Source organism: Ricinus communis, chromosome 1, assembly GCF_019578655.1.
Source record: "Ricinus communis isolate WT05 ecotype wild-type chromosome 1, ASM1957865v1, whole genome shotgun sequence".
NCBI classification, from domain to species: Eukaryota; Viridiplantae; Streptophyta; class Magnoliopsida; order Malpighiales; family Euphorbiaceae; genus Ricinus; species Ricinus communis.
Window position 1 is genome coordinate 11,876,548 of NC_063256.1, and position 144,179 is coordinate 12,020,726.

Genomic DNA, 144,179 nt, shown 5'->3' on the forward strand with positions numbered 1-144,179 from the left:
TATAACGATAAATTATATTTAATAATAAATTATATCTTCAATAGTCATTTAATATAGTAACAATAACTGCTAGTAAAATTCCACCAATTTAATTTATCAGCTATCAGTTATATTGATGAGCTGAACTAAACATGTCTTATTTAATAAAAAATATGAATTATTAGCATGTACAGAGAAAATAGATAAGATAAAAGAATAAAGGTTTTGATTTATATATTAGTAATAATATAATATTTTTTAAATCACAAATTTTATTTGTACATATTTATTTAAACAAACAGGTGCCTATCAAAACAAAAAATGAGATTTGAAAACTTTTAGGTACTTTTACTAAACAGTTTGAAATCATCGTTATTAAAACTCATTTTTAATTATAACTAAAAAGTTTTCAAAACTGTTATTTTACGTCAGCGTTTTACTCTACAGAAGCAATGACAAAGGACCTCCTAGTGATATCATGTTTCTTTTGACTTCGTGTCAAACTTGAACACGTAAATGCATATATGATTGAGTTAGGCTGTTAGGGCTAATATCTTAGGATTATATTATACGTAACCTTTTCCAAAGCTCAATAGTTTGTATGTTAAATAATTTAACATTATACATTTATCAATATAAGAATAGTTATAGATGTAAAGGGGCAAATTGGTAAAAAAAAAAAAAAAACTATAGCCGGCTCTCTTCTTTCTTTCTTGTCTTTTATTAAAATTTCTTTCTTGGTCCATTGCCGATTATTTTTAGATCGGCGGTGTTTTTTTATATTAATTAATTTTAATAAATAAATATTAATATTTTTAAAGAGTTTTATATTTTTCAATTATATGAGTATTGAATTCTTCTTCTATAGGAATATTATGATTATTCGTTGTAGGAGTGTTGAGTTCTTCCTCTTTGAAAATAGTAAAAAGAAAAAATCAAATAATATTATTTTTTTCATACACATGCTTCGTAGGTGATTAATTATATTTTTAAATTTATGAATAAAATATAATAAATCAGAATCTTTTCTCAAAATTTTCTAATATATTAAGATTTTTTTTTGCTTTACTAACATAAAACTCAGCATATACTTTGGTCATTACTATTTATTATTTATATATCAAATATATTCTGTTATAAATATTTTCATTTTATACTTAACCTAATAATGTTATATATATCAAATATTCTTAATTAAAACGGAAAATATAATCTACTAAATTATGATAACTATTGATTTATTAATGACTGATTTTACTGTCAAATAATTATTTCTTTTTGTAGAAAATCATAATATATAAGACAAAATTAAAATTTAGTACCATCAAGTATTTAGTAACTTATTTTTGATTAAAAAATAATTCATTGTCCTTAATATATTATAATTTATTTTCTAAAATAACAACTCTTTATTTTAAGAGATAATATCTCTTAAAAATAAATATGAGATTTTGTTAATATTATCCTAATTAAATAATGATTCGTTATCCTTAACATATTATAATTTATTTTCTAATTGATTCTTTATTTTAAGAGATAATACTTCTTAAAAAAAAATGAGATTTAGCTAATGTTATCCTAATTAAATAATGGTTCCTTATTTTAAAAGATAACATATCACAAGTTAATTATCTCTTAAATAAATAATAATTTTTATTCTAAAAGATAATATTTTTTATCTTATTCATATTAGTAAATAATAAATTATCAAAATAATACCATCTTATAAGAAAATATAGTAAGAATTTAATATTGACATTTTAGTAAATTGATATTCTTACTCTATTTTCGATTCAACCTCCTCATCATCTCCAAAAACTCGAAAGTAAACATTCTACTATGGCAATGACAATATGAGGATTCCTCAAATCCAATATCATCAATATCTCTTTCTTCATATTGGCTCTTTTACTTTCTGATTTTAGAAACATAATTATCGTGATTTTTAATTGCTTTGTATGATTCACTTGATTAGATTTAGGCTTCTTCTCAAATCAACGTGCTTTTGTTATACTGGCATTGAATATGATAACATTATATATGCTGAATTTTGAATTTGATAATATGATATACGTTGAATTTTGAATATGATAATTTGAATGATTAGGATAATATGTTAGATTTTTCATTTTCCGTACTTTAATATATATAATTATATTTTATTAGTAGTCCAATTATATGTCAGGTGAGATTATTACTATATTTATTTTATAAATATATTTTTCATTTTAAAATTTTAGAAATGAATTAATGTTTAAAATCTAAGTAATAACATACTGAATGCATATCATAACAATCTAATAATAACATAATAGAAACCAAGAAGATTAAAATATTTGATATATTAATATATCAAATTTATAAGAATGAAAATTATAAAATATTATGAAATTAACGTATTAAAAAAATAAATTTATATATTAGTTTCTTTTATGAATATATATTTAAAATAAATTTAATTAATTTAGAACATGTAAGCTTAAATTCTTTAAGGATAGAAAAATACTAATTAGAGGAGCACATGAATCCGACTTTTGTGACTGCAAATGTGAGAATTAATGGCTTGAATGGTGATCAAAATTTTGCTTTATTTTCATATTGTATACTAAACTTTAATTTGTATTAATTTCGATATTCAAATTTTGATTATAATATTATTGAAAGTTGAATTCAAATAATTTATTGCTTATGCGGTAATATGAAATCTAATTCATTTAAATTATGGATCTCATTAATTCTAGTCATTTCTCATTTAAAATTTTACCTCTAATCTTAACTTTAGAAATTATTTTTATCCCTATACAAAATACTATCATAATCATAATATATATTAAAGTACGAAAGAAGGACAAACACATTTACTAAAGTAGCATTATTGATTATTTAGTTAATTTTATTAATTAATTTTATTTATTAGATCATTTATTAAAGGGCGAAAAAAGAGAACATAAGCAGATTTACTAAATTACTATTGTTGATTGTTTAGTTAATTTTATTAGTTAGATCATTTATTAATTAATTTTATCAATATTAAAAATATTAATAATTTATTAAATATAAGTCTAACTCAATAATTCATTAAACATAGATCTAACTCTAGCAATCTAATTCTATTAGGGTTTTGGTGTTGGTTATGAAATAGAATTTTTAAATAATATTAAACAAAATAAATTCAATAACAATTATGATATGTATAACATAAAGAAATATATTAATTATAATTACTAAAAGTTATTATTACTTTAATTTTTAATAAGCCGACTAATGATTATAGTCTTTTGAATTAACTATTGTATTATTAATCATTATTGTAAAGTAATGATTTGGTAATTTACTAATTATATACCCGTGCATTGCACAAACGTTATTATTATTTCGATTATAAAATTAAATTGATAAATACAATTTAATAAAATTTCTAATATTTGATATTAGTTTATAATATTTTAAAAAATTATAGCAAACTAAGTATATTTGAATATTCTTTTTTAAATTTTAAAATTTTATTAGTACAACAATATAAAAATTATTTTAAACATATTTATTGATTAATTTTAATATTATATATATGAGTACTATCAATATAATTCATATTACTATTTCTTACGATTAAAAATTTATTATATAATTAAAAGATTAATTTATTACTAAATATAATATTAAAAATATAATTAAAAAATAGTTTAGAATTAGAATTATAATCTAATTAGAAAATTAATGTATTAATTAATTTAATATTAAAATATAATTGATATGCTGTTTTTTAGGATAGGAATTAATTTTATTATCTGATTAGAAAATTATTTATTAGTTAATATCATATTAAAAATTAATATTTCAATTTTTAGGATTAAAGTCAGTGTTTAATGAGGAATGTAACTTATTAATCAATAAAATAATATAAAAAATTACGCAAAAACTTAAATTTCATGTGTCAAAAATAGTACGAAGGTTAAAATAAAAATTTTATGTGACAAATTTAAGCACATATATCAAAAACTTTTAGGTTACATAAATTAACATATATAATGACATCACATCAGTCAATAACAATAAAAAGAATTAGTATTATTATTATATAAATTACTTTATAGCAATTTATATTAATTTTAAATTGATTACTTTGAACGAGATACTGGTTTTAATTTTTGCTTTGTGTTTTATTAGAAAACTATCCTATTTGACTTAGGATTAGGATTTTAATTAATTTTTAAGTTATCTAATTGTATTTAAATTGTATTATAAATTAACTAGGTTATTTATTAATTAATTTTATAATAATAAAATATTAATAATTTATTAAGTATAAGTCTAACTCTAGAAGTTCAACTTTATAAGAATTTCAATATTGGTCGTAAAATAACTTTTTTAGATTATATTAAACAAAATAAATTTGATAACAATTAAGAGATATCATAATTATAACATATATAAAAATGTAAAGGAGAGAACATAAAAATATATTGATTATAATTACTAAAAGTTATTATTATTTTAATTTAATTTATCTTATTTTAAATTGGACCTTAATTTTTGCTAAATGTTTGCTTTGTACGAAAGATTGGCTTTTAAAGATTATGACAAACTTATTTGTTATTAGCTTTAAAACTTTTTTTATTAATAATAAATAGCTTCTTCTATATAAAAAAATAATTTAAAATTTAAACAAATGGTTTATAATTTAGAAAAATTTTCACTTTTGAATATTAAAAGTAGTTATGATTCTGAGATAAGTGTCTATCTTAATAAAATATAATAATTTAGTTAACGAATTTATAAATATAATACATGGGTAGATTTATTTAAAAAACGTGTAATTTAAATCTAACATTGTAGTCTAAGGACTATACTAAACTCTTTATGATTTTAAATTTTAACAATAATTATATTTTATTTTATACGCAATAATGAATTTCACTTACTTTATTATGTATGGACAAATAAATTTAATAAGAGAATCCTTGCATATTATTTTAATTATGATTAATTAAATAATAATTTATTAATTGTGTCCATTGAAAATTAATATTTATTAATATTTATTATTTACTAATTTATATTAGTTAAACTATTTTTAAGATAAAGAACCTTTAAACTAAAATTTTAATTCATTAATAATTTTATTAAATTAACTAACAAAAAATAATTAAAATTTAATATAAACAATTAACATTTAATCCTATTAAATGTTGTTTTTTATGAGATTAATAGTTTATATTTTAAATGGAAATTATAATTAACATATAATTAGGGATATTATAAGTATTTAGCACACTTAATTCTTATTTTCTTAGTTATTTTATCTTTTATTATATGAATAATGAGTTAAAATATTAAATTTACGTGCAACACATATAAAAAAATATATTAAAAATATTATGTTATAGAAGATCACCAATATGGTAGATCAAATAATGTAGAAATAGTGTCTTGGTGTTATAATTAAATTTATTGCTTTACACTAACATAGTATCTATTGCTAATATCTAATAAGATAAAATTTTAATTGAATGAGATAAAAATGCACATTTCTAATTAATTGATCCTTAAATAGTTATAATTTTATCATGCAATTGATTTTTATTTTATTTAAGTGACTAAATATTAATTTGGTCTATAAAATATCAAAGGAGGCAATTCGGTATATAATTGGGACATAAGGTGTAATTAATCAAAAAAATTTCAGCTAAATACTTGAGATATAAATTTTTATTTGAATTATATGTCTTATTTTCAATTAATTATTTAAAAATTTTAAACTAGATAAAATAAAAAGAGAATATTAAAATAATAAAACAACTAAAACTAACTTGACTATGTAATTTAAAAATAGACGTATAATTAAAGATAATATATAGTGAAATTTTTTTGTATTTTTGTATTTTATTCTTAGAACTATTAACCTGATTGATACACATATCAACTGAAACAATATTTCAAATAGATATCTTTATTAATTATTTTATATTTATTATTAATTAAATCTGTACTAAATATTTTATAATAATGAGTTTAAGTAGGATTTTTTTATTTTTAAATTAATGTATATAAGATTTACATAAAAAATATACACGGGTCAAACAAGTAATATTCAAACTACAAATATTTACGTGGACAAAAAACTAGTGATTTTTAAGGGTAGAATAGAAGTAAAATATCGAATGAAAAATTATTAGAATTAATAGAACTTATGATTTAAAGAGGTTTTAGGTTGCACTAAAAATAATATATAGGAAAGTTTAGTCCTGAAAATGAAACAAAATAAAAGTTTGATCATGCTCGAGACAGTTGAACCCCCAAATGTGAAGTGTACCTTCTTCTTCTTACAAATAGCTTATCCAGATATACCCAAACACAACAGAAACAACAACTACTAGGAACAGAACCCCAGAAACTACTTGTCCATCAAAACAAACCGATCAATTAAATAAAATTCAAGTTTGGATCATCATGGAGCAGTCATCATATAAAGCTCATGTCCTGTTACTTCCATATCCAGGCCAAGGTCATATAAACCCAATGCTCCACTTCTCCAGGCGCTTACTCTCCAAGGCCATCAAAACCACCTTGATAACTTCCGTTTTTATCTCCAAGTCTATGAACTTTGGCTCCTCCATCGGCTCCGTCGACCTCGACGTAATCTCCGACGGTTACGACGAAGGTGGGTTCGGAGATGCAGGCAGCATCGACGATTATCTGGCTCGACTGAAGACCGCGGGTTCGAGAACCCTAGCGGAGCTCATCAAGAAGCACGAAAGCTCTTCCAACCCTGTTGACTGTGTAATATACGAGCCTTTCTTGCCTTGGGCTTTGGATGTGGCCAAAGAGCATGGTCTGTTTGCTGCTGCTTTCTTCACGCAACCTTGTGTTGTTGATTATATTTACTATAATATTCACCACAAGCTGCTGAAGTTGCCGGTTTCTGAAACGCCTGTGTCGATTTCCGGGTTGCCTTTGCTTGAGCTCAGGGATATGCCGTCTTTCGTTAATGTTCCTGGTTCATATCCGGCTTACTTTCAGATGGTACTGCATCAGTTTTGTAACACAGAGAGAGCTGATAATATCCTTATCAACACATTCTACAAGCTAGAACAAGAGGTAATAAATTATTTGAACGGTCCAACTTTTGATTATGTCATTTATTTTAGTTTTATTCAGATTTTGTGTACATCTGCTTGAAAGAATTCTTGTATTAATGTTTACTTTAATTCTACCATCAAAATTCAACTTAAAAGATCTAATAATTATAAAATTAATATAGTAAACATCATATATCAAATTCATATCTTTTAGTAATAATTTTTTTTTTTAATTTAAAAAATAAAATTTATGCACTTAGTCAAATGGTAGATATATATCTCAATTAAAATTTTAAATTTAAATTTCTGTCTTCGTTGAAAAGAACAAAATGGAAATGAAAATAAATAAAATGGAATTACTTTTCAGAAGCTAAATCTAAAAGATAGTGGAGTTATTCTTTTTCATATTTGAAAGTTAATTTGTAATATTCTTTCTTTTGGAAATAGACATACAATTATGGTTTGTCTAATAAATAAATGTCTTATATAACAAGGAATTTCTTTGATTGCTTATATTTAAGTTGTTCCACGAAAAGGTGAACAAATTCAATTGTTAGTTTAGAAATATTATATATTTTATTATTAAAAATTTTGATACCTACTCTCAAAATAAAATATCATATAATTAATTCATTTGTCATTTTATGTGAAGGAAAAAAAAAAAATCTCTATATGACTTATATGACAAGTACACATCATTTCCACTGTAAGACATTTTCTTGAATAGATAAAAATTGACTAAATTATCATTCAAACTGTCTTTCATTTCAGACTATGACTTAAATAATAAATTAATAAATATTTTCTATGCTTCAGATTAAATTCCTTAGTTTACTTCTTAGTTCAATGCATATAGATTGCTTATAGAAACAGAATAGATTTTCATTTTGATTGAAATTGAGACATTGTAAATAAAGTTTATGCATAGTACACAAGATTTTTTCTTGAAATTAACGTATCTATACTAACATCATAGGACTGGAATCTTTGACTATTGATATAGGCTGTGAATGAGATGTCAAAGGTTTGCCCTGTATTAACAATTGGGCCAACAATTCCATCCATATACTTGGACAAGAGGATTGAAAATGATGATGACTATGGTCTTGATCTTTATGCCTTAGATGCATCTATTTCCATCAACTGGATGAGCACTAAGCCGGCAGGATCAGTTGTGTATGTAGCCTTTGGTAGCATGGCTAATCTAAGTGACAAGCAAATGGAAGAACTAGCATGGGGTTTAAACAACAGCAACTTCAACTTCCTGTGGGTGGTTAGAGCTTGTGAGCAGTCAAAACTACCTAAAGGATTTGTGCAGGAATTGGGTAGTAAGGGCCTGATTGTGAATTGGAGTCCTCAGGTGAAAGTGCTGGCAAGTGAAGCTATTGGGTGTTTTTTCACACACAGTGGATGGAACTCAACAATTGAGGCATTGAGCTTAAGTGTGCCGATGGTGGCAATGCCTCAGTGGACTGACCAACCACCAAATGCTAAACTTGTTGAAGATGTTTGGAAGGTAGGTATCAGAGTCAAGGTTAATGAAGATGGAATTGTGACACGAGAAGAAGTTGAATCTTGCATCAGAGAAGTAATGACAGGAGAGAAAGGAAAAGAGATGAGAAATAATGGTGCAAAATGGAGGGAATTGGCTATTGAGGCAGTAAGTGAAGGTGGAACATCTGATAAAAATATTGATGAATTTGTATCCAAGTTGGTAAGCCTTAGAAGTTAGAGCTAAGATTATTTTCCTGATAACTCTATCGTTCTGCTTCCAGCACTGTCATATCACATTTACTGTTGAAAAGAGAGTAGTTTCTTTTCTGATGTGCAGCGATTATTCACAAGCTAGCTTTACAATTAATATAATTTTACATGCTTAAATTTCCAGTTCTTATATGCATTATTGTCGATATATATATGAGTACTATAGTCCTATTAGGTATTATAGACTCACCTATTCTTTATAGTATCAACGCCAAAAACCTTTTAGAAAAAATTCCTTTTTTTCATTGATCCTTTTTCTTCCTTTCTGCCACCTTCTTCTCTTCTTTCAAACTCTTTAACAATGTCTTCCTTTTCTTCTTCTTCTTGTGCTGTTATGAACACAAACATCTCTACCCCCACATCTCACTATGTTTTCAGTGTTGGCAATTTTGAAAACAATGTCTTTATCATTCTTGGTTTTACTAATTTTCTTTTATAGAAAATTCTAGTTCTGAATATATTACGTTGTCATCAGATTTATGATCATATATATAAGAATATGGAACCCCCTCCTTTAACTATACATGATACAGATCCTAACTAAACCTAATTCCGCATATGCTTTTTGGCAACAAGTTGACTATGTGATTATCTCATGACTTCATGCAACTATTTCCCCTGAAATTTTGAAACATGTTGTTCAACCAAGAAAAATATTAACGACTCGACAAACATGGCAAGAGATTGAGAAATTGTTTCATGATGATATGAAAGCATGCAACCAAAAGGCACCAAATCTATGGCTGAATATCTTAAATATATTAACTCAACAACAAACTCTCTTCATTCTATTAGTAGGGCATTGGATGATGATGATATTATTCTTTAAATTCTATACGGATTACCTATTGAATATTCTAACTTTGTAAAAGTCATGATAGCTAGAAAATCCCTCCCAACTTTCCTAGAATTTCGATCTTTTCTTCTAGCACATGAGTCGCGTATTCAATTGGATTCCAAACCAACTATTGAAACACAATCTTTTGTTACAGTTTATAACTGAGGAGGTTATAATCCTTGGGGAAGTCCACATGGTGGTTATAATAGAGGTGGTCGGTTTCAATACCATCGTGGTGGTTTTGGTTCTTATCCCAGATCTTTTAGTTATGGTTTTCGTGGTGGCTATGGTTATAATTCTATATCTCAGCCCTTTACTCGACCTTATAATCAGTAGGCTTCTCGTCAATCGTAGGTTAATTCCAATCCTCTGTCCTATATTCTTGGTGCTCCTCCTTTACATTGCCAAATATGTGATGGTACAAACTACACTGCTAAGTTCTGCCCTCAATGTAATGCATATAGCCAGGATTTATCTGCTCCTTTTACCGGCTTACATATTCATGATCCCACTTGGCAAACTGATACTAATGCTTCTCACCACATGACAAATGATATAAGTATACTAGACAGTTATGAGAAATACACTGGTACTGATTATGTTAAAGTTGGAGATGACACAAAATTACACATCACTCATGTTGGTCCGAAAACCATTCATACCTCATTCTTTTATTTTATTTTACGTGATGTTCTTATAGTTCCTAATTTGAAACATAATCTGATTTTTATTTAAAACTTACCATTGATAATTATTGTTCTATGGATGTTGATTCTTTGGATTTTTCTGCGAAGGATCTTCCAACACAGAAGGAAGTGCTTCGTTACATTAGTCAGGCTTCCCTCTATCTTTTTTCATGAGTTTAGTTAGTTCAAATGTCGCTCATTCAACCATGCTTTCTTCAAAAGTGTCCTCTTCTTTATGGCATCAAAGGCTTGCTCATCTCGGTGTCCCAATTTTCTCCATTTTTTTTGGACAAAATAACAACATTTTTTAGTTCTAGAAAGTTTGATTCTATTTGTCATGCTTATCAGCTTAGGAAACATACCAAGCTTCCTTTTCACAGTTCAATAAATCTAACTCATTAACCATTTCACTTAATTCATTTTGATGTTTGGTAATCTCTAATTCCATTTAGGTTTTTGTTTTTATGTGTTAATTTTAGATGATTTTACCGATTTTTCATAGGTGTTTCCCTTATGTGTTAAAGAGAGGCATTTAATGTTTTTATTATATTTAAGGCAATAGTTGAAACTCAGTTCACTATGAGAATCAAACAACTTTATTGTGATAGTAGTAGAAGAGTATATCTAAATAAGAAGTTCAATAAATCGTTTAATGAAGCTGGTATAGTGGCTCGCTTTTCATGTCCTCAAACACCTTAGCAAAATGGTCTAGTTGAGAGGATGAATCATACTTAATATAATTCATACACTTTTTTTCAATCTAATCTTCCAGCAGCACTTTGGGTAGAAGCTCTTCATGCAACGATTTCCACCATAAATAAACTGCCTCACAGTACCTTTAATTGTATCAATCCACATGAGTTACTCTCTGGGATCAAACCGAACTATTCCATGTTTCAAGTATTTAGGTGTCTTTATTATGCATATGTCACAAATCCTAATTCCTAACAAGTTAGCACCTCAAGCTAGAGTGTGTGTTTTTATTGGATTTGTTGCTAACCAAAAGGGATGTCGATGTTTTGATTTATCGACTTTGAAATTGTTTGTTTCACGCCATGTTACTTTTGCAGAGAACATCTTTCCTTACTCCAGCATCAGTACTAATGGCTCACAATAATCTTCTCTTGATATGGATAAATTTGGTTCCTTCTTCAATCCAGCTATGATACTTTCTTCACCCTTATCATTTATTCCATCTTTATCTCTTAGAAACACATCCTTATCTATATCAAGCTTTATTCCAACTATAAATATCTCACCTCATCACAATTATACAACACCTACCTATTCATAACTCTCTAATTCACATACAATTACAACTGACTACCTTATCTCTTATCCACAAATAGTTTCATCTTTACCTTCCATATCTCCAGTAAATACCAATTCATCTCAATCCGACTCAAACACTACCAGCATTCTATTACCCGAATCACCACAACCTACCTTACCGACTAATCAACATCCTATAACCGACAAGAAAGATGGAACCCAATAAATAAATAAATTTCTCTATACTTTCAGAGATATATAACTCTAATTATATGGAACCAATAATCTTTAAGGAAGCTTGCACTCAAAGGGTTTGATGTGATGCCATGGATTCACAATATGCTGCACTTATGGCTAATAACACGTGGACTCTAGTTCCACCACCATCATTTTCTGGCAATATAATTGGCTGTAAGTGGTAAACTGAAAAGGAAAGCAGATGGAAGCATCCAAAGATACAAGGCTCGCCTCATAGCAAAATGTACAATAAACAATTAGGTATCAATTTTGATGAAACATATAGTCTATTGTTAAACCATCGACCATTCAAATTGTGTTGACAACAACTTTGTCTAATATTGGTCTGCATATGAACTCGATGTCAAGAATGCTTTGTTATATGGCAAATTTGATCAAGAAGTGTATATGATGTAGCCAGAGGGGTTTGTAGATAGTGAAAACCTAATTATGTTTGTAAATTAAATAGAGCTTTATATGGTTTACATCAAGCTTTGAGAGCATGGTCTAAATAGTTCAGTTCTTACTTAAATCAGCTTGGTTTTACTAGTTACAAATATAATTGCTCAATATTTATTTACAGTACTTCAGAGGGTATATGGTGATTTTGCTTTTATAATATACTTATCATAGCCTCTATTTTATCACTCTTGTCCAGCATTATTGCCAATCTAAAGCGTGATATTTTGATGATTGATTTGAGACTATTGCATTATTTCCTAGGCATCTAAGTTAGTTATAATCAACATGGGTTTTTCTTATCTCAACATACGTATGCATATGATTTGCTTACCAAAGCATGCACATGCTAGGTGCCAGTAGTGTTCATACTCCTACTCATAGTCATTTGCATCATTCTGTGACTGTGAAAAAGTTTGATGATCCATCCTTATATTGGAATGTGGTCGGGGGTCTTTAATATTTTACTTTTACCAGACCCAAAATTACTTTTATTGTTAATTTTGTATATCAACATATGCATGATCCATTAGATGTTCATTGGCAGTCTGTTAAGAGGATTTTACGCTACATTAAGGGCACTATTTCATGTGGCTTTCAACTTTACAAAGGTTCTTTATCTCGGATGGTTGCATATAGCGATGCCGATTGGGATGGTTGTTCGGACACTAAATGATCAATAACAGGCTATTGTGTTTTTCTTAGTAATAATCTGATTTCTTAGGCGTTTAAAAAGTAGCACACACTATCTCACAGTAGTGCAGAGTCAGAATATCGTGCTCTTGCCGCTGTTATGACCGATATTTGTTAGCTACATAATATCCTACATTTATAAATATAATGATGATCTTTACTTCACTTGTCTGATGTTGTCAGAATGGACAATAATAAAAGCATCATCGACAATTTTCTCTCATCTTATGTATCACTCCTTACATTAATAAGGCCATGTTTGATTCCGGGTGAAGGCACTCTTTATGTTGATTTGATGTTAGTACTTTCAGTTTCATGTCACGAGTAATTAGGGCTCAAAGTCTCTTTCTAGTCGATTTTGAACAAATTTAAAAGGTACAATACATTATCTAACATATGTATTTTTATCAAATAGTTACTAGATACTTTATATTTTACGATTTATGTGTCGGATATCTCTTTATTAAATTGATAATGTCAGCGGACATCTCCACTTATCTTATCAAATTGATAACATATAGCACGATATCGATATCATGTTATGAATATTTTGAGTCTTTAGATTTGTTAATTTACTTACAACCTTTAGTTATACTTTTTCACCAATTATCCAAATTCTTAAAAAAATATATTAATTTTATTTTTTATTAAAAATAATATTTTTATGATATAAATCTCGTGTGACAACACATAATGATTCAGTATCATGTATTCATATTTAAAAAAGGTCAAAAGCACGTGTGTAATCTCCTTGCGCTTAGAAAGATGAAAAAAGTTGATACCTGCTCGTGTATCATTCGAAATATTCTTACAAATTCTTATAATTTATTAATATTTTTTTTTAAAAAAACTTCATAATTTGTCTAATATTGTTTTAGTCCCTATAAATATTTTTTGATATTTGATATTATATTTTTTGTCCATGTACCTCTTTTTGAAGAATATATAATTTAGATGTATAAATTTAAATAATAAGTGTTTATAATAAAAAAGAGACAACAATCGCATATAACAAATTTATTAATTGTACATCGTCAATGTTCTCGTTTTATTATTGTCATAAATTCTCATATATTACTTCTTCTCATATGATATTTGAATATTATAAAATAATGCCTTTATTGTATATATTATCTTATTTATGAAAAGTCGAAAACTCTTGATAAGATGTTTAAGAATTTTTAGTTATATGATCAGAGTTTCAGTGTGATTATAACATATATTGTTCAACTTTGTACATCTAAAGAAAATGTAACTTTCAAATATCCTACACGAGTTGCGTATTTCTATTCAGTTGCTAGTGAAAATTTACTTTGATAATATTTCAGCTACTTATCTTGCCGTTAATCCAATTGTTCATGCTCGAACCAAAAATTTAAAGATTGATCTACACTTTGTTTGGGAGTGTGTCTTACAGGGTGTCATTCTTGTCTTACATATTTCTAGCAGTAAGTTATCAATATATATAAGCACTACAGTCCTATCAGATATTGTAGACTCACCTAATATTTAATCCTTCATTTCACTGGCAGGGCAAACCTTACTCAAAATTAGAGAAAACATCTTAATAATCATATTGAATTAAGAGAATTAAAGATTTTGATGAACTTAAAAGTCAGAATGTATTTAATATAATGACTTTAAAAAATTTTGTAAAAATTATTGACCGTTATAAAAGCAAATTGATATTCAAAAAATCATTAATTTTTATAAAAATAAACTTTTATATATTTTGATTTGAATGGCTTCTTATGTAGTGGTAATAATAAAAAATTTTCAAAATTTTCTTTCACTTCTTCTCAAGATTTAAATAAACTCGTATTTTTTTTCTTCACAAATTTCTTTCCACTATTTTTATCATTATCCTTCACTATATTTTCTATCTTAGAAAGAAAAATAGTTAAAACTTAAAAGCTGAAAATTATTTAATAATAATATTTTATTGAACTCATATTTAAACTAAAATCAATTTAATTATCTTTTCTAAAAAGGACAGACGACAATATGGTCAATTCAATGTCTCTAGTCTAAATAAAAGTGACAAACAAGTCAATTCAATTGTCTTAAGGAGAGGAGTAAAAGTAAGAGGGTCCATCCAGTTTTCTTAAAGGGCTATTTAAATTTGAATTTTTCAAGGGGACAACCATAATTTGTTCAATAAAAATAAAAGTAATTTAGATTTTTCTTTTAAAGAAGTTGACTTCGCCACTAACAAACAAGATTACAATTGATTTAAAACTTCAACATGTATAATACGAAAGATATAAATCTTTTAATTTTTTATGAATTTTTTGTAAATTTAGTAAATTTTGTTAATATTATTTCAAGTTAGTTAAAATTTTAAATAATTAAAATAAATCATAAGTGGTACTTTCTATATGTTCTAATTTTTAAATAATTAAAATAAATCATAAGTGATATAAATAAGACTTTTTAATATATGAGATCTAATTATTAAAAATTTAGTAAATTTCTTAAATATAATTTTTGAATAAAATAATTTTAATATTAAATATAATTCCCAAAAAATAATTTAAAAAACTAAAAGAAATATCTCTTTCTCTCTCTATATATAATTTTGAAACATAATTTTTTTAAATATATAATTTTTATTTGATATATATACTTATTTTTAGCAAATAAAATTTAAATTTATGTATAATTTTATATTTTTTATTGCTTAATCAATTATATTTTTAAATAAATAATAAGTTTAATTCTAGAAATTAACATATTAATTATTTTTTTGATATTATATTAACTAATAAATTATTTTTCTAATATACGATAATTTTAAAGTTCAAAAAACAGTAATATCAATAGTTTATAATTTTAATTTATATAATACTAATTAGTAAATATATTTAAAATAAATTTCATATTATTATATTACTAAAATAATGATGATATAACATTTAATATAATTAAAAATTAAATGCTGAAAGATTAAACACTGAGTTCTAAACGCTGAAATTTTAAATACTGAATCTAATCAATTTGTTTGGTAGCTATCCTTAGGATGAGAGAGAAGGAGAGTAGAGGGCATGTACTGGTAATTCCATTTCCAGGGCAAGGTCACCTCAACCCTATGCTTCAATTCTCAAGGCGTCTGGTCTCTAAAGGGTTGCAAGTCACCTTCATCGTAACCACCTACATATCCAGGTCCAAGCATCTAGTCAGCTCATCTAACCGCCTTCTGCAATTCGACACCATATCCGACGGCTACGATGAGGGTGGCTTTGAGCAAGCTAGTTCCATGGGTGCCTATCTTTCAAGTATACATACCGTCGGTCCAAGAACCCTAAAAGAGCTCATAGCGAAATACCAGAGCTCTTCAAACCCGATCGACTGTCTAATTTATGAGCCTTTCTTGTCCTGGGCTCTTGATATTGCCAAGCAGTTTGGATTGATCGCGGCTGCGTTTTTCACGCATGCTTGTGCTGTCGATTATGTCTTCTACAGTTTCTACAGGAAAATGGTGCCGGTTCCCGACGTGAATTCCTCCTCAATGCCAGTGCTGATCGAGGGGTTACCTCCACTAGAGCTTCAAGACTTGCCGACATTCATTGTGTTGCCGGAAGCATATCCTGCGAATGCTGAGATGATAAAGAGACAGTTTTCTAATGTGGACAAGGCTGATTATATCCTCGTTAACACATTCTACAAGTTGGAGTACCAGGTATGTAGACGTGCCCCGTTTATTGTGAATTCATTTGGCTGTACCCATGGTGGCTTTAACATCTCTGAACACTTTAGACAAATCATAGGTCTTTTAACTTTAAAACAAAAAAATAAAAAAATAAAAAAATAATATTATCTATTTCTAATATTAAATAATAAATTTACTAAAAAGTTATGTCTTATGAAAATTGATTTTAGCGGATTTATTTCCATCGCAGTATTGATTAGGTATGAACATGGTTCACATTAATTTGTTTAAGTGGTTGAATATATCATTAGTGGCAGATTCAGATATTTTCTTCAGACAGCTATAAAATTATTGTAGAAAATTAGGAGGGACCATAGGCATCCTAGCCCTCTTGATTCTACCATTGGCTACTCTTCCTCTGTTTTTTATAGATCATGAATCTCTTTGATACTACGTTATTTAGTAAATACTAATAACAGAAGTTACATATAAATGAATATTTGGTTCATTGTCTTTATCTAACAGGTTGTGGATACAATGTCAACACTGTGTCCACTGTTGACAATTGGCCCAACAATACCATCCAGTTACTCAGACAAAAGGATTGAAAATGAGGACGATTATGGTATTGATCTCTATGAAGCTAATGCATCCATTCCCATTACTTGGCTTAGCACCAAACCAACTGGTTCAGTTGTATATGTATCCTTTGGCAGCATAGCCAATAACTTAAGTGAAAAGCAAATGGAAGAAGTTGCATGGGGCTTAAAGAGAAGCAATTTCTACTTCTTGTGGGTAGTTAAGAACTCTGAGGAACATAAACTACCAAAAGGATATGTGGAAGAAGTGGCACCGAAAGGATTAATAGTGAATTGGAGTCCTCAAGTGAAAATCCTAACAAATGAGTCTATTGGGTGCTTTTTTACTCATTGTGGTTGGAATTCTACTATTGAGGCATTGAGTTTGGGTGTGCCAATGGTAACATTGCCACAATGGAGTGATCAACCAACAAATTCTAAGTTTGTTGAGGATGTGTGGAGAGTTGGCATTAGAGTGAAGGTTGATGCTGATAATGGAATTGCCAAAAGAGATCAAATTGAATATTGTATAAAGGAAGTAATGGAGAGTGTTAGAGGAAAAGAAATGAAGGAGAACTCTAAGAAATGGAAAGAGTTGGCTGTTGAAGCTATTAGTGAAGGTGGGACTTCTGATAAAAACATAGATGAACTTGTATTTAAGGTTACAAAGTTTAAGTCTTTATATTAGTTTATGATTGTATGCTCATCGGAAACTAAATTTTAAAATTATCTGTTCATGAACTTATTGTAAAAACTGATACAACCAAATCACTTTATCTAAAATTATCTTGTTATAAAATCTTTTGAGAGAATTTTAATGACTATGAGAAATAACGGATCAAACTCAAAAAAGTAAATTATAATATGAGAAAACAAGGTGAAGCCAATCAAGGCATTCACCCTCAATAAAGACTAGCTATATCACAGGATAGATTGCACATTCCATCACCAAATTTTGCCCTTATATCAAAATGGTACCATAATTTTAATTTATATCTTTTTGATATCTACAGTACCATTTTTGTTTTAAGTGAAGGAGTGCCCTAAAATATTCTGGTCTAAAATTGTTGACATAGCATCCATATAGAGAGAACCACATCAGCTGCCATATCAAAAGAAGGGTAAGTCATTTATTGTCATCAAACTTTCCACTATGTATCAAATTGGAACTATAAGTTTTATTTATTTGGGTACTATAAATTCTATTTTCGTTCCAGATTAAGGATACTAGAGATATTCGATGTAATCTTGCTGATGTGGTGATTAAATATCAAATGCTACAGCTATGGAATATATATCAAATTGGTGACCACAAGAGATATTGGTCTCTCTTCTCCTCACATGGCAACTGATATGAACAATATTATTTAGTAGCTATAATAAGATACCTTTGTTTGAAACAAAAATAATATTATAAATATTAAAAATTGTGAATTTTTTATTAATTTTTTAAAGGTATAAAAGGATTGTATTGTATATTTTTTAGTCAAGATTCAATTGTGGGTTTGCCAAACCTCGTGGGAAAAACAATATTTCTTTCCTTTATTATTAACTTTATTGTTCAAAGTAATAAAATTCAATTTGGACCTCAAGCTTTGAAGTTATATTCGATTTGGCTCATTTTTCACCTTTATGGCTAATTTGACTCTTGAATTTCTCGAATAAGTATAATTTAGTATTTCTTGTGAGAGAGTGAGTTGCAATGTGATAAAGACTAATTTGAACTTTTAATATCGGCTCAATTTGGCCACTCAACTTGTTGCATGTGCGGACTCAATTTGACCTCTTAAAAGTAATTTAATTATAATTCTTATCAAGTTGAATTTATATATTAATTTTTCTTATATATTTTAGACTTTTAATTACTTGGTTGAGCAAATATAAAGAAGTTAGTGTAGTGTGGCTTTGGTGCTAATATTGGCAATAAATTTAGTCTCTTAGATTGCATTATTTTCTTTAGGTGATTAATTAATGTGTTTTTGTGAGTGCTGATGGTGATTTTGCATATATTATTTTTTAATTGATGGGTGAAAGTAATAGTATGAAGGTTGATAAGGAGCAATAACAGCAATACTGGATTGTAAAATTTCATCTATATTTTTACTATTAGTGGTAATTTCTTATTTAAAAAAATTAGTGATAGTGAAAAAAATACCCATGACAGTAACGATATTATTTTGATAGTTCTAATAAATTTATAGCAATTAAAAGAATTTAAATCTATAATTCTTAATTCTTACTTAAAATAGGATAAATTTAATTGACTCCTCAATTTGTCGATTGAGTTTAATTTCACTTCTCACTTTTAATTAATTCACTTAAAAAAAAGCTAAACTGAACTCTTTCAAAAAATTGACCATAAAAAGATAAAAGAAGGCCAAATTAATCTGACTGGAAAGCTGGAGGGGCAAATGGTAGTTGTTCAGAGTTTAAGTGTAGAAGTATTACTGTGGCAGCAATATGGGCCACCATGTGCAGAGTTTCATCACACCTTCTCCAAGCTTCCATTGTTGGCCACCAATAATCTAAACCACATACTTCTAATATATTTGAAAGTGATTTTTGAATTGAGATTCCTTTGTTGTTTAGCTGCTTCTTCTGTTTTTCTTTTTATTTTTTTTTTCTTTTGGAATTCGTCGTTTAATATCTGTGTACATATGCAATGATGTCATTGCCACACCACAACTTTCCAAGAACAAAACAAAAAGTTTGCACGTCAGGTCTTTGAGAATAATTATCTTAAATACATACATAATAAATAATAATCATATAATTTGCTATATATCTTTATGGCATAAAATAACCTTTTTCTTTTTCCCTTTTAATTTCCATTGAGTGAGACTTACAGTGGACATGGTCTTGTTTGGTGCGAATTGCGACTAACGTGTTACATTTCCTTGCTAGACATCTTCATCCATGTCCACATCTTTCCTATCAGCCAGGTGTCATGGAAACTGAAACCATTTAAAGTTGTAATTATAGAGGAGGTATCCAAGTTTGAACACAAAACCTCTGTGTAAACATTTTAATTATATAAATGTATTTGTGTGTTAAAACTTGGATGCTAGTTATTAGTACCATTTCCCTCTGGCATGCAAAACAACAAAAGCACAAGAACAGAAAAAAAAAAGAGAAAATAATTGAACTAATATAGATGACTTGAATGGAAAAGAAAAGAAAGAATTGCTCATAGGTGTAGATTAGACCAATATTAATGAAATAATAATTTTATTTTATTTATAGTAATTTTTGCAGTTCTATAACCTTTTTTTTTAATATAATTTTGTACTATTGATTGAGTCCCACGTGTAAAATTTTGCACTGGTATTTTTTTAAAGATGTAATTACTAGTTAATTTTAGATTTTATACTTTTTAATAGTTTAATTTATATTATTTTAAAATTTTAAAATAAACATCGATACTTTTAATTAGTTTTTAAAATATTTTTTGATGAAAAATTTTAAAATTTACAATTAAAAAAATAATATGATAAGTCAACTATATTTATTAAAGAATAATAATTATAAATCAATAAAAATAGTTTGTCATAGACTTAATAATAGAATATAAAAAATTTCATATATATTTATCATTTATTACTCTTTTATTTAAATATAATAAATTTTTTACTGACTCGCTTATTTTTTAATAAATAAAATTAATATTTTATGTCATTTTTTAATTATAAAATCTTATTGTTATTAGAAGACATTTTTAAAAATAAATTAAAAGTATGAGTATTTATTTATAATTTTAAATAATTAAATAAAAAGATTTAGATTGTTTAAAAAAAATTAGAGTATTTTTTGCAAGAGACAAAAGAACTGTTTTCGGTCATCCCAACATCAAACTTTATTTAAAAAAAAAAATTAAATATTATTGCTTTAATAATGAATTTTCTAATTAAAGCTATTTTGACCAAATTCGAATTAATAAAATTGAACCAGGTAGAGAATCATAGATAAATTTTAACATGTAAAAGGATTTCATTTCCATATCGATTCAAAACTAACTCATCTTATTTAACCTAACTAATCCTACCAACTTTACCCATTTTACTCTTATCTTCTAATTTTTTTTTTTGAATTTCCGGTCGTATTATTAGTAACAAATCTTTTTCTACAAATATATTTAAAAAAAAATAAAATGTGAAGATCACTCTTTCAAATACGTTACTTATTTCTCTTTTTTATTTGTGAGAATTCATTCTAAAAATGGACTTTAAAGTTTATTTTTCTATAAAAAGATTTAAAAAAAGCGAAGATTCACCCATAACAATCTAAATAAACGGATCAAGATCTCAGTCACTAAAACTTAGATTCCACGTTGAAGAACTTGAATAGAATTTTAAATTTGACGTGAACGGCAATAGAAAGATCTCATTTTTATAACTGAGATATATTATGTCTGTGTTGGTGCTGCAACTTGTATAACAGTCAAAGAAGAAAAAGAAAGATGAGAGGTGAGAGAGTTCTTCTTTGTTCTTTTAGTTAAGGTAAAATGGGTTTGAGTAAAATGGATAAAGTGGATAGAGTTGGTTAGTTAGTTTAACTAAGGTGGTTAATTTTAAAATGATGTGGCAATTTAGGTCTTTTTGGATGTGTTTAAAATTATTCATGACTTGCACGTCATTTTTTACCTAGTTTAATTTTGACCGGTACTCAAATTTGGTTAAAATAACTTTTAATTAGTAAATTTATGGTTAAATTGACAATATTTACAGTAGCTAAAATAATAAATTCAGGTAAAATTCTGAGTTTTTATGACTATTAAGCTGAAAAACTAAGGATAAGAAAAAGAATTAAATTTTACCTTTATTATTGAGATAAAGCGCACCACTATTATTACTACTATAAATTACCTAACTAGCTCCATAAAAGTGCCTGTCTATTTTCTCATATTTCTGTGCATGGATACAGAAGGAAAAAGAAAATTAAAAATGGAGAAGGAAGAGCAGACTAGAGAAACACCACAAAGCCATGTCCTTGTCTTCCCTTTCCCAATTCAAGGTCATATTAACCCAATGTTCCAATTATCAAAACATTTAGCTTCAAAAGGCTTAAAAGTGACCTTAATAGCCACATCTTCCATTGCCCGCACCATGCGAGCACCTCAAGCAAGTTCAGTCCACATTGAAACCATCTTTGATGGGTTCAAAGAAGGCGAGAAGGCATCAAATCCAAGCGAGTTTATCAAGACGTACGACAGAACTGTTCCGAAAAGTTTAGCTGAGCTCATAGAGAAACATGCTGGCTCTCCACACCCTGTCAAGTGCGTGATCTATGACTCGGTGACACCTTGGATCTTCGATGTTGCTCGCAGTTCAGGCGTTTATGGAGCTTCTTTCTTCACTCAGTCTTGCGCGGCTACTGGTTTATATTACCATAAAATCCAAGGAGCACTGAAAGTTCCTTTAGAAGAGCCTGCGGTTTCACTGCCTGCATATCCTGAATTGGAGGCGAATGACCTGCCGTCATTTGTTAATGGTCCAGGGTCATATCAAGCTGTTTATGATATGGCTTTCAGTCAGCTTTCAAATGTGGATGAGGTCGATTGGCTTTTATGGAATACCTTTACTGAGCTTGAGGATGAGGTATGCTTCTCATACCCTACAAATTATACTCATACAAAATGTTAGATAATTAGTATCATGCCTTCTCTAATCATTTTTTGTCGACATATATATATATATATATATAATCCGATATATATAATATAAAAAATATTAATTTGATTGTGATCTGTTTAGTTAATTATATAAAAAAAAAGTTCAAATATAAATATATTTATTTATTAGATTAAATGAATTGATCCGTATAATCTATTTAATAAATTTAATTTTAAAATATATTTTTTAGGTAAAGAAACTAACCATTATAATTTTAAAAATATAAAATAATTTTAATTTAAATTATTATTTTAAAATATATTATATTTTTATAAATGATAAAATTATTTATATAAAATATAAATATATTTAAAGTATATATATGTATCATATATACCTATTATTAATCTGTAAATCCATTTAAACAAACGTGTTTATTTGTGTCACTCACGGATTAGGTAGGATTACCTCGTTTAAACCTAGTTATTTTCGTGTCATAAATAGGTTGATCCATTTGTAATCCAAACCCATTTATTCTAAATCTAAATCCGTCTAACTACGTGTCTTATCGTATCGTATCGTTTAATTGAGTCATACCAAAAACTGACAGCGTTATATATATAAATATATATGATTACAGTTTACGCGGTAGATATACTACAAAATTAATATTATTATCTTTTTTAATAATTTTATTTAGGTGATATTTTATTTCATTCTTAAACGATGCTACGATGAATTAAATTTATATAATAAGTTTTTGATAAATAGGATTTACTTTTTTAATTTTTAAATTTTTTGAAAAGTTTATACCTATATCTAAGACAAAATTTAATTAAATTTTCACTTTGGAAGAGTCAAAATCTTGCTAAAAAGTTTACATCTGATGGACAAACAAACACAACGGGAACATGATGGCTTGCGTGGTACCATAATAATATTATATAGTTTTTAGCATCATACAGATCACCTCATGGTATTTATTTATTTTAAAGAAATATTCCTCACAAGATCCGGCACTGCCACTGTGTTACTCAGCACGATAACTATTAACTTCTGTTGGATTTTTGTGGATTTGGCATGTAGTTTTTGCTAGAAATTCTTAAATAGAGGCGATCTATTATTATTTATAAGCTAAATTAAATTATATATTAATATATGATTTTATATATTAATCATGAATTATTATTAATAATAATATATCAACTAAAAATATTACAATTAATAAATATAGTCACATATTAATATATAATTAAATTAATCTATAGATAACGTGATAGATCGAGTTTATCTAAGAATTTCTCTCATTTTAAATATTTAGCTAGTGGTTGGACAGTAGAGTTCAGGTTTTATCATTTCATAAGCTCACATAGATACCCAGTGCTCCAATAATCCAAACATCTTGCTTCTGAAGGACTTAAGAAAATCAGTCTAATCGTCTACCCTTATGGAGAATTGACGGAAATGTAAGCCAGTTCGGTTGGTGTAGATAAAATCCCTGATACTTCTCAGCCATTCCATGGTTTCTAGACATAGCCAAAGAGCTAGGAGAAACATAGCAATTGGTTGGTTAGTATATTTAAGTCCCCATTGTTAGTTAATGTCTTTTGTTCTTTTATGTATCTTGTGTCAGATTGTGAATTGGATGGCAAGCAAGTGGACGATCATGCCAATAGGACCCGCAATTCCTTCAATGTTTTTAGACAATCGATTAGAAGATGACAAGGACTATGGCGTTAACCTCTTCAAACCCAACTCGGACGCTTGCATGAAGTGGCTAGACTCAAAGGAACCAAGCTCAGTTATTTACGTATCATTTGGAAGCCTGGCTGCCCTAGGAGAAGACCAAATGGCCGAACTGGCCTGGGGACTAAAAAGAAGTAACAACAACTTCTTATGGGTAGTAAGAGAATTAGAACAGAAAAAGCTCCCACCCAACTTTGTAGAGGAGGTATCAGAAGAGAATGGTCTAGTCGTAACATGGAGTCCTCAGTTACAAGTTCTAGCCCACAAGTCAGTAGGATGTTTTATGACTCATTGTGGGTGGAACTCAACACTTGAGGCGTTGAGCTTAGGCGTGCCAATGGTGGCAATGCCACAATGGACGGATCAGCCAACGAATGCAAAGTTTGTTACAGATGTTTGGCGGGTAGGAGTTAGAGTAAAGGTTGATCAAAATGGGATTGTCACTCGAGAAGAGATTGAAAAATGTATTAGGGAAGTGATGGAAGGGGAAACGGGAAAGGAGATGAGGAGAAACTCTGAAAAGTGGAAGGAGTTAGCGAGAATTGCTGTAGATAAAGGTGGAAGCTCAGATAAGAACATTGAGGAATTTGTTTCAAAACTTGTATCCAAGTCCAGCAATGCATTTAAAGAGCGCTGAAACTATGAGGCCCGAATAAGCATAAAGAAAAAAAATTTCAATCCTGTGGAATTTTAAGTTGCTGTCCTCAGAAAAATTGAAAATGGATATCTTTTTGAATGTGTAATTTCTTTATTCATGAAAGTAACCATATTTATTACTTTGAGGTCATGCTTGTGGGGGTAATATGCATCATGTATCCACTTAGTACGGCAATTCATAAATCAATTATAATAGTACAATACCTTTCCATTAATAAATTAAATGACGGTTTCGATTTTTGTGCTAATATAGTTGTCAGATTTCTCACCAGATAACATATCACACTGCATAATGTATCTATTTATTATAGTCTGATATATTAAATTAAAAAATTAGACAAAATGACATCTTATCTTATGAGAAAATTTAGCTGGTATATCAGCACAAAATAGTCAAAAAGTATATAAAACAGTCAAAAAGTATACAGGTAATATTGCATGATTCATTAATGGGTAGGAGAGATACTTTTAATTTTGATTATGATACATTATACATGATTGTGGAACCATTTATATTTATATATTTTACTCGTACAAGTTGTATATGTATCCTTTGAAAAGCAAATGAAAGTTTTATGAGGCTTCAAGATTATGGGTAGTCAATTATTCTAAGGAACATAAGCTACTAAAAGAGTAAGGGGAAGAAAGTGGAAGATAACTTATTAGTTTAGAATTTACATTGATATGTTTTGTATTAAAAAATTTGCAATTTTTCTTTTAAAAAAGATTGATACAACCTAATTACTTTCTTATAATTGCCTTGTTATAAAGTTTTTTTCAAGAAATATTCAACGGGATAAAACTTTGATTAAAGAAAAAAGTGCAATTAAACCAAGTAAAATGTTCATTGAAGAAAATTGATCAAACTCAAATAAGTCAATTACAATAACAAGGTGGTGAAGCCAATCTAAGGCATTAAAGACTAGCCACGTCTAAGGGTAAATTGCCTACTTGATCACCAAGTTTTTCCCTTCTATCAAAATGATACCATAATTTTAATTTGTACCCTTTTAATGCCCATAATACTATTTTTATTTTGCTGCGATGTAGGTACCGTAACACATTACTGCCTAAAATTGATGATGTGGAAACCAATAAAAAAAATTACTTTTGAGCTTAAATATTGTTTCTTTTTTTCCTACATTGAATCATTATCTTTATTTATTTAAAACTATAACACTAAATTAAGCAATCAAAATATAAAACAGTATATGACAAACGATAACTTAGGTTAATGCTATGTTTGGTATAAATTCATATAAGGATTCATTTTATTTCAGAATAATATGAAAGAGAAAATAAAATAGAAATAATAAAATTAAAAAAGATATTTTTATGTTATGGAATGTATTAATTTATTAATGTAGAATTCATTTAAAAATCCTATTCATTTTATTAGAACTTAATTTAGCTATAACCAATTCTATACAAATTTGATTATGCAGAATATTAAATTAACTTATACTCTATTTAAAACATAAAAATTTTAGATTTACAAATAAATTTCATTAATTTTTTAAATTTCAACCAAACACTATGTAAATGTAGTTTGTAAGTCTTGATCAGCAAAGCTACTTCGTGGTATCTCCCGACTCAAGACTTATGGACTAATCCTAGACTAAGGATGTTGAAAGAAGAAAGGACAAGATTGTGGTCTCAGAAGCTGCACAAGCTAGATTGCTTGTGCAGACAGTTCATCATAGACCTACAAGTAAAAAGGGAGCAACCTTTCCTACTTTGCAGGAAATGTCACTTCAACCTTTCCACATTGAGAAGTATATGTTAGAATGCAACAGTTAGAGTAGGATTTCATCTTGTATATATATCAAGCAACAATTGTAAATAATCAGAATTCCATCATATAATAAAAACACAGCTTCTTAAAATCTACATGGCATCAGAGCAGGTTACCATCCTATAATCATCATTTACCCACCAATATGTCACAAACAGATAACAAATTAACTAGCATCATTCTCAAAGGAAATCAGAATTATTTCGAATGGTCCAAATCGGTCTATATTGGTCTTAGTGGTAGAAGGAAGCTTGGCTTCATCACAGGCACAAAGCCAAAGCCAAAGCCTGAAAGACCAGAAGCCCCGACAGAGCATGAGCTCGAGAAACTGGAAGAATGGCAAACGACAGACCACATGGTCATGTCGTTGCTCACCAGCACTATGGAGCTGCAAATTGCAAGGCTCTGTATGCTACTGGATTCATCAAAAAAAGTCTGGGATAAAGTAAAAAGCCTATATGGCCATCAACAGAATTTTGCCCATATCTTTAACCGAAAACAAGAATTAGCAAGAATCACTCAGGGCACAAAATCAAGTTCGCAGTATGCAACAGAAATACTAACTCGATGGGAAGAGCTTTAAAGCTACTTACCTCCATCAATAGATGTAGAAGAAATTCAAAGAAGAGCAGAAAATGATATGGTATACACCTACCTGGGAGGACTAGACTCAAGCTATGAAAGCTTGAGGTCTCAGATCCTCCTATCCACGGACTTACCAAAAATCGACACTGTCATGGCGAATGTGCAACGCGAGGAGACTCAAAGGACTCTAATGAACCCTTCGGCTTCACTGGATCTCACTGAAAGTCAAGCATTCGCATCGCATCGCCTCAATCTCACCGAAGGAAGCCAGACAGGGGGAGGGGTGAGCACGAGCGAGCGATGCGACCACTGCAAGAAGTAGGGTCACAATCGCGCTCGTTGCTGGCACCTACACCCGCAGCTCAAGCCAACCCGAGGTTGGGAAAGGGGGAGCGGCGAAGGGGCGAGAAGAGGAGGAAGAAGAAGGCCCGAGGAAAACCCTAGTGAAAAAAGGGATTATGGGGGCTGGGCGTCATATGCGGATAGTTATATGACGTCCCGACCCGACTCCCTAGGGTTACATCAACCCGACCCAAGGGAGCAACCCGACCCGAAAAATCTGGACTAGACTCGATCCGGTTATAATACCTCCAGGTGAGGCCCGATCCATCAGGCTCACCAGGCCCAGCAGAGCCTCCAAGCCCAGCAGGTCCATCAGGCCCAACAGGCCCATCAGGCCCTCCAGGCCCAGCCGGCCCAACAGGCCCTCTAGGCCCAGCAGAAGCAGCAAGCCCAAGTGGCCGAAATGTTGGCCCAATTACAGGCCTTGGTTCTCCAACCCAACGGGTTCGGGTCAACTCAACCCGACGGGTCAGGTTCGGTTCAAACTGCTTTAAATTCCTCATAAAATTCTTTAAAACCTTGTCAAAATACTTGGATTATTGACTCAGGGGCAACAGATCACATGACTTGGGATCCAAAAAACTTCAAAAAAATTATTTTTGTTTCCAATTCCCACCATGTGATTGTTGCAAATGAAGATAAAGTCAAAATTCAGGGATATGGCACTTCAATTTTACTTGACTCTCACATTGAAAATATTTTATATTTACCTGAATTTAAATCTAATATGTTATCTGTGGGTAAAATTACTTGTGATTTAAACTGCAATGTTATCTTCTCACCTACTTCAATCATATTTCAAGATCGAATTTCTGGGAAGATGATTGGTGAGGGAAAACTAGAAAATAGCCTCTACTACCTCCATGCTCCACCTAAGAAATGTTTTTTGTCAACAAACCCTAACCAAGGCATGTTAATGCATCAGCGGTTTGGGCATCCCTCCGACAATGTTTTGAATAAATTATTTCATTATAACTTAAATTCCACCAATTGTGATGTGTGTAAATTTTCTAAACACACTCGATTACCTTTTTCTTTATCCTCCAGTATATCTGAAAAAGCTTTTGATTTAATTCACTCTGATGTTTGGGGACCTGCCCCTGTTACATCCTATAATCATTTTAGATATTTTATCACATTTATTGAGGATTATTCTCGTACTACCTGGGTTTATTTACTAAAAGGAAAAAAATGAAGTTTTTTCTCATTTTCAAGAATTCTATAATTTCATCCAAAACCAATATAATGCTACTTTAACAAATTTTCACTCCGACAACGGCACGGAGTACATAAACCAAAATTTTTCTACATTCTTTAAACAAAAAGGTATTGTTTATCAAACCACTTATATCAATACTCTTGAACAAAATGGTATTTCTGAACGTAAAAATAGACATCTTCTCAATGTCGTTCGTACTCTCCTTTTTCAAAATAATATCCCGTCGATTTTTTGGTCGGATGCCCTTTTAACTGCTGCCTACCTGATTAATAGACTTCCCACTGCCACTTTAAAGCATTTAAGTCCCCTAGAGGTTCTCAAAGGTAGAAAAATTGAATTAAGTCACCTCAAGGTCTTTGGCTGTGTTTGTTATATTCACATCAACCGTCAACACAAACTAGATAAAAGTTCTGTCAAAATCCTGTTTTTAGGATATTCCTCCACTAAAAAAGGGTATAAATGTTATGACCCCTATACTCATAAAACTTACATCTCTCGAGATGTCTCATTTCTCGAGACTGTTCCTTATTACACCACTCGAAATCATAGTAATCCTCATGGGCCATGCACGTTATTATTTCCGCCTAACTCTGATTTTTATCTTAGCAGCCCTACTCAGAATTCTCTACAGGGGGAGCCATCTCCAGTCTCAAGGTCAATTCCTTCAGGGGGAGACAATACAATTGAAGATACAACTTCTGAAATTCAACCCCAAATCCAACCTCAACCTCAAGAGGAAGCAATCACCTTGAGAAGATCCACTCGTCAAACTCGACCTCCTCTAAAATTAAGAGATTATGTATCTCATTCGGTAACTTACCTTATCCAAAGTTTTATTTCCTATGATACCATATCAAGCCAATACCGTAGCTACTTAAGCCAGATCTCATCTCATCTCATCTTGAGCCAACCAACTTTTACGAAGCCAATACCAATCCCAAATGGTGTAGGGCTATGAAAGAAGAATTTCGAGCTTTAGAAAAGAATGACACTTGAAATGTTGTACCTCTTCCTGCAAATAAGAAACCCGTTGGATGCAAGTGGATATACAAAATAAAGTATAACAGTGATGGGACTATTGACAGATACAATGCCAGACTTGTCGCCAAAGGCTTCACTCAAACTTACGGAGTTGATTACCAAAAGACGTTTGCTCCGGTTGCCAAGATGAACACTGTCAGAATTCTTCTTTCAATTGCATCCAATCATGGGTGGAGCTTATTCTAAATTGATGTCAAGAACGCCTTTTTACAAGGAAACCTAGAAAAAGAAGTTTATATGACTCTCCCCCCTGGCCACGAATCAGCCACAGATGCTTCCCTGGTATGTAGGCTAAAAAAGGCTATCTATGGCCTTAAACAATCTCCGAGAGCATGGTATGCCAAACTAAGTCTCTTTCTATTAAAAATTGGTTTTACTAAATGTGATTATGACTCCTCTATGTTTATTAAACACAATCACACACACACACTATCATTATTCTAGTTTATGTTGACGATATCATAATAACAGGAAATGATGATCAAGGTATTAAGGATGTCAAACAAAGTCTAAAGAAAGAGTTTGATACTAAGGACCTTGGGCAGCTCTCTTATTTCCTAGGCATAGAAATGGCAAAGTCCGAAAGGTTTATTCCTATGTCAAAGGAAATACATTCTTGATCTATTAAAAGAAATTGGAAAATTGGGGGCTAAACCTGCCAACACTCCTATGGAAACCAAAGTCAAACTCAATCTGGAAGATGGAGAACCTCTAGCCAACATAGGACATTATCAACGCTTGGTAGGAAAATTAATATATCTAACTGTCACTAGACTTAACATATCATTTGCAGTAAGTATGGTAAGCCAGTTCATGCATGCCCCTTGCACCTGTCACCTAGAAGCTATAGATAGGATTCTCAAATACCTAAAGGGAACTCCAAGACAGGGAATATGGATGAAGAATAACAATTCTAATTCTATAGTTGGTTTTTCTGATGCAGATTGGGCTGGAAGCTGTGACAGAAAGTTAACCACTGGTTTCTGTGTCTTTGTAGGAGAAAACTTGGTAACATGGAAAAGCAAAGAGTAAAGTGTTGTTGCAAGATCTAGCGCAGAAGCTGAATACCTTGCAATGGCATCTTCAGCTAGCGAACTCATTTGGATCAAGCAAGTCCTCAAAGACATGAAAGTTGAAAACAACGGACCTATGACGATGCATTGTGATAACCAAGCTGCCTGTCACATTGCATCAAACCTTGTGTTTCATGAACGAACTAAACACATTGAAGTGGATTGCCACTTCATCAGGGAAAAAGTTCAAAAGGGAGAAATTGAAACTCCTTATATCAAGAGCCATGACCAACTAGCAGACATTCTTACAAAGGCACTTGACAAACAGACGCATCACTCAATTCTCAGCAAGATGGGCTCAATAAACTTATATGAACCCATCTTGAGGGGGAGTGCTGAAAGAAGAAAGGATAAGACTGTGGTCTCAGAGGCTGCACAAGCTAGATTGCTTGTGCAGACAGTTCATTATAGACCTATAAGTAAAAAGGGAGCAACCTTTCCTGCTTTGCAGGAAAGGTCACTTCAACCTTTCCACATTGAGAAGTATATGTTAGAATGCAACCGTTAGAGTAGGATTTCATCTTGTATATATATCAAGCAACAGTTGTAAATAATCAGAATTCTATCATATAATAAAAACACAGCTTCTTAAAATCTACAAAGGAATTATTTGAGATAGTAAAAATGCATTTTAATTGCCTAATTTAGCATTATACTCTTAAGAAGAAAAAGAAAAACGAAGAAATATAGTAATTTAGCCTCATTAATTGTGACATTTACTTCCTTTAAAAGAAAATTGACATTTACTGAGTTGAACAATTATCAGTTTGCAGTGAATGGATCATATTTGGCTACCAAATCGAACTAAATTACAGCAAACACAGCATCCTTCATTATAAAACAAAATAATGGTACCAAAAGAAAAAGAATTAAAATTACAGTGTGTACTAATTTGATATATAATGAAAAGCTCGGTGACCATAATTAAGGGATATATACCCCTAACCTGGTAGTCACGGTAGTAATTTCAAGGCAAAACTATCTCATCTATTTTGACTTCTAATTCTTTTTCATAAATATATCCTCACTTTCAAATTTTAGCATTTTGTTATATTATTTCTATGATTTTAACTAAATTTACCAATTTTATTTAGACGTGTGCCTTTGATGATGGACATAAATACATGTCTTATTTTTTACTAACATGAAATACAGTCCTGACTAAAACTATCTCCCCTACCCTGACTTTTGGTCATTTTCGCAAATGTACCCTTACAAAAAAGAGTAAAAACAATACCATTCTTCTTTTAATAAAGAGAGAGAAAGCAGAGAAAGAAAGGAAAAAGAAGAGAGTGGCCACTATTATTATAAAACAGAAGAAAGAAAGATATAAAACAGTCTTCTCTAAGAGTTTTTCTCGTTACTATTTGCTAAAGTATTAGAAGAAAAATAAGAAAAATAAGAATATTAAATGGTGTTAAAAGCTGTTGTTTCTCGTCAACAACTTAGAAGTATAATAAACATAAATGTGCTTTTAATATCTTGATATTTTAATTTTTTTTATCGATTTCTTTACATGTATTTATTTTTCTTTGATTGTTTTTTCTTGGATTATGATGATCTTATAATATTTTTTTAAAATTTTTGGATTTTCTTTAATTTTTTGATTGATCTGGTTTACAATAATGCCAAGTTTACTATGCATTTTTTATATAGATTAATTTTGGGTACTTATTTTTTACTGATTTTGTATGGATCATATAAATATTTTAATTGAATTTATATTTTACTCGATAATTTTCCTCTCTCTATAAATACAAACCTCGCTTTGTTTTCTCTCTTTAAAATTCATTTCTCCATAAACACACGAGTTGATCTAGAAGATTTTGATAAAGAGGAAACAATTCTTTTTTTTTAATTTTTATTTTTATATTTGATTAGAAAATGTGCCACCTCACTTCCATTTAACGAAAATTTTAACGATCTTTAGCTCCGTTCTAAAAAGAGGCTTAAAAACTCAGTTTTGACGAGATTGTGTGCAACTGGCTAAAAAAAACTTGAAAGACCAATCTGCACCAGTAATTATACGTTAGAGGCATATTTGAACCTTTTCCCTTAATTTTCTAGTGTAAATAAATACATAAGAATATTTTTGTTATATTAATCTAAACCCTTAATTAGACCAAAAATCCATTTTAAATAAATTTAGTAGAAAATATTTTAGCATATATTGCTTTTGCAAAAATAGATTAGAAAAAAGAAATTTATAAAAATATTAAAATATTTAAATTTATTTTTGCAACGCCCAACAATAATTGCTGACACATCTTAAAGAGTCACCGACTCTCTCGCATGTGTTGTAGCATAGCCAGAAAATGAAAAACAAATGGGCATGTGATCTTGCTTATCTTAAATGCCAAAAGAAAAGTAGGCGGATAGAGCATTCCAACAATATTTTCAATATGTCATTTTATTAAAGTATAAATAATTAATTTATTATAAAAAATATATTTTTAATAATATTTTTATTTTATTCTCTAATTAATCTTTTTAATAAAATAAAATGAGAAAGAACTGAATGAAAAAAGAGAAAATATAATACTTAAAGAAAAAAATGAAATTTTATGGTGAAGTATTATGTTTTTCTATTTTGAATAAATTGAATGATTTATAAAAAAAGGAAAAAAAAAGATTAAGTGTATGCAGTCTTATTAAATTTGATAAAGACAATGTAGATGTGTAAATTTATCCACATTGAATAAATAAAAAAAATAAAAAAACTTATCATAGAAAAGAGAAACTTATTTATTTCACTTAAACCATATCAATAATTAAAATTAAATTAAAATAAATTTATGTACTCTTATTAAATTAATGGTTTAATAGTCTAAATAATACAAAACTTGTATGAAATTTTTTTATTTTGACCAATTCTTTAAAAATATCAATTTAGTAAATTGAGTGTAATTTTGAGCTACTTGAGTTGTTTGTCGGAATTAATCAATGCGAATAGTGATACAAACGCTAATTAGGAAATGTGAAATCCAAATTGATGAATCTTAATGCCATATTTTTTATATATGTTATTTAATTTTAAATTTTTATTTTCTAAATTGCATCAATATTGTCTTTTAAGGTGATTAATTTTGACCAGTAACTCAATTTTGACTAAGATTACATTCAATTGATTAAATCATATCTAAATTGACAATTTTAAAAAATATTGTTAAAATAGTAAATTAGCGCAAACCTTTGGACATTTTAGACTGGCAGGCCTAAATTAATTAGACAAGTAGGTCTCCACATGCATCTATTTATGTTTTTGGCACAATCTCCTGCATTCCTTGCAACATTACTATAAATAACCTAACTAGCTCCATACAAGTGCCTACCTATTTCCTCATAGAAGGAAAAAATGGAGAAGGAAGAGCAGATTAGGGAAACATCACAAAGCCATGTCCTTGTCTTCCCTTTTCCGGTACAAGGTCATATAAACCCAATGCTCCAATTATCAAAACGTTTAGCATCAAAGGGTTTAAAAGTCACCTTAATAGCCACATCTTCCATTGCCAAAACCATGCAAGCACCTCAAGCAGGTTCAGTCCATATAGAAACCATCTTTGATGGATTCGAAGAAGGCGAAAGGACATCAGATCTCGAGGAATTTATCGAGACATTCAATAGAACCATTCCAGAAAGCTTAGCTGGGCTCATAGAGAAATATGCTAGCTCTCCACAGCCAGTCAAGTGTGTGATCTATGACTCAGCGACACCTTGGATTTTCGATATTGCTCGAAGTTCAGGCGTTTATGGAGCTTCTTTCTTCACTCAATCTTGTGCGGTTACTGGTTTATATTACCATAAGATTCAAGGAGCACTGAAAGTTCCTCTAGGGGAGTCTGCGGTTTCACTGCCTGCATATCCTGAACTGGAGGCAAATGACATGCCATCGTATGTTAATGGTCCAGGGTCGTATCAAGCTATTTATGATATGGCTTTTAGTCAGTTTTCAAATGTTGATGAGGTCGATTGGGTTCTATGGAATACCTTTAATGAGCTTGAGGATGAGGTATGTATGCTTCTGTTAACCTGCATATACATAGACATATATAAACTTGGGTACCGCAAATTTTGATATTGTTCCCTGGGAAAATGCTTGTGCAGAATAAATCAATGGATGAATGATATATACATACTTATAAATATTGTTAGTATTATTATATAATTAAAACAATACTAATTATTAAACACCTCACTATAAAAAGTCTAGTTACATGTCACTTGCATCTAGATTAAGTGTCACCCTCTAGTTTTATTTGTCATGATATATACATCTATAATTTCTTTTAATATTGAATTCTGTAGATTAAGATTTAAAAAAAAAAAAAGAAGTAAAGAATTCACACATAAAATTCGATTTCCTTTATATATCAAATTGATGCTCTGCAGTTTTAGTAGGAATGCACTATAAGCATCTTTGTGAATGGACTATGCCTCATGTTTACATAACTTTCTTTCTCTTTTCCTTCTTTTGTTTTTTGATAATCAGAAATATTTTATTAATTGTAACAAGAAGAAATCATGTTTACATATCTATACGTTGGTGGCTGGATGTGGTGAGGCAATTAATCAAGAATCACACAATTAATGATTTAAAAGAATGAACACTGACTTTTCTTTTTTCCTTTCCTTTATGATTGAGTACTGATTTAGCTTGGTAGTTGAGTGTTTTCATCATATATATATATATATATATATCCCGTCATACTATGGGAGCTGGCCATGCCCGAAGTCGTTACCTTAACCGCAAGGAGAGGGATGCCGAAGGTAAGGCTAGTGATTGGAGTGAAGTCGTAACAAGGTAGCCGTACTGGAAGGTGCGGCTGGATCACCTCCTTTTCAGGGAGAGATAATGCTTGTTGAGTATTTTGGTTTGACACTGCTTTACACTCCAAAAGAAGGAATCTACGTATGAGTTAAACTTGTCGACGTAAGTCTTCTTTCTCGACGGTGAAGTAAGACCAAGCTCATGAGCTTATTATCCTAGGTCAGAACAAGTTGATAGGATCCCCTTTTTTCGTCCTCATGCCCCTCCCGCGTGGCGACATGGAGACGAAAAAAGGAAAGAGAGGGATAGGGTTTCTCTCACTTTTGACATATATATATAAAAGTCAAGATAAATCTTATCAAATAAAGAAAACTTTCGGTGATTGCTTTATTTTTGTAGAAAGGCAGGGTTTTACACTAGAGTTGGGGTAACAATTTAGAGTGGCATTTTCACTCGAGAGTTTATATCAATTTTCTTTGAATGTGAGTGACAGGACCCGGAAGATTTTACTGAATTATTTTACTCGAGAGTTTATATCAACTTGCCGTCTAACATTTATTTTGGAGAAGTACCTCACCTCACTTACGAAGTAGTTTTTGGATTTTTCTTTTTTCGTATCATCATCTTTAAAGAATACTATAGGGGAGGTCCTGCTGAAAAATAGCTCGACCCCCCCTGTCAGTGGCACTCTTATTTACAAGCTTGTAATTAAGACCAACACATCAGTTGTCCAACTTCTATTGGAGTTTTGTGGATTTCCTATCTCTCTTGTTTTTTTTATTTCTAGCCAGTGATTTTGACTTAAACTTGATAATCATCACTGCCTTTCAGTGTCCAAATTTTTCGCAATTCTAGAAATTCTTCTTTTTTTTTTTTTTTTTTTTTTTTTAATTTGATATATCGTTCGTGTATCAGGTAGTGAAGTGGATGGCAAGCAAGTGGCCAATCATACCAATAGGACCCACAATTCCTTCAATGTTTTTAGACAAACGATTAAAGGATGACAAAGACTATGGCGTTAGCCTCTTTAAACCCAATTCGGATACTTGCATGAAGTGGCTAGACTCAAAGGAACCAAGCTCAGTTGTTTACGTATCATTTGGAAGCCTGGCTGCCCTAGGGGAAGATCAAATGGCCCAACTGGCCTGGGGACTAAAAAGAAGCAACAACAACTTCTTATGGGTAGTAAGAGAATCAGAAGAGAAAAAGGTTCCACCCAACTTTATAGAGGAGACAACAGAAGAAAAGGGTCTAGTTGTAACATGGAGTCCTCAGTTAAAAGTTCTAGCTCACAGATCAGTAGGGTGTTTTCTAACTCATTGTGGGTGGAACTCAACACTTGAGGCATTGAGCTTGGGAGTGCCAATGGTGGCAATGCCACAATGGTCGGATCAGTCAACGAATGCGAAGTTTGTCACAGATGTTTGGCGAGTAGGAGTTAGAGTAGAGGTTGATCAAAATGGGATTGTCACGCGAGAAGAGATTGAAAAATGTATTAGGGAAGTCATGGAAGGGGAAACAGGAAAGGGGATGAGGATGAATTCTGAAAAATGGAAAGAGTTAGCGAGAATTACTGTAGATGAAGGTGGAAGCTCAGATAAGAACATTGAGGAATTTGTTTCAAGACTTGTATGCAAGTCCATCAATGGTTCTAAAGAGCAGTGAAACTATTAGGCCCTAATGAGCATAAAGAGAAAATTCAATCCTGTGGAATTTCATGTTGCCATGCTAAGAAAACTTTAAATTTATATCTTTTCCATGTGTAATTTAGGAAAGTAACCATATTAATTACTCTGAGATTATGCTAAAGCTCATTGATATATAAGATAAACTTTTAGCTTTAATCCTTGAATTCCTTAGAAAGTCCAATTTAGGAGGAGCATACAAAAACGTTAATAAAATCATACTTGCTCTCTCAAATAAGTACCAATACAAAACTCTACATCTTACGTTGTGCAAATGTGTTGAGATTCCTTGTTGTTTGGCTTTTTCTTTTTCCTTTTTCTGGAGAAAATCGTTTTTCAGCATTTGTTTACATTTGCAATGATGTCACTGCTACAACTTTCCAACATCAAAATCAAAACGCTACTAGGAAAGTGAGATACGCAACCATCTAACAGGACAAATTAAAATTAATAGTGCATAAAAGAATTATATTATAAAATAGAGAATACCCATAAATTTTTCTAATAGAATGATCTTTTTCTAGAAATTAGAAAAATAGTTTTAGAAACGAATTTATATATTATTTTAAAAAATTAGACATTTTTATTTTCTTTTTTCAAAATTATTTATTTTATCTTCAGATAGTATATATTTTTAAGTAAACAGTATAATTTTTCTAACATATTATCTTTTTATTTTATTTAATTAATATAAAAGTCTTTTATGCCATGAGATTTTATTTTTCTCTAAAGAATACTATTGGTTTTACTTTGCTTTCTAACTAGTTTTTACTAATATTTTAAACAATGTTTATTTTAATTTAAAATTATTTAAGAAAAAGAAAGTATAGTTGATTGTATATTTTTAGGACTGAACTAATACAATCATTATAACCATGGATTTAAGATTGATTATTCTTTTTTAAGATAGCATTTATAAGTACCTTATTTGCTAATTTTAAGACCATTTTTAGTATTAAAAGCTCCAAGTCTAATGTTCCTTTTTTTCTTTATTTTTGTAATTGTTAAGAAAGTGGACTATAATTATTTCAAAGGAAGTGGACTAAAAAAAGTAGAATAGTGGAATGTGTGCTATGCCTCTTTTATTTTCATTTCTTCAATTACTTGACAATACAATCCACCTCATTATGAAAAGAAGACATAACAGGGCATTTACCTTCTTTTTCCAAATTCCCACTCATTAACTTGTACCTTTCACTCTCTTCAATTAAGTTTCCATTATGACATTTCATTTCATCCTAAACTAGTGGTCACTTTCCTTCCCCTCTTTTCTTCATTTCCTTCTTCCATAGCCCTTTCTTTTCTAATTTCTTTAGATTCCAAATCCAAAACAAAGTTGCTTTTTGATTGCAGTACTTCTAATACTCCAAAACATCAATGGGTTGGCTTACTAGAAAATTAGAAATTTGTTAGTTGGTTGGTTTGGGACCTAGTAACTCCAAAATTAAAACTACTTGTCACTCTTGCCTTCTTCTTTTTCCAAATTTTCTCTCATCAACTTGTGCTTTTTCATCACTCTCTTTTAACTCTACTTCCATTTTCACATTTATATCAAATTCATTAGTCAGCTTTTTCTCCTCTTTTTTGGAGTCCTACTCTATATTTATACTCTTTTTTTATAGTTCTATTTTTAACATCTTCACACTCTATTTCTACATTAGACCCCTCTTTCTCCTCCTCCTCATCTCCTCAAATGTTTAAGTTTATTAATTTGTTTGTTTGCATGGGTTTAAAGTATCAGCTCCATTAATAAATTATTATATACATGGGTTTAAAGTTTATGCATCATGTCTTAAAGATTAATTGTTTTATGAAAAATAAATAGTGTAATAAGTGATGATATAAATAATATTATAATAACTAATTAAATGTTTATAAAATAAAAAATATAAGTGACTGAAGTGATGATATAAATAATATTATAATAACTAATTAAATGTTTATAAAATAAAAAATATAAGTGACTGAAGTGATGATATACATTATTTATAAGAAATAACTTTCTTTTATGTTTATGTTATTTCATTTTATTTAATAAATATATATCTATTAAATTTAATTGTCTTTTTTGTTATTTATTATTAGAATTTTTAATTTTTCTTTTATAGAAATTTTTGATTTTCTTTTTATGGATTTTGTGATGATATTCTTTACGAAATTTGTATCTTTTTATGAATTTATTTATGAAAGTTAGTAAATTTAGCGAGACACTTTTTGATTGATGTTGTTATGATTGGACTCATTAAAAATTTAAAGAATTAATTTATAATTTAAAATAGCTATTGAATAAACTGACTTAGTCGTTGAGTTATAGATTAAAAGAGCTATATCAGTAGAATTCTAGGAAAGGCCACGCCAATGGCATCCTGTTGAAGCAACTCTCCAACCTCAATAGTAACATCACCAAAAGAATTGATTACCAACAGAAATAGAACTGGCAAGAGAAGCAAGACGGTCAGCTTCAGAATTGGCTTCTCTATAAACATGCAATATCTCAACATTCCAAGGTCTCTGAAGCAATTTGCATAATGTAGTTAACAAGAGGCCCTGGGCTGCTGAAATATCCTGCAGTCCCATTTGACAGCACATTCATTATTCACTTCAAGAATTACACATTGCAAGCCTAAATTCCAAGCCATACGCAATCCATGCAGAATTCCCCGCAAGTCCGCACCGATAACTAAGCAGCCGCCGATATTCAAAGAAAAGCCACGAATCCAAGCCCACTCTGACGTACGAATTCAATAGCTGAGATTTTCTTTTATATTTTTTACTTTTATCATTGAATATAGGCTTAATTGTTAAAAGAATTGTACCCTTATTTTCTCAATGAATTAAAAGTTTCCTGCACGATTCTTATTAAAAAGAAAATAAATATTATGCCTAAGCATATATGCTAGCATGTGCACCATCTTTTTTGTTTGTTTTCATTGTAATATTCCCTTAACATGTGTGCTTGTGAACCATTCTTAAGAATTATTCAAGCAAATAATGATGAAGCAACTGATTCATTGAATCTCCATTATTGGAAATCAGAAATTTAATATTGAAGATGGCACAGGCACTTTTATTGAATGTAATAAGACAAATAGGTCTCTTTTTTTACTTACATTTGTTTTATTCGCAACATTTCTATAAATTATACTTTAACTAGCTTCACAGCAGCGTCTGCCTTTCTCCACATTTATGTGCATGAGCACAGAAGGAAAAAACGAACAAAGAAATGGAGAAAGAAGAGCAGTTTAGAGCAGCATCACAAAACCATGTCCTTGTCTTCCCTTACCCAGTGCAAGGTCATATAAACCCAATGCTTCAATTATCAAAACGCTTAGCTTCAAAAGGCCTAAGAGTCACCTTAGTAGCCACATCTTCCATTGCTAAAGCCATGAAAGCATCTCACGCAAGTTCAGTCCATATAGAAACAATTTTTGATGGATTCGAAGAAGGCGAAAAGGCATCAGATCCTAACGCATTCGACGAAACATTCAAGGCAACAGTACCAAAAAGTTTGGTTGAGCTCATAGAGAAACATGCTGGCTCTCCATATCCAGTCAAGTGTTTGATCTACGACTCAGTAACGCCTTGGCTTTTTGATGTTGCTAGACGTTCAGGAATTTATGGAGCTTCTTTTTTCACTCAGTCTTGCGCGGTTACTGGTTTATATTACCATAAAATTCAAGGAGCACTGAGAGTTCCTTTAGAAGAGTCTGTGGTTTCACTGCCTTCATATCCTGAATTGGAGTCGAATGACTTGCCATCTTATGTTAATGGGGCAGGGTCATATCAAGCCATATACGATATGGCTTTTAGTCAGTTTTCAAATGTGGATGAGGTCGATTGGCTTCTGTGGAATACCTTTAATGAGCTTGAGGATGAGGTATGCTTCTCGTACCCTGCAAATTCTATACGTATAAAGACATGCAATTGAAGTTAATTTATGAGTTCTGTATTAATATATTTTCTGTTTGTTTCGCACTGTCTTTTGAGAAATTTTTACTTTACGTCTCATATATACCCTACAACAGTATATCTTGATATTGCATGATTGATGTATCCTCTCTTATTTAAAATTGATAAATACAAATTAATCATTTATAAATTTGATATATAGATAGAACATACACCAAATATTAAAAAAAAAAACTTTTCATTCTTAATAACATGTGATATTTTACTTGTCATAATCTCTATATCTATTAGTTTTTTTAGGTTGAATTCTGTTCATAAGCTATTAGTGTCAGTATTCTATATTTGATAAAACTAGAAAGATCCATACAAAAAAAAAAAAAAAGAAAAAAAAAAGAAAAAAGCCCTGTAAAATTTGAACTTGTTTATTTCGGCCTCCTTTATGAACTAGGCTTAGTGTTAGGCATTTTCTTTTAAGCCCTTATCAATTTGAACCTTTATTGGCTTTTAATGAGATGTGATTATATATATATTTGACTAAGAGTAAATTTTCATTATGGCTCTCAAAACTCCTGGACTTAGCCATATAAATAGGCCAGAGTTAGGTGAGAATATAATTAAGAATATGCAGTAAATTTGACTCGTAAAAAATTTTGCATTTTTCCTGTGAATCTGAGTGAATGGATCAGGCAGTGCACTTTGGCACTATCTGTGCCACTCTTATTTACAAGAATATGTGAATTGTACCTTGGAAACAACAGAAGCAATAAAGGGCATAAGACAAGCAAGATAGCACACTAATTGTCGAACTCCTGTTGGGTTTCTGTGTGTTGTGACTTAAAGTTGAAAACCGTCAATGCCTTTAGTTTTCGAACTTTTGTAATTGGGTAGTCAGTAATTATGATTGACTGTTTAATTAAGTAAAGAAAATCATAGAACCTTGTGTATACACTTCATTCCATGTATCCCTGAAAGATAAAGAAAAATATGGAGAGAAAAGTTGAGGATTTGGTCATTCCATACTCTGTTCAAGGTCACATAAACCCAATGCTCCAAATCTCCAAACGTCTTGCTTCTAGAGGACTTGAAATCACTCGAGTCACCTACCCTTATGGAGTGTGACGGAAATGCAAGCCAGTTCAGTTTACTAGCTACAATTCCTGATACTTCTCAACAAGGACAAAATATTGGAAATATTTGAGACCATTTCCGAAAATTCGAAGTCATTTTGTCACAAACGTTGGCTGAAACCATTGCAAGACATAGCCCTCATGGATACCCTGTAAGTTGCCTAGTATACGGCTCAACCATTCCATGGTTTCTAGAGAGAGCCAAAAAGCTATAGGAGTCGCTGCAGCCTTATTCTTCAGACAGTCTTGTGCTGTTGGCCACTCTATTGCAGTGCCTATGAAGGGAAATTGAGTATTCCTATAGAAGATCCATCTGTTTGGCTTCCAGGATTACCGCTTTTGGTATATGACCTGCCTTCTTTTCTCTGTGACTTGGAACATTATCAAGGTAGTCTAGCATTTCTGACTGGTAAGTTTTCAAATATTGACAGCCCATTGGATCGTTTTTAACACCTTCACTAGCTTGGAAGAAGAGGTATTTAATTTTAATATCTAACAAAAGTTGCTTAATTTTTTCACTAGATGACCAGCCAAAAGTGTAAATTCAAAGCAGTCAGTTAGTCTTAAATTTTTATTGGCCTTTTCATATCCTATGCAACGAGAAACACAACAATTAGCTAGTATATCGAATCCTCATTCTAGTTTCTTGTTACAGCTCAAAGCCAAGCATATGACTTCTCATGGTACGTAATAACATTTAATTTCTGTTTCCACATTGTTGATTACTGTATCTTGTTGTTTTACCTGTCCTGTATCAGGTTGTGAATTGGATGAAAAGCAAGTGGCCTATCATGCCAATAGGACCAACAATTCCTTCAATGTTTTTAGACAGGCGATTAGAGGATGATAAAGACTATGGCCTCAGCCTCTTCAAGCCCAACTCGGACGCTTGCATGAAGTGGCTAGACTCAAAGGAAGCAAGGTCAGTTGTTTACGTATCATTCGGAAGCCAGGCTGCCCTGGAAGAAGATCAAATGGCAGAAGTGGCCTGGGGACTAAGAAGAAGCAACAGTAACTTCTTATGGGTAGTAAGAGAATCAGAAGCGAAAAAGCTTCCAGCCAACTTTGCAGAGGAGATAACAGAAGAAAAGGGTGTGGTTGTAACATGGAGTCCTCAATTAGAAGTTCTAGCTCACAAGTCAGTCGGTTGTTTTATGACTCATTGTGGGTGGAATTCAACACTAGAGGCGCTGAGCTTGGGAGTGCCAATGGTGGCAATGCCACAGTGGACGGATCAGCCAACAAATGCCAAGTTTGTTACCGATGTCTGGCGAGTAGGAGTTAGAGTAAAGGTTGATCAAAATGGGATAGTCACGCAAGAGGAGATTGAGAAATGTATTAGGGAAGTGATGGAAGGGGAAACAGGGAAGGAGATGAGGATGAATTCTGAAAAATGGAAGGAGTTAGCGAGAATTGCTGTAGATGAAGGTGGAAGCTCAGACAAGAACATTGAGGAATTTGTTTCAAAACTTGTATGCAATTCCATTAATGGTACTAAAGTACAGTGAGACTACTGTACTAATAGGCCCTAACGAGCATAAAGAAGGCATTCCATTTCTATAGAATTTCATGTTGCTATCATAATAAACCTCGAAAGTGAGTGGAATTCCTTCTGTGGAGGAAAATAACTATTAATGCCATTGTTCATTGGTATTTGAGACCATCTTTTAGCTTAAGGTTACTTATTATATTTTTTAATCCCCATATTCCTTCAAAGTTCAAATATACCAAGAAAGCAAATGAAAAAGAAATAATAAAGAAAAAAAAAAAGGAAAATAATTACTGGCTCAAATAATAATAAATCCACTAAAAACACCATACAAATCAACTTCATATACAAATGTCCCACTGAGTTTGAAGAACCAACAAACAAATTCCAGACATCCCAATTGCGAAGGTATTATCAGGTTTGTTAATTTTGCTATTCTGCAACATCTTTTTGGAAGGAAATAATTGATTCCCTTCAATCAGTTTCCTCCAATGCTCTAATTATGGGAGTTATCTTCAACTCCACATATGATGCCATTTTGTACATTGCAAGCTATAAAAAAAAAAAAGAAAGATAATTGCTGCTCTATTATTTCTTTGTCATAGTGATAGACGTGTTTTGTCTGTCATTGTTACCTTTGTGTGCCTATGGAGTCTTGATCTTGGACTCTAATTGCTCATATCATATGTGAATTGTCAAGCAATTGTCACATGTAAATAAATACACTAATATAAAACAAAACAGCAATATTCATTTCAAAAGCATATCTTTTATATATATATATATATATATAAATCACTGCGTTCCAACATTTTTAGTATTATCTCTTTGTCTTTGTTAGGCAATAAGTTATTCCTCCATTATTGCCTCTCTTTCTTTTTCTTGATATTACCCATTACTGCCTTTTAATTCATCTAATTCTCACGATTCACGAAGGAGATAAATGCAAAGAAAGCAGGATAATGATGTAAATACTGATTGAATTTTATATTTGATTGTTTAATCTTAATTAGTTAAAGTTTGCAAATGAAAGAAATAATAGGCTGCATGATAACTCTCTACCTGTAGATAATATCTGTAATCCGATTTAACGGAACGGAGAATATTCATCCTGCTATTAATAATAGAGTAAAAACAGATTTAACCCATCTCGTCCCATTTCTGTTCCGTAATTCACTTTGAAATTATATTTGAACTATTTTTATATTTTTTATTTATAAAATATAAAAATAGATATAATTTTTAAAAGCATATTAAATATTATTTAAATCTATTAAAATATTATTAAAAAAACACTGTTTCGACCTAAGCCCATATGATACGAGTCCATATTATAATTTACGTACTAAAATATTTTAAACAAAAATTTAATGAAACGATACCCGAAACTATGTAGTTTAAAAGTTGACGTCATAATTTGTGTAATATTATATTTAAAGTAAAAAAAAAATTAAAAGTATGTACACTCTTCTTGTTTATTTGGTGTGAGTTAAATCTTTTTACCGTTGCTTTTAATTTTTAATTCAGTTTTTCCTTTTCTTTTTCTTTTTCTTTTTCTTTTCTCACTACTCTCATCTTCACCGACTCATCTCTTCCTTTCTTTCTTTCCAAATTTCAAATCCTGACTGCATTCATTCCCCTTCATTCTTAAAGAAAAATGGATTCCAAATTTGAAATCTTAATTTCCCAATCATCTCCTACTTTTGGACATAAATATGTAATCTCCTTCATCAATATTTTCTCTAAAACCACTGATCTCCCTCTCTCTCACTGCAAATCCTTCAACCATTTCCTACTACAAGTCTTCGCCGTTGTTTTTAATATAAGTCGATCCACATGCAAACTTATAAACAGAAAGACAGCAAAGAACTTTGGCACGAGTTATCAATGATCTTTACATGTCAACTACATTTGAAAAGAACAAAGGAAAAGGTTATGTAATGGATGTCACTATCTTCATCTGCCTCAGATCCCATAATATGGGTTGGATATGAAAGAATCTACCTTTAAGAAAGAAAAATTATTGAGGGATTATAAGCAATGGCCAGATCAAGGAAGGAGCTGAATTCGCTTTTTCTTATGCATACGCCATGTTCAACTTAAGAAAACAGTGAAATCACCGAGATTCAGAATAATCTTTGTTGGATTTGTTAATTAATTTTATGAATTTGATTGAATTTGAGAAGTTGATATGAATTGAGATTTTGGATATCATAGGAGCCATTTTCTGCAAATCTTGAAGGAACAGAGAAAGGAAGAAGAAAAAGAATAAAAAAAAAAAGAAAAAAGAGGAGGACTAGAGAGAGAGAGAGAGAGAGAAAAGTGGTCTTTTTTAATATTAAAGTATTTTTTTTAATTAATTAAGAAATGATGAGCATCGCTTATATTGCACCACTGTTAGTCACCTCTTGTTGAGGGTTTAAATTGCAGCTTTTTCTAATTCAAGGGTTTAATTATGCCTAAAAATAGTTTTAAGGACTAAATCATTCTTCAGGCTAAATATTAAGGGCAAAAGTACACCTTTTCCTTTTTATAAATGCTTAGCCTCCAAACCTCAATTTATTTCCATGTCTTTTATCATCCGGATTTAATTTACCATTTTCTCTGATTTATGAATATTTTAATTCAAATTCTTATATATTTAACTTAGATTAGCTCTATTTTAAATAAAAAATAATAATTACAACTTTCTAAAAGAAGAGAGACTATAAAAAAAATATAAAAAATTAATGTTTTAAAATTAAATCAAGTTATTTAAATATAGAAAAGTAATTTTTAATATTTTAAATCAATAACAATTTAAAGGACAAATTAAACTTTATTTTATCTTATTTTTTAATAGCATCTGTAGATTTTTCAACACACTTAAATAATATGACATTTAAAAAGTATATTCCTTCTCTAAATGCACCGCGTATATGTAACATGTAAAAAAACAATTTATATTATTAAATTTAATAAGCAATTGTGTACATGTATTATTGTAAATTTTAAAATTAATTTACTTGCTGTTTTCTTTTTCCATAATTGTATAGTTGTGGAAATGAAGCCGCTATTCTATTAAAAAATATATATAAAAAAGAAAAGGGAAAAAGAGTAAATTAATTTTAGAATTTACAATGATATTTATATTATCAAATTCTAACTAGATTTAGTGACAAACTCTATTTCGCAAGTTGCCAAATGCTATGAATCTAACATTTGGATGTAAGTGTTAAATAATTTTAAGGGCGGATTGCATGTAATCATGGAAAACTAATATTTTAGCCACGTTTTTCTGTATTAATTCTCAATGGTGTTTCTCATATATCTCTCTCAATCTTACGCAGCAAATATATATATGTATATATATATAATTGCCCCTTTGGAAAAAAGTATATAAAACAAAGGCTTGAAGGCAAACAAGCAATTTTGATGGACAAGAACAAGAAAATAAAGATTGAGGATTAATTTGTCTCGACCTCTTTAATTAGTCTCGTAGTAATTGACATTAAGATTATTAAAGAAAATATTTATGTGTTATACCATATCTTTCTTTATAAGAGTTTGTTTGTCTTTTATCATGGAAGTTAGAATAAGTTTGATTATGATATTCAAAATATCATACTCTTTTAAAAACTCATCAAATAATATTAAAGGCGATTTGTAGCTCAATATAGCCACTGAGTAAAATATATTTTATTTTGATGCGTCAAACGCAGCCAAAATGCTGTATACAATTGCTACGTCAACACGATTAATGAAGCTTAGAAGAAAAGCTCGTCTTTATAATAAAATTAGTATGTATTTTTTGAATACAGTCATATTTACTTGTCTATTACATGTTTTATTTATTAATTATTTTTAATAAAAGACTCTTTTTATTTAAAAAGAAAGAACAAAATATTCGTATGTGCCTCTAACATATCTATTACCGTTAACACACAAAATAATAAGTATTATTCAATAATTAATTGAGTTGTTCTAATTTATTTTTCTTTTATAGTTAAAGTAGGTAATAGGCATCCATTAGTGATGAGATGAATTTATTCTTGAAAGAAGGCAATAATGTGCAAATTTCATTAAAAATGTGTAATAGAATAAAAAATGATAAAATGAATAAAAGATAATACTTTTCTTCATTTTCAAAAAGATAATTTCTTTTATTTGTTCCAAATTGTAGTAACATTTTTTTGAATTGCTATTAAAAATAATTTTTATTAATCAATATAAGTAATATTACATACAATTAATTTAAAATGGTAATTTTTATAAAGAATTTAATAAAAACATTATAAAAGATAAGAGCAATATTGACTAAAAATATTTATATTGTAAATTTATATATAGATTAAAATTCGACCATTAATTATCACAATTGAAAAGTATTTTCTTGAGATAAATCAAAAGGCAAAATGTCATTTAAATTTATTTGGTTCTGAGAAATTGTTTATCTTGTTATATGTAGGAACTTCTGTATTCTTCCAAATACTAGTATTAGAGCTAATAACGTCAGCTTTTAATTAATTAATTATATTAACTTGTTAAAAGATCTTGTTTATTATTAACTCGTTGTCACGAGTCTCCCATCTTTTTGGAGGCTTTTTGTGACGAGAACTCTCAACTCTTCTAGCTATATGCACAGTTCATGTATATCAGTGCACCTTGAAAATTGTTCATTCTCATGCAACTCTTTCTGTTCAAATTTTTCTGACCCTTCTAGATAAGAGTTATGGGAGATAATAAAGCTGTAACCATCAAAGGCCGCCATCTTTCATAATCATTGATCAATACGTTAGATCAGAAAACATTACCTCCAGGCACTCAGTTAAATGCTCTTTAGTGGATGTACCATGTAACAATTTTTGGCCTCATCTTCTTTGTATTTATAGACGACAATTATTTCCTGGGTTGCCGTATTGAACTTGTATATATGAGTGCGTGTCTGTGTTGCAAATTATGAGAAAAAGAGTCGTCAAGGAAATGGGGAGTGAAGAGAGAGCTACTGAAACTAGTGTTCTAGCACTGCCTTTACCTTTCCAGGGCCACATGAACCCAATGCTCCAATTTTCTAAACGTATAGCCTCCAAAGGAATCAGAGTGACACTAGTCTCCTTCACCAACAAAGTGTTAATAGGGGAAAATGGCCCTATTAATGTCGAAGTCTTTCCTGCTTACAGTAGTGAAGAAGATGATGGCTATCTAAACAACTTGCAAGCTACTATGCGACAAACGTTACCACAGATCGTTGCAAAACATAGCGAGTCTGGTTTCCCAGTAAGTTGCGTCATATATGACTCGTTAATGCCTTGGGTTCTAGACATAGCTAGACAGCTTGGGCTTCCTGGAGCTTCACTCTTCACGCAGTCTAGTGCCGTTAATCACATATATTACAAACTTCATGAAGGGAAGCTTAATGTTCCTACTGAACAAGTCCTTGTGTCAGTAGAAGGGATGCCACCACTTGAAATCTATGATCTGCCTAGCTTCTTTTATGAATTGGAAAAGTACCCGACCTGCCTAACCTTCATGGCTAATCAGTTTTTGAATATTGAAGAAGCTGATTGGGTGTTTTTTAATACTTTCAACAGCTTGGAAGATGAGGTATGTAAACCTTCAACCACATCATCTAAATAGCAATTCTTGTTTTTGTACGGGGGAGGAGATGTTAACAGTATTATTTAAGTTAACATGTTTGCTTAATATTACTTCGTTTAGTTCTTATTGCATTTCTAATACATATTGTTGATGAAATTTGTTTAGGTGCTGAGAGGGATGACAAGCCAATGGCCTGTAAAATCAATAGGGCCAACTATTCCATCAATGTATCTGGACAAGAGGGTGGAAGATAACAGGGAATATGGCATCAACCTATTCAAGCCCAATGTAGAAAATTGCATGAAGTGGCTAGACTTAAGGGAAGCTAGCTCAGTAGTTTATGTATCCTTTGGGAGCATAACTGATTTGGGAGAAAAGCAGATGCAAGAATTAGCAAATGGACTAAAAAGGAGTGGTCATTATTTCCTGTGGGTAGTTAAAGAACCAGAAGAGAAAAAACTTCCAAGCAACTTTGTTGAGGAGACATTGGAAAAGGGTCTGATAGTGAATTGGTGCTCTCAGCTAGAAGTTTTAGCTCACAAGTCCATACGGTGCTTCATGACTCACTGTGGGTGGAACTCAACACTTGAGGCCTTTAGCTTGGGAGTGCCAATGGTGGCAATGCCACAGTGGGCAGATCAATCAACTAATGCAAAATATGTTGCTGATGTTTGGCATGTTGGGGTTAGAGTAAAGTTAGATGAAGAGGGAATAGTTACGGAAGAAGAAATAGAATTGCGAATAAGGGAAGTGATGGAAGGAGTGAAAGCGAATGAGATCAGAAAAAACTCGGAGAAATGGAAGAAACTCGCCAGAGAAGCAGTAGATGAAGGTGGGAGTTCTGAGAAGAACATAGAGGAATTTGTAGCAGAACTCATCCGTAGCTCCTCTGCAACCAAATTGTGAAGTCGTTCCGACCAAAAAGAAAAACAAATGTATGAATCTACAAATATAATAAGTGCATGTTCTTTTTTTATAGTTGATCAAGTTTCGAGTGAGATTTGAACTTGACTTTGACAATCTTTTTTTAATGTTATTAAATAAGTAAATCATCAGTTTCAGTATATGTTAATAGTAAGAAAAGGCATATAAGCAGACAACAAACTCCCCCAAATCACATGCCAAGTTAGCTGATTAGAAAATGATATCAAAAGAAATCTATGCCAGTATAAAAAAAAAAACACTCAAAATAATAATATAGATCGTCACTATATTTTATATTTAGTTTTGTTTTAGTTAAAATAATTTTAATTTATTTTATTTAATTATTTACTTTAATTTTAAAATTTTTCTTACCTAAGTTTGATATAGTTTTCCATCTATACACTAAACCGGTAGATAATCGACTCATATTTATTAATTATAAATAATAGTGCAGTATGTGATAATCATCCAATACCAAAATATAACATATATATATGTCTGTGATGTTCTCATATTAGTTGTAGTATATACACTAGGTGAAGATAAAATTTTTTTAATTTTAATTATAGTTAATAACAAATTAAAATATCACGTGTTAAGTAGGTGATATTTAACTAATTCTTTTAGTTATTTATTTTTATTACGTGTTAAATTTTATCTGTGAAATAATTTTATTAAAATTAAATAATAAAAATAGATTAAATTAAAATTTTATGATATAACTAAAATTCAATGACACAGAGAAATCTTAACTACACGTGGTGCAACCATAAAGGCATTGATGGAAGTGAGAATCATTTGCTCTAAATTATTAGACTTCCTTAAACATGTACATGTTTATGGTGTATAAAAGTTAAATAGGTTTTTGGGTTGGATTGGATCTGGTTAAATTATTAGACTTAAATCAGTATTAAATTTAAATTCAAATAATTATAATTAAAAAATAACTATGGATACAATTATTAACTTCTTTAAATGCATTATTTACTATTCAAGGGATCTTAAATTATAATAGTTAAAAGTTATTATCTATTTTATAGAGTATATAAAAGAATTAAAATTTTATGAATCCAGATCCGTATTGGGTTTGATTGTGTCATAGTTTTATAATTAATTTGGATTAGATTTATCGTTAAAAGTTATTATCTATTTTATAGAGTATATAAAAGAATTAAAATTTTATGAATCCAGATCTGTATTGGGTTTGATTGTGTCATAGTTTTATAATTAATTTGGATTAGATTTATCGTTGGATGAACTGTATTGATGTTATTGACCCAAAAAGAACGACAGGTACAGTTAGTCCGTGAATAGTCAACCATCATACTGTTAAAATTGGATAGGTTCGATCTATGGTCATTAGACCTCCTAAAAAAATTTACTAAATTCATCGAGTTGTTCCAAAGAATCATGCTTAAAGGTTTAATCCTGTACCGGTCCTTAACCGTTATACTTTTCTTCTGCAATGATTCCATTCCGAGGTTCCGCACTTCGCAATGTGTTTAATGATGCGTCTGTAATAGCCTGTGTCCCAAAAAAGAACGCGCTACGCCCGGCCCCCATAAAAATATTACATGCTGATTTATAAAGTCATATCATAATTTTTTTTATAACGATTAATTTAAATTATATTATTTTTCAAAAAAGATTTTAATTATATAGTCATTCAAAATAATCAAATAATTAATCTTAATTCTATTTTTCTATTCAAGTATATTGATAAACAATTTAAATAATGAATTTTTTAAAATCTTAAAATTCTTTATGATATTCATAAAGAATTTTAAATTCTGAATTTGAAATCTAAATTCAGAATTCAATTCTATGCATATAATGCGCTCTGAGAGAGTTGCATGTACAAAGAAAAGGCGCGAAAGGACGTACAAGGAAGGAATGGAGGCGAGGGTGGAAGGCCTTTTTTAGAATAAAAAAACAGAAATTATTATTTATTTATTTTTTATAAAAAAAAGGCTCAAAAGGTCAATTTTGCCCCTGCATTCAGAGATTTTATAGCGAATTTATCTGTCTTTAATTTGTAAATATATTAATTTACATATCAAAACATGAAAATTCTTGTTTTTGTTACTTTGTCACTAACATGAAAATTAATTTCACTCTGAAGCACTTTAATCCTTTTAATTAAATTATGTTATATAAAAAAATTAATTAAAAAATGTATTTTTTTGTTATTTATAAATAAAAATCATAACAAATAAAAAAATAATTTATAGTTTACAATCCAAAACTAATAAAAACTCTATATATCTGAAATTAAAACTAACAATTAAGAAAAATAGTCTCAGAATAAACATAAAAAATTACAAGAAAATTCAAATTCCAACACATTTTGACAAATAGTCGTACAAATGGTATTCCATTTCTTGTCTTCTGCCATCCTTTATTTCCTCTTCCATCTCTTTCTTTTTGTCCAAATGCATATTTAAATACTTAATTTTGGTGAATTTGATTATATTAATATTTTAATTTTCAATTTGTATTATTGTAATATTTAAATATTTTTGACATGTAGCTTTATTTAATATATTCACGTATATTATATGTAAGTATTTTACTATTATTATTAAATAAAATTCATGTGTCTATTAAATTAACTTAAAAATCAAAATATTTAAAAATATAAAAATAGAATTTAAGTGTTTATTAAGTTAATTTGAAAGTTAAATAATTAAGATTCAAGTGTCCGAGTATGCACTCTACTCTCTCTTTTTTTAATAACATTATAATTCTTGATTTTGACATCTTGATCTATCAAAAAAAAAAAAAAAAAATCTTGTAATCAACTGAATTTTAGGGAAAACACATAAACCCTTAAGAATGAGCCTAAATACTTTATACTTGCCAAGTTCAGCTTCCACTCATACGATGCCTACCTCTACGATAATGATCTCTTCTGAAGCTGCCAACGGCAAAGTCCATTTCATTCAACAAATATCAATCACTGGAAGCCTTTCTGGTATTGATACATGTTAGAAGAATTTGGGTACAAATCCAAGTTTATAAAAGGATAAGGTACGAATTAAAGAGATTGGAAGAGAAGGGCACAGATTTACAAAGAACACGACCATAAAGTTTGAGTAAATTCTTTAATTTATTCTTGATTTTGTATGAATTTGTTGTTAAAAGTAAAGAAGAAAGAGAGACATAAAGAGGGGAAGAAAGAGTCCACTTTCACAATTTTTTGTGTGCACATGTAACACTCGCTGGTTTTAAGGCTAATTGATGGTAAAAGTGTTGTTTTTGACAAGTTTATGGGAAAAACCAGAAAATTAAAATATGAATGAATTGTCAAATCAACTCCAAGTTTAGGGGGCAAATTGCTCTTTAAGCCAAAAGATAAAAAACAAACTATGTGATCTTAATCTGATGCATAGGGCTTGTATAACGCACCAAATACCTGTAATTACAAAATACAGAAGGCTTCAATGGAGTTTCTGTGCACATATACATTTTCTTCTTGCCTAATAAGGAAGACAGGAGAATCTACCTTTGCTTCTATATGTATGAATGACTGGGTAACAGAGGCCAGCCTCAAAAATGTTGACAGTTGGAACTTGAAGCATTCAGAGGTTAATCTTAGCTTCAAACAGCATGCCAAATGATCAGCCAACTGAACTACTAATCAGCTAAAGTACTATCCGAAAGACCAAACAAATGCAAGTTGTATCAGTATGTCTATAGCCTTCCCCTATTCCCTATTCAGCTGTATTGGAATCTTCCAAACGACTGCCCAACTTGACAATGTCTTCAACAAGAATCTTCCCATCTGTTCAATGAAAGAAGTTAAACAGAAGAGAACTGTAGTCTTCAACAACTTGACAAAAACAGATTGACAAACTGCTAAAGAGACAGAGTGGGGCCTGATTTTGCCTGAAGCTTTCTTTCCAACTTAGTGTTTAACAAGTTCTTTCACCGTTTAAGGAGCAATTTGTTTAAGTCAAATTATCTGTTTTCTAAATCCCATATTCCTGGTCTATGCAGAGAACTATTTCAATTGTCATTTAATTTCATTTATATAGGTGCAAAGCTTAGGAGCGCCATCTTTATAAAAACCAGTTGGTCAAATCTTTCAGTAGAGAGCCATGTTAAGGACAATCTATATGCTATATCATTCTGAAAATAATGGAAGATAAATATCAGAGAAAAAGTACACTCATGCTTACATATGATCATTAGCAATACATATTAAGAGAGAGAGAGAGAGAGATAGAGAAAAGACTGGTTAGCTTACCTCCATCTTTGCAAAGATTGCTGATGAGTTCTTGAATACCTTCCTCGCCCAATGTATCCTTTAAGTACATAGCAGCAGATGCCACCTCTTCAGGTGTAACTTTTCCATCAGAATCCCTGCAAACAAACAACATAGCCGAATATAACTCAAAAGTGTTCAACTGCAGTTACAAGCCACAAGCACACTTGAGATATAGCATGTCAAAGTATCACATCCATCAGAAACATAACAGCCATAGCGGACGTAGCTCTAATGACTATAGAATAGATTTGCAAGAATTTGACTAAATGAATGCAATTGGCATCAATAAAAAAATGCAGGATTTGAATATTTTAATCAAAAAATAAACTCAGTAAAGCATATGCAAAGAATGAAATTGCGCTGACAAAATTCACCCAAAGTAGGACTCAGAAGCCTTTCCTATGTTAAAACTTCTTATGATGATTCCAAGCCATCCTCATTCTATTCCCTGTAATTCTTTCCCGTTTGCTAGATAATAGTTATCAACAACTGCATACCCCTAATAGCCACTAAACTTAGCAGCTAGGAGGCCAACCCCGTGTTTACTTCCCTACTAGAAAGAACTGCTTTAACACTATAAAGCACCTATTTCAATTCATGACTAATTATACAACATAAACATGTATATAAACGTCCGCGTGTGTGAAATGTAAGTTCTCTAGATCTTTTATGAGTAGAGGATACAAACTAATATTTTAGTGAGGAAAAGAAAAGGGAAACTGAAAACAAAAATATCATAAACAATGATGCACCTGTCTAGTATTCGCCAATGATCACCAATTTTGGCATCTACATCATCAATTTCCTTTTCAAGATTTTGGAGCATGGCATCAACCTGGAGTACCATGAATGGCTTGTGACGTTTAATAGCAGCTAAGCGCTAAATTTAGAAATTGGAGCTCAAATGGTAATGGCTTTGATGAGTCTTACCCTTTCTATTAGTGCTGAAGAAACTTCATCGCGTTCATCCACTTCAGAAGCACGATCACTTTCCTCTCTGGCAGCTACATATGCCCTAAAAGCCTCTTTTTCACCATCTGTGCCCTCTTTCTCTACCATGCTATTATAAAGCTCTATCTGAAAAAATACTTCCTCTTTTAGAAATCAAACAAGCTTTTAAAGCCTAAAAGATATGTATATCTGCTACCTAGAAACCAGACCAGTCGACTTCCAAGCAGATTAATATATATAGTAGGCACAGATGAAATGTCACTCTTTACATTGAAAGGTCAAGAATAAAATCTGCACATTATACATATTAATTGCTCAAAATACCTCCTTATTAACAAGGCCTAAGAACTCTTCACGTTCTCTACTCACTGACTGCAAGATTAGCAGAAGGTAGAAATTAATACAAAGATTAAAAAGTATTTACAACATGCAAAAAATGAACAAGTCCCAGGTGATTAACAGGGATTGCTGGTGGGACAATGAGGCACCAAATCAAAACTCCCTCGTTTTTTCTCCCCACCCAGGAGGAGATTAAAAAATAACAATGCCTTGATCACTAAATATTTTTAGATTCCAGTACTTACAGATGCCGAAGCTAAAACTGCAAGTGCACGACTAAGTTTACAGAGATGCTCTTGTTTCTCCATTGTTCTTGCCCTGGCTAATTCTTGAGCTTCACTTGCTGTTAGCGCAGTCATCTCCTTCAACGGCACATCCTCTTTACTAGATTCTTTCATCCAGGCAAGCTCTTCTTCCTCTTTCTCTTCCTCCTCCTACAAATCATCAATTTCAAACCATAACTTAAAAGATGCACTCGACTCTCCTTCAAAAAGAGTATTGTCCCACCTCAATCCTAAAGATTTAGACATATTAGTTATTAAGAGTTTTAAACAATATTAGACTTATCCCTTCTTGGCTTGCACAACATGAACATAATGATTTACATCAAAAGATAAATACAAGAATGTTTATAGACCAGCCCTGAGAAAAAGCACCAAAATCTAGTCTCTTATAAATTCCGAAAGCAGTTAATAAGCTTTTTATCTTGTCAAGAACATGAAACAAAATGCAACCAAAATCAACCTTGATAAGTTCTTCCTGCATCTCAAGATACTCCAGTTTCCTCCTCCTTTCAGAAACATAATCTTCTGATGGCAGAGCTGTAACACCAACAGTATCCACAACCTCATCAGGAAGAGAAGAAAGCGTTGCACGAACTGCTTCCTCTGGCTTCAGTTTTCCAGATACAGTAAAGGCCCTGCATATGGTTTAGACCAGAAAATTTGAGCCATTCAGTATCAGAACAAACAGGTGAAGAAGTTCAAAATGTACAAGGTTACAGAAGTTAGATGGGGAGCTTCAGTTACCTTGAAAGAATCAAAAGGGAAGATGGAACTGAATGATTGAGAGACAGATCAAGCCAATCACGAAGCTGCATATAAATGTCCAGAAGTCGCCAAATTAATATATGGAACTTCAACTTAAAACTTTCAACCACCAACCAATTGAAGTTCTTTACCAGGATAAATAAGATTAACAGGATAACTAAGATTAAGTACTTCTCTCAAAATAAATAGTACTCCTTGATTTTGTACGCAAATGACATCAAATTCACTAATTTTACCCACTACAACCCATCCTTTTACACCACTTAGAGAAGAAGATGCTTGCATGAATGCAATTATGCAGGGAAGGAGGAAGTTAACAGATCAATATAAGCATATGCCAACCCATTTTTTTAGTTATGCTGCTTGTTATAAGCAAATATTACATCAATAAACACTGACAACGAATTAGATTCTAAAACGTCATGTATGGATACAATATATGCACAAAAGTATGGATTCAAAAACCTGTTGCCGCATTTCTTCCACTGATAACAGACCAAGCATGCCTCGCTCTCTACAATCCTCACGAAGTTCAGCCTCTGAAAGAGACTCCACACCCTCTGCTTGGATCAATTTATCATCATTCTTGATCCTATGAACAAAAGATAAACAGGAACAATCTTTCATATAAAATTGCCAAAGGACAAGAACCAGATTTGCAAGAAGCCATATACTGAACAATTTGCAGTAAAAAGTTATCAAGAGGATAAAATTACAAGTAATATTCAGAAAATCACATAAATACACAAAGTGAGAGGAGTGGAAAAACAGCCAGTAGGGTAGCCCCGCGAATTAAAGGAATGTTAAGGGTACACCCTACTGAAAATTGATTATGTGGAACCCAAAATATTGACGCTCTGTCCATCTATCATTGCTTTTGAACTTTGGTAACCAAGCCCCTTAAGTATCAACAAAAAACTTCAGTATTTTATGCAAGTGATACCATAAAAACAACCCAATATTTCTCCTCAAATTCATATTTATATGGCTTCACAAGCTACCAACTTAAGGACATGTGTCTTAGAAGTAGCTGAAATTCACCAAGAGCCCACTTTGGCATAGCCCATATAGAGGAGCACTCTCCTCTCATTTCAACCATAGAGGATACTCAAACCTATCAAAACACATGTAAAAGTAAATAGAATATCCCACCTTTGGAGTCTTTTACGGAGCATATAACGCAAATATGCATCTGTCCCAAAGGGACTAATCCCCATATACTTGCACATACTAACCAACCGAGACCTGAAATATGCAAATTAAAGAGAAAATGAATAGAATTCACACAACAAACAGATAATATAGCTCAAAGGAAAAAAGTTGAATAACTTAAATACAGAAACAATCCCAAACCAACCAACCTGCTAATGTTGTCCAACGTTAGTTCGTCATTGAACAGCTTCGCAAAGCCCAAAATCTCCTCATTAGAAACACCTGCACCCCTTCTAACCTGTACAAGAATTCCAGGTTGTATTGGTGAATCCAAACATCAAAATATGGAATGAGCCAATACATATGAAAGACAATGACTAGTGTTCTTACCTTGGTCAAAAATTCATCAAGATCCTCAGCAGTTTTCTTGATTTCCCCACTCCGCGAGTGTTGAACTTCCTTTGCCATTTCTTTGACTGTATCCTGAAGAAACTTGGCATATTCTATTCTTGCATTCAACCTCCTTTTGAGTGCTTCCTACATAATGAAAAATGGACAAGAAAACAGCAATCTAATTAATAGATTCAGAAAGAAGAACCACTCCAATTGCATGCAAAGTCACATTGCGCATATTGACAAGGCATCAACAAGTAGAATTAAGCCAAGCTTTGCAAGATTAAGCATGTATAAATTTGATAAGAATTTGTTGAGCTTGAGCTTCCCAATGTGAGCCTAGAGCATCCCCGATGGTGCTCTTTATTTTAAAGAGCATTTCTATAATAAAAAGCATCTTAAGGAATTTTCAAATATAAAGAGCAAAACTTTTATTTAAGTCGAATAGACTCTTTATATTTTATTCTTCATCTTACTTTTCTTTCCATAAGTATTAAATGATTTTAATTTCTCTTTCCTTTTCTTTTTAACTTTTACCAATAGAAAAACAAGAAATACAAATATCAATTAAATCAAATACCCAAAAACTTGTAGTGCACTTTTAAATATAGATTAGAAAGTGAAGTTTGACTCTCCATATATAGAGAGCCAAATTGACTCTCTACTTTATATTTAAAAAATAAAGAGTGCGTTAGAGTGTCATTTTATGATATAATTCTTTAAAATAAAGAGTTTAACAAACATAAAGAGTACATTGCAAATGCTCTCAAATTTAGCTTGGTATTAGCTCATCCGCTAACAATCCAAACATGAACATGCTAGAAATTCCATGGGCCAAAGAGTGTTGGCTCAAACTCACAACTGTAGTCATATAAGTTGAATTAGAACCTCATCTTGCACAAAAACCAATGGCCTTGTGCTAAGGCTCAATCTTCACCACTTATGTATCATTTTATAATCTCATATTTTTCATGTGGAATTATATCCTCCAATACTCTCCCACAAGTGCAACTAGACCTAGATCAATTGTCAATTGTCAAAGATGGGCCTACTTTTAGAGGCCCATCACAAACACACCTAAGCCTACTCTTTGAGGCTTTAGGTGAACAAACAGGTCTAGACCCCTCTAATAGCTCAAACCACAGAAATTCCATGGGTTGGAGAGCGTTGGCCAAACTCAGAACTGTAGCCATATAAGTGGGGTTGAAACCGCACCTTGCACAAAACCAATTTTGCCTTGTGCTAATGCATAATATTCATCATTTTAATGTCACTTTATATTCTCATACTTTTCCAATGTGGGAATAAATTCTCAACATTTATTAAACGACTCTTTAATTGTAGGAGATACTGCAAAAGTCACATATAATAAATATAGGTATAAACACAATTATCAACTTGAAAACCTAAAACTCATAAAGAGAAATGACACGGACTTTCTTTTAAAGAGAAGGATGATAACACAATTACTATGTTTCCATCTTAAAGAGAAATTCATAATGAACCAGATAATGAACTTCAAGAACTTTTTATTCCATAACAAGTGCAACACCTCATTCAACTCAAATTGTTTAGCAAATAAGTAGACATAAAACTTGAGACTGTTTGTGAACCCAAATTCTCCACTATTAACGCATCACTCAATTTGGTTTTAGCATTTGTCTCCCAAATATACAGAATGCATGTGTGTGAAACACAAGTCATAAGTCTCGTTACGCATTACTAGTTGCAAATGCATGCAGAGACCAGAAAATATCAGAATGTTTTAAAATGAGAATGATGCTCCAGATAGGAGATTCCATCCACAAGGCCCTTGTATGATTTCAGACTTTTGGTTTGGGCAAGCAAGTCTACTGTAAAATAACCTAATATCATCACTATATCAATGCCAAAAAAAGACGTCCAAACCTCTAAACAATGTAAAAGCAGATGTAAAAAAGTAGCGATGGAAATTCAATTCCACCAGCAAATCAAAACAAAATTGCAAAGAACATAAAATTTTAAATGGAAAAAAAAAAAAAAAAGAAGGTACCTCCTCTTTCATCTTATCTTGAAAGGTTGATGGCAACATGTTGGGGAACAACTTTAGGAACACCGGTAGCAGAAATTCCATAAATGGAACAATGATAAAAACTGCAAAAGGCACTAGTCTAAAAATGTCCGCAGTGGTTCTAGTTAGCTGTTGCCTCTCTCTTCTAGACAGACTTCTTCCACCAGCAAGTTTTAACAGCAGTCTTGAACTGATCCTCACATCAACCCACAGAAGCTTGAAACCTAACCAGTAATGTTTCAACGTTGAGACAATTTCATGCTTCCAGTGACCAAGTTTCTTGGTCCAGTCAGCTCTAAAGAACAAATATGACACAATTAAGAAACCCATCATAAACATAATACTAAGTGCAGATAATTCTTGAAAAAAAAAATCCACATGTAAAGTTTTTTAACCTGCTCATAGAAGCTACAGCTCTTAATGCCGGACCAACCCCCAGAAGCATTGCCCATGTCCTCCGCAAAACAGATTCGGCAACCTTTTGAGAATCATGCAGACGCTTGGCTTTCACTTTAGCTTTTGCAGTACTCAAACCTTCAACAGCTTGATCACATTCCTCAGGCAATGCTTCCTTTCTCCTTTTAGAAACTATTTCTCCATCTTCCTCATCATCGCTAAAGTCAGGTTGCTTAGCAGTAGCAGCAGTGGACGCATTACGAATAGAAACCGTCATCAACCTCATTGGATAAACAAACTCCGATCGCACATTTCCAACACCCAAAACTGCTGTACTCATACTGCAAAACCTACGGGTGCTAAACAGCCCTGCACCTGAAAAACCAACTAGTTCTGCTCGCGCCACTACCTTTATATTATTAAAATCCAATGAGGATTCGGGTTGATTATAGCTGTTTGAATCCAAAGTTTGTGCTGCTGCATGCCCTATGTATTGAAAAGTCTGAATTGAACGAGTTGACGCATGTACGTAATCAGAAATGAAACTCTTGCGTCTCAAAATTGCTCTGGATGCCATTGTGTGTTCACTAACAGAAACACAATTCACATTTCTTAGCAAACTGCTCAACTATGCTGTCAAAGTGAATATTCAATAACATAAAATTGTCAAACACAATAACCAACTGAAATTTGTTATCAGAAACAACAACAGAAGCAAAAAAAAAAATTATAATCATCAGAAAGCATACCCATTAACTGAACAGACTTATCAAATGAACCAAACAAATGAAGAAAAAGAAACAGTAACTAGTTACAATTAAAACATGAAAAGGAAAACAAAAATTTTACCAGAAACTATATTCTACATCAAAGAAAATTTTTAAAAAAATAAAAATAAAAGTAGGCACAATATACTTACACTTCTGAGAACAAAAGCGAACTATTGATCAACAAATTAAGAGAGAGGGAGAGAGGCGCAGTCTAAAAATGAGAAAAAAAAAATTGAGAAGAAAAATGTAAGAAGGGGTTAAGAGGGGGACGGGGAAGGAGAGAAATGCGGTGTGAGAAGGTGCATCATTTTAAAGTGTTATTAACCGTACGATTTTTATGTGGGTTTAAGTTGATTCTGACAAAAAAAAAAGTTGATTCTTTGTAAGAACCACTAATATACCGCTAGTATAAATATAGGATATAGTTATTGAAAAAATAATAATAATAATAATAAAGAAGGAATTATTACTATTTACCTATTGTACTATTTACCTCTTATAATTTTTTATATATACTTGTTATTTTTTAATATTTAGAGATCATGGTTTTTTATTCTTTTATCTTATAATTATATGCTAAAAAGTCAGTCTATCAAAATATTCGTTAAACAATCCTTAATTATATTTGATTTTATACTGCTTCATTCATGATCCTTAGGGTTAGTATAAAAATTGTAATTTTAATTTTTATTATTGACTTGTTATACTAGAATTAATTTTTATTATTAATTTTGTGTAAAAATTAATTTTAACGTCCGTACAAAAAGTTAATTAATATTTTATAATTACTCTAATTCTAGTATAATTAAAATTTTATTAAAATTTAAATATCTTAAAAGTATTCATATTTATTAAATACTAAAAATTCATATATTTTAACTTTGAATTATTAAAAAATAAAATAGATATTAATTTATCATTAATTTTATTACACTATAATTATAATTTTAATAAGGAGTTTGATAATTATATTATATTTTTTATTAATTTAATTTTTTAATTACATTAATTTTCAATATGCAAAAAATAAAAATTAGAGCAATAAATAAAAAATTTAATTTTTTAATAAAATTAGCGGATAAATAGTACAAAATCAAACATCATTAGAAATTGTTTGAAATAATATAATTTTTAAATATTAAAGAGTAAATAGTATAATATAAAAAAAAAATTACATTGTGTGGGGCTTCTTATGAGTAGAAGACTTGATGAAAATACTGTAAATTAAGTAAGAAAATACATCATCCTAGCTTATATACAGCCTCTACGACCTCTATAATGAAGAACAGAAAACTAATTAATACATACACTTGTATTAAGCTTGATTACTATTGGCTACTTCTCTAACTAATTGTTCACTGCTAATTACCTGTAGACTAGGGTTGTTATTAGTTGTGCCAGTACGTAGCTGCTCTTCATGCAGCCAATCCTTCTCACAGTCCCCCTCAAGATGAGCATTATGTTAAGAATGCCCATCTTGCTGAGTAAATACTCAAAACGTGCTCGATGTAATGCCTTCGTAAAAGGATATGCTATTTGCTCAGAAGTTTTCAAGTAAGCAGGTTCAATAATACTTAAAACGATCTTTTCTCTATGTGTTTTGTTCTTTCATGAAAGAGAGGGTTCTTGGCTATGTGAAGGGCAGAAATGTTGCCACAATGAAGCTCAACAGGTTTAGTTAATGTCATTTCGACATCCTTCAGCAAATACGTTAACCATAACACCTCGCTTGTGGTGACTGCCATGGCCATGTACTCAGATTCTATAGAAATCCTCGACATAGTGTTTTGCTTCTTTGTTTTCCAACTTACCATTGAATTACCTGTAAAAATGCAATATCCAAAGATTGATTTTCTTGTTTCTTGACAAGAAGCCCAATCGCTAACAGTGTAAGCTTTCAAATGCAATTCTGAGGTTGATGACATTAAAATACCTTGACCTGGTGTCTGCTTCAAGTATCTAAGCACTTTATAAGCTACTTCTAGGTGAACCTTCGCAGGCCTTTCCATGAACTGAGAAAGCACATGCACGCCATAAGAAATATCTGGTCTGGTCAAGGTTAAATATAACAATTTTCCCACTAACTGTCTGTAGAAACTCGGATCATTAAGCCTGTCTTCTTCAGTGTTTACAAGCTTGTGATTTACTTCAAAAGGAATCCTGCTAGGTTTACAACCCAACTGACCATACTCCTGTAATAACTCTAGTGTATACTTCCTCTGACATACAGAAATTTCCTTCTTCGATCTTGCTATCCCAAGGCCCAGAAAATACTTTAGATTGGCCAAATCTTTCAGTTTAAAGCTGGCCTTTAAAACTCCTTTTAATTCTTCGTCTAAATTATTGATGTTGCTTGCAATGATGATGTTGTCCACATATATAAGAAGAGCTACAAACTTCTCATCAACCTTCTTGGTAAATAAAGAATAATCAGATCTTGAATGTTTGTATCCATGTTTAAGCAAGCATTCAGTAAACTTGAGGTTCCATTGCCTGGATGCTTGCTTCAAGCCATACAAAGACTTTTGAAGTTTATACACCAGGTTGTTAGCTGCAGTACTCTTAAGTTTGGAGTCCCCCTGAAGGTGATAACCTGGTGGTATGTCCATATAAACCTCTTCATGAAGCTCTCCGTTAAGGAAAGCATTATTGACATCTAGCTGAGGAAGTGTCCAGTTAAACATGGCAGCTAAAGCCAGAAAAACTCGAATTATAGTGTGTTTAGCTGTTGGACTAAACTTTTCGGTGTAATCAAACCCTTATTTTTGTGTGTAACTCTTAGCAACAAGCCTGGCTTTGTGTCTTTCCACACTGCCATGAGACAAAAATTTAGTTATATAGACCCACTTACAACCAACAATAGATTTACCAGGTGGCAATGGAACAATGATCCAGGTCTTGTTGCCTATGAGAGCATTTAATTCATCTTTCATAGCTAATCTCCAACAAGCAAGTTTTGCAGCTTGGTGATAGGTGGTAGGATCAGGAATTTGTAGGACAGAATCGCTAAAGTGATGAAAGGATGGTGATAACATGGTACTAGATATGTGTTTATGGAGAGGGTGAGCAGTAACATGTTGAACAATAGGTGATGTTAGTGTGTGATATTAATCATTGAGGTATGCAGAGATTTTGACAGTTCTAGTGCTTTTTTTAAGTGGAGCTAAAGGAGCATTATGAGTGGATGCATGAGGTTTAGGAAAATGTACAGAAGAAGATTGGTGGATCAGTTGACTCATGAGTGGAAGAGGAAGGAGACGAATGTGTAGAACAGGGAGAATTTGAAGAAGGTAAAGGAGTAGTATTTAAAGGAGAGAAAGAGTGTGAAGAAGGTGAAATAGGATAAGAGAAAAAAAGAAAAATTGGAATCAAGAAAAGGTAATGAGGACTTCATCAAAATAATTTGTGATCTTAATGCCTGATAAGACTCATTCAAGCCGTTTAAAAATTTGAATATATAATCCTTGTGCTGCAAATCAGCAAAGTGCTAAAAACAGGCATCATTGCATTTTCCACAGAAGCAATGAGGAAGAGGCCTGAAATTTCTTAATTCTTCCCAAACTCCATTGAGTTCAGTAAAGTATGAATCAATTGATTTAGTACCTTGAGTCATGGAAGCAAGCAATTGTTGCAAATGAGATATTCTAGAGTCATCAAGTTGAGAGAACCTGCGATGAAGTTTTTGCCAGATCTGGTAAGCATCATCCATGTTAAGCTACAGTGGACGCAATGGATGGTGAAATCGATCTTAATAACCAAGCCACGATCAAGTTGTTACATCTGATCCATGACAGATACTTATGATCATCTGCAGATGGTTTACTGATGGAACCGTCGAGAAAACCTAGCTTATTTCGAATTAAAATAGCAAGCAGAAAGGACCTTTTCCATGAAGAATAATTGCCTGGAGTTAATTCTGGTGTGGCTACAACTGAGCCATGATTCTCACTGTGATGCATGTAAAATAGTGAAAAAGAATCTTGGACTGAAGATGAAGGTGAAGTTTGAGTTACCGCCATTGTCGCAGTAAAAGAAAACTTGAACAGAAAGTTACGATAAGAAAAATAACTGTCAAGCTTGGAAGAGATTTCCAAATGCTCTGATACCATTTGAGTAGAAGACTTATAAAAATATTTTTCATTAAGCAAGAAAAATTACAGATTTAGATTGAGGTGTAATAGTATTAAAATTATTACCGTCCTGATTCAATAAAGAAAAATAATAATTATGTTATTATTTACAGTGGACATTGTTTCCTATGCTTCTCAGTTCACATCATGTTCAGTTGTTCTGTTTAGGATATTAACCCAACATTGGCTAGCCAGGGAACCACTCTTTTAAGGTCTTTTTTATGGGCTTATGCACCACTGTTCAAGCACAAGTAATGTGGCTCAGGAATGTATGGGGTAAGATTTCCTCAAGATGCCAACTTTATGTGTATTTTCCATTATATATTTTAACCTATATCGTAAAATTCAATCTACTCTAAAATTCTTTTCACCTGATTTTGAAAACACTTTACTGCAAATATGATGTGTCATGACATAGAATTCATGTATTTAATAAATTTATGACTTTACAAAATTCATGTTAGTATGAAATCGTATTATATCTTAATTAAATTATTTATCGAAATCAAGCTAAAAGGACTTTAGAATTGCTAAGATTAAAATGTACGGAGTTTTATAATATAGACTAAAATTTAGAAACTATAAGGAATAAATAGAATTTATCCGTATATAACTCGCGTAGAACTTCTAATTTTATTTCAATAGTCATTGCTGTTTTAAAAGAATAAAAAGAAACATTTGAAACATCTCTAACACATTCTTTATATATGTCAAACTTTTTATTTTAAAAAGTTATATAATAAAATAACATTATAATGTACTTTTATTTTTCAAATATAAAATAAAGAGTTGATTTGGCTCTCTACATATAGAGAGTCGAAAATCACTCTCTACTTTATATTTAATAAATACACTATAAGTATTTATACATTTAATTAGTTGATATTGCTAAGTTTTATTTTCTTATTAATAAAAATTAAACCAAAAACAGTTAAAACTGTCAAAAAAAGAAAAAAAAAAATATATATATATATATATATATATATATAAAGAATACATTGAAAATGGTCTCGGCACTCAAGTTGAATTTGAATAGTCCAACCAACCAGTGCAAAAAGATTACCAGTAACAAACATAAGAAAAGAAAAACTGCTTGGAAGGAATGAGCAAATGGCTTTACACATAGCATATATAAAGTACATAATATATGAATTTAAAAAGACTAAAAACATAGTACTCATAGACTCTAACTAATTTTGATTTCAATTTAATTAAAAGCTACCAAAGAGTATTCCAAATGCACAGTACTATGCTGCCATTTTCCTTTCTAGTATGAACATAGTTCAAGTGCCACCAAGTGCAAAATCCCCTTCTCCAGTACTCACAGAAAAAAAAAAAAAAAAGGAAAAAGAAAAAGACCTCAAGATCTATATGAAACCAAAAGAATAAAAATCAAGCAATTGCACATTATGCACACAAAGGAACTGTTCCAGCTCCTTAGAAGAACTAAGAGCAAGGGATAAAGCTCATTTTTGATTTTCATTCCAATTATTCATCCCCAAAATTCATTCGCATTTGATTTACAATTAGGTATACATGAAGCTCCGAATCTGTTACGCGCATGGAGACTTCCCAACTTTATCCTATTTTTCTTCTTCAAATTGGAGTGAATGCTTCCTTTTATTTCCTGCACATATTCCCATTAATAATGAATTAGAACACAACATAATAACAGTTACTCATGACTGTGGATGCATCCTTTCTAAACAGAAGCTGCACATTCTTTCAGCAAATCATCAATTTACTTAATCGCTTTTAATATTTTAATTTTGGCATTACATGATCGAAAAAGGCAGTGTTCATCTCTTGCACAAAGCTACATCACAATTAGTACAAAACCTGGTACTTAGATTTAAAAAGAATAAACAGAGATTGAAGCGCCAAAGCTACAAAATACGTCTACAAGGGTAAACCAGCCGAAAGTTAGCCCCTCAGGATCATATCACACCAGAGATGAGAAATCTGTCTTTTCAGAGTTATCGCCCCACTATAGAAGCTATTCTTGTGATAGGTCCTTCACAAGTGTAGTGGGAGCATCTGTCAACAAAAGGATCACCATAAGATGATCACGGCTTTAAGACTACAAAAGTTTGCATGACCACACTTTAGTTTACTGTTAAAATTTGTTAAAATCTTATTATCCCTGTTAGACATCATTGAATTTAAGGCCATTGCCAATCCCACCCACAGTTTTATGTTTCCTTATTTTCCAGTCCTCTTGACACTGCAAAGTACTTATATCAATAATCAAGCACAGTAGCGCACATAACGAAACATACATATTTAGATGGTTTGGCACAAATGAAACAAGTATGACTGCTAAAAAACTTCTGAAAACACCACTGATAAACCTCTCAACTTCAGATGGTGTTTTCTGATTTTTACAGGCTCATACTCTACATGCACACACAATAACCTAACTCTCCTTAGAGGTTCTACCATATCAAGCTTGGGGTCTCACATGATAACTTTTACATATGATACTATATACTCCAAAAATTGGTACACAAAAAGCCAGTTTTTTAGACGACTGAGAACTTCCTTCAAAACCTCAAGTCTAGTGTTATCTTGAATTCCAAAAATAACTCCTCATAGTACAAAATAATATATAATCAAACTATTTTCCTTCCAAATATTGCCAGTGATTTCAGTTCAATTACCTCCAATCAAGTCTGCCATTGATGGCTCAGCTAAAGGTCATACATAATTTTAAAGATTCCATTATTATTCTTGATGGGATACACACACATATAATTTCAATCCTTTAAGTCCTCAGCACAAACAATGACACTAAACCCTTCCATTATCCTTCCCAGCCTCCTGCCACGGGGGGAAGGGGGAAAAGAAAAGAGATATTCCTAGCTATCCAATGGGTTATCAGTTCCAATTGTCAGAGAAAAAGATTCATCTAGGGAGAGAAAAGAAAGCTAGGCAGTTCAATTCATGTTTAACAAAAACACTCCAAAAGCACTTCACTCAGATATGTAAAAGAGCTACATCAACAATCTTGCATATGGCATCTTTTATTTCCTATAGATATAATAAAATTGCCATTTAGAAGATATTTGAGAAAAGAAGGTACCAAGGAAGCTTAAAGGTGTCCTTCCACCATCCCTGTTTTGAACAGTGAGAAACTATTTTATCCAACCGTACAATGATCTCAGAAAAAGTTGGCCTAGCAAGGGGTTCAGGATGCCAACATTCATCAACCAACCTGCATGTGGATCAAGTTTGCATCCCAAACATACCATTAGACTCCATATTATGTAGGAAAAAGACTTGCACAAAAGGTAATAAAAAATTCCATCATTTTGTTGTATCATGTAGCTAGACAAGTATGGGCTTCGATAACCGGACAATTTTTAAAAACCATAAATGATGATCATATCCTTGAAATACCTTGACATCTCAAATTTTAAAGCAATCGAAAGTCAAATCAAAAGAAGGTTGAAAAATTCAACAACATTGATTTCCTCTAATGAGGAGAAAATTGCAGATTATCAATGTGTTCTGAAGAAACCAGAGATTTCATGCATTTAACAAAGTATACCACCCAAATCTCCAAACCTAGCTTATTTCTGGCTTATTTAAGGCAATCATCCTTACCTGGTCAATCATTAATTTGGGCACTTTACTGTTTATAACACAATAGTTGTCGAACATCTTTCTATTTGAAAGAAAAAACAAAACTTAAAAGGACAACCACAAAAACCTAGAATCTTAGGAACCATTACAAACTTACAATTCAAAAGACAATTGGAAAATAACTAGCCTCTCCAACTAGACAATATTCCTATAGCAGTTTTATGTTGATCTTATTATCTTGTACCCAACCTGCATTAAAATAATTTACCATAGTTAATATGATATCTTACTCAAAACTAAACTTACTCTTTTAGATCTGGAGGATAACTTCTTGATTTCGACTTGAAGGGTGGTCTCTTTTTCTCCAAACACATTAATTTCACAGCCTCTTCATTAGACTTAGGATGGAACGGAAGTACTCCCTCAATCATCTAAGGCCAGAAAAATAACAAAATAAATAATAAATACAGAAAAGAAGTATTTACGGTTAACACTTGGTTTAAACTATTAAAGAACTGTTAAACTTAGTCCATGAATAATAAAATGTTACAGGATTTAAAAGTCCTAATATTAGGCCATATCAGCTCGATACACCTTAAGTGTGCCAAGATACTAGTATAAAAGAAATTTGGGAAAAGGAATGTACCTCATATAAAATGACACCAAAAGAGTACGTATCCACACTTCTGTCAAATATATCCTCTTTAAAAACCTCAGGTGCAGCATAAATATCTAGGGATCAATAAATCAACAATACTAGTTAAATTCAAATGAATAATAAAAAGCCCTTTTCAAATTTTCACCTAATGGCATGTACTTTATAAGAATGGAGTGTATAAGGAAGAACTTAATGATCCTACCAAATCATAAACTGGATTTATGGTCATGCTTTATCTAGAAGTGGTTATTACAGGGCAACATACAAGAAATATCAAGCACAAGAAATGATGATGTGCTCAAGAACTTACTTGAAGGGTCAATGAGAGTCCCTGGTGCTATTTTAGCTTTGTCAGGTGAAATTTTTGACAACCTTATCAAACCAAACCCAGCAACCTTCAACTGACCACCACTATCCAGCAAAACATTTCTGGCACCTTACCAAGATTTGAAATATTAAAAAACCATACATCCAAAATTGGTATAAATCAAAATGCAACTTGCAACCTTGATATTTTTTTAACTTCTGCATTTGGTTGTCTTACTTTGGCTTTAAATCACAGTGGATGATTGGATCTGGTTTGCATTCATGAAGATAGTTCATGCCCCTGATACGAAGGATGAATACATCTTAAAATAATCAACAATCTGAACATAATGACAGAAGTGTAAAGTAGGACTACTAGAATTTCAAGAAATTCTTAATTGTTCTGTTTGTCAGTAGGCTGCTCATAGTCCAGGGATTTTACTATATTTACTAATCAAGAGAGCATCATTTTTAGTTTAAAGAGTTGCACGTGCCTAGCAATGTCAAGAGAGAATCTCAACACTTTGGAAGGAGATAGACGCCCTTTCTTCTGAAGATAACTGCCCAAGTCACCCTGAAATATTGCAAATTTTATTTTTAAGAATTAGTATTAAGATCTCTTCAATCAAGTCAATATACTTTCTAATCTACAGCATTTCCCTCGCATAACTGAAGAAGAAAGAAACTACTCTAGAAGACACCTAACACAACGAAATTCAACAAAATCAATGCAGATGATAAACTTATTAGGAACTGTGAAATACAAAGAAATTAAGAAAAGCAAATAACAAGGAATTCCCAGTTTAAAACAATTAAAATGCAATGATCTAACTAAAGAAATGACTGATAAAAAACATTAAAACAGTCCAAATATCATCAAGTGTAAAAATTTTCAGGATATGTTTCTCTACTGCGTCCACAATTCAGCCAAACTACATGAACCATTCATTCTTATGCAGTAGAAGTAGTTGAAAGTGAAACTGAAGAAGACCAAAAAAGATAACAGAAAAATGCTTAAATATTCCAAGTAAACCATATAGCGGATTTAGTGCATTCATAGTGAATGTACATTCTTAAAAACAAGCATACAATCAAGGAATCTTCTTTACGTAGTTTTACACTATAATTAAATTTCTACCAAGGTAAGAAAAAAATGGGCTTTAAGGTCCCAAAAATACTGAAGTTTGTATCAATTTTCATTTTTATTTAATCATGTTATCAGTTTTGGCAAAGTACCTTAGAGTTTATAGTATTCTGAGGGTGGAATAATTGCTTAAGCATGTACTGATGTTGACATGACTCTAAAGTGTCATGTTAACATGGAGGGATTGACTAACTAGGATAAAATGCGTTGAAATTGAACGAGAGAGGTCTACTGAGACTACAACTAATGAGCAGTCTGCATGTTTGAAAATGACAGCTTATGGTGGATTTGAGAGCATCATTTTGGAGTCCACTTCTTATTTGTAATGCACAATAAGAGACCTTTAAATAACATATACCAATTAATGTCACATCAAGACAAACAATTGATTGAACCACAATTACAACATCCTTGATACAGCTACTATTAACTCTGAAGTATATGATCTAAATTGATAAAATTTAAAACAATTGTTTCAAAGTTCGGGTTTTATAATATTGTTAACTTAAAAGCTTTTAAGAAAATTAGCAAAAAGTAATTAATTAGCTCATAAGGATTCTCAATTCCATCAAATGTTAATTATTATAAGCAAATCGTGCCAGAGAGTGAACTCAGTTTGCCAGTTAATTATTATTAGCAAATCATGCCAAAGAGTGAACTCAGTTTGCCACAGCTTTTCCAAAGACAGCTTTTGATTTTTACTTTATAATTTTTTAACTTTTCCAAAACCATAGCCATGGAAAAGCTGGATTTTCTAGCTATCACCAACAATGGTTTTAGAAAAGCAGCTTCAACAAAATTTTAAAAAGAATAATAAAAAGAAAAACCAGAAGCTGTTCTGAAAAGTTGTGCCCAACTGGGATTAATACTGCTATACTTAGCAGGGACATTGTTGCTATTCGTCACTTAACATCAAGGTCCTGCTTTTGTATTTGCATTATTTTGTTAATCCTTTATCCTTTCCTTTCATGGCTTGGAACTATAAACCTTTTGAATGCAATTTGTTTCCTTTCCAAACACTGGAAAGTTAAATGGATGTCAGTATGTTATATATCCTATAATTGTACCATGCATTTATATCAACAGGGGAAAGGAAAGAGAGCTTACTTTTGGATGATACTCTGAAACAATCATCATGGGTATATTTTGGGTAACAGCTCCAACAAACTGAACGACATTAGGATGCCTGACCTTCTCTAATAATGTTAACTCATGTTTGAAAGCATTTCTGTTTAATGAAAAAAGAAAAGGAATGATGATGATGGTGAAGAAGAAAGGAGAGAGGGAGAGAAGAATGAATCAGAATGCAACCTTAAAGCCAAGAACAATAAATTCTATAATTAGTTGGAAAAAGAATTGCTCAGATAAGTAATTGGAGAGCTACTGTAGCAGCAACAGTAGTATTCACAGTGGAGATCACAATGGAATGACACAGAACTCTTAACTGGAGACACTTTGTCTGGAAAAAAATTAGCATGCTAACCACCTAGTACAGTAAATACCAAGAGTAGTAAGTTTTCTAATCTATCAGAACAATCCTCGTAATTTGAAGGCAAGCCAATCAGTGTTAATTCAAATAGGCACACTCAAGCCAACTAATAAATCCTGTCAACAAATTAACAAGCAGGAAGTGGGTCCCGTAAAGAACACATTAACAAGCAGGAAGTGGATAAAGAAAAATCAAGCAACCAAACTAACAATATTGAAAAAATTAAAGAAGATGAATTAGACTCAGATTGTAATGCAACAGTATTATTTGGGCACAGTTCAGAGGCTATGGTATAGGCCTTTCACTATAACAAGAAGGATACAGAAATCTTCTTACTGAAAGCAAATGTGTGTGTAATATGCTAATTAATTTGACCAGACCGTAAGAAATTGATAGCTTTAGTTAATATCCGAAATGGGAGAATACTATTACAGTTTTCATAACAAGTCAGAGATGCAAGGAAAGGAAAGCTAACACGTACATGCTCTCTGGGTCTGAATAGCTGTCCTTATCTAGAATCTTTACAGTAACCTTGGTGCCATTCCATTTTGCTAGTTGATATGTTCCCTGCTATGAAAAATCCATTAACAATTCTCGACAGGACATCAAGTGAGGTGAAGAATAAAAAAATCAGTTTCCTGATACAGAATTTATTCATGAATAATTACAGGCTAAGACTTAACGAGCAACTATACAGCACGACAGATGCATTCAGCAATTTCCAGTCCCATTTCAGTGCTAAAAGATGACCACAACTTTAAAGAAAAATTAAAGTCTATTTCATTCTTTTCCAGTGGAAAAGTAAAGCCATTTCTTTTAACAGAAGACAAAAAGTACCCTTAAAGCAAAAGTAGAATACTACCCATTTCCTGGAAATACAAAGTGCAGAATTGGCATGTTCTGGAAAGCACAGGTAGGTTAAACCAAAACAAAATTGCATACATGAGTTGTAACCATAAAAAAATATAAATAGAAAAGGTTGGATGATAAAAAAAAACAAGAAAATTAAATGATAAAATAAAACTCAATTAAATAGACATCAAGCACGACAGACTAGACATTCAGATACTCGCTAGGGAGTTCTGGACAACCAAAATTTCCAAATTAAATAAAATATCCAAGCTACTGAACTCGAGCACAAAAAGAATGCATACTCATCTTGCATTCTGGAAAAATGTTACCAATTTCAAAACAAAGAGCACCTTTATTATCAATTTTATTATATGAAGTTCAGCAAAATTAATCGTTCCGTTGAAATTTGTATGGAGTATATGGTACTATGAATACGACATACCTTTGAGATGCCATCAGACTTCCGAACCTGCAGTTCTAATGGATTAAGCTCATACTCCGGTACTTCTCTAGGATTCGCAACAGTCATTGGCGTCTTCCTGGTTTTCTAGAAGCAGCAACAAATACATAAACCACCAATATCTTTGTTTTCTATAAAAAGAAAAATTGAAAAGTTTAAGTAAAATGAAATTCCATGTTATACCGGAGCTTTGGCTCCTCTGGCCTTCAATATATTGTACACTTCAACATTTCCATAGTACTTGGCATCAGCACATGCCTGTTCAAACCAAATATCACCAAAATTATTTCTTTAAAAAGAAGAAAGAAAAAGATCATATGCAATTGCAAAATCATCATGTGAAATCTTTTCGGCATGAATTCATTCTTTGAAAATGGCTGAAAGAATTGAATTCTAGCAGCCAAAAAGAATTGAATTGAACAGTTGCAAATTCTTTTAGAGCGATCATTACCGTACTACCCCAGCGATCACGGGCATCAATATTAGCTTTTCTAGTCAACAAAAGCCTAACAACCTCAACATGACCTTCACAAGCAGCAATATGCAAAGCAGTTCGTCCATCTAAATCAATACTATTTACATCAATCCCTTCATTCAACAAATCTTCAACTCCCTTCACATCTCCTCTGCATGCCATAAACAGCAACTGCATCGTCGAATCCAGGTTCTCCGGCACCGCAAACTGCTCCTCGTCATGATGCCCCGGACTCCTCCTTATTGGATCCAACGACGATTGCCTCCCAAAGCTGAATCTCAAATTATGCCTCCTCGGATCCAGCGACGTTTGCCTCGAAAATTGCCTGCTAAATGTCCTCCGCAATGATCCTGTCGAGAATTGCCGCGAAATTCCTCTTTTTAATTGCGTCGTAATTCCTTCCATTTTTTCACTTCCCGTTCTTTCTTTCTCTTTTTTAAATTCCTTGTTGTTTGCTTAACAGTTTTACTATTATAATTCTTATGCTTATTACAACTGTTGTCGTTGTTTATTCTCTCCTTTCGTCGCCGATAGATCGAGAGCGTCGCGGGAAGAGAAAGTGGTGCTCTCGATGATCGATCGAGCGATGGAAGGAGAGAAAAGAAAAGAAAAGAAAAAATGAGAGCTTCCGAAGAATGAATGGACCAGTGGCTTTTGTTTTTAAGATCCGAGCGAAGCGCATGGGACAGACAGGCATAAAAAGGCCAAAAAAAAAAAAAGGAGGGAAAAAAAATAACAAAAAACAGAGGCCTGGCTTTTTCTGTGTGTAAAATCAGCGAAAAGCGAAAATGCCGTTACAATTTTAATTTTAATTTTTAGTAGGAAACGGGCAAGAAATGGATTCCTTCGATACGGTTCGCCATTGTACAGTTGACTACCTTGACTTTAGCAATTTATTTAGATTTATTTTTTTTAATTATTTTTTTGGTGGAAATGAAATGAGATTAAAAAAAATTAATCTCTAAAAATATGCTATTTTACTTCTATTTATGAGTAAATAAATTTAAGAATTTATATAAAATATATATTCTTTGTATTTATATTTTTATTTTTATTTTTATTTAGATAGTCCAATAAAACTTAATTCGAATAAATTTAGAGATTGTTTATTAAACAAAGTCTAGAAAATTTTTGATTTATGAGTATTTTATATTTTCTTTCATTTGTATATTAAATTCAGTTTTTGAAATATTATTTATATATAATATTTTGGAAAATATTAATATTTTTGTAATAATGTTAAATATTATTTAGACCTTAACAGAAAAGCATTTGCCCCTAATAATAATGCCAACTATACAAAAAACTGTTTACTTAGGCAAATAAATTTAGTTGTGCCCAACACTAACTAACTAACTAACTAACACCCAATCAAAATTGCACCGCTTAATCTTTTCATATTTTGAGAATAAAAAAATAGAACGAATCCATGACTATTTTTCTAAATTTTAGTTATTTAATCAGATTAACACTTCAACTTCGATTTAATTTAATAGGTATATAAATTTATTTTTATGTAATATCTTAATACTTTTATTTATTCAATACGTTTGTATATTGCATAAAAATATTTTAATTTATCAAAAAATAAAATTCATATGGATGTTAGTTAAATTAAAAATTAAAAATGTTTAGATATTAAAAAAATTAAAATTTAAATATCTGTTAGCTAAATTAAATTAAAAATTAAAATATTAAATCAATTAATTGATATAAATTGAGCGATGAAAATAAAGTAACACAAATGTGAAAGTTCAAGGGAATTGAAACATGGAGAAATTGGCACAAAAGAAAATTTAGACTCGTATTATATCGATAATAAATTAATTTATTTTATAAAGTATAATAAATCGTTAAATAAAACAAACGGACAACAAATTACTAACCAAAAACATAGATTGCAACTGTAAATTCCCATATTTTAAGTTTCTATAAGTATTATTATCTTTTATGTTCTTAATACCATTGTTTTTTAAATTTTATAATACTAATTCAGTATTGTCAATGATACATTATCAATTTTTTATTTTTCAATTATCATTAGTTTGTCCGTTGAAATTTAATTTCATTTTCAAATAAGATTTTAAGTAAATTTAAAAAGTGAGCTTAGAAAGTTAATTAATAAATTTTATTTTATTTTTTACTAAGTGAAATAATTATTTGATTGTAAAATCTTATTACAAACTTCTAACAGGGTTATTTTCAGTCTTACAATGACCAAGGTAATAAAACTTGATATAATTTAATGTTGTGTTTGAATGAAATTTATTAAAGAATTTGTTTAATTTGAGAAAAAATATTAAAAATAAAAATAATAAACCTGAAAAACACATTTTAATATTATGAAATATATTAATTTATTATTGTAGAATTTATTTAAAAATTTTATATACTTTATTAGAATTTAATTTAGTTATAATTAATTTTACACATATTTGATTATTTAGTATTTTAAATTAATTTTACTTTATTAATTTTAAATTTATAAATAAATTTTATGAATTTCAACTAAATACAATCTATATAATTTAACTTTGATAGGACTTGATATAAATTTAAAAAAAAAATTGTAAAAGAGCTGAAAAATCAGGTAACATATTTTATAATTTTAATGCAATTCTCGACATCTTTTTTTTTTCAGAAATTTTCTTCTTCAAGCATTTATGCTTTTTATTAAAAAAACACTCATGTCATGCTTTATTAAGTTTTATTCACTTAATTTTGAGGTTAATATTGGAGCCACAGATCTGAGAAATATCTCAAACTAACTATAATTCTATAAATATTTAGCAGTATTTGGCACTCTTATAATCATATTTAGCAAAAGTTACTATCACTTATGGCTATCTCTTTCTATATCAATTGTTAAAAAGCAATCTCATGCTTGTAATGGGTGGAAAGGAATTGAATGGAATAGCAATTCAGCCTGTCATTATGTGAAAACGTTTTTTAAAAAAAAAGGAAGAAAGTAAGGCAAAAGAATATTAAATCCCTTTTTCCCTATAACAATACTTTTTGGCATGCACAGCAAAGGTTGCTACTTTTATTGAAGACAAGTGGTAGTTTGAAGAGGATATGTTATGGGGCCACATGAGTAAGGCAATGGGAAAGAAGAAATATACTAACTAATTAATTATTGAACACACAGCAAAGTCCACACAGCCTTGTGATCAAGAATTTAATAATGTCATAATGCATTGCCACTCTCTTATTTATTTGCAAATGTGGAAGAGTCCCATATACCAATAAATTTAGTGGGTCTGCCCTGTCTTTATAAAATTGCCAGATCCATATTTGTCCCATACTCAAAGCTGAAAGTGATACCCCATCTAATCCTTAATAATGATGCTCACTTTTGAGTACTCTAATGCCATTGATTCCAATCTCCAAATATGCCATGATCAAGGGTCAATGTCTCATTATCCCAAAAATAAAATAAAAGTAAAAGGAAATCTGATTTTCTGAAAGAATTTCTTATTAAGTATTTCAGAGACAGTTCAACAATAATTAACTCAAAGACAGAAAGATGATAAATCTATGTAATCCTGACCCAATAATGCTCTCTTGGATTGAGTCTCTTAATTCCATAATTAAGGATTCAAACAAAATCTGATTTTCTGGAAGAATTATTCAGCATCCCACACTAAAAAAATAAAATACATAAAATAAAAAACTGGTTTTCTGTAAAGGAATTGTTCAATATCCAGATTCAATGATAAATACCTAATATTTTTAATAGAGAATGTATCCAATGTCTAATAAATTAGGTAGAATAGGTTATAAATAAAAAATATCAATCAAATTTCTTTTTCTACAAAGGATAAATAAATATATTATTCGAACTTGAATCTTTTTTTATTCTCATAAATAATAATATCAATTAGATTTTGCAAAAGAAATATAATTAATTTCACTTGCAGAATAATTTTATAATTAAATTGAATAAAGTAAAAAAAAAAAACCATTTATTCTAAAAATTCTCTCGTATTTTTCTTAGACTTTTTAATGATCCCTTAATAATCATTTCTTTGGTTGGCCAATTCTCATTGCCGACATGGAGAAGACGAACGAAATTTTGGTGCGTGTAGCCGTTGGTTGGTCAAGATAAAGTGATCATTAATGTCTGTCTATGAACAATTGACAGCCAAAGGGAAGGAATTTGTTTTATTAGTGAATCTTAAATGCATGATTCTTTTTAAGTGGGGTTGCATATAAAATAGAATTAATAAATTATTTCTTTTATCTTTTTATTAATTAAAACTTTTAACTTGATGCAATTAGAAAAAGTAATTATGTAATGTTAAAATATAAAATAATTAAATTACGTGTTAATTTCTCATTTGACATGTAAAGTATTTCTAATTGTAGTGGTGGCTGAACTCGGAGACCCAATTTTTGTAATATTTTGACAGAGTGCCTTATTATTTAGCAGCAAGCAAAGGCCAAGAACCAATAAATACTAATTAATTAAATCTGAATCTAATTGGGGTGGTTTAATTTCATACATAACTAAACTGTACCTTAAAGCAGATGGAAAGTATGTTTCAGCCTTCATAAACTAGAAATGACATGCGGTGGAAAACAGCTAATTACTGGCTAGAACAAGAAGGAAGCAAATGCATATTATACATGTGCATGCAGATAATGGTAGCAAATATGTGTTGACCAAATCAAATAGATGATGAGTTGGTTTAGTTTTGAGTCTGATTTAAGATTCCGTTAGAATATATGGCATCAATCTCCAGCATTGCAGTTGCAGATTTTAAGGACAAATAGAGGAAATTGATTTGTTTATAAGTTATTTTGCTTGGCATAAAATAATAATTTTATATTTGTTTATTGGAGAAGTGCACGGCAGGGTGAATTTTCAGAATTCTACCTTTAAAAATTAAACGCTATCACTGCTCGTGTTAGGTGTCCAAGTATAAATAGACTAATGGATGTTTATGTGATATAATTTGATGGTCTAATAGCATAAAAAAGATTTAAATTTTTTTGAAAGTTTGTTACTTTGATTTCTTTTTTTTAAATTGTCAATTTAGTTATATGATTTGATCAACTGAGTATAATAGTAGTCAAATTAAATTGTTAGTCAAAATTAAATACATGTATGGTAACGTAAATACCATTTAAAATATAAGAATTCAAAATTATACAACGTATGTAAATAATATGGCATTAAGATCCATCAATTTATATTTTTCATCTCCTATTCGGCGTTAATGTTAATGTTCACATGCTTAATATTGAGAAACAGCTCAATTATCTCAAAATTGTACTCAATTAGCTAAATTAATAAATATCTAAAAATTAACCAAAATAATAAACTTCCACACAAATTTAGATTTTCTAAATTATCAGTTCTAGTTTCATCAACATACCACATAAACATAACCTTCAATCCTGTGGAGGCATTGCAGATAATTTTCCACAATTAAAATAAATGTAACTTTATCAAATTAACCATCCATGATCCTTATCAATACTTATGATAATTAATTATTTATTTTGCACCTTAATTTTAATCTCCCAGATCTTGGCATTCAATCTAAATTTATCTGTATATATTGTTTATTTATTTTCAATAACCATATTCTTGGAGCAAATATTCCAGTAAAAGAAGATTGCAGCATATATATTAAGGAGACAAATAAATGCAAATACAAATAGATCCATGTAAATCCAAGCTGATTTGCTCTTAAAAGTCGCAAGTTTTTAGTTTAAGTTTCCATCTTTTTTTAGATAAAGTTTTATTTTTATAATAAATATAAAAAGATGAATATATTATATTATATAATTCACAATTTATTAACCTTTTATGAATAAAAAAAAACTGATTAATAATATCTAATAAATAAAATTGAGATTGTAGGCTTAATTATTAATCTACTACCCACAGGTATTTTCTATAAAAACTTCAATTTATTTAATTTTTTTGCTTCTAGTTATTTAATGAATCTGATTGGCCTACTTGTATTTGTATATATCCCATATTCGATTTTATTCATAAATCTATTTTCTTTCTTATAAATGCTAAACTCAATAAGAACGACAGACGGTCCAAATTACAGCTTAGGTGGAGGAATGTTAATAAGGAGTTGATATTGAATTCTAAGCTTTTAGAAAGTTTTAAATTACAAGAAACAATATTTCCTCAAAAATCATGTTTTTTTTTTTTTAATTTGACTGCCAATGGGAGAATTTCACAAGTTATGTGAAAGAAAAATTATCAATAGGTTCCAAATGAGTATATTTAAATCTTAAGAATTTACCATACTTTTAGAATAATTTTAGAATAAAATTTTAAATTAATTTAATTTTTTTTGAGAAATTTATATAAAAATATTTTTGTACGTAATTTTATATAAAAATTAAATATTATATATACATTTAACTTAAATTTTATAAATCTTTTTACATAAATATACAAAAATATTAAAAATTATTATAAATCTAATATATAATTCTAAGAAATACTATGTTAATTATATTTTAATATTATATTAACTAATAAAGCTACCCAATCAAATAACGATACTAATTTTATCTTAAAAAATATTATATTAATTATATTTTAGTATTATATTAATTAATAAACTAATTTTATAATTAGATAATAATTCTATTTTTAATATTATATTCAATAATACATTAATTTTTTAATTATATAATAAATTTTTAATTTTTAAAATAGAAATATCGATTATATTGAGATTTAATTTATGGAATATTAAAATTAATTTATAAATAGTTTTTGTATTATTATATTAATACAATTTTTAAAAATTTAAGAATATTTAAAAATAGTTAGTTTGCTATTTTTTGAAATTTTAGAAACTTTTCCCTTTTTTAGTTGTGGGTCGCAAAATTAAAATTAATATTAAATTATATTCATCAGTTTAATTTTATAATTAAAATAATAAAATGACTAAATTACTAATTATTATAGATTATAAAATCCTAAAATTCACCAAAAAAATAACTAATTATCTCCAGAAAAAAATATATATATAAAAAAAAAAAGATGATCACAACAGAAGCTGGCCTTATCAAACTTCAATTACTAAAAGACAATAACGAAAACATTCATACAAATACATATATATTCTAGTAAATAAGTGATCATGTTTCATTGAATTTTTTTTCTTATATAGATTTCGATGCATGGTCCATGGTGCAAAAAATAAATACGGAAAAGATTTATTTTATACTTTTTGAATCAAAAGTCTGTTAATATATTTTGTGAATTGAAGTCGGACAAAGACGTTTCGATTTTGAAAAGAAAATATGATACAAACATTTCTATTTTTTAAAAAATATCGATATTTATTAGCGGCAATTTATGTCTTGGTTCAGAAGTCGAGTGTTATGTGCGGAAATAAATCTTTACTTCTTTTTGTATTAGACTTTTTATTTTTTAAAAAAATATGATAAAATTAATTACAAAATATAATATTATATCAAAAATTATGAATTAAGTAAATTATATATATTTAAAAAATTTATATTATATAAGAATAAAATTAAAAAATTAATATAATTATTAATATTTTTTAATTAGTCATACTATGAAGAAGTTAAAGATTTATATACTTTAAACAAATAACAAAATAAATTATTTATTAAAATTAATATACTATAATTTCTAGAAAGTTTTTATATATGAATATTTGTCTAAACAGCTATCCAACAAGTGAGTTAAAATTTCTTGTGAATATTTTTTGTCATTCACAAGCAGGGAGTACTAGGATGCCTTGCCTTGGCCCTTTAGTTTCTAAGAGTTAATTTTTTTTATAAATTTATAATTTTTTAATTTAGACTATCTGAAAATTAATATTACATATTTTGGGCCTTTTAATTCTCTTTTTTGATATTTGGCACCCTAAAATGAGTTTCTAGCTTCGTACCCCCATAAGCAAAATAGAATAATAAGCATAATAGAGCCAAAAAGCATAATAAGATAGAATATACAAATTGAATTTAATCCAAAACTCGTCATTTTTTTTTACATTCGACTATAAAAGCGAAAATTCACTTGATAAAAGGAAGAGAACATGAATCTAACACCTCTCATTCTTAACACTGCAAACACTATTACTACTTAAACTCGACTTTGAAAGTAACTTGAAATTATTTCATAATAATAATAATTTCGAAAATAATAATAATAATTTTGATTTTAATATGTCAATTCAACCCTTGCACAATTTTTATATAAATATCGCAAAGTGTATAAGAAAGTAAAGATAAAATTGATATAATAAGGTGACTAAATTTCGATAACCACTCTTATTATAAATACTTTTTCTGAAAAAAAATGACGAGTGCTAGTTTTAGAATAACACTCGAGATTACAATATTCATCTATCATATCTTTAAAATTACATAAAATAAAACTAAATAAAAAATTAATTTACTAGCCCAAACATTATACAATTGAGCAAAATACTAGTTCTTTTAACCTCACTGCACAACTCACTTTCTTTTGTAGAGAGTGTGTTACACTCTTTATCAAATGGAGCAATATGAGCAAAAAAAAAAAAAGAGTTGGACTAAATGGATCTAAAAGGTTAAAAAAAGCTAAATTGAACTTCATTACGAAATTCAGGGGCCAAATTGAACCTTATTCTTGTATACGAGAATTCAGACAAATTTGACATTTTCTCGATCTATTATTGGAAAACGAAAAACAAAAAGGCAGTTGCTAGCTAGCTAGCTGCTAAGGAAGCGTTTTTATACAAGAGAAGGCAGGTGTTCTTTTTGCGTCACTTTCTGCCTGCACTGCAATGGCGGTTATAGCTTCAGCCAGTTCGATTACTGTTCAATCTCTAAAACCATCTTCTTCTTTTGTATCCAATTCTTCTCATGGTCTAATAACAGTGTCAACAACAACAGTATCCACTTCTCTATCAATCTCGAAATCCACCTCCACCAATCACTATCAGCCTAGAAGGAAATTTATAGTCTCTGCAACTGCTGATAGTCATAAAGACGATACCGTTCTCTCTAGTAATGGCTCTGTTCCTGCTGCTGCCACCTTATCAAAGTATGCCACTTTTTGTTTACAGCTCTTTTCTTTTTCTTTTTTTTTGAAATATTTAAATCTTTTTTTCTTTAGCATATAGTTTAATTCTTCATTTGGGTCATGCTAATTTTTTTCACTTTTACATGTTTTTAATTTGGTTTTTTTCTTTAATTCTTATTAATTGTTTTGTTGGATTAAAGATTTGTATTTTACGTTATTGATCTATTGCCGTTTCTGTAAATTAATTTCAGGGTTAGGAGGCATACGATTTCTGTCTTTGTTGGGGATGAAAGTGGTATGATTAATAGGATTGCTGGCGTTTTTGCAAGGAGAGGGTATAACATTGAGTCTCTTGCTGTTGGTTTAAACAAGGACAAGGCTCTTTTTACCATTGTTGTTTCTGGAACTGAAAGGGTGCTACAACAAGTTGTTGAGCAGCTTCAGAAACTAGTCAATGTTATGAAGGTTTGTGAAATATCATCCCAGACAGATTCCCTTCAACCAGTTTTCTTTTCAATCTTTTTTCTTGACTGTTTGCACAGTAGCTTTTCTTCATTAAATGATGAACTTTTTCAGTTTTTTTGTTTTGTTTTGTTTTAAATAATAACTACCGTTCATTACTCCAATGCAGAATTGTGAATGATTAATTATATAATTCTAACATTTAACTTTAGTGTTGTGTAAAAAGGCAGCTGCATTCTGATTCGTATACTTGTATATGTATATATTGGTACTTTTTGGTGACAATTTTTTGATACTAGATGGATTTTCTTTTCTTTTCTTTTCTTTTCCTCATATTATACTTGTGGCAATTTGTTGATTCAAATTCTAATTCCTCAAATTATTACATTATTCTGATATCCAGGTTGAAGATCTCTCCAGTGAGCCACAAGTAGAACGCGAGCTGATGCTTATAAAAGTGAATGCAGATCCTAGTTACCGTGCTGAGGTAGTTAGATAGTGATGCTGTGGTATTGACCATCAATTCTCTTTGTTACTTCTAAAATGTATTGTTATCTGATTTGCTTTTCAGATTATGTGGTTGGTGGGCATTTTCAGAGCAAAAATTGTGGATATCTCAGAACACTCTTTAACAATTGAGGTGACGAATTCTCTATAAAAGAAAAGGAAGAAAATTAAGCAGATCAACTTGGACCAGTATATATTATTGTGTTTCTTAATCTATCTAGACAAGTGACTGGAAGAGAAAACAGTTGGAAAAATTTCCTGAACATCTATGTTTATATGTAAACTAAATAAATAATTAATATTTAGCATAAACTTATTTTGTAAATAATGCAGTTTATCATAATTGCAAGTGGTTTTGATTGATAATGCTCTTTGGTGTTATCTGATTTTTATATGCTTAGGTAACTGGAGATCCAGGAAAGATGGTTGCTGTTCAGAGAAACCTAAGCAAGTTTGGAATCAGAGAAATTGCAAGAACTGGAAAGGTTGTCTTTTAGTTTTTGTTTTAATTAGCTGGACTCATGTTGATTTATGCCTACATGCAACTTTGATGCTAATTTCTATACCTATTGCTTTTAACAGATTGCACTGAGAAGGGAAAAAATGGGTGAATGTGCTCCCTTTTGGCGATTTTCTGCTGCTTCATATCCTGATCTTGGAGAAATAAGATCTGAAGATGCTCTTTTGGGGTCGAAAAGCAGAGCTGTCTTAGGTGATGATGAAACATCAGCAGGGGTTTGGACTTCTTCAAGCTTTATCTTCTGATTTTCTTCTAGATACTTGTGTTTGTGCTTTTCACTTCTATATTAGCAAGATTGTGTGTGAGCCTGTGAGGTTAGCAGTTAGCCATCTTTGATAGATATAAGGGTTCGTCTACTTGATTTAGGATTTCGCATTAGTTTGCTAAACTGGTATTTATTACATTACTAAAATATAGTCATTCAAATGAGTGTATCCCGTGATTTTGAGGAAAATATAGTTTTTTGAAATGAGCGTCAAATATAAATATTTTAGTAAAATGTTAATATTTGAAATGATGTCTCCATATGATTCAGGGGTTGGATGGATGTCTGTCTAGTTCAAATTTATCTACGATATTTTTAATAAAATATTAGTTATTTGAAATGAGTTTTCCACATGATCCAGAAGTTGGATGGATATTTGTCTGGACGTTCTTATCTTTTGGTTATTGGTGACTAATGTGGTTCTGTTAATTAACTTAGTCGTGGGATTTTGGGTCGTCAGAAGTATCTGTGCTTTTGCCAGATGCTGTTTCCTTATTATATAAATTTCTTTAGATTATAGATATTATTAGTTCAAATTATTTTTCTGTTCTTATCCATTTGAGAATCACAGGCTGGATGTATAAGCAAGCACCGGTTTTAATACAAATAGTATTTTTAAGCGACATATGCTGTGCACTTACAGCTGTAATTAATGTACTTACTTGACTGTTCATTACTGTATTAATTGAGTATGCATTTATTCCTTTTCTTTTTCCTGTTAATCCAGGGTGATGTTTATCCAGTGGAGACATCTGATAGCTTTATGCTCACTCAAGTTCTTGATGCTCATTGGGGTGTTCTCAATGAGGAAGATGTAAGAATGCTTATTTCTGCTTATAACTTCTTCTGTTTTTCTGTATCCTCTTCTTTTTCTAAAGCTTTTTCTTCTAAATGAAAGGACAGTAGGATGTTGAAGGTTAGTGGAGTACTAGAGTGGGCTAAATCCTTGATTGTGGTTTTTCATGTTTATGCCTACCGTTACTGGATTCAGTTGCTCTTTGTTAAAAATTACTATCTTGTTTACATTTATTTATTATGTACTTGGTTAACTATTTCAGACAACTGGACTTAGATCTCATACTTTATCTATGCTTGTAAATGACTCTCCTGGAGTTCTTAACATCGTTACTGGGATATTTGCTCGAAGGGGCTATAACGTTCAGGTATTTTGGTGCTGTTCTTGTCTCTTTCTCTGTGGGCGAGCTTCCCTACCAAGGGGAAAAATGTATTTCTCATGTGCTGTGTTTTTATTTGCATCAGAGTTTGGCTGTTGGGCACTCAGAAACTGAGGGCCTCTCTCGAATTACAACAGTTGTGCCTGGTACAGATGAATCAATTAGCAAGTTGGTGCAGCAACTTTATAAGCTAATAGACCTTCATGAGGTGAGAAACCTCCACTAGTCAGAAAGGTGTATTGGTCAAGATATAATGCTTATAAGATTCCATTGTCTGTTTTTTGTATTCTAATAGATGTTAACCTTTTCTTATTTAGAAGAAAAAGTTAATAGCTTATGAAATGAAAGCAGTTGTATCACCAATCACATACTGTCTCATTTTCTCCTTCTACTTCTTGATCAGAAAAATTGCTAGAAATACCAACTCAGACTTTTGTCCTTGCAAGCTTCGGTTTGTGCATCACTCTGTGCAATCAAATTGTTTAGTTATTTTCTGTGGATATGACTAGCCCTTGATTCGTTCAATAGAAATGTGTATGGGTTTGTTAATGTCAATTAGCGAAATATCATTTTATTAGAACCACCTTAGACATTCAAATCTTTAGGTTTAATTGCAAATATACATGGATCAATGCCTAATCAAGTGAATTCACTGAAGCAATATGCATCAATTCTTTATGTAATTTCTTCTTAGGCATGTATATAAACCTGACTTAACTGTCCAACCAAAAAATTCCGAGTCAAAACCATCCAAATTATTGTAGTTTGCTATTTTAGATGCACAGTCTCAGTTCTTAGTTTTGATTCAGTCATCCAACTAAGTAATTGGTTTGGTCTGTGGTTCCTGTACCGGAGCACTCAGAAACTGACCAACCTGATGCAATGGGAAGTAAATACATAGTTGTATATATCTAACACATCATATATTGTTAGGCCTTTCATGATGGATGGACTATGGGCTCTGGCCTCTGAGCTCTTACACATTTTTAATGAAGGAGGTTGCTCTTTTCTCTCTTTGATCCCCAGTATGGGATACTGAGATTGTAAGGCACAATCTCACTCATGCGCCAAAATCCCCAAATCGCTAATTTGAAATAGAGGTGCGGCACCATCTCTCTAATAAAATAGTCTTGAGCTCTCCCACCAATACCCACTATAGTCCAGATACAAGACAATGGGTTGCTTGGTCATCTCTGGACAGTAACCCTAGTCTATCTGAAGTACTTAAAATTGAACCCAAAGTTTGCAGATACAATGCTTTGGTTTGTAATGGTATTTGGTTGATTTCTGGCAGAAAAATTGGACCCAGAAGAGTTAGTTTGATTTATCATATGGCTATAAACCACCCAAACTTGAATACCTGTTAGACAGAAGTCCATCTCGTTTCTTTCACTTATCTCGCTCTGCTGTTGCTGTGACATGTATTATTAACTATCATAGAACCTGCATTCCAATCACCTTTCCAGTTGGCCTCATGATCTTGTCTTATTCGTGAAAATATGTTCTATTTTAATTTATTTTATTTGTATTAAGTGGACTTTTGTGTTTTTGATTTAAATTGTCTGTTCACGAAATGAGGATTTCAATCTAAATCTTAATTTGACAACTGCAACTGATGGTATTCCTTCAGGTTCGGGATCTTACCCATTTGCCATTTGCTGAAAGAGAATTGATGTTGATAAAGATTGCTGTGAATGCTGCTGCTCGACGTGATGTCCTTGATATTGCTAGTATTTTTAGGGCCAAGGCTGTTGATGTATCTGACCACACAATAACTCTTGAGGTGAGTAGCCTTAGTTTTCCTGTTGATGATAGCTGATAAGATTCCATGGTTGGTTATTATAATCCTCCCATTTGTTGCTTCTGCTTCATGTCAAGCACCATAGTGCAGAGGCTGTCCTGCTGTATGTTGAAGCCTCTATTTGACTGCTGATAATAGTTTCTATCCTAAGCTGATGAATTTGCTTTAAATGCTCCTTCCAGCTTACTGGAGATTTGGACAAAATGGTTGCACTGCAGAGGTTGTTGGAGCCATATGGTATTTGTGAGGTTTGTTTCCTAGATCTTTCCTATTATGGTTGAAAAAGATCAAAGTATTCTGAGATGGAAAATGTGTTGTAACCAACTATAAGCTTCACTACTAATAAACATGTAGAAATTATGCATCATGTTCACATGTGGCTTCTTCTGCATGCAGCAATAGTGCTGTTCTATAATTTTTTATTAAGAAATCTTCTTCTTTTCTTTAGGTGGCAAGAACAGGGCGAATAGCATTGGTGCGCGAGTCTGGTGTAGATTCTAAGTACCTCAGGGGATATTCTTTTCCTATATAATGGGACATTGTGAGGCTTTTCTGGGGGATGCAAATCTTTTTCTGATACGACGCATACTATGCCGTGCTTATATGGAAAGGGTGTAAATGTTATCATGGCCAAGGACTTTACCTTAAAAAGTGGTAGTTTGTGAGTCTTCAATGATAAATTACTATGGAGTTCTCAAATTTTTGTTGGGTTAATAGAACATTCTGTCTTTCCTGAGTGAAGTTACAGAAATTGGCTTGGCTTTACAACTAACTGTCTTCTTCTGAGAGAAGTTAGTGCAGAACTTTAGCACCCAAATTGTTGCAGGGTGTAATCTGCAGTTTTACTGATTTTAACTAGCATTAGATCTGCTGATATCAAGTCACCCCAAAGACACATTCTTTTTTGAAAACTACTTTTTAGATAGTCTTGTTATTTGAGCATTAATAGAATTGGTCAAGTCTGCAAATGTTAATAATATCCCATGGCAGAGTGGCAAAATAGTTTAATTCTAAAACCAAAAATATATTTGGTGCTATGCTGCCCAAGTCAAAAATTAAATTGCTTGGAAGCATATAAAATCCAGATATCAAATCAGTCAGTCAGCAATTGTTTCAGGATCATCCGCATAAAGTTAGTCACTCATCAGGTTAGTCTAGTGCAGTACCTACGCTAAGAAGCAGTTTAACAAATTATAGTAGAAGATATTATAATGTTTCACCCATTACTCTCAAAATTACTAATAAAATATAATATCAAGAGAATATTCTATCCCCAAGACATGGGAATGTTATCTATATATTATTCACGAGCGACGACCACCAACTGTTTTCCAACATTGCGGCCCCTGAAAATTCCTATTAGAGCAGTGGGAGCATTCTCAAGGCCTTCAGCTACATCTTCTACATAGACAATCTTTCCTTCTTTGATGTAAGGGATAACCATGTCTAGAAGATTTGGATAAAGGTGATAAAAGTCGCCAGCCAAGAACCCTTCCATGCGGATCCTTTTCCCGATAATAGCACTCAAGTTATGCACACCTTCAGGCTTGTCAAGATTGTACTGAGAAATCATCCCACACACAGCAATTCGACCGCGAATCCTCATGTTGAGGAGCACTGCATCAAGCATTTCCCCCCCAACATTTTCGAAGTAAATATCAATGCCTTCAGGAAAATACCTGCAGCAGCAGTGAATTGCAATCAGCTTCAAAATGTCGGAAAGCAACAGATTGGGAAGCAAGGACTTTGACTTCAAAATGCCTGTGAATAGCTTTTAAGAGGGACAGTATAGCTGGTCACAGAATTCTGTTCAATTATAGTTCAAAAAACTCTATTGAAATATGACACTAGTAGGATCCCCTTTGTTCTTTTATGGAGACTGACAACAGGCGTTTTGAAGTCAGACCTTGGGGGCTGTAGTAGTGCTAAAGCACTATTAACAGAGGACCTATAGAGGTCTTGTTTCTAGAAAACAGGACTTGCAAATTTTCCTATAGCTTTTGGTGTATAGCTTGAGATTTGCAGTGCAAAATTTGAAATGATCTAGCAGAAAAGTTAGAGCAAAGGTTGATAATGATGCTCGTAATGTAATACTCCTGACCTTTTAAGAGCTGCATCTAGATCTGGCTCTTCCTTGTAGTTGAAAGCGTCATCGAACCCGAACTTGTTCTTCAACATATCAACCTTATGTTGAAGAAATAAAAGCATTATTCAGTAGAGAAAAAGGAAATGAGGCCAGTAAGGCTGACTAATAAGAAAATAAATAGAAAAGGAACCGCTTGATGATTAATTACTCTGGTTACTATCTATCAAGAGAACAAGACTGCCAGTTTCTTAAATTAGTGTTCTGCCCATGCTTTGTTGCTCTATATCTCTGTACAGTAAAAGGCATAACAACATAATGCTCTTAAAACAAATGATGCTTCTTTAGTTACTTCTGTAAGCTGAATTTCTTTAGTTTGTTGCTATCTTATGGTAAACAGAAAGTTTAGAACTTTTCAGTAGCATAAATACTTCCAATTACAACATAAAAAGCTAAATGCACAAGAGCACATTAATGTTTAAAGTGAATGCAGAGGGAAACCAATGAAGTCCACTTTGAATAGTCCAGCCAATTATAACAAACTGGAACCCAATGCAGAGAGTCAGCTCACCTTTTCTTTAGATCCAGCACTTCCAACAACATAACAACCTGATACTTTTGCAAATTGCCCAACAAGCTGACCAACTGCACCAGATGCTGCTGATACATAGACAAACTCTCCTTTCTTGGGAGAGCAGACCTCAAAAAAACCAGCATATGCAGTCACACCATGCATGCCTAAGAAGCACAAAATAACAAAATAGTATGAGTTTTGACCATTCAGGTGCTTGAATACTTCATTGTTCTTCTTGCAACAAAAGTGTACAATTCTCAGATGCTATAAAGAACATTTCATTTCAATCAAACTATCATGCATTAAAATCTTTAGCTTGTTCTAAGCAGTAGCAGTAAGAATGAGGTTAATAAATATGGAAACGATAAAACAAAGACTAACCTAGAATTCCAGTATAGTAGGAAAGAGGCAGATCAGTATGTTCAATCTTAATTAAAAGCTTTGGAGATACAATGACACTATACTCTTCCCAGCCAGTAAAACCCCAAGCCAAGTCTCCTTTCTTGTAATTTGGATGTGTAGACTCCAAAACTTTTACCACTCCATATCCACCAAGAGGCTGCATATGCAAAACATTAAATCACACAAAAAACGAAAAGAAAAAGAAGAAGCCTGACATACAATCAAAAACAACAAAAGCTGAAAATTCATTAAGTTTTTTGAAAAGAACTTGCATAGAAACCCCCACATGATCCTTACCAACATACAAAACCATCATTTTGTGAATAAAATGGAACAGTAATTAACAAAAAGAACCATTTATTTTAATATATATTCTTGCCAATCCTATTCCAATATATTATAAGGCATGCAATCAAAGAAATGAAATTGGATTCTCAAGTGACCGTAGTTAGTCGGACGATTATACCAAGAAAATCAAGAAATTAACCTCCACAAAAACAAGAAAGACGATCACACACAAAAAAGAAAAAAACAGTAAATAAGGTGAGGGACCAACCTTTCCTGGTTCAAAGGAAGAAACAAAAGAAGGAGAGTCACGCTTGGTCATGCGGCCACGCATGTAAGGATCACAAGACAAGTAAAGATTCTTCACCAAAACCGCATCTGTAGTGCCTTCTGGTACCTGAAGCTTTATAGAAGAAGTGATTATTTCCATGTCAGACTCTTCTGGGAACCCAGTTACGTAGTTCTTCAATACCACTTGCTTGTTGCTCACTTCCTCGGCCATTTTTTGTTTGATGGGTAATTATTATTATCACAAAGAAAGAAAGATTTGTAGCTAATGAATACGTATATATGTTTCTCTTCTCAGTTGGGTTGTGAGAGGGAAAGGAAAATTTGCCTTTATATATATAGGGATAGGGAGATTCGAGAAGGAGAGAAAGTCAAGTGTGAATTAGCCAAACAATGAACCACTGGTCAAAAATTGCAGTGCAGCAGAAACGGGCATTAATGTGAAACTCTTAAAGATAGCCGTTTTAGATTTTAAAAATGCTTTTTCTTTTTCACAATTTCTTTTTCTTTTTGATGGTATGCTATATATGATGTAACGGTACAATTTAGTTGCCAAATCCAAATAAAATTCACAATTTTTAAGTATTTTCTTTATATCAAACAATTTTTAAGTGTTAGTTTGGTGTATTTATGATTTTTTTAATAGATTGGTGTAATTATGATTAATTAGTCTTAATTATAATTTTTATTTTTCCAATCGAGAAAGTGGAATTGCACTTTTTTATTTGAAACATTTTATAAATAAAAAAATTAACGAATAGTTTATTATAATATAAATAATAGAATTTTCTAATAAATGATAAAATTGATATTATGAGGATGGATTTTAATATTATGAAAGTTTTCAAGTGTATTTTTATATTCTATAAACTTTTTACTAATATTATTGATTAATTTACTAATTATATTTCTGAATTAATAAAAATATAATTAATATAATATCTTTTAAAATTGATATTTAATAAAAAAATAATATATAAATTATATTTATATAAAGTAATATTAGAACTCCATAAATATAAAAAAATTACATGTGAGCAACTCTTTTTATATATTAAAACAATACTTGTTTATTAGCATTATATATATACATATATATTCTCGGATCCATCCGAAAGATAATTAAGTATTGTTTTTACCAACTAGATCAGATTTAATTTTAATAGGTAAATACTTATCTATCTACATAGATTACTAGTTATGATATAACAATATATTTTACTTCTTTTAAAATAGTTCATAATCTTCATTTTAAAAATGGTTTACTTAGATTAATTTTAGAGAAAAAGACACACCAAAGTTACCAAAACCCATATTTTATTTTCTTAATTCTTATAATTTTTTTTCTATTAATTTAATAAATCTCAATTTATATTTATCTCGTAATTAATTCATGTGTAAATTTTAAAATAAATTTTATTTATTTTTGCTTTGAGAAGTAATGGTGTGAAAAATATGTAGAACACCTTCCGGAAATCAAGTCAGAAAGTGAGAATGGACCACCAAAGTATTTAATATTTATGAAAGAGGAGGGAACACCGGAACCTTTGGCTCTGCGATGTTTAATTAAGGAGAAATTGAAAGTAAATTTTAAAATTTTATTTGATATTTTTGTCGAATAACAGAAATAAATTAGTCTGGAAGGCTCACATTATTTAATTTTAATTTTTTGCTTTTTCATTGTCAGGTTGTGTGGATGGGTTGATATCCCTCCACGTTTCATTCATGATGCTCTCTTTCTTCTGATTTATTTCGTTCCTTTTTCACTTTATTTAAAGAATAACCTTGAAAAAAGGTATTTGAGTATATTGATTGTATTGCACATTTTATTACATAACTGATCTATAAAACTGAAGATATATATAATAAATGTTATGTTTTATTCATTCAGCTATAAAATAATATATATTTTTTTAAATAATATTATAAAAGCATGTGAGATATGTATTATTCGATTTATATTGTAGAAAGTAAAATATTTTTTTAAAATAGTAACTTTTAATATTTTATTTTCTATTATTTTTATTTTTTCAAATAAATTAAACAATAATAATAAAAATTATATAATCTTTCATTTTTTTAATATATAAAATATATATTAATTATTTAAAATTAATAAATAGATGCTAATTATTTATCGGTATTAATATGATTGATGTATATATTAATTATATAAATTTTAAATATAAAATATTTATTCATTTATTATTGTATATACGGGGAGTGTGTTAATATAAAATTTTATTTATCGGCAGCAACAGTATCCTCAAACTACCAGGTGCATAGCCTGATGGCTAAAAACTTTCATGCGCCGGAATCGGTCTTCAGTTCAATATCCATCTCTCTCTCTCTAATTGTAATTGTTTAAAAAAGAAAAAGAAATAAACCAACTCTATTCCCAAATTTCTATCCAGAAAATCAACTGTTATATTTTGTACCCAGATTCATATAGCATTATGGAATTATGAATCTGAGACCTGATAACATGTGCGAGTCACTATTTTAATAAAATGCAGCCTCAATTTCCGAATTAAACGGCCAACTAAAACAAAAAAATCGAAAGCGAATGCCATAATATTCTTACTATAGTAAAAACCCATTGAAAATAAAAAATCATACTACACCACTACCGAAAAATCAATTTTCTTACCTTTTTAAATAATTTTGATTTCATTTCTCATCTTTATTCATTTTGTATCCATTGATATCGTTGATTGTCTTCTACACTACTGTAAGTAAAACTTTTCTTACCCACTTTCTTCATTCTTTTTTTTTATATATATATATATATATATAAACTCTTCTACTTTAATTTTTTAGTCGTCTTCTCATTGTTTTGCCTTCCATTTTTATAATTTTAGGTTTAAAACTTCTATAAATATTATTATTTTGTAAGAGTAGTCATATTTATATTAAATGACATTCAAATAAAATAACATAATTATACTGCATCCATAAACAATGCTATAGTTTGTGCTATATATGTAAGAGATTAATGATTCATATAATTATAATAAAATATTAGTTATTAAATTCTATTGGTTAATGAAAGGTTGTGAATTGAATAATTATGACTATTGGTAAAAGTTATAACATAAAAGGTTGTAACCATTGGTGCTTTGATGGAAAGCCATCATAAGTCTATAAATAAGAGTTAGTTCTTTACCCATATCATCAATAATTATAATAAATACAAAAAAATTAAAGATTAGAGTATCCATCAATAAGATAAGGGGAAAAGGGAGAGAAATCATACTCTATTAAATATGGATCAAGGTATGTTTTCTCCCTTTTATTTAATGGTGAAAAATATAAAATTCTAGATCAATAGGCTATTATTTGTTTATATGTGGTATCATAACATGGTTTAAGAAATCATGTTTTTCCATAATTTTGTTGAATTTATTATTGTTGTAGATGCATATGCAAGAATTAATCCTTATTTTTTGCATATAAATTAAATTGATTAATTTCTCATGGTTTGAATTAAGTTTAAAATTTATTGATGTTAGTTTTTGGACTAATTTTGTGTAAATTTGGTGACACACACTGTGGTAACAAAATCTGGGTTTTTTGATCAAGGTCCATTGTGACCCATAAAATTTTGTTAACTATCAGATTGCACGTAAAGTTATTTTTCTTCCAATTAAGTCCGAAATAATTTACAGTTTCATTCTAATAAAAAATTTTAAATCCAGATTCATCCTTAATTCTTGGTACATATATATATATCAGTAGTTAATGCTTAATTGAAATTAAGTTAAATATTTAATGGAAATAATAAATTATTTAAATATATTATTATAGACTTTTGAAATTTATTTAAGAACGATTTGCTTGTCACCAAAGTGACTAAATTTTTAAAATAAATAAATTTCAAATTATAGATTATAATTTTCAATTACTCATAAATTTTATGTTTAGATGACATTATGATTTTTATGTATTTATGGGTAAATTGAGATTTATCATTATAAGATATTTAAGGATCAACCCAAAGGTTGATTAATTATTTTATAATTGATAAACATAATCGTGGTGATTAGTATGTTATACTAATTTTATTTTTTACATATCCAAAGATAGAAAGGATAAATTTAGTTATGCATATATAATTTCCTATAATTGTTTACATAAGTATATCTTATTATCATCCAAAGGAGAATTTTGATATATTTATGTTTATAATTGAATTTATGGAATAAATATTATGAATCAAAGCATTAATGTATGAGTATTCTATGTTATTTTTATTTGCAGTATTTGTACTGTTTCTCTTCATTCGCATCCTTCATATGTTCCATTATTTAATGGTTTGAACTTTTCTGATTGGTGCGAACAAGTTCAGTTTCACTTAGGTGTTCTGGATCTTGATTTGGCACTTCAAATTGAGAAACCTGCTACTATTACTAATGAAAGTAGTAATGAAGAAAAAGCTTTATATAAAGCTTGGGAAAGATAGAACAGATTAAGCTTAATGTTCATGCGAATGACTGTTGCAAACAACTTAAAGAGTACAATTCCTAAAACTGACAGTGCTAAGGAATTTAAAAAGCTTATTGAGGAATGTTCTCAAACAGCTGATAAGTCACTTGCTGGCATATTGATGAGTAATTTGACCAACATGAAATATGATGGTTCACGTGTTATGCATGAGCATGTTCTTGAAATGACTACCTTAGCAGCAAAATTAAAGACCTTAGGAATGAATATGGATGAGTATTTTCTAGTACGGTTCATACTGAACTCTTTACCTCCTGAACAATATGGTTCATTCCAAATGAGCTATAATACCTTAAAGGATAAATGGAATGTAAATGAATTAACCAGTATGCTTCTTCAAGAGGAGACAAGATTAAAGAATCAAAAAGCTCATTCAGTTCATCTCTTAACTCATCAAAAAGTTGGAAAGAGTTGCAAAAAGAAAGGTGGAAAGAGCAAAAAAAAAGGTTTACACAACCTGAATAAATCTTCTAAGGCTGCTCATAAGAACGAACATGGGAGTGTTAAGTGTCACTTCTGTGATAAAATCGGGCAGTTAAAGAAGGATTACCTGAAACGTAAAGCTTGGTTCGAAAAGAAAGGTAAGCATTATGCTTTAGTATGTTTTGAATCAAATTTTATTGAAGTTCCGCATAATACTTGGTGGATTGATTCCGGTTCCACTACCCATCTTTCTAATACGATGCAAGGATTCCTTACTGTAATACCCAAAATTTTTCCTTAATAAAGATAATATTAATAATAATTAATAAATGAGTTTTTATTTAAATTAATTTTAAGTTTATTTTTTTATTATTTGGTTTAATTAAAATAATTTAAATGTAATTTTGAATTTTAATGCTAGAAAAATAAAGGAGTATTTTCTATATTCTATTAGTTTGAATTTTTAAGAAATTAATTAAGTAAATTCTTTGATAAATAAATTATATTTTTGGTTATTCGAAATTCTCCCCCAAATGCACACACACATATATATAAATAAAATTATATATTGAAAAATTATGAAAGAACTTGTAAAGGATGTTATTATAAAACAATTTTGGAAAAATTGATATTTTAATTAGCTAGTGGTATTAAATTTTAAGTTGAAAAATAGTTAGCAAATTGATTAATTAAATTAATTGTCTGTTAGGACTGAATTGAATTTTTTTTTTTGGGTGAGGATTAAAAGTATAATTTTATTATTATGGGGTTTTAATAAAAATTTGTATGTTTGGTATTTTTGTAATTAAATATGTCGGCAAGGGCTTTTTGGTAATTTTATATTAAAAGTAAGGGTAAATATGTAATAGTATATTTTCAATAATTCTAATTTGGCCCAAAAGGTAAAGAAAAGTTTAGGGGCTTAATTGAAAAGCTAAAGAAAAGTTTAGGGGTTAATTAAAAATTTCACTGGGTGAAATTGTTGTAATTAAAAAAGTTGAGGGACCAAAAGATAAGAAAGAAAAGTTTCAGGGACCAAAAGTCGATATGGAGAAGAAGAAAAGAGAAAAGAATCGGGAAGAGAGAGGGAGATCGGAGGAAGAAGAAGGAGGCGCTGCGTCGTCGGTGGTCGACCACCGAGGGCTAGCCGGTGGAGGCGGCTTGCGTGGCGGCCGAAGTGGCGTTAGGCAACAACTTTCGGATGCTTTTCCGGCTGTTTCCGTCGGCCTTGTCGGTTGATTCTGGTGGCGATCGACTCCCGTCGGTGAGAGCTTTCTTTGGCGGCAGCGACGACGCCAATATTGTCCGGAGACGGAAGCTCGCGGTGGAGAGAGAAAGTAGGAGCAGCCGACGTTTTCGGGTTTTTCCAGCGAGCTCCGGCGAGCTATGGATGATCAGAGGACGTATTCGGACTCCCCTCAGCTCAAGCTTCACAATGGCACCAGTTTCATAATGATCGGACCCTGTTTGAAAATTGACGAACGAGATCGTCCGTAAATCCCTCTGGATGATCGGGGATCAAATTAGAAAATCGGAAGCAGAGATCGTCGTCAGCGCGTATTTCGAGTTCGATGGTGTGTTCGGATCCTCGATCGGACTCCGGCGGTTGGAGGCGAGTCGACCGAGCGATCAAGTGTCTCGGTACTTTTTCTTTGGCCCGCAGGTTTTGAAATTCTCTGGTTTATTATATGCTTATTGATTTGTGTTGAGTATTAGATAATATTTGTGTGTTAAACTAATTGGTTGTCAGACTGCCTACTATAGTCGTGATTTGTGCTGTGTGGGGGAGTCGGGAAAAATAGTGAAGTCTTGCGGACGCGACTCCCATTGTATTAAATTGTTGATTATTTGAAGTATTTTTCTAGCCGGTTCTAGACCCGTTTTACGGGGGGTAAATGTCCGTATTGTGGGGGAGGTTCTGCCGAATTTTCGGTAGAATTTACCCAAGTCGAGATTCTTAGACAGTGAGTCCTAGAAATCTAGACCTAGGGTTAATTGTCAACTTTTTCAGCATTATTGATAAATTATTTTCTGTGATTAGATAAATCCGTTAGTTCGGCTCGCTCCACTCGAGGCATCAGAGCAGAGCTATGAGGTCGTCAAAGCTGTGAGTTAAAGTCATATGTCGGTTATGCACGTGTCATGCATGATTTTTGAATAGCTACTGTGATTATTTGATTGCAAGTTTCAATTATTCTTTTAATTATTATTCATGTGTATCATGCTTTTTGATTACTATTCATATATATATATCATTTCCTTTATCATTGATTTTATTATTGCATGATGATACGGGATGGGACGACAATAGAACATATTAGTTTGATGAGTGTAGTGGTGTAAACCGAGAGTGATGGAAAAAGGGTAAATGGGTAAATTTAAAAAGGAAAGTTTGGGACTTGCCCTAGTCGAGCAACGCTCTCTGGGCTTAGTAGAGTGTGATTGCTAGAGTAAAGGTCTCTAGTTGAGCATTGCTCTCTGGGCGCCGGCTTATTTGGAAATCTAAGTGACCAGACTGGAGGTAAGGTCCCTAGTCAAGCTTCGCTTTCTAGGCGTTAGTCTTATTGGAATAAGAGAGCCAAAAGGCTAAGGCTGATAGTGAACATTAAGTGACCGGACTGAGGTTAAGGTCCTTGATCGAGCTTCGCTCTCTGGGCGCCAGTTCTGTTGGAATGAGAGAGTCGAGATGTTAGAGTTGAGGTTAGTCGAGATGTCAGTGTTGAGATTCATCGAATGTTAGTGTTGGGATCAGGGTTCTACTAAAGTACTCCTTCCCGTTGTGTATGAAAATTATTTTATTCAAGCATGACATGACACGTTTACTTTTGCATGACTTAGTATTTAATTACAAATTAAATAAATGTATTATCAAAGAATATGTAACTATTTTTAGATATATGATTTTAACTCACTCTAGACCGATCCTCAATTTCTTATTTTCGGATCCGTATTTAGTCTTCCCGCGACTCTTATCTAGTAACCGGACTCCTTCATCATCGGGTGGTGTATTTGATTTGGTATGTTAATTTGTAAAATCTTATATTCTCCGCCGTAGAAATAGTAGATATATCAGTTGTAATTTTCTGTAGTTTCGGGTCTTGCCTAATTCTTATGGCAGACCGAATTAATTATGTAAGACTTAACGGTTAAGATAAATTGTGGCATCAATAATATTAGATGAGATTTATTTAAGTCAGTGAGTGTCAAGCTTACTACGGGATTCGGTGGCCTTACGCCTACTCATTCCCTAGTGCCGGTTACGAGCCACAGATGGGGTCGTGACACTTACGATCCAAACCATAAGACCAAATGGAAGTTTTGTTTTCATGGGGAATCGAAAGAAAGTTTCTATTGAAGGCATTGGTACTTATCATTTAATTTTAGATACAAGACATTATTTGGATTTATCTCAAACTCTTTATGTACCCACATTTTCTCGCAACTTAGTTTCTTTATCGAAGCTTGATATAGCGGGATTTTATTTAAGTTTGGTTCTAGATCTTTAACTTTATTTAAGAATAATAATATTATTGGTTATGGATTGTTATGTAATGGTCTCTACAAGCTTAAACTTGATAATTCTTTTGTTGAGACATTAATGACCTTGTACCATAATGTTGGTACTAAACATAATTTAGTCAATGAAAGTTCAGCTTACTTGTGGCATAAACGTTTGGTCATATATCTAAAGAAAGGATACAAAGATTAGTAAGGAATGAAATACTTTCAAGTTTGGACTTTACTGATCTTGAAGTGTGTATTGATTGTATTAAAGGAAAACAAACAAAACACACTAAGAAAGGAGCTACAAGAAGCACAGGGCTTCTTGAAATTATACACACTGATATTTGTGGTCCTTTTAATGCTCCAACTTTTGGTGGAGAAAAATATTTTGTTACCTTTATCGATGATTTTTCTCGTTATGGTCATATTTATCTATTACATGATAAATTTCAATCAATCAATTTACTTGAGATTTATATTACAGAGGTTGACAGACAATTAGATAAAAAGATAAAAATCATAAGGTCAGATAGAGATGGTGAATATTATGGAAAATATGATGAATCTGGATAATGTCCAGGTCCATTTGCCAAATTTCTTATAAGACGTGGTATTTGTGCTCAATACACAATGCCAGGAACACCATAACAAAATGGTGTTGCAAAAAGGCGTAATCGTACTTTAATGGAAATGGTTAGGAGTATGATGAGTCATTATTCTTTACCCTTGTCATTATGGATGTATGCATTAAGAACTGCTATGTATTTGCTAAACAAGGTTCCTAGTAAGGTAGTTCCAAGTACACCTTTTGAACTGTATACAGGAAGGAAACCTAGTTTGAGGCACTTACATGTTTGGAGTTGCCCAGCAGAAGTTTGAATTTATAATCCACATGAAAAAAAAATAGATTTAAAAATAACAAGTGGTTATTTTATTGGGTATCTAGAAAAGTCTGAAGGGTGTAGATTTTATTGTCCTAATCATAGTACAAGAATTGTTAAATATGGAAATGCAAGGTTCATTGCAAATTGTGACATTAGTGGAAGTGAAAGAATATATGATGTTAGTATTCAAGAAGTTAGGGTGGAATCCTATACCTAAAACTTCTACAATTATTGTTCCTAATATTATTACTCATCCATATAACATTCAAGAACAACAAATAAATGATCAAATACTTCATAAAGAAAATGACAATAATGAAGCCATAGTAAATGAACAACAAAAAGTAATAGTAAGAAGGTCTCAAAAAGAAAGGAGATCTATTATTTCTGATGACTATGTAGTTTATCTACAAGAGTTAGAAATGGACTTAGGAATTAATAATGATACAGGTTCATTTTTAGAAGCCATGAATTATAATGATTCAATTAAATGGATTAATGCTATGGAAGAAGAGTTAAAATCTATAGATAAAAATCAAGTCTGGGACCTTATTAAGTTGCCTGAAGGATATAAAAAGATTGGATGCAAATGGGTTTTCAAAACCAAACGCGATTGGAAAGGCAATATCGAAAGACACAAAGCCAGACTTGTTGCCAAAAGTTTTACTCAGAAAAGTGGCATTGATTACAAAGACTTTTTCACCAGTGTCTAGAAAAAATTCTCTCAGAATTATTATGGCTTTAGTGGCTCATTATGATTTTGAGCTACATCAATGGATGTTCAAATCGCTTTTCTTAATGGAAATTTAGAAGAAGAAATTTATATGGATCAACCTGAGGGTCTTTCAATTAAGAAAAAGGATTATATAATGTGTAAACTAAAGAAATCAATATACGGACTTAAACAAGTTTCCTGTCAATGGTATATTAAGTTTAATGATACCATTACTTCTTTTAGATTTCACGAAAACATTATTGATCGATGCATATATATGAAAATCAGTGGGAGCAAGTTTATTTTTCTTATTCTGTATGTTGATGATATTTTACTTGCTGCTAATGATCTTGGTTTGCTACATGAAACCAAGAAATATCTGTCTAATAATTTTGAAATGAAGGATATGGGAGAAGCCACATATGTGATAGGAATATAAATATTTTGTGATAGATCACAAGATTTATTGGGCTTATCTCAAAAGGCTTATATTAATAAAATTTTAGAAAGATTTAAAATGGACAAATGCTCAGCATGGATAGTTTCAATTCAAAAGGGGGATAGATTTAATCTTATGCAATGTTCGAAAAATGAATTAGATAGAGAATAAATGAAGAACATTCCTTATGCATCTGTTATTGGGAGTTTAATATATGCTCAAACTTGCACCAGACCAAACATTGAAAACAAATGAAGAACATTCCTTATGCATCTGTTGTTGGGAGCTTAATGTATGCTCAAACTTGCACCAGACTAGATATTAGTTTTGCTGTCGGAATACTGGGCAGATATCAAAGTAATCTAGGATTAGATCACTGGAAAGCTGCAAAGAAAATTCTTAGATACTTGCAAAGAACAAAGGATCATATGCTCACTTATAGAAGATCTAATCACCTTGAGGTGATTGGATATTTAGATTCAGATTTTATTGGATGTGTTGATACAAGAAAATCAACATTTGGCTACTTATTGCTATTGCCAAAGGAGCAATTTCATGGAAGAGTGCGAAGCAGTTTGTCATTGCTGCATCCACTATGGAGGTTGAGTTTGTAGCTTGCTTTGAGGCTACCGTTCATGGATTATGGCTGCGAAATTTTATTTCAGGACTTGGAATTGTCAACAGTATAGCCAGGCCGTTGAAAATTTATTGTGATAATTCTGCAGTAGTGTTCTTCTCTAAAAACGACAAGTATTCTAAAGGTGCTAAGCATATGGAGATAAAATACTTTGCCATTACAAAAGAAGTTCAAAAACAAAGAGTGTCAATTAAACATATTAGCACAAATCTTATGATTGCAGATCCTTTAACAAAAGGATTATCGCCCAAAACCTTTAATGAACATGTTGTAAGAATGGGCATTGTTAGACGTCATTACTAATATTTTATCAAGTTTATTATAAGTTTATATATTTGACACTTTGAGCTCAATTATGTGTTTCTGATTTTTCTGTTTTCTATTTGGTATACATAATTGCTTTAAAGTAATATAGACAGGAACAGTCTTGAAATAAAGACACTAATTTTATACTATTAATGTTATTTTTATTAAAGATCATGTGAAGTTGAGAATTAGTGTTGTGGTATATGGAAGGGACTATGTCAATAAAATGACATATGATCACTATGACCCATTAACATTTCTACTTAATAATGATATCATGTCATAACCAATGTAAAAAAGAATTTAATATTGATTTTTGTGCACTTTATGTTCTTATTAAATTATATGAGCCAAGTGGGAGAATGTAAGAAATTAATGACTCATATAATTATAATAAGATATTAGTGATTAGATTCTATTGGTTAATGAAAGGTTGTGAATTGAATAATTATGACTATTGGTAAAAGTTATAACATGAAAGGTTGTAACCATTGGTGCTTTGATGGAAAGCCACCATTAGTCTATGAATAAGAGTTGGTCCTTTCTCTACTCATATCATCAACAATTATAATAAATATAAAAATTAATATTAGAGTATCCATCAATAAGATAAGGGAAAAAGGGAGAGAAATCACACTCTATTAAATATGGATCAATGTATGTTTTCTTCATTTTATTTACTAGTGAAAAACATGAAGTTCTAGATCAATAGGCTATTATTTATTTATAATATAAAAAAAGTATAAACATCTAATGCATGTTTATTTTTTATTTTTTATTCATTTTTTTCCTTTATTCATTTATAGGCATATGACTCTTTGTAATATATTTGATGAAACTCAGTTCATACGTTCAAAAATCTTTTGAATGATTCTGTTGTATAAAACATTTGATGAACCTCAAATGATACTTTGATGAGCATGTAATTTAAAGATAATGAACTTGTTAATTATAACTTATGGAAAATAAGTATGTTACTTTTGACATGTATAAAACGTCTGATCAACCTCAAGTGATAATTTGTTGAACTTGCTGATTGAAGATAATGAACCTGTTTATTATAACCTATCACTAATGAATATGTTGTTTCAACATGTTAATACATTTGATGAACCTCAAATGATAATTTGACAAACCTGTAGTTTGAAGATAATAAACCTGTTTATTATAACCTATCACTAATGAATATGTTGTTTCAACATGTTAATACATTTGATGAACCTCAAATGATAATTTGACAAACCTGTAGTTTGAAGATAATAAACCTGTTTATTATAACCAATGAATAATGAACCTCAAATATTAATTTGATGAACTTGCACTTTGAAGATAATGAATCTATTTATTATAACCTATGAATAATGAATATGTTATTTCCACATGTTAAAAATTTGATAAACCTCAAGTAATAATTTGATGAACCTTCAATTTGAAGATAATGAACTTGTTTATTATAACCTATGAATAATAAATATGTTGTTTCCACATGTTAAAAATTTGATGAATCTCAAGTGATAATTTGATGAATATTGAGTTGGAAGATAATGAACCTGATTATTATAACCTATAAATACATATTTGTTTTTATGCACATATAGTATATTCATTAGTTAAAAGTTACAGATTCATTTGTTAATCATATAAGGTTCATTATTAATAAAATCCATTTATTGAATTATTAGTTCTTATTTCTAATAATGATTATTTTGCTGGACAAAAATGGGTAGAGAAAACATCTCAGAGAAAAAAGTTCAGCAAAAAGAATTTAAAAGGGCAGATACAAGATTTAGAATTGAGGAATCTGATAATGACAACACAAATTGGGATGTTCCTCTAACTAATGTTATCAAGAATAAAACTACTGATGGTGTTGGAAAAGAAAAGGGGCATTGCTCAACAAAATAAATAAAAGCAAGTTGTTGTTGCTGATGTGAGTAAAGATGTTAAAAAAAAAAAGAGGTTCCTATGGCTCAATAAACTCAAGAGCATAACAAGAGATATAAAACACGCTCAATAATGGATAAATAGAAGAAAATGGCTGCAAAAGAATCAGATGAGGACACTGATTCTACTTCTGAAGAACAATTACCAAAAGAGACATCTAAATCATGATTTAGAAAATAGAAAGAAAATGAGGTTAGATCTGTCTTATCCACTAGAATGTCTCCATTTGATTTGTTCAACATGATCAAGAGACTGTCACCGGAGCAACGTCAGGTAGTTGAAGGCATTGGCTATGCTATGTGAATGTCATGGACAGTTAAGTAGATACGTTATGGAGAATTTTGATTCTGTAAGTGTGCTTTAGTTTTAGAAAAGAAGAACTTAAGTTGCTTCAGGAGGATCTAATTTCTACATTGGATATTCCTCGTGGTCCTAAAGTCATTGTAGAAGCTAAAGGGGACAACGGTAGCGATGAATATAATTAGTTGCTAAAAGAATGGAGGAAAAGATGGGCTATAAATTCTGGTAGTTCTATAACAAGAAGTATGATTGATAAAATAGTGAATAGAGGAGATCATAATGATGAATTCAAGAGAGATTTTACTATTTTTATTGTCTCTACTATGCTGAAGGGCCAACAGAGTAGAAAATGCAACTACAAGATTCTATTTTCTCTAATCAATATCAATGAAATTAAGAAGTTCAATTAGTGTCATTACACCATAAAAATCCTGGTATAATACGTTCAAGACTGAAAAAAAAAACTAGATGGTTTTTTCATTAGACTTTTCACATTCTTATTGATAATTGTACTCTACATCTGTTTGTGGTTTCATTAGTTAATAACTGCAGGTTCATTAGTTTATACATATATATTTATTAAGTTATACATATAGGTTTATTAGGTTATATATATAGGTTCATTAATTTATACACATAGGTTCATTAGGTAATACATATAAGTTCATTATTGTATACATATATGTCCATTAGATTCATTACTAATTTTTTTTTTCTTGAATGAACAGCTTCCTTACTCAGACAGAGTTGTTTTCAAATTAAGAGATGATCATAATAGAAAGTTTACAATACTCTTTTCCTAGACTACTTAAAGTGTTAATAAGAGAGTCAAAGAAGAACTCCAAACAGGTGGATTTGGAAAAGGAAAAGTTTATAGACAAAATCAAGAATGTCAAAGATGAAATAGAAGAAAGTAAAGATGATGTAAACCAAAGAGCTGGAATTCTTAAATCTACAATGTCAAGAAGGTAAATTTATTTTGTATAATTATTCATAAAACTTAGGTTCATATAATCTACACACATGTTCATTAAATTATGTATCTTTATTCATTACTATAGATGAATAAGGTTTTATTCCTATAGAAGTTTGTGGAAAAAGTATATGTTGTTCTAAAGAAAATGGCTGACACGGTGGTTGAGTTTAGAGAAGTGATGGCGGAGATGGAGTGAAATATTGAAGAAAATATTCACTTCCATATTTGAAATGTTCAGCAACGTTTCAAGCTCATAGGGAGAGGAAGAAGCCGATACTGATATTGAAAAACATGATACAGATGATGATGGCTTTTTCAATGATCCAAGTTTCCTTGATGCAGTTGCAAAACTTGAAAAAGCAATCAATAAGACACAAAAACACCATGTAGCAAAAGGTAATGATGCTCCTTCATTCTCTTTGGGCTTCACTCTTAAAGAAAAAGATGGAAATAATCAACAAGAGAAAGAAACTGATATAGCTGTAGAAGTTGATGTTGCTATAGCTGAACAGGCTCAACAAGTTTTTTTGAACCTGAAACACCAGTTGTTGAAGTTAAAGGCATTCCCGCAAATGAGCAATGTGAAATTTTTTTTGACGAGTATGTTACATAAATATAATTCTTTTCTTTTATACTTAAAAAAAAATCGATGAGTGTTACATAAATGTAATTTTAGATGAGTAGGTTTATAAAAATATTATGTTAATTATATAGGTCCATTATCTAACTCTTGTACCTTCATTGAGTTCATTTTACAGGTTCATCATTTTATTCTAACATGATTAGTAATATTTTATGGCGTTTAAAAATGAGATGCAAATTCATTTAACAATAACTATTGGTTCACTGGTTTTCTTATCCAGGTTCATCATGTTAATATGTGCTTGTATATGCAGTTTATTAAAAATTATATATTGATTCATTAAATGTAAACTGTTGGTTCATTAAGCACTTGATGTTCTTCTTTGAGTTCTCTCCTATGTGCCAAATACAAAGTCTATGACGTAAGTTTGAAAACACCATATAAATTGCAGCAGCCATATGAGTAGATTGATTTGTCATTATTGTTTGTGATGTTCACCTTCCATAGATCTTAAAAAGGTAACAACCAAATAAAGGACTAAAACCACAGCCAAACATTACATTCATACAATGCTGATTCATATCAATAAATAGACCACAAATCATATCATATCATATTTATTGGTGCGACATGTGGTATCATGGACTAACAAATCTCCAAACATCTCATAATCTTATCTCATTTGAGCATCTCTAAAAAAAAAACTATATAATCTTGCATCAACATCAACCTCAAAATCAAAGAAAAAGTCCTTTTCATTTGACTGTCTTCTTCTAAATATCTCAATCAATGCATTCAAATTGCTGCCATTCAATTTCTTCATATTCTCTAATGGTAAATTATTATAAGCATATCTAGTTGTAAAAGCAATAAATAGTGATCATCCAAATTGATTTTTTAGCAAGTTAATACCATTAGTAACAACAATTCCACTTTTCTTTAGATGCTTAAGATAACTCAGCTGGTTTTGTGTAACTCATATATGTGAATGAAATAAATTAAGTTTTACTTAATAGACATAGCTCGTGATTATTTTTTTAATATTTTATTATAGTCCAAACTCCTTTTTCATCAATATCAAACTAAATAAATGCTTTACAATTAGATCGAATATCAAGTTTCAAATAGCACTTATTTTCTTTTACTATCTTTTGTCTTTCTCCAACCTCTAAGCAATAAAATCTTTTCATTGATATTCTTTTTCCATATGCTCTATATCTTTGCTTACTCTTTCTAATACTAAAACCAACTCCGAATGCATACTCATTGTATAAATCATAAACTTCACCAATATATTTCGCAGACAGTCCAAGTAAATTCTTAACAACTGCATTATTATCATTATCAACTGTAAAAATAGAAAAAATATTGAAACTCAGTTTAATACATATTGAACCTATTTTATTTCAACAGTAAACATGTACTATAAACATAATATACCTAAATGTTGTAAATAATGAACCCGTATTGCATATCAAATAAACTTATAGTACAAACATAATGAACCTATAGTATAAACATAATGAACCCATAATGCAAGCATAATGAACCGAAATCCTGTACATAATGAACATGTTCCTTTTTGACAATGAAACTGAATTATGAGTATTATGAATCTGTAGTTTTTAGACAATAAGCATAATATTTTTTTAACAACTTGCATCTATGTTTTTCAATTTAAAACAAACAACATATATATTATTACCTGTATTTGATGATGAATCCAGATTTACAGTTGAAAATTCAACTGTACTAAAATTTTGTTGATTCAGAATTTTTAGATTTTTATTTATTAAATCCTCTACCTCTATCAATCAATTGTTCGACAAAAATGAAAGAATGAAGAATTTCAGATCATAAGAATATGCAAATCTATCAATGAGAAGAAAAGAAGAAATAAATAAAAGAATGAAAAATAGTAGAATTATGAATGAGAGAATGAAGGTTTGAATGATCAAGAATATAGAATGAAAAAGAAAAACTAGAGCCAAACAATAAAAAAATAGCTCACGATTCTGATATAGATTGTAAAAACAAGATAGGGCGTTATTTTGGAAAAAGAATCCTCTCACACGTGCCATTTAAAATCTGCTCCATCATTTAAATAAAACATCACCATTTTGGTCACGGAATACACAGGGCACAATATACTATGGTCCATAATATAATTTGCCTAGAAAATAGCCCCATCAAGGCTATTGGACTGTTTTCTAACCCCTCAGCTTTTCCTTCTACATATACATTATTTCCTACTATAATATTAGGCAAAACCATTTCCAAGATAAAAGTGATAGTAATAGAAAAGCCAACAATGTTTCCATTTGGATACGTTTTAAAGTAAGATTTATCAAACAGTATATTCTCCTTCAGGTTGATCAAGATTATATTGTGACATCATACCATATATACTGCAACGCGTCCATGAATTTCGATGTTGAATATCACTGCATCAAGCAATAGTTCCACCAACATTTTCAAAACATATATCAATGCCTTTGAGAGAAATTACCTACACAAACATTATCACCACATTTTAAAGAAGAAAGTTTATGTAATAGCTAAGCCTTCAAAGAAAAGAAAAATTATAGTTTTCAGACTGACTTTGCAGATTTATGATAATTAATATTCCTGTTTAATAAATAACTTTAAAAGGGCTCTGACAAATTTTCGTATTCTTCTCGATATTGATAAATGAATTGTTAATTTTCGACAAACTTTTTGCATTATGTTTAAAATTGAAACTTTTGATTTGATACTCAACCTAAATCAATCAAGTAATAGTAATAATTTTTTGTAGTGGGAATTTTAATTGGTCCAAATTATGTATAGATATTTAAAGGAATTTCAAAGCTTTAATGATATATTTCTATATATAAAATGGTGAAAATATGTGCTTTTGCCTCACTTAAGCTTAATTGTCTATTTTCAGAAATATTAGCAAAAAGAAAAAAATATGAAGCTAAAAGAAGCTTAATGGGACATATTCGTGTCAAGACCCAAGATTAAGACGCATGGACTGCTAATTATAAGGCCCAAAGAATATTTTAGTCATTTTGTATAATTATTAGGATTTATATTAAGAGTTATTTATGAGATAGTATTTGGTGGAGGTTAAGATACTTAAAGTCTTATGTATTAGATAGATTTATATTAGTATACTCATTTCTAGAGAGATTTATTGAGAGGAGGACTCTCCTCTATATAAATCTCTGCAAAATCCTAAAGAGAAGAAGGAAGAAGGAGGGAAGTTTTCTCCTACCTGCACTCTACACCTGCTACCATTATTCTCTCCATAATTCTCTACAGTTCTTCATAAACACTTTAGTTTTAGTTTTCATTGTTCTTTTAGGATCTGAGGAGCTTTTTAATAAGCGGAGACTGATGACCAATCTTCTTCCTACTTGAAGAAATTTTAGATCTTGAGGGAGCTTTTTACTTTCTTATTTTCTGTCTTTCTATTTAATACCATGATAAGTGGGTTAAATATGTTAGGCTAGTTTTCATAAGTATTTAGTCTAGTCTTTCTACTTTTGTATGAACCTTGCTATTTATTTATTTAATAAATAATTTCTTTACCTTCATATCTTTATTAGTTTCAGTTATTATTGTTAGTTAACCATCATATTAATTTAGCAATAGTAATTGTTATAAAAATCTTTAGGTTTAAAAGTATTAGAAACATCATCTTTACTTTAATCTATGTTGGTATAAAAAACCTAAGTTGCATCATTAGTTTGAGTGATTTAGGGAAAAGGCACATCACCATCTCATTTATTACATCTAGACTTAAAGTAAACCAAGGAGATTACTAAATAAATGGTTAGATTAAATACTATTTTTAGCATATAGTTTTAGATCATATGCATTTACATTTGCATTGCATATTTATTTATTGTTTAGTTATTTTACTTTATGACCATTATGCTCTCAAACATACGATTTAAAGTGTTTAGATTTACTTTTATTGTTTTGTGTTGATAATTAATCTTTATAATAAGTGGCCTCATAATTCCTTGAGAGATCGACCTCGTGGTGAACTTACCTTTACTATCGGAACGGTTCGTGCACTTGCAAGTACTAAAAAAAGCACATCAAATTTTTATAAAAATAATAATAAAAAAATTAAAAACCAACTTATTTTTAAATCAAACCAATAAAATAGGCTTTTTAATTTTTACTATATAAAAAAAAGTTATCAATTGAGTATGGAATGATTAACAAAAAAAACAAAAACAAAAAAAAGCTAATAGCTAACGGAAACAAACATAAAAAAAAATATTAATTCACTTTAAGAAATATAAAATTAAAATTATAAATTATGAGAATTTTCGAAAATAATAGTATTTTTTTTAATTTTATTATTTTTAAATGAGTTCAACTATAAAAATGCGAATTAAAAATTTTGTTATGAAAACTTGTATACTGAAAGATTGAACCTGGTTTGAGGTTTAGCCACATCTGAAAGTTCTCATGATTTTAGATTCTAATGCTATGGGAGAGTAAAAATATTATTAATTATTTTGATAATAAAGCCTTACTCTTACGTCTGTGCCGTTTAAGTTAATTAGATCCTCTTATATTTCCAACTCCGGCTTTTATTTTTTAATATCAAAAGATAATATCATGTACGACCAATACAAAACTATGGTTACAACAGACAATCCAAGTAGTAATTTTGGGTTTTAACTCTGTTTTGTCAACACTTTCCATCAACCAATACATTCCCTGCTTCTAAATTTGTACAATTTTGTTTATTAAGATTTCGAATTTGAGTTTTTAGCTTATAAATCTGTTAGAATTCTAAAATTGCAATTACGAGTTCTGAGTATGCAACTGTGTTACAACTCTTGAGGTGAATTACTATCTCTGTAAATTTTGACTACGACACACTATAAATTAATTAAACTAAAGTATTTATATTTGATATGAAAAGATTTATACGGTCAATGAATTGCATTTCATCTTAACAGAAATGGGTAGATTTCTTTAATTGAAACGAACACAAAATTGTCCTCATTTCACATTAAAACAGCTGTGATTTTGAGTAACTCGCCTCTATATAAAGGCATTATAGCCCAATTGATCTTCTTCACACCAAACCACCACAAAACAATATAACAAACGAAAGAAGAAAACGAAAATGAAGAAGCAAGCTTGCTCCAAGGTTTTTCTCATTTGCTTTATGTTTCTTGCTGTAAGCAGCGTAGAGTCTCAAACTTGTAGACCAAGCGGCAAGATAAGAGGTAGAAAATCTCCTCCAGGACAATGCAATCGAGAAAATGACTCTGATTGCTGTGTACAGGGCAAGATGTACACCACTTACAAGTGTTCACCGCCGGTGACTGGTCACACAAAAGCAACACTAACAGTGAACAGCTTTGCACCTGGGGGTGATGGTGGTGCCCCATCTGAATGTGATAATCAGTATCATTCAGATGATGAGCTGGTGGTAGCACTTTCTACAGGATGGTTTGACAACAAGAGTAGGTGCTTGAACTATATTATGATCCATGGAAATGGACAAAGTGTCAAGGCCAAGGTAGTAGATGAATGCGATTCTACCATGGGATGCGATTCGGATCATGATTATCAGCCCCCTTGTCCTAACAATATTGTAGATGCCTCAAAAGCGGTTTGGAAGGCTTTAGGTGTTTCTGATCCTGACAGTGTGGGAGAAATGGACATATATTGGTCTGATGCTTGAGGTCCTTTTATGCAATATATGTAATTTTCTCATGTAATTTGCTTCATATCCTTACCAGGTTGATACATACGTCTATGTAAAATTGTCATGTAAAATATACCGTGTGTTTGTATCCAAATCTGCATTTAGTTTCTCAATGACTTTTAATGTTTTTGCATTGCACAAATACTTCTAAATTGGTTTGAGTGTAGTTAATACAATTTCTTCTCTAGTAGAGTTCCATCTCTCAAGGTGTCCATTTAGTCATGTTCCTTCCCTCTCCAATGTTGATGCTTCCTTTCTTGCCATTCTTGATCTATCATAGAATAATTTTCTTGATTCTTTTATTCCAAGTAATTGGGTTTTTCGTCTAAAATCACTATGTTCTCTTGATCTTTCAGGATACAATTTTCAAGGTCCAATTCCTGAGGACTTCCAGAGCATGTCTTCACTTATTAGAAATTTAGATTTGTTTGTCAGTTATTTCAATTCTATAATGCCGAACTGGTTTTGCGGTTTATTGGAAGAGTTTGCGAGGTGATCTGAAAGGCATTGGAAATTTGACTTCTCTCATTAATCTTGACTCTGTTTTACAATGAATCTAAAATTTGAAGGAGGGGTTCTGTCATTAATAAAGAATCTTTGCAATTTGAGCTCACTTGATTTATCACAAGCCAAACTAAGCCAAGACATAAATAGATGTTTCTTGAAACTCTTCTAGTATGTGTGGCAGATAAGTCAGCTGACTTATAATTGAGATTTTCGTCAACTATATTTGTCATTTGGCAAAAGATCTGTCATTTTTAAGAATTTGGCTTTCCTTAATCTTGACTCTTAACAAATGAATGGTACACTTCCCTATGTTTCAGTTGTAATTCTAGCTCCTCTGAGACATGAATTCAAACTTGTTAATCTAAATTATACAAGATGAAACTATGGAGTATTAGTACATAACTGGCATCAATGGTTTTGCGGTTAAGGACAGGAGAAACACCATATTAGCTAAGCAACAGCCTCTTGAATCATCTTCCCTTCCATCAGTGTCTAAGTTTGAATCCAAGTGTAAATGGGTCAATAAAGGTATATCATTATATTAATACAACTGAATAATCAAAAAAATAATATTATTTAAAATTAATGCCTCAAATGGTAAATATAAGACTACTTAATTAGGCATGGATGTCAAAGATTCCTATTTCACTAATTCATCCCTTCTCTAAGACAAATAAGATTGTCCAAAGAGAAAATGGAAAAGGAAAATTTGAAGTAAAGAACATTAATGATGTACATTTGCAAATAGAAGCTCTCTCACTTTATTGGTTTTCAGGAATTTTATCAGGAAAAATAACCAACAGAACACTTGTAGAGAAATTAGGGAAGAACTTTATTACTATTAGCTGGAGACACCAAATTTTACAGTAGATACAAGATTTCTTATTCATTAAATTGCACTTAGTAACTCACAAAGAAAAGCTTCAAGAACATATGCACAAGGAAATGCCAATCGGTAAATCAATCGCGAGCAACGACAATGACCCCTTTTCCAGTACTCTTGCCATTGAAAAGGCGTTCTAAGGCTCCAGGCCCACTCTCAATGCCTTCGTTCACTTCTTATATGTAACTAATCTTTCCTTCTCTAACATAAGGCACCACATGTTCCAAGAACTCAGGATACGAATCATTGTGATCAAAAACTAGAAAATCCTTGCATTTTGATTCGCTTATACACCATTTGCATCAAGTTGGTTATGCCGTCAGGTTGAGCAAGATCATACTGAGAGATCATTCCACTTGCAGCAATTCGACCTTGAAGTCTTATGTTAAGAAGCACTGGGTCTAGCATTTTTCCCCTCCTACGTTCTCGAAGTATATGTCAATTCCTTCAGGAAAATATCTGTAGTAGATTTAGCAGACATTTGGGTGTGACTCATGTGAGCAACTGTTTGATCAGGGCATTTATCAGTGTGATAAGTTATGGAATAACAACTAATAATGTTGTGATGACCCATGGCGCGTCTAACTCACTAGAATTATTAGGAATATGTTATATTTTTCAGGGTACTATTCCTTGCAACAGTATTCGCTGCGGTGTACACATCTGATGTGGTTAGAATTAACTTATATTTTATTAGGGTCCAAGAAGACGTAGCTACAGTACAAACTCTCATTACAAAAATTGTATAAATAATCATTTTATAGCAAAGTTGCTGTCAACCTTTTTCTTTTGATTTCATGTTCTATATAGAAACTGTGAAAATAATGATCAATGATGTATTGCTTTCTGTATATGATTCTGAGATTATAAGTGACTTATTTTTATTCATATATACACAATGTTCAACAGTTGCCTAAATTTTATTTTAACAATTGTCCTAGGCCTATGTCAACGTCCCTTTCTTTTTTAGGTAAAGTCGAAGTGACATTTTCTTCAAAGCAGGAAATGTTGCTCTTTTTTCTAGGAGTCTACGAGGAAAAGCCTGTATAAGCTTTCTGCTTGTACAGTCTCTGAGACTCCCTTTCCTAATAGCCTGTGTATTCTTCTATTTTGGTTTTCATTCTTCAACAGAAACTGACCTTTTCAAAGTTGCATCCAGATCATGCTCTTCCTTATAATTGAAAGCATCATCAAATCCTAATTTGCCCTTCAGGAGATCAACCTTTTTGTCACCAAAAATAGTTAATTATAAAATAAGTAGACAAAATATATAGTATTATTTTTATATATATAAGTTCTGGGTAGGTGAAATTAGAGACCATCAAATTTTGCAGGAAATTGGCATGTGGCAAGGGAACCATACCTTTTCTTTGCTACCAGCACTGCCAACAACATAACAACCCATGAGCTTTGCCATTTGCCCAACAATCTGGTCGATATCACCATATGTTGATGAAATGAAGACACGATCTCCTTTCTTGGGAGCACATATTTCATAGAAGCCAATATAAGTAGTATGGCCAGGCATTCCTTCATTCATTAAGACATTTCAAAATTTTATGATTAGTGATTGCGTAGCCAAAGAAAAGCAATCTTTTTCTTTAATTCCTACAGTTTTTCCTTCTTTTTTTGATTAATTGGACTTTCACAGAGTTAAATTTTATGAGAAGACAACACTAACACGGCTAAAAAACTTATTCCTATTATGATCTTTCTCATTCAAATAAAAAATATAAGTATATAAGATCCTGACGGCTAGTTACAACAACTATAAACAATCAAGGCTAAAACTAAGGAATGAAAATGGTAAATAAAAGCTGTAAATGGTAATAGAATAATTAAAGGGATAGAAAAATATATACAGCTAATACTCCCCCTCAAGCTGGAGCATGTAAGTTAAGGATGCCCAACTTGGTGTGAAGTTTAAGGAATTGGTCTTTACTTAAGGCTTTTGTAAAGATATTAGCGATTTGATCATCAGTGGAGATAGGATGAAGTTTGAGTTGTCCTTTCTGAAGCTTTTCACGAACGATGTGATAATCAATTTCAATATGTTCTGTTTGTTCGTGGAAAACCGGATTTGTAGCAATATGACGACCATCCTGGTTATCACAATAAAGCATAGTGTTGGCTGAAAGGACAATGCCAAGATTCTGAAGTAATGTGTGAAGCCATACAATTTCTTGAGTTGTCATAGCCATGGCATGATATTCGGCTTCTGTTGAGGAGTGAGAGACAATTGATTGTTTCTTACTTCGCCATGATATAAGACTAGAGCCAAGAAAGATACAAATTCGGTAGTAGAGCATCGTGTCATATGGGATAACTTACCCAATCAGAATCACTATAACCTGTAAGATAGAGCTGTTAGAAGGTACAAGAATCCCTTGACCCGATGTTTTCTTGAGATATCGTAATAGACGACGAGAAACATCTAGGTGAGGTTTGTGAGGTTGATGCATAGTCATCACTTAAAACATTGATCGTAAAGGTGATGTCCGGCCTTGTAATAGTAAGATATATGACTCGACCAACAAGGCGTCCATAGAGTGATGGGTCTTCTAGTAGGTGACCATCTTTGTCATTAAGTTTGAGATGTTGTTCCATAGGAGTGTCGGTAATATGGGCACCGGTGAGGCCACAATCATGAAGCAAATCAACCACATATTTTCTTTGGCTTAAATAAATACCTGTTGGTGAGCGAGCAGCTTTAATTCTGAGAAAATATTTAAGGAGACCCAAATCTTTAATCCAAAACTTATTGAAGAGAAATGACTTAAGCTCCATTATTGCATTAGAATTATTTCCTGTAACAATAATGTTATCAACATAAACTAAAATAAAAAGAGATAAAGGCCCTTGTCTTAAGATAAAAAGAGAGTAATCAACATGAGATTGAGAGAAACCAATAGAAATTAAGGCAGTGGAAAATTTGTCAAACCAATTTCGAGGGGCTTGTTTGAGGCCATAAAGAGATTTGTTAAGTTTGCAAATATATTTTTCTCCCCCTTATGCGGATGTCCAAGAGGTAATAAAATGTATATATCTTCTTGTAAATCACCATGTAAAAAGGCTCAAAGGGAACCCCTTAGGCGTTTCATTTGAAGCCAGTAAGCAAACAGCAAATCCGTGGGTATTTGAACATCAAATTGATATAATGGCCATGTCTTGATCGTTGTTACTGCCAATAAGGTTCAAACTGTTACCAATTTAGCGACAAGGGCGAAAGTCTCATGGTAATCGATGCCTTCAGTTTGAGTATATCCTTTGGCAACGAGGCATGCTTTATAGTGCTCTATACTACCATCAGAATGTCAAATCTTGTAGACCCATTTACAACCAATTGATGTTTGGTTGGTTGGTAAAGGAACTAAAGATCAAGTATTAGAATGTTCCAATGCTTAGAGCTCAATCTCCATTGCCTTTTGCCATTTAGGTACCTGCACAGCTTGAGAGAAAGTAGTGGGTTCCATAATAGAAGATAAAGAACTAAGAAAAGTGTAATGAGATTTTAAAAATCTATTATAGAAAAGAAAATTCTGTAAAGAATATTTGGTGTTCGATGGAGATGATTGGACATTATAGTAGTAATAATCATTAAATTTTTTAAGTAGTGTTATAGTTCTTTGTGGGTGACCAGTTCCAGTTTGCACTGTATGAGAAATAGAATCAACAGGAGAAATATTTTCAGGATCTGTCGTGGAGCTAGAATAAAAAATGATTGGTGAAGAAGATTTATTGGATTGGGGATATGGTGGTGATTGAATTATTGGAGGAGAAGGACTAAAATCTTGGACGGCTACTGGTATAGTTGAAATATTATTGGTATCAAATATTTTAGAAGGAAATATACTTTCATGGAAAACAACATTACGACTTACATAAATTTTTTGTGTTTGAATATCAAAAGTCTTATAACCTTTTTGAGCAAATGGATATCCAATAAATATGACAAGAAGAGCTCGATTGTCAAACTTATGCTGAACATTAATATTACGAGCATAACATAAATAACAAAAAATGCGCAAACATTTATAAGTGGGTAATTTATTAAATGACAACTCATGTGGTATTTTTCTACAGAGCATTTGTGAAGGAGTTCGATTAATTAAATAAGTTGCAGTAAGAATGCACTCACCCTAAAAATTTAATGGTAAGTTAGCTTGAAATCGAAGAGCACGTGCAACATTAAGCAAATGACGATGTTTGTGCTCTACCATCCCATTTTATTGAGGTGTGTGAGCACAACTATGCTGATGAATAATATCAAGAGAAGCAAAAAAAGTATTACTAATAATATTAAAAAACTCAAGACCTTTATCACTACATACTTGCTTAACGGAAATACTAAATTCAGTATTAACCATTGAAAAAAAATTTGAAGATATGAAAAGGCCTGAGATTTTTGCTGCATCAAATAGACCCATGTAGCACGAGAAAAATATCTACTATAGTTAAAAAATAACATGCACCAGTAATTGTAGATGTTGAGAAAGGTAAATGACATTGTTTAGATAAAGGACATATAGTGCATGAATTTTTTTATTAGAAAAAGAAATATTAGAATCTAAATTTAAAAATATAGATAAAGTACTAGAACTTGGATGACCAAAACGCCAATGCTATAAATCCACATGATGAGGAACAATAGCAAGAGGTAACATGTGCAGGCTGAATATTGAGATAATAAAGACCACTATATTCTTTACCCATTCCAATCACTTTCTTTATTTGTAGGTTCTGAAATACACAATAGTTAGAGAAAAATTGAACGATAAAATTGAAGTCTTTAGTAATTTTCTTAACAAATAGTAAATTGAATTTAAAAGAAGAAACACATAAAATATTTTTTAATATTATATTATTTATAATATTTCGTGAGCCAATATGTGATATTGACACTTTTTCACCATTTGGTAGTGTTATAGGTAAACCCTTATAAGTTTTTATATCATTTAAAATGTTCGGATCATAGGTCATATGATCTGTACATCCAGAATCTGTAACCCAATTATCATATTTGGTGGGCAAATTTAAAGACATATCTGCGAAGTTGATAAGAGTGCTGGATTAGAGCAAGAAGTTGTTGAATTTGGTCTTAGGTAAATGGTAGGACTAGTCCACTTGTGGTGGTTTCAATGGCAGCAACAATTGGCTTATTAGCAGTATCACATTTTGTGTGATTTCCATCTTGATGAAAACTTGGATTTCCTGGTTTCTTATGGCATTTTGATTCTAGAAATTTGGATTTTCTGGTTTCCAATAAGGTTCAAACTCTTACCAATTTAGTGATGGGCGAAAGGCTCATGGTAATCGATGCCTTCAGTTTAAGTATATCCTTTGGCAACGAGGCGTGCTTTATAGCTCTCTACCTACAATAATTATCCTACCTATATATGTAGTAGTGGTCAAGAGACCAATAACCTCAAACAATGGAGACAAATGATTCTATCAATTCATCTATTTTCAATAGTTCTATATCCATAACAGAACCTGATTTTTCACCTTCATATTTCATACATCATTCAGATAATCCAGGAACCATACTAATCACCCAACAATTGAATGGTGATAACTACCCTAAATGGAGTCTTGCAATTACCATGGCTCTTGAAGCCAAGAATAAACTTGGTTTCATTAACGAAACCATTAACAAACCAGCTCAAAACTCTCATCTATGGGGTCGTTTCTGTAACTGGATAACCAGCACTAAAAACCGTCTTTACATTGGATGGTTTGGTGTTTTGATGATCCCAACTTTATTGACAGCTTCATTTCCTCATCACTTCTTTCTAGCGACTAGCTTCTCAAGTGGGTGGCTTGGTAAGCAACAAGCTACCTTCAGCATCGGTAAAATCCCTATAAAAAAAGAATAGCTACAACAACATGGTTCTTTCATGGCTTTTTAATGTTGTAACAAGAGACATAGCCAACAGTGTTATTTACATGAAGACAACTAGTGAAGTTTGGAATGATCTTCATGACAGATTCTCTCAAAAAAATGCACCACGCATATTTGAAATTCAACGGGCCATTGCCAACCATACGCAAAGGAATGACTCAATTGTCGCATATTACACAACCCTCAAGGGATTATGAGATGAGCTCTGATACCATATTATGATTGGAGAGAATGGTTATATCTTTCTCGTTCAAACAAGCAATATAAATATATGAGATCGTAACAGCTAATTAGAACAGCTATAAACAATTAAAACTAAAACTAAGGAATGAAAATGATAATATATAAGCTGTAAATGGTAATAGAATAATCAAAGGAATAGGCAAATATATACGGCTAATAATTCCTCTAGTAAAAGCATCTTTTGAGTGAATCAAGAAGTTTCCAAGAAGTCACCAAGAAGTCCAGTATAGTAGGAAAGAGGCACATCAGTATGCTGGATTCTAACAAGGGTATCAAGGTTTGTTAAGAGACTGTATTCTTCCCATTTTGTTGGAACCCAAACTAACTCTCCTACTTTGAAATCTGGACTCCCTGAATCTATAACTTTGGCCACTCCATATCCAACTACTGGCTGCGAGTTTCACCATACAGATTAATAAGTCACTAGCCTTGATAATTAAAAGAAACTACACTACAGATAAATGAAATAGATAAATAATTAAGGATCCTAGTATATCCGCTTACAGAATCAATAGAAAAGGAGTAGAATAGGCGATCTTGCTTCTTATCCTTGACTCCTCGCATATAAGGATCGCAAGACAAGTAAAGATTCTTAACTAAAACAGCTTCCAATCCCTGAGGAACCTCAAGTGATATAGTAATAGTAGTTATGTGCATATCAGATTCTTTTGGCAACCCTGTTATTTCCTCTCTGCAAATCACCTGCTTGTTGCTTACAACATTCTCACTTGCCATTTTTTCTTTCTCCTCTCTGGAGCTGACCTTTGTCTTCTTCTCTTGTATATTATTACAACCTCTGCAGGGATGCTTTGCCTTTTACAATTTTTAATATATGTATGCTTTTTATATTTTTTATTATATTATCTTATAATAACAGATAATTATTAATTTAAAATTTTTCACAGCATAGATATGACTTGCAAAATTTTTTTGCTTAGTAGCAATTTTGGCACCTTAATTTTTGGAGTTTAATCATACATACACTTTATTCTTTGAAACTATTATACATATACGCTTAAATTTTTATTTTTATTTATTAGAGCATACCTCAATATGTAAATTTTAATACTATTAAATACCTGGTCTTTGGAATGAATTCGGGTGCTATTTGATTTTGTAAGAAAAACTAACACGTTACTGTATTTCGTTTTCAATGTTCTATTTAGTTCTTTCAAATTTTGAACAGTTTATTTTTTATTCTTTTAAATTTTTTTTTTCGATATAGAAAATTCTTATTTAGATTTGATATATTTTTTTACTTATATACAAGTTGATAGATAATTAACATATATTTATTAATTTTAAATAATAAAATATATATCAATCATCTAATATCAAGATGTAAAACACTTATTCATACGTGTCGTACTTCTATTAGTTATTAAGAATTTCTTCACGAAAGTTTGAAAGTTTACTTCTCGATCTGCCCTGTGTGGAATTTATATTTAGTTATAAAAACAACTCTAATAATTAAATTGTTGATTTGCTGAAGCAGAAGCGTTAATAAATGGTAGATTGATCTTCCACCATGAAAATCACATAACAGGTTTCACTTGTACTATTACTAGATTTAGTACAGTTGCCAGCATGATTCACATAATAGGTTCTTCTACCACTCATGAGTGACTGCAACCACTTGCTTTCCAATGTTCTGACCAGTATAAAGACCTATGAGAGCTGCAGGACCATTCTCCAGACCTTCAACTATGTCCTCCACATATGTTATCTTTCCCTCTTTGATGTATGGCAATACAACATCCAAGAATTTGGGATATTGCGGATAGTAATCAAAAACTGCGAATCCTCTCATGTTGACTCGTTTGTAGACGATAGACATCAGATTGCAAACACCTTCAGGATTGACAAGATTATATTGTGAAACCATTCCACACAGAGCAATGCGGCCATGCAATTCATGTTCAGAAGCACGGCGTCTAGCATTTTGCCCCCAACATTGTCAAAATAGATGTCAATGCCTTCAGGAAAGTATCTGCCACCGTAGAAACACATACAATTATGAATGTTAATCACATAAAATTTCGGAGATATGTGATTAATGGAGCAACATAAAACAAAACCTTTTTAAAACAGTACTAAAGTCAGGCTCCTCTTTGTAGTTGAAAGCTTCATCAAACCCAAACTTGTTCTTTAAAATATCAACCTAACAACTCTCCGTACCATGCTTTCAGAACTTCCTGACAATTAGTTTCGCAAAACAAGTATGCACTCTGTCGCCAAAACATTATAGAGTTGAGTAATAAAATTACTAAGTAGATGATAATTATAAGAAACATCCTTTGTTGTTCTTCAACAAGTTCAATAATTCCTTCTTTTTTTTTCTTCCTTGGAGCTATAACGAAAGCTAAGGAAGCTGGAAAATCATCCAAATTGGTCATGATTGATGGGTACTAGAAATAAGTCTCTATAAGGTGAAGAAAAGCTTATCTAGATCAGCCTGAAAAGAATACGTCTAACTGATAAATAGTTTCAAGATTATGTTAATCTAATAAGGATGGAAATGAAAGTGAAGAATCACCTTCTCTTGAGTTCCAGCACTTCCAACAACGTAACAGCCCATTATCTTGGCGAACTGCCCAACAAGCTGACCCACCGCACCTGATGCTGATGAAACAAAGACATAGTCTCCTTTCTTAGGAGAACAAACTTCATAAAATCCTGCATAAGCAGTCAATCCAGGCATACCTGAAAAGCCACACTACTCAAGTATTAATAATAAATTGTCCCCAACATATGTAGTCATCTTTGACATACTAATTAATATAGATGAGGATAACAAATACATGGTTCCTCCTTTACATCTTAATCTTACCAAGAATTCCAGTGTAATAGGAAAGGGGAACATCAGTATGGTGAACTTTGAAAAGGCCCTCTGGTGTTGTCATGAGAGTATACTCTTCCCATCCAGTTGTTCCCCATACAATGTCACCTTCTTTAAACTCAGGGTGTCTTGAATCCAGCACTTTAGCCACCCCAAACCCCTTTAGTGGCTGCATATATTTTCACCAACTATTTGATATTCAGAAACAAGGAATCTTAACTAATTACTTAAAGGTTTAATCAAGACTATGATAATTTAAATAAAGAAAAAATAACAAAAATACCTTTGTTTTTTTATTTTTTATAAAAAATACGGTGTAATTTTTTTTTTATTTTACTATGTAAAAATATCAAAAATATGGTTTTAGTTTTTTTTTTTTTTTGGTAAAACAACTAAAGAAAAACTAAAAACAACAAAAAATTTAAAAAAATAACTATATTGTATTTAAAAAAAACAGCATTTTTAAAAAAAAATTTACACAATGAAAATAATATTTTTATTGATTTTAAAATATTTTTAAAAAATTTCCTTAAATAAATTTGCCGAACATTTAATCCGTAAGAGAATTGCTATAATTAGAAAGCAGCGAAAATATGCAAGAATTTTGAAGAGATTAATTACTTCAACATACATATTTTAGAGATTAATATTAATTGCTTACTGTGATTTTATATACCAAACTTTTCTTTTCTTTAATATTTTAAGGCTTAGTTTGACATTTCCATTATTTTTAAAATTTAAATTCAAACTTTTTTGTTTTTGTTTTTGTTTTTTGAGACACAGTTAAAAGAGAAACATAATTTATTTTGTCTTTTTTCCACAAATAGAACTAATTTTCAAAAATTTAAAAAATGCTATAAAAAGAAAAGAAAGAAAGGATAAAAGATAAAAGAAAAAATAGTAAAGGAAAATATCAAAGTGGCCTAATAGTTCTAAGTAACTATTTATATTTTTTTCTGTTCATTATTTCTCCACTTACCTATTTCAAAAATATACTTATAAACTAATCTATAAATAAGCTAAAAATATGTGACAGATTTAACTCTATAATAGAGATAATCATTTTATAAAACCAAAAGAGATAATAGAAAAATCTATCTTTTTAGATTTTTTTTAAAAATTATATATGTGGAAATAAGCTTATATATTTATTATGAGTTCCCTGTATTAATACGATAAATCAATTAAGAATATTTTATTTATAATTATCAGCAAAAATAAATTTAAAAAGTATTAAATGTTTTAGATTCAAATAAAAAATTAAAATATTGAAGAAAAAAAAATATTAATATTAATTGAATATTACATCACAAAATTTAGAAACAATGCAACAGTTCCCCTGAAAAAGTAATAGAACTTACAGAGCCCGGAGTATATGAAGTGAATACACTGAGATCCTGAAGCTGAGGTTTCGTCATCAAGATTCGCATATAGGGATCGCAAGAGAGATAAAGATTCTTGACAAGAATCCCATTACAGCCTTTGGGTACCTTAAGCGTTACGGTACCAGTAGTCACCTGCATGTCTGACTCTCGAGGGAAACCAGTAACGTAGTCTTTGAAAATCACTTGCTTGTTGCTTGCCACTTCCCCATCATCACTCCACATTTTCCAATTGATCTTTCTCCTACGCAGTTCTGGTTTTTGTTTTCTATTTTTAGGCTTTCTAAATGCAAGTGTAAGTGAAGTTGGGATTTTCCTGCTTCTTATAGGCCCTAAACCAAGAAGTTAATTCTTACACGGATCGATTTCCTGATCTGTACAGTACACAAATGATCGTGCGGTTGCAATGCGAAGTAATTCCAGTGAATACTTGCAAATGATTATGTGGTTGCAACTTGCAATACAGCCATATAATGCTACTCACTGTCTCTCAGTCGTTTTGGACACGTGTTGAAAAAAGGGGTTTAAAATTGATCCCAATTCTTATTTGATTTAATGAATTATATTTTATATGAATTGCCTGCTTTTAAAAAAATTATTAATTTATGAAAAAATAGTTTTTAAAACTAAAAACTAGAAATTAATTTTCTCCTGAAAGCATATTCCCTTTTTCTTATACCTATATAATAGTAAGTTAAAAGCTACAGATAAATTTTCAAATTTTGCAAAAACACGATTAAATTATTAATTTTAAAGCACCTCGATTCTGAAATTATTTTAAATAAAAATATTTAAGTTAATTTATAAAATAAGATACATAAATACTTCAATATATTTAAAATTGATTAGAAATACCATATTAGATATATTTAATGAATTCAAATACTTGATTAAATAAAAAAAAATAGTTTAGACACTAAAATTAAAATACTAAATTTAAAATTCTCCTTAATTTATTGTGTTTGTACTTGCATATTTACCAATTGATAGGTTTCTGAAAAAACTTGTGCAAAAAAATTTCTTTCTGAACCTTAACAAAGAGGAGGGAAGAGTGATGAGGACCTGAAGTGCTCTGTAAAGTGTTATTATGAGGTGCTCCTGTAAGGCTGAGCAAAGCAGAAGTTAAGGTCTGGATGGCAGGAACACTGGCCATGTGCAGAACTGTTAAACCTTTAAACTTTAGGACCATGACTGTATAATGCAATGTATATTCATCGGTGAAGAGCATGCTAATGAAAAAGAAAAAAACAACAATTTTCCTACCAAAACCTAATGGCAAATAAAATTGACACTGTAAGGGCAGTTCACATGATTCAACAAGATAAGGCTAAATCATTCATTCAGTCACTAGAGACTAGCACTACTTGCTTTCTGATGTTTATGTAAAACAGAAACAAGAGAAATAATTAAAAGAGATATATTATTATTTTTTATATATTGACCAATACTAAATACATAGATATATATGACCTATTTAGAACAATCTAGATAAAAATAAATATACTAAGATGAACTAGAAGACTCTTAGATATACTAAAGTCATCACACTAATATAAGAGCAAGAAACCCAACAGCCATAAGAAACAAAATATATAATTAATGCATAACCAAAAATATTTTTTGGTATTTCCAACACTCCCCCTAAAATTGATTTTGTGATACAACTCTAAGCTTCAGCCGCGGCAGTATTTTGGTGAATATATCAGCAACATTCTCTTTGCTTCGCACCTCAACAGCATTAATAGTTCCATCTAGAACTTTTTCACGAATGAAATGATACTTTAATTCAATGTGTTTTGATCTAGCATGGAAAACCGGATTCGTTGCTAGTTTAAGAGCACTTTGATTATCTCCGAACAGCAAGGTGGACCTTTTAATAGGCAAATGAACATCTTCAATCAGTCTCCGAAGCCAAACACATTCTTGAGCAGCAAGAGCAGCAACTTTGTACTCTGTCTCAGCTGTTGAAAGTGACACCGAATGTTGTTTTTTACTGCACCACGAGATACCTGTACCACCACATAAAAAGACATATCCAGATGTTGATCTCTAATCATCAAGGTCGCCACCAAGATCAGCATTAGTAAAGCCATGTACCATAAAATCAACTCCCTTCTTGTACAGTATGCCAAATTCTAATGTTGAATTGACATATTTCAAGATTCTTTTGACTGCCTCCATATGAGGCTTTCTTGGAGCTTGCATGACCCGACTAACAAGACCAATATAAAAGGCAATATCTGGCTGAGTTATTGTTAAGTAAAGAAGACTTCCAATAAGAGCACGATAAGATTGAGGATTATCTAAGACAGAACCTTCATCTTTTTTTAACTTCAAACCTGAATCTAAGGGAGTGAAATATCTCTTCGCTTGCTTTAAACCAAACATGTCCACAAGCTTCTTTGCATAGCTCATTTGAGAAACAAAAATTGAATTATCTAGATTTTCTACTTCAAAACCAAGAAAATGACTTAGCTTCCTAAGATTTTTCATCTCAAAACGAATTGAGAGTTCCTCCTTGAGCTTACTAACTTCTTTCTCATCATTGCCCGTAATTATCATATCATCGACATACAAAAGGACAATCACATGTTGTTCTCCATGTTTCTTAACAAATAAACTTGGATCTGAATGTGAAGAAGTGTAACCACAAAAATTTAAATATTGAGCAATTTTTTCGTACCAAGCTCGCGGTGCTTGTTTCAATCCGTAAAGAGCTTTCTTAAGTTTACAGACAAAATCCGGATGAATGCTTGAACCATATTCAGGTGGCTGCTCCATAATTATTTCTTTATCAAGTTCTCCATACAAAAAAGCATTCCTAACATCTAGTTGTTATAAATTCCAACCATAGCAAGCTGCTAAAGAAATTACAACACCCACGGAAGTCATTTTGGCAACCGGACTAAAGGTTTCCTTATAGTCTTCTCTAAATTTTTTAGAAAATCCACGAGCAACCAGCCTTGCTTTACATCTGTCAATGCTTCCATTTGCTTTCCTTTTTATCTTATATACCCATTTGCAGGTAATAGGCTGCACATCTTTGGGTTTCGGAACACGAGTCCAAGTTTTATTTTTCATTAGAGCATTAATATCTTCGTCCATTGCAATCTCTCATTCTTTAACACCTTTAGCATCTTCAAAACAAGATGGCTCCTCATTATCTAATGGTGAAGCAAAGAAACAAGAGTAAGAGCTTGTGAAACTTTCATCTAAAAAACGGGCAGGTTTCACAATATTTTCCGTTGATATGAGATTAATACCATGAACATTAGAGGTGCCCTCCCTTGGTTCAGTTTGTTCTTCCATATCAAAACTCCCCCTTTGTCTTTGTTCTTCCAAGTTACAAACGTCATGACCCGTGGTTGATGGAGTCAAAGATAAAGTAGTTGTTTCAGGTTGTGCAACCTCTGATTCAACTGTAATTTTGCTGTAATAGGAAGATAACTCATCAAATACTACATCCCTTGAAACAATTGACTTATGAGTTGCAGGATCCATGCATTTCCAGCCGTTCTTTCTTTCATCATACCCAACAAAAATGCATTTTCTTGCTTTTGCATCTAACTTACTTCTTTGTGACTCTAGAACATGAACATAACATATGGAACCGAAGACTCGGAGGTGCTTGACAATCGGCCTTTTCTCATACACTTGTTCAAATGGAGTTTTCATATTTATTGGACAAAAAGGCATGCGATTAATTACATATGCTGCACATTTCATACCTTCTGCCCATAGAGCTTTAGGCAAATTTTTTGCATGCAACCAACTCTTGCAAGTTTCCACCAGATGTCTAATCTTTCTTTTTGCGATGCCATTTTGCTGCGGTGTTTCCGCACATGAAAGCTCTTTTTTAATTCCATTTTGTTGACAGAAAGTAAAAAATTCATCAGAAGTGAACTCACCTCCATTATCAGATCTCAATCTCTTAATCTTCTTACCAAGTTCCCCTTCTACAGTCACTTTGAATTCTTTAAACACATCAAGACAATCTGACTTATGCTTTACAAGGTAAACCCATGTAAATCTTGAGAAGCCATCCACAAAAACCAACATATAACAACAGCCTTTAAGGCTCTGATACCATGTGAAACAGAAACAACAAAGTAAAGAGAAATAACTAAAAGAGATGTATTGTTATTTTTTATATATTGACCACACCAAATGCATAGATATATATGACCTATTTAGAACAATCTAGATGATAATAAATATATTGAGATAAACTAGGAGACTCTTAGATATACTAAAGTCATCACACTAATACAAGAGCAAAAAACCCAATAGCTATAAGAAACAAAATATATAATTAATGTATAACCAAAAACAATTTTTGGTATTTCCAACAGTTTCGGCCATGGAAAAGGCCAGTTAGAGCGGCAGGGCCACTCTCCCATGTCCTCCACATAAATGATCGTGCCTTCTTTGATGTAAGCCAGCACCATGTCCAAGTACTTGGGATACAGATGACTATAATCAAATACCAGAAACCCTTGAATATGAATCCGCTTGTAAACAATAGTCATCAAGTTGGTCACACCTTCAGGCTTATCAAGATTGTACTGTGAGATCATTCCATATACAGAAATGCGGCCATGGACTTTCATGTTAAGGAGCACTGCGTCGAGCATTTTTCCCCCAACATTCTCAAAGTAAATGTCAATGCCTTCGGGGAAATATCTGGTTCATTAGAGAAATAGTGCATCTCTTAGTGGCTGAAATAATCTCTTAGAGCACATAAATGCTAGTAAGCTCTAAGTATTAACTATGAACTAAGGCACTCCTTACTCCTTTCTACCCTTTATTTGCTACGATCTACTAAATTCTTAGACATTTAGCAGTGACAATAATAGTTTAACATTTTATTTCAAATGCACAAGTTTGATTTTTATGATAGCTTAGCAATAACAACACCACTGCACCAAAACAAAACCCAATTATCCAACTAATGGAGGGATCTGCTAAACCAGTGAACTATTTACTTCGGTGTTAGTCGCACCTATGCTTCAGATCATCAGAAACTACAACTAATTCATCATGATTTATGGAGTTAATTTTTATAAATTAGAGGCGACTCTACTGCATATAATTGCATCAATATATAGATCTACTGCCTCTAGCAGCTGGCTAAAAATGCATCTTAAAGTTTATGCATGTCGGTGTCCTTTATTTCTTCTGTTTACAAGGTGTATGCTAGTAATAAGTCGTACAAATCCTGATGAATATCGCTGTTCCAGTATAAGCTACTAAGTATACTAATGCAATGGCCAACTTCTGCCAGATGAAACTAAACACAAGACTAATTATATGCAAAGAACATTATATAAGTACATATCAGTCTTTCCACCATGTTCAAGATGCCAGGAAATCCACATTAAAACTAGGTTTGAGTTGTACAATTGCCTTACTAACCTTTTTAAAGATGCATCCAGGTCAAGTTCCTCCTTACAATTGAACGCATCATTGAACCCCATCTTATTCTTCAATAGATCTACCTGATTAGAATACAAGAGTCGAATAGAAGTACGTAGTTTTACTTATGTTGCAATACTTAATTATATCTTCTCAACTTCAAACAGAAAATAAAACTTGTGGGCTTGCAATTAGCTCAAAGGAAATATAGAATCTGTAATACTGGATTTCAATGGCAAGATAAACTCAATATCAGAACTAAGGATATTACTTTTATCCTTCTCCTCCTAGGCTTGCAGGACTGATGAGATTAGGTTGCCTATATATGCTTACAATAATGGGATAAATTTGCCTATGCTTAAAAGCTACAACCGATAGTTATTGCACTAAATCAATGCAATGCAATAAGGATAGTGTAACGAAACAAAGAAATAAAATAACAAATAAAAAGAGCTATTTCAAATAGAGCCTAACTTGCCTTTTCTTTGCTTCCTGCACTTCCAACAACATAACAACCCATCAACTTTGCAAATTGCCCAACAAGCTGATATACTCCACCTAATGCTGCTGAAACAAAGACATATTCTCCTTTCTTCGGAGAACATACTTCAAAGAAACCAGCATAAGCACTAAAACCAGGCATGCCTACAGAAGAACCGGAAACGAGAAAATAAAAAAAGTTATAATGCTAATGCTAAGTGATGAAAGGTTCTCAACCATTGCTACATTGAAATCCAATACTTCAGCTATGCAATTAAAACCAAATGGTTTGTGTGCCTTGTAATTTTGAATTGTATTAGTAATGAGTTTAAAGGATTGAGTCAAATAACCAATTTAGATAGAGAATTTTATCTAGTAATTTACCAATTTTTCCCATTTCTTGTACTCATTTGGGCTGAAATTAGACTATTACTTATCCTCTCTTTCAGAAAATCAGACCTCACCTTTCCAACTATATACATCATAAAGTAACAGAACCATAAGTTACATGCTCATCAACCTTCCACATGCCAAAAGGAGAAATTAACAAGAAAGAAGTTACATTTCAAGACTCCAATGGCAGATAATGTCACCAATCAACAAAATTGGTGTGTAGTGGTACACATTGTAGCCTAAGGTTGGACACGTAGAAAATGAGAACAACCAACTCACCAAGAATTCGTATAGTAGGACAAGGGTACATCAATGTATGACATTTTAAAAAGGGCGTCAGGTTTCGTAACGAGACTGTAGTATTCCCATCTTGTTCTCCCCAGACCAAGTCCCCTTTCTTGAACTCTAGGTGACTGGAGTCCACAACTTTAGCCACTCCAAACCCATTTATTGGCTGCATACTCGTCAGCAAAACATATATATTTCATAATAAAAAATATCTGCCAAAGGCATAGCACTTATCATTTACCTAGATTGCAAGAAAACGAAAATGAAAAAATGCGATATGACACAATATAGGAATATGAAATTTTACAAAAATTAGGAAACTAAGTCATATTAATACTTTTAATAAAATTTAAATAAATTATTATTATATATAGGAAATTAAAATAATAATAAATAATTATTTTAAATTTTTTTACTGTATTATTGTCTTTATCATTGTAAATATGTAATTAATACAATTAATATAATATGTCACGTTGTTATATAAGGTTTAAAATTTAAGGTTCAGAACTTTTGGTAAATTAAATCTTCTTACTTCAATTTGGCTTAATTCCTCTCTTCACTCTTTGAAAGAGTTCAATAAAATCTAAATGGTAACTCTGTCAGTGATAAGGTTTGAATACAGCAAACTTGTTTGACTATTCTTTTTAAAATTGAATAAAAAGATATTAAAATAAATTACTAAATAAAAGAAAAGAAAAACAACAAAATTCAAAGTAAAAAGAAAATTGTTATTGTTGTATCTAATGTTACTCTTCCTTACCACCACCAAACATGTATTTCTCTCGCAATGAAGCCTCGATGTCACCACCTCCTTTTGCTCTCATGGAAATAACAAATCAAGCATCAAAGAGATCGTAGTGGGCCGCAATCTTCGATCTCCCTCTCCCTCTTGCAAAGAAATGGTGCCTCTCTTGCTCTTGTTGTGATGAGTAAAGTAGAGATCATTTAGAGAAATTGTGGGTTTTTTTTTTATAGCTTTTCTTCCTTTTTTGTTCTATAATTTTGTTCTTATTTTTTTTATTTTTTTTATATATTAAAAAGCTCCAGGTGATTGATAATATAATTTAACATGAATGATAAGCCAATTTGATAAATGTTGATTTGCATATATATATAAAAGACTGAATGTTGATCTGTTTGGATAATTTGCAAATTGTGTTATGATTTTTCTTTAGTTTACAGATATTTTATTTCACACTTTGGATCATATTTTAAGGAATTACAATGGGGTGATGGTTAGGGCTGAGCATGGATGTCGATGATTCCTGCCCAAACCGAATAACCGTACCAGAAAATACCAAAACCGAAATAACCGAAATTTTTTATAACAAAATTGAACTAATCCGAATATTTTTCTATTACGGTATGGTATTGGTTCTTTAGTAAAAACCTTACCATAACCGTACCAGAACCGATCCGTCTTGTACTGATCCGGACCAAACCGTAGAATTGAATTTTTTACATATATTTATTAATAATTATTTATATTATATAGATAATACCTATTAAAAATAATTATAATATTATAAAATATTTTATACTCTATAAAAAAATATTTTATATTTATCATTTTATATAATTCAAGTAATTATTATCGAAATAAGAAAAAATACTACATATTAAAAATAACTATAATATTATAATATACTTTATACTCTATAAAAAAAATTATATATTAATATATCATATAGTATACTGATACTAATATACATACTCTAATACTAAATTTATAATTTACTATCTACTAACTTAATCCTAATACATTTTCTTACCATATACTATAAGCCTACACCTAACAATTTACACACCGTCTTCCTCTTTGGAACATACCGTCGTACCTCCCATTTTGTAATTCAGAAAGACAAAATTCCTAAGGTAAATTTTTGGACAAAAAATTAAAAGGAAGAAGGAAGAAATTGACTCGCCTAGACGTCTATTTCTTTAGCGCTGTGCATAATTGGCTCGCAGAAAGGCAGAAGTAAGAATTGGCTCGCATAAACGTCTTCCTCTTTAGCACTCTCTCTTCCTATAACTGTGTCGTTGTTGCTCAGTTCTGGGTTTTTTTTTTTATGGGTAGATTTTTTGCTGCAACTGTAAAAAATATTTATTTTAATGATTGTCATTTGCAAAATATTTTTATGCTAGTAGTAACATATATTTTAACGGTTTGTATTTGAACATTGAATGAATTATTATATTTGCAAGTGACTGAATTGCAAAATAGGTTATTCAAGAATGTGATTACAATTCTAATTCAGATTCTCATGCTACTTTCTTTAGGTTGGTAATCATATTTTTTCTAAATGTATTTGATTAAAAATGAGATTAAAGTTGTGTTTTTTAAATTTTTTAGGATCGAAAATAGCACCGAACCGAACTGTATTTAACCATAAAAATTGGTACAATACAGTACGGATCCTTTTATATTTGGTGCGATACCAGTACCTTCAATTTTAAAAGAACTGAGATTTGATATGGTACTGGTAATTTATAGATAACCGAATTGGACTGATCTATTCTCAGCCCTAGTAGTGGTGGTGGGTTGTTGCTTATGCTAATGGTGGTGATGGGTGTTGTATCCAGAGTGGTGGTTAGAGTAGTGATTGCATAGCAAAAGAAGTATGTTGTGATTTTAACTGTGGATAAAAGCTCAATTTATGACATCGAATTATTGAAGGCAAATATATTCAATTTAAATTTTTAAGTAAATAATTTTATGAATTTATATTTAAAATAAAATAAATTCAATTTAAATCTTTTATCAAATAGCCCATTAAACTTGTGTTTAAAAATCAAATACACCAAATTTAAATTTTTAAAAAAAGTTTAACTCTTAATTAAATTATAAAAATTAAAAATAAAATTTATTTTATTAATTTACTAATACAATATCTAGTGACACGGTATATAATAGTATGTTTGAAAGATTTTAAAACTTAAATTTAATTGACTTAAAAATGACAAGTATTAAATAAGTCAAATTTTAACTTTTTAAGAATTAAATAAATCAAATTTTAATTTTCTAAAAATTAAATAAATCAAATTTCAACTTTCTTAATAAATGGCTTCATAATTTATTATTTTTGAATTAATTAAATTCAAATTTTAAATTTTATCAATCATGCTTTTATATAGTGCATCACTATATATTACATCAGTAAATTAATAAAATAAACATTATTTTTAATTTTTATAATGTAATTGAACCTACAAATGTAATATTATTTTATTTCAGAAAAAAATTGAATTAGATGTATTTGACTATTGAATACAAATTCGGGGAGCTATTTAATGAAAATGTTTAAATTGGATTTATTTAACTTTTCGACATAAGTTCAGAGAGTTATTTACTGAAAAAGTTTAAATTGGATCTATTTAACCCTCAGACATAAATTCGAGAGGCAAATTGACTCTTTCAACTTTTCATTATTTTGCTTTTTCCTTTTTCACTTTATTTTTGTTATATTAAAAGAATATTATATTTTCTATTTTAAATACATTATTTTAAAATAGAGCAACCAAATGTCAATATAGTAGTGGATGATATTTCATTGGGCTCTTTTGAAAAAAATGGATCCCACAACTAGCAGACAGAAAATGAAACACCATTAACGGTGTTATTTATTTGTGTTTAATTAGACCCTTTTAAAAAGGTAAAAAGTTTATTTGTACCTTTTAAAAAGATATGGGTGGAATTAGGCCATTTTAAAGTATGATGACTTAATTTTATTAGTTTAAGGGCTTTTTTTTTTTTTTTTTTACTTTTTGCCATTTTATTTGATTGAGGTTGGTACTTTTTTAATTTATTTTATTAAAAGCATATATTCTTATTTATATCCTAATTAAAAATTATTGATTTTTTATTAAAAAACTAAAAATATAAAAATTTGGTAAAATAAATAAATAAAAATTAAAAATTTATTTAAAAATATTAACTAAAAATAAAATAAATATTTAAAAATTCAATACAGTAAATTAAAATATTTAAGAAATTAATAATGAAAATACTTTTTAATTTGACATTTTATTTAAAAAAGACAAAGAAAAAAAGAGGCTAAAAGTCCACGTTGTCTTCAGATAAACAAATCAAGCAACTTAAGTGAGCTGAGGAAGAATTGTTACTTGACATTTATTTCAAAATAATTTCTCTTTTCTTATAAAAAACTGAAATTTAGTTAATTTGTGTCCTCAATCTGATACCAAGAACTCTGTTTATCATGTTAATATTAACATCTGCAATTGGGATGACTTATTTACAACCATATTCTTAAGCTTAATCTTTAATTTCCATAATCATCATTAAGAAACTTTTATTTATCAATTTATATTTTCAAATTTATTTATGTTCTCAAGTTGGATGGACAAATTGCCAACCGGGGATTGAATTATTCAGAGTTTTCATGGACTGTTTTTGGTTATTATTGTCAATAATTTATTGATTTGAAGTTGCCATTAGTGCTAATTACCCCTTAAATTTGGCAGGATTTATTATTAAACTCCTATATTTTTCAAATATATTATATTGAACTCGATAACTTTTATTTTATCTTATTAGACCCCTATATTTTTATTTTAATTATATGAGTTTTTTATTTGTTTTATTTGTACTTTTAATTTTTTATTTAATTAATAAAATAAAAAAAAATTCAAAAGTGCAATTTGCCCTCAAATCTTATACCATATTCTTATAATTTGTCATCAACAAAAGTATTATATAAACAACATTATGAGATAATTGGGTTACAGTAATTCTATAAATCACATTTAAAAAGAAATTATTGCTGAAATTATTAATGGAGAATGAAGTTGTCAGGAATGGAATCCTGACGTCTTATGCTGTGAGTAAAGTTTTGAGACATCCTGACGTCTTAAGACAGAAGCGTGTTTTATTCAGAAAGATTTAAGAATGGCAAGCAAAATCACTCATGAGCAACTGCAACTACTTGTTTCCCAACATTTCGGCCGCTGAAAAGGCCCACAAGAGCAGCAGGGGCGCTCTCAATGCCTTCAGCTATGTCTTCCACATAAGTAATCTTCCCTTCTCTAATGTAAGGCAAAACAAAATCCAGGAACTTTGAGTACTGTCCAAAGTAATCAAAAGATATGAACCCTTGTATCCTAATTCTTTTATGAACAACGACTATCAGATTGTGCACTCCGTCAGGATGCTCCAGATTGTACTGGGAAATCATTCCACAGGCAGCAATTCGACCGTGGGTTCTCATGTTTAGCAGCACTGCGTCCAGCATTTTTCCTCCGACATTCTCAAAATATATGTCAATGCCTTCAGGAAAATACCTGAGGATCAATTGTCATTTGCCAAATTGAATTTGAGTAATTGACTAGTGCACGAGATTCTCTGCTTTTGCGAGTGACTGGAAAAAATATGTTATGAATAGTTTGGATTGAGAAATTTTAAATAAAGAGTTTTATAAAATTTATGAATTTAATTTAATTTTTTTTTTATAAGTAAAAATAGTCTAAATCCATTAATTTTTAAGAGATTTTTCATTTTTTAAATTTCATCATTTTTTAGAGTTTCACAGAAGAAAATTCCAAAATCTACTATCTAAATAAAATAATAGATTGTTATAATATTTCTTTTTATTTTAATATTATTTTATCTTAAAATTATCTTGTTTTTATGATTAAACCAAACAAAGGGATTTTTAAAATTTATAGATTTTAATCTATGGATTTTAATTAAATTCATGAATTTTAGGATCCCTCAATCCAAACGAGGCCTTAAATGACTTTGAAAAATTGGACACGGACCTTTTTAGAGCTGCATTCCAGTCATGCTCTTCTCTGTAATTGAAAGCTTCATCAAACCCGAATTTGTTCTTCAACAAATCAACCTTATACAAGTGAAATAATACAAAATATTAGATGACCATTTTCAGGATAAAATCATCCAACCAATCAACACATATGTGATTAGTCAGTCTAATAGCACCAACCTTTTCTTTACTTCCAGCACTTCCCACGACATAGCAACCCATCAATTTTGCAAATTGCCCAACAAGCTGACCAACTGCACCAGAAGCAGCTGAAACGTACACTCGTTCTCCTTTCTTGGGAGTACATATCTCGTTCAAACCAAAGTAAGCAGTAATTCCAGGCATACCTGTAAAGCAAAAAAAAAATAGAATAGAATCGATCACCATTTCCTTCGTGTGCAATTCTATGTTTCTATATCAGTATTTGAAGAAATTCTGACTAGATTGCCATCTACGAATTAAGGAAGAAGTTACCAAGAAGTCCAGTGTAGTAGGAAAGGGGTATATCAGTATGGTGGATTTTAAAGAGGCCCTCAGGTGCTGTTATAAGAGTGTACTCTTCCCACCTGGTTGATCCCCATACTAAGTCACCTTTCTTGAACCCAGGATGCCCTGAATCCACCACTTTTGCTACTCCCAGTCCAAATACAGGCTGTTGCAAGGTTAAGAGAGAAAAAGAAAAATATTAGTAATTGAAACAGCTAACATGGTTCTTGGAAAAGAAAGAAAAAGAAAAAGAAAAAACAAGCAAAACAAGAAGAATAGATTACAGAGCCAGGATGGAGTGGGGAGAACTCCGGATCATCAGAAGGAGTATTTCTCATTCGACCACGCATGTAAGGATCACAAGACAGGTAAAGATTCTTGACCAGAACACTTGTACTGCCTTCTTCTACTTGAAGCTTGACGGAAGAAGTAGTCATGTACATGTCTGATTCTTTAGGAAAGCCACTAACATATTCCTTGAATATCACCTGCTTGTTGCTCACTACTTCAGCTTCACTTGCCATTTCTCTATAATCTATGGCCTTTCTTCTGCTGTTACGATGTACAGATTCTTTTGAGGTCATCTTCTTATATAGTGATATTCTTTTATTGCTGGAAAATTGCTTAACTAGCTTTTATATAATTCTTTTTCATATTAATGAAGGCATGTTTGGGTAAGATGTTATTTGGTAAACGATAGCTGATTTGATAAAATCATTTTTAACTGCTGTTCATATATTTAATTATTAATGCAACTATTAATTAGTTTTTTTTTTAATTAAACTGTCATCATTTATTATTACTTTTAGAAAAATTATATACTACATATAATATTTTAAAATATTTCAAAATTAATTTGGTCATTCTATTTAAATCAATTGATTTGTTCACAAAAGCTCTAATTTTAGACTTAAAAGAAAATATAGCTATTATAAATCTCAAAGATTGTCAGTAATAATTAAAAAAAATAATACCAAATGCATTGACGTACTTAACTAGATTTGAACAGCTATCAGATCTCCAAAGATTTCCAACTAAGTAAAAAAATATATTTCTTTGAACATGAAAATGTATTTCATTAATCAATTTTTTTGGATGTACTAACAAAAGAATTTAAAGAAAAAGGAAAAATGTGATATTTTCTGTAAAATATAATTTTCAAACAAACAGAGTCTTAAAACGTGAAATTCGTGTGTGGGGTGCCAATAATTGCGGATAAAAGGGAACGATGTGGAGGTGGTGGGGAATTGGACGTTAGTGATTGAATTTCTCTCGGTTGCTGTTGCAGTGTTTAAAACATTTCTATTAAATTTAAAGAAAAAAGAAGCAGCCGTTCATTGGATCGAGACGGATACCGAGTACCTACTGGCTATGGTGGGGGACCGGTGGTTCTGTTCATATAGCCATGCCCATAATTGGATGTTAAATAATATTTTCTGTTTTTATTTTTTTATAAATTTGTTTTCAGAATTTTTATTTTAAAAGTAATTTTAAAGATTATAAAATAAAATAAAAGTTAGGGAAAAGGTCCAGACAGGCCCCTAAACAATAGTGCTGGCTCAAGTTAGCCCTTATTATTTTCTTTGTTTCCATTATATGGCCTTCTTCTAACAAAATTTATACATTGATAACCTTATGTAACAGAGACGTTAAGCGGACATCTATTTTTGCATATATAGATTAGTGGGACACACCATTTTCAGCTATATGCTGCTGACATGGACTAATGGAACCCATTCTGTAGAAGAAGAAAAAAAGAGACATGAGGCGGTAATTTAGCACCAATTACTTGGGAATTTTATAGAAATGTAAGGTGGTTTTGAGGTAATAACTCCCCATTATGCCATTTAACTACCATTGACAGGCATTGATAGAAAACTCAAGTGAAGGAGGGACATTACAATAGTACACGTGAAAAGGGTGAATAGAGTTTTTAGAGGTTGAAAAGGTAAAGACAAAAAGGATGAAAAAAGAAGTGGTCCATTATCTCACATGCAACTTTGGTTTTGAAAAGAGGTAAGCAATTTTGTTGCTTTGTGATAAAATAGTCGATTTACAGAATAGATATTGTTAATTTAGTATTTCATTATAGGGGTAGATGGATTTTTACACCTAGACTAGAATATGTGGAGGGGGCGAGTGAAACAATAGAGAATTTTGATGGAGACTTTTTGTCGTACCCTCATATCAAAAAGTTCTATAATATTGATTTGGGTTTCTCAAATGTCATTAAGATTTATATCCTAAAACATGGAAAAACATTAGAAGATGGGTTTTTTTAATTGAAAATGATGATGGGATTACGAAAATGACAAAATATATAAGAAAATGTAGTGAGGTGTCATATTTGCATCTACATGCACATCATGAGGTTGATGTAACCCATATACTTGATGACTTAGCATTGGACCTACCTAGTTCTGCTAATGAAAATGTTGACTGTGTCATAGCGCCACAATTACACAATGTAGCTATGTAGAACCAACTGGAAATGCTGAAAGTGGAAAATCTAAAACAAATGGCTCTTTTAGTGGATGGTTTAGGGATTTGTTTGTAGACAATAATCTACATTTGTCTAAGATCTTCAGGGACAATGTTGGTGGGGGAGGGGGTGTTGATGTTTATGGTGGGGTACATAATTCTAGTGAATTTGGAAATGGTGAAAGGAGTGCCAATGAGAGAGGGGGTGTTGATATTGAGAGAGGGGGTGTTGATATTGATGATGGGGTACATAATTCTGGTGAGGGAGGAAATAGTGAAAGGAGGATAGATATCAGAGGGAGTGTTAATGGTGATGGTGATGGTGATGGTGGGGTAAACTGTCACGATCCGATCTGTGGGCTCGTGATCGACATTAAAAAATGGGTAGGCGTAAGGCTACCGAATCCCGTAGTAAGCCTGACAATCATTAACTTAATTAGATCTCATATGATATTACTGATATCATAATATATCTTAACTTTAAATTCTACATATTTAATTAGGTCTGGCCGAAGAATTAGACAATGCCGGAAACTATAATAATTTACAACTGATAAGTCTATTATTTCTACTGTGGAGAATCCAAGATTTTACAAGTTAACATACCAAACCAAATTCATCACCCGATGATGAAGGAGTCCGGTTGCTAGATAAGAGCCGCGGGAAGACTAACAATCACAGATCTGAAGAACAGTAAAATTCAGACTGTCAGTCTCGAGAGTGAGTTAAAATCATATATCCAAGAAAAAGCTGTTACAAACACTTCAATAACATATTTATTTAATTTGAAATAAATACTAAGTCATGCAAAAATAAACGTGTCATGACATGCTTAAATAAAATAATTTTTACACACTATGGGACGGAATACCTTAGCAGAACCCTAATCCCAACACTAAACATCTCAACTCCCTCTCAATCTAACAGAACTGGCACCCAGAGAGCGAGGCTCGACCAGGGTCCTTAAATCCAGTTCAGACACTTAATTATCATTAACACTCTTAGCCTTTCGGCTCTCTTACTCCAATAAGACTGGCGCCCAGAGAGCGAAGTTCGACCAGAGTTCTTAACTCCAGTCTGGTCACTTAGGTTTCCAAATAAGCCTGCGCCCAGAGAGCAATGCTCGACCAGGGACCTTTACTCCGGCAAACACACTCCACTAAGCCCAGAGAGCGATGCTCGACCAGGGCAAGTCCTAAACTTTCCTTTTTAAATTTACCATTTTACCATTTTTCTATCAATCTCAGATTTATATCGGTGCACTCATCAAAATAGTATGTTTTACTACCATCCCATCCCGAGTTATCAGACAATAATAAATTTAGTAATGAAGAACATGATATATACGAATAGAAATCAAAGAGTATGATATATATGAATAGTAATTAAATGAAAAATTTAAATTTGCAATCAATTAATCATAATAGCTATTTAAAATTTGTGCATGACACGTGCATAACAAATATATGACTTTAACTTATAGCTTTGACGACCTCTTAGCTCTGCTCCGATGCCTTAGTTGGAGCGAGCCAAACTGAAAACAATTTATCACGGAAAACAATTTATCAATAATGCTGAAACAGTTGACAATTAACCATAAGTCTAGATTCCTAGGACTAGCTGTCTAAAAATCTCGATTCCGGTAAATTCTACCGAAAATTCGGCAGAACCTCCCTTACAACACGGGCATTTACCTCTTGTAAAACGAGTCCAAGACCTACTAGAAAATACTTCAAATATTCAACAATTTATTTTTAACGGGAGTTGGGTCCTCAAGACTTCACTATTTTCCCGACTCTGCCACACATCATAAATTACGACCTAAGGCAGTCCGACAAACAATTATTTTGACTCATAATATTTCTAATGCTCAATATAATTCAATAAGCATATAATTTACCAAAGAATTCTAAAGTCAATGGACCACAGAAAAATTACCGAGACGCTTGATCGCCTAGTCGACTCGCCTCCAGCCGCCAGAGTCCGATCGATGATCCGAAAGCACCATCGGACTCGAAACGACACGCTGATGACGATCCCCGCTTCCGATCATCCAGAGAGGTTTACGGACGATCTAAACCGTCGATTTTCAAATGGGGTCTGATCGCAATGAAACCAGTGCCATTGCGATGCTTGAGCTGAGGAGAGTCCGGATATGCCCTCCGATCGGCCAAAGCTCGCCGAAGCTCACCGAAAAAGCCAGAAAACGTCGGCTGCCACCCACTTTCTCTCTCCACCGCAACTACCAACTCCGGCCACCACTTGCGATACCGCCACCACCAAACTGAAACCCAGGCCAAGAGGAGTCGACCGCCACAAGATCAGCGGCTGCCGACGTTAGAAACACACGCACGACGGTAAGGAAGTTTCGCCTGCCTTCCTTGTTCCCACGCCACGCCGGCTCGCTAGCTCTCATCGCCCACGGCTGGCCACGACGATCACAGCTTTCTCCTTCCTCCTCTCTCTCTCTTCACGTTGGGCTTTAATCCATGAATGAAATACAATTAATCAAATTTGAATCTCGGTAGGACTCCTAATTGGATTAGAATTCCTAGTGGAAATAGAATTCCTTTTGTCGCTTGAACTCTTTATGTCATCAGGACTCCTTGGATTAGGATCTTTAGTGGAATTAGGATTCTTTGTTGAAGTAGGATTCCTTGTGCTACATGGGTTCTCATCATCAGGACTCCTTGCTGGATTAGGATCTTTAATGGAATTAGGATTTTTTATGGAAGTAGGATTCCTTTTGCTACATGGGTTCTCATTAGTAAGTTGTTTACTTGTAACAGTAATAAGAGTGATTGGGTCCATTAGTCCATATCAGCAGCATATAACTGGAAATGGTGTGGGTCCATTAGTCTATGTATGCAAAAATAGACGTCCGCTTAATGTTTATGTTACAGAAGGGCATCAATGTACAAATTTATTAGAAGAAAGGTATAATGGGAATAAAAAAATTAATAAGGGGTTACTTAAACCTTTTCCCTAAAAATTAAACTTAAAAAAAGAGTACTTTTTCTTTATCCTCATTACATAACAAGCAGAAAGGATTAAATAAAATTAAAACTTTTATGGTATTACAACACTTGTACACAAAACATGAGCATAGAAAGTTTATTCAAATAGTTACCATGTTTATAATTTTATTTCTTTAAAATTTTCTTTTCATTGGAAAGTTAAACTTTAACAATATATTGACTAAATAGAATATAATTAAATTAATTTAGAAAATTTATATTTAAGATTAGTGTATGTCTCTATTTTTATATTAATAATAAATAATTGATACATATATATATATTAATATTATATAATAAAATATATATTAATTATCTAATATTTTAATATAAAACAGTCTAATATATGTGTCTCGCATACTATTTAACTCATTTATTATATACCAAAATAATTATGCAAGACCATAGATGATTTGATCCTATTATTGGTAATCATTTTAATTTTTTTGAGATGAAATTATTAGAAAATAATCTTCTTCATATCTCAACAGGAGTTGAATTG

General features: G+C 31.1%; 13 protein-coding genes and 3 pseudogenes across 18 annotated transcripts; 8 read left to right on the forward strand and 8 right to left on the reverse strand.

The window, feature by feature from the left end:
- Positions 1-6,142: 6,142 nt before the first annotated feature.
- LOC8279685 (UDP-glycosyltransferase 74F2) lies at positions 6,143-8,945 on the forward strand. The gene is made up of 2 exons (XM_015725746.3): positions 6,143-7,077; positions 8,062-8,945. The coding sequence occupies exons 1-2, from the start codon at positions 6,430-6,432 to the stop codon at positions 8,788-8,790; spliced, it is 1,377 nt and encodes a 458-aa protein (XP_015581232.1). The 5' UTR covers positions 6,143-6,429; the 3' UTR covers positions 8,791-8,945.
- Positions 8,946-15,971: 7,026 nt separating this feature from the next.
- LOC8279684 (flavonol 7-O-beta-glucosyltransferase UGT74F1) lies at positions 15,972-17,975 on the forward strand. The gene is made up of 2 exons (XM_002529780.4): positions 15,972-16,686; positions 17,182-17,975. The coding sequence occupies exons 1-2, from the start codon at positions 16,027-16,029 to the stop codon at positions 17,920-17,922; spliced, it is 1,401 nt and encodes a 466-aa protein (XP_002529826.1). The 5' UTR covers positions 15,972-16,026; the 3' UTR covers positions 17,923-17,975.
- Positions 17,976-22,077: 4,102 nt separating this feature from the next.
- LOC8279683 (UDP-glycosyltransferase 74E2) lies at positions 22,078-25,365 on the forward strand. Its single transcript, XM_002529779.4, has 2 exons — positions 22,078-22,828; positions 24,477-25,365. Exons 1-2 carry the CDS (start codon positions 22,145-22,147, stop codon positions 25,224-25,226), a joined length of 1,434 nt encoding a protein of 477 aa, XP_002529825.2. The 5' UTR covers positions 22,078-22,144; the 3' UTR covers positions 25,227-25,365.
- Positions 25,366-34,608: 9,243 nt separating this feature from the next.
- On the forward strand, positions 34,609-37,913 carry LOC8279682 (UDP-glycosyltransferase 74E2). The gene is made up of 2 exons (XM_002529778.4): positions 34,609-35,310; positions 36,985-37,913. The coding sequence occupies exons 1-2, from the start codon at positions 34,657-34,659 to the stop codon at positions 37,732-37,734; spliced, it is 1,404 nt and encodes a 467-aa protein (XP_002529824.2). The 5' UTR covers positions 34,609-34,656; the 3' UTR covers positions 37,735-37,913.
- A 2,995-nt stretch (positions 37,914-40,908) lies between these two features.
- On the forward strand, positions 40,909-44,453 carry LOC8279681 (UDP-glycosyltransferase 74E2). The gene is made up of 2 exons (XM_002529777.4): positions 40,909-41,631; positions 43,549-44,453. Exons 1-2 carry the CDS (start codon positions 40,978-40,980, stop codon positions 44,296-44,298), a joined length of 1,404 nt encoding a protein of 467 aa, XP_002529823.1. The 5' UTR covers positions 40,909-40,977; the 3' UTR covers positions 44,299-44,453.
- Positions 44,454-49,180: 4,727 nt separating this feature from the next.
- Positions 49,181-50,834, forward strand: LOC8279680 (UDP-glycosyltransferase 74E2). Its single transcript, XM_002529776.4, has 2 exons — positions 49,181-49,862; positions 50,022-50,834. Exons 1-2 carry the CDS (start codon positions 49,218-49,220, stop codon positions 50,760-50,762), a joined length of 1,386 nt encoding a protein of 461 aa, XP_002529822.2. The 5' UTR covers positions 49,181-49,217; the 3' UTR covers positions 50,763-50,834.
- A 3,317-nt stretch (positions 50,835-54,151) lies between these two features.
- On the reverse strand, positions 54,152-62,459 carry LOC8279679 (mitochondrial proton/calcium exchanger protein-like). 3 transcript variants are annotated; one of them, XM_048377058.1, is made up of 15 exons: positions 62,300-62,459; positions 61,380-61,967; positions 60,967-61,279; positions 58,932-59,078; positions 58,751-58,839; positions 58,542-58,634; positions 57,855-57,981; positions 57,369-57,433; positions 57,085-57,259; positions 56,586-56,774; positions 56,326-56,373; positions 55,981-56,127; positions 55,803-55,885; positions 55,030-55,145; positions 54,152-54,564 (listed from the first exon to the last, which is right to left on the reverse strand). In XM_048377058.1, the coding sequence occupies exons 2-15, from the start codon at positions 61,955-61,957 to the stop codon at positions 54,494-54,496; spliced, it is 2,241 nt and encodes a 746-aa protein (XP_048233015.1). In that variant the 5' UTR covers positions 61,958-61,967; positions 62,300-62,459; the 3' UTR covers positions 54,152-54,493. The 3 variants fall into 3 exon arrangements, with proteins under 3 accessions (XP_048233015.1, XP_048233012.1, XP_048233016.1); XM_048377055.1 differs by having other exon boundaries at positions 61,380-62,013; positions 62,300-62,458; XM_048377059.1 differs by lacking the exon at positions 56,326-56,373 and having other exon boundaries at positions 61,380-62,013.
- A 1,265-nt stretch (positions 62,460-63,724) lies between these two features.
- Positions 63,725-65,185, reverse strand: LOC112536465 (uncharacterized mitochondrial protein AtMg00810-like). The gene is made up of 2 exons (XM_025159216.2): positions 65,002-65,185; positions 63,725-64,839 (listed from the first exon to the last, which is right to left on the reverse strand). The coding sequence occupies exons 1-2, from the start codon at positions 65,183-65,185 to the stop codon at positions 63,725-63,727; spliced, it is 1,299 nt and encodes a 432-aa protein (XP_025014984.2).
- A 2,266-nt stretch (positions 65,186-67,451) lies between these two features.
- LOC8279678 (integrin-linked protein kinase 1) lies at positions 67,452-75,949 on the reverse strand. Of its 2 annotated transcripts, none has more exons than XM_002529774.4 (12): positions 75,226-75,947; positions 74,958-75,032; positions 74,757-74,861; positions 73,944-74,029; positions 73,081-73,201; positions 71,324-71,403; positions 71,068-71,130; positions 70,834-70,952; positions 70,512-70,597; positions 70,172-70,296; positions 69,363-69,494; positions 67,452-67,907 (listed from the first exon to the last, which is right to left on the reverse strand). In XM_002529774.4, the coding sequence occupies exons 1-12, from the start codon at positions 75,652-75,654 to the stop codon at positions 67,901-67,903; spliced, it is 1,428 nt and encodes a 475-aa protein (XP_002529820.2). In that variant the 5' UTR covers positions 75,655-75,947; the 3' UTR covers positions 67,452-67,900. The 2 variants fall into 2 exon arrangements, with proteins under 2 accessions (XP_002529820.2, XP_015581234.1); XM_015725748.3 differs by having other exon boundaries at positions 67,873-68,317; positions 75,226-75,949.
- A 7,981-nt stretch (positions 75,950-83,930) lies between these two features.
- LOC8279677 (acetolactate synthase small subunit 2, chloroplastic) lies at positions 83,931-89,772 on the forward strand. The gene is made up of 12 exons (XM_002529773.4): positions 83,931-84,295; positions 84,526-84,739; positions 85,140-85,223; positions 85,308-85,376; positions 85,645-85,728; positions 85,826-85,978; positions 86,756-86,842; positions 87,087-87,191; positions 87,289-87,411; positions 88,834-88,986; positions 89,187-89,252; positions 89,453-89,772. The coding sequence occupies exons 1-12, from the start codon at positions 84,036-84,038 to the stop codon at positions 89,534-89,536; spliced, it is 1,482 nt and encodes a 493-aa protein (XP_002529819.1). The 5' UTR covers positions 83,931-84,035; the 3' UTR covers positions 89,537-89,772.
- A 414-nt stretch (positions 89,773-90,186) lies between these two features.
- LOC8279676 (2-alkenal reductase (NADP(+)-dependent)) lies at positions 90,187-93,043 on the reverse strand. Its single transcript, XM_002529772.4, has 5 exons — positions 92,620-93,043; positions 92,043-92,220; positions 91,659-91,825; positions 91,106-91,188; positions 90,187-90,683 (listed from the first exon to the last, which is right to left on the reverse strand). Exons 1-5 carry the CDS (start codon positions 92,848-92,850, stop codon positions 90,305-90,307), a joined length of 1,038 nt encoding a protein of 345 aa, XP_002529818.1. The 5' UTR covers positions 92,851-93,043; the 3' UTR covers positions 90,187-90,304.
- A 19,920-nt stretch (positions 93,044-112,963) lies between these two features.
- Positions 112,964-113,685, forward strand: LOC8279675 (kiwellin-1). Its single transcript, XM_002529771.2, has one exon. The coding sequence runs from the start codon at positions 112,991-112,993 to the stop codon at positions 113,552-113,554; it is 564 nt and encodes a 187-aa protein (XP_002529817.1). The 5' UTR covers positions 112,964-112,990; the 3' UTR covers positions 113,555-113,685.
- A 1,360-nt stretch (positions 113,686-115,045) lies between these two features.
- On the reverse strand, positions 115,046-122,391 carry LOC8279674 (annotated as a pseudogene).
- Positions 122,392-122,613: 222 nt separating this feature from the next.
- LOC8279673 lies at positions 122,614-125,753 on the reverse strand (annotated as a pseudogene).
- Positions 125,754-129,512: 3,759 nt separating this feature from the next.
- Positions 129,513-132,191, reverse strand: LOC125370843 (annotated as a pseudogene).
- A 4,380-nt stretch (positions 132,192-136,571) lies between these two features.
- Positions 136,572-138,798, reverse strand: LOC8279671 (2-alkenal reductase (NADP(+)-dependent)). Of its 3 annotated transcripts, none has more exons than XM_002529767.3 (5): positions 138,464-138,793; positions 138,168-138,345; positions 137,874-138,040; positions 137,689-137,771; positions 136,572-137,211 (listed from the first exon to the last, which is right to left on the reverse strand). In XM_002529767.3, the coding sequence occupies exons 1-5, from the start codon at positions 138,761-138,763 to the stop codon at positions 136,833-136,835; spliced, it is 1,107 nt and encodes a 368-aa protein (XP_002529813.2). In that variant the 5' UTR covers positions 138,764-138,793; the 3' UTR covers positions 136,572-136,832. The 3 variants fall into 3 exon arrangements, with proteins under 3 accessions (XP_002529813.2, XP_048226005.1, XP_048226003.1); XM_048370048.1 differs by having other exon boundaries at positions 136,925-137,197; positions 138,464-138,794; XM_048370046.1 differs by having other exon boundaries at positions 137,168-137,288; positions 138,464-138,798.
- Between the last annotated feature and the right edge of the window lie 5,381 nt (positions 138,799-144,179).

Bases quoted from the DNA above. Each gene is read 5' to 3' on its own strand.
- LOC8279675 (XM_002529771.2), top strand. From the start codon at position 112,991: ATGAAGAAGCAAGCTTGCTCCAAGGTTTTTCTCATTTGCTTTATGTTT.
- LOC8279679 (XM_048377058.1), bottom strand. From the start codon at position 61,957: ATGGCATCCAGAGCAATTTTGAGACGCAAGAGTTTCATTTCTGATTAC. The intron at 58,635-58,750 runs GTTGGTTGGTTT...TGCATATTTCAG, and splicing joins ACGTTGGACAACATTAGCAG to GTCTCGGTTGGTTAGTATGT. The intron at 54,565-55,029 runs GTAAGCTAACCA...TTCATTGAACAG, and splicing joins CAATCTTTGCAAAGATGGAG to ATGGGAAGATTCTTGTTGAA.
- LOC8279678 (XM_002529774.4), bottom strand. From the start codon at position 75,654: ATGGAAGGAATTACGACGCAATTAAAAAGAGGAATTTCGCGGCAATTC. The intron at 71,404-73,080 runs GTAAGCTCTCTT...GCAATATTTCAG, and splicing joins TTTCAGAGTATCATCCAAAA to GGTGACTTGGGCAGTTATCT. The intron at 70,953-71,067 runs GTAAGACAACCA...GTAAGGTGCCAG, and splicing joins CACTGTGATTTAAAGCCAAA to AAATGTTTTGCTGGATAGTG.
- LOC112536465 (XM_025159216.2), bottom strand. From the start codon at position 65,185: ATGTTATCACCATCCTTTCATCACTTTAGCGATTCTGTCCTACAAATT. The intron at 64,840-65,001 runs GTAAGTGGGTCT...TTCTGGCTTTAG, and splicing joins TGGTAAATCTATTGTTGGTT to CTGCCATGTTTAACTGGACA.
- LOC8279671 (XM_002529767.3), bottom strand. From the start codon at position 138,763: ATGACCTCAAAAGAATCTGTACATCGTAACAGCAGAAGAAAGGCCATA. The intron at 138,041-138,167 runs GTAACTTCTTCC...TTTGCTTTACAG, and splicing joins CTACTACACTGGACTTCTTG to GTATGCCTGGAATTACTGCT. The intron at 137,212-137,688 runs GTCCGTGTCCAA...ATTGATCCTCAG, and splicing joins TGGAATGCAGCTCTAAAAAG to GTATTTTCCTGAAGGCATTG.
- LOC8279685 (XM_015725746.3), top strand. From the start codon at position 6,430: ATGGAGCAGTCATCATATAAAGCTCATGTCCTGTTACTTCCATATCCA. The intron at 7,078-8,061 runs GTAATAAATTAT...CTATTGATATAG, and splicing joins TCTACAAGCTAGAACAAGAG to GCTGTGAATGAGATGTCAAA.
- LOC8279682 (XM_002529778.4), top strand. From the start codon at position 34,657: ATGGAGAAGGAAGAGCAGATTAGGGAAACATCACAAAGCCATGTCCTT. The intron at 35,311-36,984 runs GTATGTATGCTT...TTCGTGTATCAG, and splicing joins TTAATGAGCTTGAGGATGAG to GTAGTGAAGTGGATGGCAAG.
- LOC8279677 (XM_002529773.4), top strand. From the start codon at position 84,036: ATGGCGGTTATAGCTTCAGCCAGTTCGATTACTGTTCAATCTCTAAAA. The intron at 86,843-87,086 runs GTAAGAATGCTT...TAACTATTTCAG, and splicing joins GTGTTCTCAATGAGGAAGAT to ACAACTGGACTTAGATCTCA. The intron at 89,253-89,452 runs GTTTGTTTCCTA...TCTTTTCTTTAG, and splicing joins AGCCATATGGTATTTGTGAG to GTGGCAAGAACAGGGCGAAT.
- LOC8279680 (XM_002529776.4), top strand. From the start codon at position 49,218: ATGAGAAAAAGAGTCGTCAAGGAAATGGGGAGTGAAGAGAGAGCTACT. The intron at 49,863-50,021 runs GTATGTAAACCT...AAATTTGTTTAG, and splicing joins TCAACAGCTTGGAAGATGAG to GTGCTGAGAGGGATGACAAG.
- LOC8279683 (XM_002529779.4), top strand. From the start codon at position 22,145: ATGGATACAGAAGGAAAAAGAAAATTAAAAATGGAGAAGGAAGAGCAG. The intron at 22,829-24,476 runs GTATGCTTCTCA...ATCTTGTGTCAG, and splicing joins TTACTGAGCTTGAGGATGAG to ATTGTGAATTGGATGGCAAG.
- LOC8279684 (XM_002529780.4), top strand. From the start codon at position 16,027: ATGAGAGAGAAGGAGAGTAGAGGGCATGTACTGGTAATTCCATTTCCA. The intron at 16,687-17,181 runs GTATGTAGACGT...TTTATCTAACAG, and splicing joins TCTACAAGTTGGAGTACCAG to GTTGTGGATACAATGTCAAC.
- LOC8279676 (XM_002529772.4), bottom strand. From the start codon at position 92,850: ATGGCCGAGGAAGTGAGCAACAAGCAAGTGGTATTGAAGAACTACGTA. The intron at 91,826-92,042 runs GTTAGTCTTTGT...TGTGCTTCTTAG, and splicing joins CTACTATACTGGAATTCTAG to GCATGCATGGTGTGACTGCA. The intron at 91,189-91,658 runs GTGAGCTGACTC...CTTCAACATAAG, and splicing joins GTGCTGGATCTAAAGAAAAG to GTTGATATGTTGAAGAACAA.
- LOC8279681 (XM_002529777.4), top strand. From the start codon at position 40,978: ATGGAGAAAGAAGAGCAGTTTAGAGCAGCATCACAAAACCATGTCCTT. The intron at 41,632-43,548 runs GTATGCTTCTCG...GTCCTGTATCAG, and splicing joins TTAATGAGCTTGAGGATGAG to GTTGTGAATTGGATGAAAAG.